Source organism: Lepidochelys kempii, chromosome 17 (genome assembly GCF_965140265.1).
Source record: "Lepidochelys kempii isolate rLepKem1 chromosome 17, rLepKem1.hap2, whole genome shotgun sequence".
In the NCBI taxonomy this organism is placed as follows: Eukaryota; Metazoa; Chordata; order Testudines; family Cheloniidae; genus Lepidochelys; species Lepidochelys kempii.
Window position 1 is genome coordinate 9,519,496 of NC_133272.1, and position 125,663 is coordinate 9,645,158.

General features: G+C 45.9%; 1 protein-coding gene across 2 annotated transcripts; it reads left to right on the forward strand.

Moving 5' to 3' along the window:
- The first annotated feature begins 5,177 nt into the window (after positions 1 to 5,177).
- KSR1 (kinase suppressor of ras 1) lies at positions 5,178 to 118,087 on the forward strand. 2 transcript variants are annotated; one of them, XM_073315658.1, is made up of 20 exons: positions 5,178 to 5,549; positions 63,594 to 63,734; positions 82,006 to 82,153; positions 85,561 to 86,032; positions 88,143 to 88,147; positions 91,842 to 91,902; positions 92,928 to 93,011; positions 93,758 to 93,819; positions 93,914 to 94,020; positions 96,015 to 96,183; positions 98,725 to 98,766; positions 100,737 to 100,791; positions 102,377 to 102,425; positions 103,682 to 104,061; positions 104,980 to 105,076; positions 106,567 to 106,700; positions 107,396 to 107,527; positions 107,916 to 108,051; positions 109,224 to 109,357; positions 116,291 to 118,087. In XM_073315658.1, exons 1-20 carry the CDS (start codon positions 5,346 to 5,348, stop codon positions 116,367 to 116,369), a joined length of 2,691 nt encoding a protein of 896 aa, XP_073171759.1. In that variant the 5' UTR covers positions 5,178 to 5,345; the 3' UTR covers positions 116,370 to 118,087. The 2 variants fall into 2 exon arrangements, with proteins under 2 accessions (XP_073171759.1, XP_073171758.1); XM_073315657.1 differs by lacking the exons at positions 5,178 to 5,549; positions 63,594 to 63,734; positions 82,006 to 82,153; ... (1 more) ...; positions 88,143 to 88,147; positions 98,725 to 98,766.
- Positions 118,088 to 125,663: the final 7,576 nt, after the last annotated feature.

The window sequence follows — 125,663 nt, forward strand, 5'->3', positions numbered from 1 at the left end:
TTCTGGTCTTTTCACTCCTTGTTTGTTGTTGTCTTTCCCCCATCTTTTTGCGCGTGTGCGCATGCGTGCACTATTCATTATGGATTATCTCTCCTTTGTCCTTCTCCCTTTCTGTTTTTCAGAGGTTTTCATTTCTACAGTTGAGCCCTCCCCTAGCATCTCTTTTACGCTAATAGGATATTTTCCCCTCAGCACCTTTGTTCTGCAAATGATGCCAGCTTCGATTGCAAGATTTTTTCCAGCGAGCACCAGTGCATTTTCCCCCCAGATTGCCCCTGACGCAGGGGAGGAGTTCCCTGTAAACATCCTTAAAGCCGCCTCATTGGTCCTCCTTCCAACCCCTTTTAAAAACTCTCCTTTTCTGCGACGCCTACGAAAAACTTGACAGGGGCTAGGCAGCCTGAGTGCTGGGACCACATCTTATCAGGCTGACCAACATCTCATCTTATGATGAGATTACTGGTTCTGTGGATGAAGGGAAAGCAGTGGATGTATTGTTTCTTGACTTTAGCAAAGCTTTTGACACGGTCTCCCACAGTATTCTTGTCAGCAAGTTAAGGAAGTATGGGCTGGATGAATGCACTACAAGGTGGGTAGAAAGCTGGCTAGATTGTTGGGCTCAACGGGTAGTGATCAATGGCTCCATATCTAGTTGGCAGCCGGTATCAAGTGGAGTACCCCAAGGGTCGGTCCTGGGGCCGGTTTTGTTCAATATCTTCATAAATGATCTGGAGGACGGTGTGGATTGCACTCTCAGCAAATTTGCGGATGATACTAAACTGGGAGGAGTGGTAGATACGCTGGAGGGGAGGGATAGGATACAGAAAGACCTAGACAAATTGGAGGATTGGGCCAAAAGAAATCTGATGAGGTTCAATAAGGATAAGTGCAGGGTCCTGCACTTAGGACGGAAGAACCCAATGCACAGCTACAGACTAGGGACCGAATGGCTAGGCAGCAGTTCTGCGGAAAAGGACCTAGGGGTGACAGTGGACGAGAAGCTGGATATGAGTCAGCAGTGTGCCCTTGTTGCCAAGAAGGCCAATGGCATTTTGGGATGTATAAGTAGGGGCATAGCGAGCAGATCGAGGGACGTGATCGTTCCCCTCTATTCGACATTGGTGAGGCCTCATCTGGAGTACTGTGTCCAGTTTTGGGCCCCACACTTCAAGAAGGATGTGGATAAATTGGAGAGAGTCCAGCGAAGGGCAACAAAAATGATTAGGGGACTGGAACACATGAGTTATGAGGAGAGGCTGAGGGAGCTGGGATTGTTTAGCCTGCAGAAGAGAAGAATGAGGGGGGATTTGATAGCTGCTTTCAACTACCTGAAAGGGGGTTCCAAAGAGGATGTATCTAGACTGTTCTCAATGGTAGCAGATGACAGAACGAGGAGTAATGGTCTCAAGTTGCAGTGGGGGAGGTTTAGATTGGATATTAGGAAAAACTTTTTCACTAAGAGGGTGGTGAAACACTGGAATGCGTTACCTAGGGAGGTGGTAGAATCTCCTTCCTTAGAGGTTTTTAAGGTCAGGCTTGACAAAGCCCTGGCTGGGATGATTTAACTGGGAATTGGTCCTGCTTTGAGCAGGGGGTTGGACTAGATGACCTTCTGGGGTCCCTTCCAACCCTGATATTCTATGATTCTATGATTCACAGCCTGGTGCTCCCCTGTCTATCGACCTGTTGCCTGTAGTCTTCCACTGAGATCTCCAGTCTTTTGGAGCAAGGACTGTCTCTTTGTTATGTCTGTACAGTGCCTCGCACAATGGGGCCCTGGCCTCTGGGTGCCACCACACTACAAATTATTAACCACAGAAACCAGAAGGCATAACCAGGACATTGCTAAATGCACCACCCACGGCATGAAAAATATTATTTGCATGAATGGGAATTTGCATGTTTTGGGCAAGATTTACAGCCCGTCATCTATCCATGGCCCCATTTACCATAGTATGTGGGCAACTCAGAGTCTTCAGTGGATTTATCCTCATAGCACCCGTGTGAGGTAGGGTGGTGCTGTTATCCCATTTTACAGATGGCAAACTGAGGAACAGAGAAACTAAGGCTACATCTACTCTTGGAGCGAGGGGTATGGACATATTTGCACAAGCTCTCATTGAGCCGGTGCACTAAAAAGAGTAACTTAGGCACAGTAGCGTGGGCAGCCACACTGGCTAGCCGTCCTGAGTATGTACCCACAGGCGCCAGACAGGTTTGAACTCAGGGCAGCTGGCCTGTGCCGCTGTTTACCATGCTGCCTGGCTGTTCTCCATGCTCCATGGCTACACCACTATGTGTCATGCGCTAGCTCAGGGAGAGCTAGCAGGAGTATGTCTACGTGAGAAGGCAACCGCGCCCCTAGCACCAAATGTAGACATAGCCTAAGTGACTTGTCCAAAGTTAAACAGGAAGTTGGTGGGGAAGCAGGGAACTGACCTAGGGTTTCCCGAGTCCCAGCCTGGCACTGGCCTATATTTCCCTTCACTTGCCTTGCACCTTACGCTGTGATTTTCACCAATGCCAAGCGAGTGCAGAGTGGGTGTAAATTACAACCCAATCAGCATGGTAGCATTTTACACCCACCGTGCATTGGTGTAAATGATGGTACAAGGCATAGGGCAATAGTGAACAGAGCCCAGTGAGAACAAGCAAGTGAAGGTAAGGGGCATTGGGATCAGCTTTCTCTTCAGGCTGAGCTATACTCCCCAGTACACACGCAATGACTGTGGGCCTGATTCAAAACCCATTGAAGTGAATGGACATCAGTGGGCTTTGGATCAGGCCCTAAATGAGTGTTGTAGCTAAACAGAGGTTGCATGTGAGTTTGGAATCCATCCCCCACCCTTGCCTGAGAGCAGGGTGCAGTGCTGTTCCAGTCTGACTGCTCTTGCAGCCCTAGGCTGGAATAGGGGATATACCTCTTAGTTATGACCATAATAACTGTGGAGCCAGAGAGACTATACGTCCCCCGACCACTCCTTCACAGCCATCTCAATACCACGTCTGTTCGGTGCTCACTCCATGACGCAGCCTGAAGCTGTATGGGACACCGAAGGTTGCAGTTCTGGGCTACAGTCTTGGAATGAGACAATGATTTCCCTGTGGTTTGGTGTTTGCGGATCAGTCCCTCTCCTCTCTTCCCAGCGAATGGAGTCAAAACTGCTCTGTCTGGAAAGCACTGGCTCTTTTGTGTAAGCAGCTCCCGTGAAACAACACTCGGAGAGGATTCTCTGTTTCTCCTGCTAATGTTGACAGCAGCTTGAGCATATAAGTGTTCAGAGGAGAACACTGAGGAATGCGGAGGGTAGGGGAGTTAATGCATGTACAGTACAAAACATTTAGTCAGCACATTTTCTCCATTTGGGCCCAGAGGGCAGTCTAGCGCAATGTGGGTCTTGCCTGCTCATGGGAGCCAGTGAATTAGGCAGCCACTCCCATTGGAGTACACAAACATTGCTCAAGGATTAAAAATCTCATGCAATGCAGGACCCCTCTATTTCCGAGGCTTGCTTTCCCATGCAATAAATCTACAGTGTCTTCTGTAGCAATTCCTTTATGTTCCTTGCTGGCTGGTTATGCAATGGACTTTTTAGCAATTGTATCACTGTAATAATATTTCCCAGGTCTATACCAGCCTGCATCCTGGGATCTCAGTGTGTTGCAAACACTTATGAATTAAAATTCCAAACCCTCCTGTGAGGTAAATAAATGTTATCCCCATTAGAAAGATAGGAAGATTAAGGCAATAAAGCAGTTAAATGACTTGCCCAAGGTCAGACAGCAAGTCAGTGGCAAAAGAACATTAGGCTCCAATCCAGCAAAGCAGTTAAATATGTAATTTACAACAGGCCAATAGTGCCATTGGAGTCAATGGAACTACTCAGATTATGTTCACAGGCATACTTAAGACACCTACCTAGAGTTCATTGAAGATAGGAGTCTTTCCATTTACTTCAGTGGATTTGGGATTGGGTACTAAGTGCTTTGCTGGACTGAAGCCTAAATATCCTCCTGTTTCTGTGCTTTCACCACTTGGCTATGCTTCCTCTCCTCTTCCCTTCTCTCCATGTTTTTGTTACTCTCCAATTCTGTGGGCTTTAATTTATTAATGACTCTTTCATACTTGGGTCAGATTCTGCATCTGAGCTGCATTCAAAACCTCCTTGTCTTCTATGTAAGCTCCCTGCAAGATCCACTAAGAAACTGTCCATGACTCTCTACTGATATTTACATTGTTTTCCTAATATTCCTTTATGTTTGGTTAGAGCCTGCTTTTATTTTCTTCTTTGTGCTTATGCTGCGGTATTTGTCTTCTAAAAAAAAAGGTATTCATTTAGTTCTCATTAATAATCTTAATCATCTTCCTCCGTCAGCATGCAGTTACATTCTTTCTGAGCACCCAGCTAAGTATCAACCAAAACTGGTACCATTGTGGAGGAATCTGGTTTCTGTTTTGATATTTCGCATGCACATTAGCTTGTGGTCACTATATCAGATATTCAGGATATGAAATCTGTTTTATTTGTAATTGTTATTTATACGGTAGTTCCGGTTGAAATACCAACTGAGCTGCAAACATAGCGTTCCCACAGACCATACCATAATAAAGCTACTTGTAGAATGCTATTCAGTTAAGATTTGAATGAACCCACATGACGCTTGTACTTAAGTGTTTATATTGGCTAAAAGATGTTTACATTAATGCCCACTTCAAATACTAGGCCTGCTCTTATTCTTTACTAAGTAAACATTTATGTTACATAAAACATGTAACTGATTGATTTATGGAACATTTGGGAAAGATAACAGGGATAGCTCAGTGGTTTGGGCATTGGCCTGCTAAACCCAGGGTTGCGAGTTCAATCCTTGAGGGGGCCATTTAGGGCTTGACCCTGCTTTGAGCAGGGGGTTGGACTTGATGATCTCCTGAGGTCCCTTCCAATCTTGATCTTCGGGGGGGAGGGTAACAGAGTCCACTAGCTCCATCCCTGGGTGTGTGTTTATCCGCTTTCCTTGCCCCCCCCCCGTGTAGGGGGGGGGATTTAAAGTGCAACCCCCCCCCCCGCAGTGTTACCCCTTAGCAGCCAGGGCGGCAGCAGGAAAAACTACAAGTCCCGGCGTCCCCGTCGGCCTGACCCTGGCCCCCAGCGGCTATGAAAAGGCTACGAGCGAGGGGAAGGCGAGCAGGAGCCGGCGAGCTCCCCGTGGCGCCGCCGCCGCCGCCCTTGTCCGGCTCTGCGCGCCCGGTCCTGCGCCGGCGGGGGCGGACCCAGCCCCGGCCGGGAAGCCTCCTCGCCCCGGTCTCCTCCCCGGGCGGCCCGCCCCCCCCCCGATGCCGAGGCATGGCTAGCGCTGCGGCCGGGCCGCGGGCGGCCGGGCGGGCGGGGGCGGGCGCGGCGGGAGCCCCGGCCGGCCCGCGGGCCGCCTTGCAGCAGTGCGGGCAGCTGCAGAGCCTCATCGACATCTCGCTGTCCAGCCTGCGCGGCCTCCGCACCAAGTGCGCCGCCTCCAACGACCTCACCCAGCAGGAGATCCGGACCCTGGAGGTACCGAGCCCGGACCCCCCCCGCCCTCCCGGGCCGCCGCTGCAGGGGACTCGCTCCTCCCCGCCCGCCAGCCCTAGAGCAGCTGGGGGGGGGCCCTGAGGGTCAACCCCTCCTTCCTAGCCCTGCAGCCCCTGATGGGGACTCCCCCTCCCTCCCCCCGACAGCACCTGGGGGGGTCTGGTCCCTTAGAGCAACAGCTGGGGGGGGGCACCTACTAGCCCTGCAGCCCCTGGCAGGGACTCCCCCTAACAGCACATGGGGGCCCTGTCCCTTAGAGCAACAGCTGGGGGGGGCACCTACTAGCCCTGCATCCCTTGACAGGGACTGCCCCTGACAGCACCTGGGGGGTCTGGTCCCTTAGAGCAACAGCTGGGGGGGGGCACCTACTAGCCCTGCAGCCCCTGATGGGGACTCCCCCTCCCCCCCCCCCCGACAGCACCTGGGGGGGTCTGGTCCCTTAGAGCAACAGCTGGGGGGGGGCACCTACTAGCCCTGCAGCCCCTGGCAGGGACTCCCCCTAACAGCACATGGGGGCCCTGTCCCTTAGAGCAACAGCTGGGGGGGGGCACCTACTAGCCCTGCATCCCTTGACAGGGACTGCCCCTGACAGCACCTGGGGGGTCTGGTCCCTTAGAGCAACAGCGGGGGGGGCACCTACTAGCCCTGCAGCCCCTGGCAGGGACTGCCCCAACAACACCTGGGGGTCTTGTCCCTTAGAGCAACAGCTGGGGGGGGGGGGCCCTACTAGCCCTGCAGCCCCTGACAGGGACTCCCCCCCCGACAGCTCCTGAGGGCCCTGTCTCTGAGAGCAACAGCTGGTGGGCCCTTAGGCCAGTCCCTCCCCTCCATCTCCCCCCCCCCCATCCAGTTCACTACCCTGCAAACAGTTGGCGAGGACTTGCCCCAGTCCTGTAACAATAGAGGGCCCCCCCTGACAACAACTGTAAGGCATTTCTCTCCCCCCCCCATTCCACCCCATACTACCCTTGAAACAACTAGAGGGGTTTCCTTTTCCTGCTCTCTTTCCCCCCCCCACCTCCCTGCTTTACCAGCTGCTAGGACCTTGGAAGTACAGAGAGCATGGCTATACATCAGGGCACCCACACAACTGGGGGCTCAGCTAGAGTCACCCCTGCACTGATCCGTTTAGTCCTGCACAATCCATGTGACAATAGAGGGGACTCAGTGTCCTCTCCCAGCACCTATGCATTTCCCCAGTCCTATAACACCTCTGTGTGTGTGTGTGTGTGTGTGAATCTTCCCCTTCCTAGCCATGCAAACTGGGGGGGCTCCTTATGGTGGGTGCAAGGATGCCCTTATCTCTCAACATCCTCTTCTGCACTTCCTTATCTTGTATTATAACAGCTGTGGTCTCCCATCAAAAGGCACTCCCTGGATAACTCAGTCTGTGGTTAAATGAGAGCTGAAGGAAGTCATTGGATGATAAAGTTTAATAATAAACTGGAGAGCTGCATGTGGGAGAAGGACTCCCCTTTGGGAAGGTCTAGTTACTAGGATCCCAGGCTTGCTGCTTTAGTTTGCAGGGTTTGCTTGGAGAGTTTGGGGAAACCTGCCTGTTTTGCTTTGTTTTGTTCTTCTAAAACCACTTTCTGAAGCTGGTGGGTAGTAAACATGGGCTCCGAACATCACTGTGGAAGTAGAAGCTGCTGTGGCCTGGGGATGGAAATGGGAATGATGTGAGCATGATTTAGAAAGTCTGTTGGTGGCTGGGACCTCCCACCAGTCAGTTCTGAGGCTTGGAGATACACAAATCTCCCTCTTGCTATCTTCCCCTGACACTCGCTTTTTGTGACTCTCCATTTCCTGCTCTGCATTTTCAAGCCTATCTTTCTATTACTGGCTCCTTTTCACTGATCCTGCTTATTTCTCTCCTGGATAACTCGCAGATAACACCAACCAGTTTAGAAGATAGTTATGTTGTTTAGACAGGTTGTATTAAATTCTTCTTGCTCCCAAACGTGTGACATATTCCCATAACAGGAACTTAATGCTGGATCTTGCCATAGCTTTCGAATGCTGGTGTTTTTTTTGTCTCTTTTTAATGCTGAAACTGCATTTTTTGCCTTGTTCGATGTTTTGGTGTTCTCATATCCAGGAGAAGCAAAACATACTTTTTTTTTTTTTTCTCCATGTGAACTCAGGCTTTTGTTTGTGCTTAGAATAAAGTATTATATTAATGCACTCCAGTGGGCGCTGCTGCTGATGTGGTAGAAACAAAGGTGTGAGTGCTCCCACACGTCTGGAACCTCTAGGAACATCTGTATGAGGCCAGTTATGTGTTAGACGTGCTTTTAAAAACAAGTATCCATGAAGAAGTGAGGTACTTAATAGAATGAGTAGAACAATAGGGGACCGCTCATTAGGGCAATCTGTCCATTCTCTCTCTTTTGCCTCCCCCCAAACAAGGTCTTCAAAAGAAGAGAAAACCAACACTCCTCCTCATGTATCAGCATTGCCTAGATTTTGGTGGGTGTACTCTTGTGCTCAGAACATGCAAAGATCTGCTAATCAGTGTGCTTTGAAAATGACAGGCACAGTACCAAGAAACAGATAATCTAGGAAGAGTTCTAAAGAAACTTCAGTTTGTAGGGAGATGGTGACTTGGCCTCCTGACCTTGACAGGTGAAAACCACTTTCTGGTCCTAAAAAGTTTTGCTTTTGTTTTCTCTCCCTTTGTGTGTGTGACAACTACCCCATATACATGTCTGAATGTCACTTTAAATATTTTACCCACTAAATAACCAAACAGATGTTTCCAGTAGTCATGTATGATAGTGAAATGTGTACTTTGGTAATAAGGCTGTATTTTCTCATTGCTTGGGGGTGTGAGAAACTGATGTGCTATTCAGTGTAAGCACAGTACCTCTGCAGCGCTCCTAGCCAAAGAGAGACATGAGGACTGATACTCCAGGTTCCTCTGCACTTTGTACAATCATCCACCCCTTCTCCCACCTGCTGACCCAGTGTAAAGGAGGAGCAAAAATACTGCAGTTCTGATCTGGTGGCCTTTCATACCCACTTGGCACTTTGTAAATATGCAGGCAACAGAGAATCAAGCTCTGGGTGTCGGAGGTAGTGGCTTTTTGTTTATTATTTTACTTTCAGAGATAATAAAACCAATCATGTTGTGTGTTGACTAGTAGGTGAAGGGGATTCAGCATACTCCATAAACTTGACTAGAAATCAGGGCCTGGACTCTGGAAAGTTTGGCTTGCTGTACGTGTGGGGTCTTGGGCAAGTCACGTAGTGGTTTTGGAGATGACTGTTATTAATAATTTGAATTTCAGTAGTAGTGCCTAGAGCTGCTTGGAATACATTTGACTTTTTGTCAATAAACTGAGCATTGTTTGGCTGGAAATATGAAGTTTTTGGCTGAAAAGCTATTGATGGAAACTCAGACTTTTCCAGAGAAAGCAGACTTTTTTTCCATTTAAACCCCCCCGCCCCGATCTTCCGTCAAAACAGTTTTGACAGAATTATTTAACTAGCCCTAATGGAGACCCCAACGTACTAGGTGCTGTTCACGTATGTAATGAAAAGACAGCCCTGGCTCCATGGAACTTGTCTACGTGGGGAAAGTTGCCTTGGAAGAAGATTGGGTGTGAATTTAAACGAACATAGCCCTACCAGTGTAAGCTTCCATGTGGTCACTCTTATTCTGGAAGAGTACCCGTGTGGGTAGTCACACTGGGTCTTACTACACCAGTGTCACTGGAAAATTTTCCCCTATAGCCAAGCTCAGAGTATGTGATGGAAACTCAACAGGTGGATACAACAAACGGACTGGGATCGGAGAGGGGTGCCGTGGGGAAGGGAGGACACGATTTTGGTTATAAAATGGTGGCTTTTGCAGAAGAAGGGGCTCACTTTCTGAGACCTAATCACTTGGTTGCACTTGTGTAAGTTGAGGGCAGGATTTGGCCCAGTATATTGAAGGCAAAGCTGTCCCTCTTGGGAGCAAGAGGCAGGGGTCGGAGGTGGGGAATGTGAAGTTTGTTTGCTGCCTTCCTGTGTGTGTGCGTTTCCCAAGTGTCCTGTGTTGGCTATGCCGACACTATGAGCTTACAGCGGCACCGATGCTGCTGGGAGACTGCTCGTGTAGCCGCTCTATGCTGAGGGGAGAGAGAGCTCTTCATCAGCCTAATTAAACCACCTCTAATTAGCGGCGGTAGCTGTGTCTGCAGGAGAGCATCTCACACCGACAGAAGTACCGGTGTGGACAGTGCTATGTTGGTGGAACTTATGTCGTTCAGTGTGTGTGAACAGCGCACCCCTCTGAGCGACATAAGTTATACTGACAAGTGCTAGCTTAGTTTCAGTGTTCTATCTTTGTGATTGTGCTCTGGTCCAACCCCCTTCAGTGTTCACGCCTTATTCTGTCAGAGGTACGTAGTACCGCTTAAACTTTCTCCCAGCTGTCTGTTGGCCATCAGGAGCCCCTCAGGTATGTGCGCTCCCATGCTCCCGGATAGAAAGAAGATCTGGAGCAGCGTTCTGTAAGCATTTTCAGGGTGAACAGTAGCAACCTGGGTGGAAAAAATGTTCTAAAATTTGAGAAAATGTATCTAAATGTTTCCAGTATGTTTTCAGAGCTTGTCGCTGGCTGTGTGGTTACTTTTGGCAACTGCTCTCTTGCTTGCACATATTTCTGTTCTAACTGAACAGCTGAACTATATAATATGTAAAGAGCACAAACCCATGCAGCAAAGCACTGAGGCATGTGCTTAAGTCCTACTGGACAGAGCTTAAGCACACAGCTAAAGTAAAATATACCCTTAAGTGCTTTCCTGAGTAGGAATGGACCACTGAATTAAGGCCTCTGCCTTTAGAGATGAGCACTCTGCTCTGACTACTGCAGCATTTCATGGGTAGCATCGGGCCTGATGGCTATAAAGAACACCCAGATTAGCAATGTTTTTACCATGCTGCTTTTTTTTTTTTATTTCGGGATTTGTCGGGAAGCCAAGAGCACAGAGCAGCTCTTGGAAACAGTGTTTTGTGTAGTGCAGAAGATGAATTTTAGATCCGTGGGAACTGCTTGCAGAGAGCATGTGAGTGCAAACCCTTTAGCAAATGAGCTAGCTGCAAAACTTTCTGCTGACAGTGTGGCAAGGCCCTTTGGATGAAGAGTAAGGGGGTTCCCCATAGCATAGATTATGCACTGTTTAGTTTGCCTGTTAGAGTGGATTGTCTGGTGCCACTGAGCCTTGTGTTTTTATTACTGTACATTGTACCCAAAGAATGCTTGAACGGGCTTTCCTTTAACCTGTGCCCTGGTGCATGCCTCACTCCCATTCCCACCCTGATATGTTTATTTTTGTAGTCTACATGGGAGATAAATTAATAAACTGCCATAGGTTTGGGTTAGAGTATTGTTGTCTCCCAATAAAATGAGAGAGACAAGTTGGGTGACCTAATATCTTTTATTGGATCAATTTCTCTTTCACCAACAGAAGTTGGTCCAGTGAAAGATATTACATCACCCACCTTATGTCTCAAATATCCTGGGACCCACAGGGCTAAAAGTACACTTATACAATCAGATGAAAGCACTGTTCTGTCTCTTTGTGTAGATGGAGCCTGACTTTTGAATGTCCCAGTTGTTAAAGCCTCTTTTGTCTGTCCCCAGCCTAGTCTCCTGCACAATTCTTCTGAAGTTTTGCCGTCTGTGATTACAAATGTGGTAGAAGTCTCTGGTCCCTAGAATACAGAAGGAAGGAAGACTGACCTCTGGACTCCCCAGCCTGTGGTGGGTTCTGATCTTGGTTCTGCCTTAGATTTCCTGCCAATCTGAGGCCAAGTCTCCTTAAACCTCAGGGCTTAAGCCAATATATTAGTGACCTGGTGCTGGTGGCAGATTGTCCTACGTTTGCACACTGGAGTGTTCTTGACCTTACTCTGAAGCCTCTGGTTGTAGCTTTTGGGGGAGACCATGTAGTGGGCTATATGGACTGCAGGTCTGATCCAATGTGGCAATCACTGTCTTCACCTCTCTGCCTAGCTGGTGTAAAGGCGCTTCAGAGAGTGATGAATCGGGCCCCTGGTGTGTAACCCCTCCCACCTCATTCTCAAGTTGAATATATAGGGAAGGCTTCTTCCCCTCACTCAAGGTCACTGTATTGTGCTCTAGGCCCTTGGTTGATTCTCTCCCTCCTCACCCCCCCTCTTGGGGGCATGTTAGGGGTGGAGCTGAGGCAGGAGTGGGGTGGGGCCATGGCCCCATGGTGCATACCACTAGGCCATCCTGGTTTGCTCTGCTTACCATGGGAACAGTGGGGACAGGTTGCTGTAACTTAGAGCAGCTCCCTGGGCTGCCTAAGTTACATTGGGGGCTCTCTTGGTTCCTGGGGCAGCCTGGCATCAAGAGGGCACAGAGGTGGCTTAAAGGCACCTTGCCCAAGTCCTCCCTGGGGCTGTGCCTTCAGCTAAGCACCCAGTGGAGGAGCCACCCAGAACCCAGTGCTGATTTCTGTCTGATCCCTCCAAAGTACCTTTACAGCTGTAAATGATCTGCTCAGAGACTCCGCCATAGTGTCTCATTCAGGCTGGGGGTGAATTTATATTGACACGTTTGACAATTAACCAAAAAAGACTTATCTGTCTGCCATTGGTCTCTAACCAGAAAGGAACGCTCTGAGAGCTAAGCTTTCGGGGCGGGTGGGGCAGGAAGGAATTGTGCTAGGAGTTTGAACTTGCAAACTGGAAGCCAGGCCTTTAGCGTAAATAAACTAAAGGTGAGGCTGTATTGTTTGTAAACCTGAACCAACAGGAGCAGTGAATTTTTCATCCCAAACTGCAGCCATGTGTTAATGATGCCTGCTCACTCAAAGCGACTTCCTTTCACATCAGGCCTTATGTAAGAGGGTCTCTTGCTTCCCTTGCTTCGTTTCCCTTTCGGACACGAGTGCCATACACCTTTGAGCCCAAACGGTACCTTTATTTTTGTAATCCCCTCCTCAGAAATTGGGGGTGCCAGTTTTTGGATTTTTAGTTAGTTTCATATGGTCAAATAGCCATTTAGAACCCCCCAAAAGCCTTTGGAAGAGTGGATCTGTTTAAAGCGTCTGGCTGAGGAAAATTACCTGCGACTATAAATGTATAGGCCTGTTCTTCCTTTGCTTCTATTACAACACATCGGTTCACCTGATCTGAGTGTGTCTGTCTGCCCCACTACATTGCCTTTCTACAGACAGCCTCACATTTACACTTAGACTAATTGTTTGTTGCCATAAACAAATCTTCCTAATGTAACATTGGCTTTACTTAATGTAATCAGTATTTTCATGTACCTGAGTGATCAAAAATTGTGTGAAAATTGGCCAGAAAGAAAGTGTCACTTTTGTAAACCTGGGAAACTTTTTTGTAAAATCCAAAAATGAGGAGCCTTGCAGCTATCCCAGAACAGTTTTACTGAAAGGCTGGGGTCAGGCTCTGGCCAACTGTCAGCACAGGAGAAGGAGTTCTGTACAAATGGTGTGGTGATGGGGTAGGCAAAGTTGGGATTGACACACAGTGCTGAAGAAGGGGGAACATAAGAGCGGCCATGCTGGGTCAAACCAAAGGTCCATCTAGCCCAGTATCCTGTCTTCTGACATTAACGCCTTCTTATTGGCCAGACAAGCAAGAACAGCCCAGATGGAATTGTGGGATCGGATTAACAGCACCCAGGCTTGATTAGCCTTCAGAGTAGGATGGGGGCCAGTTTGGGCTGAAGTGAAATCCAAGTTCAAGCCTACACCCTTTCTCAGCAATGCCTGGGTTTAAACCGCTCTCAAGCCTGGATTAGAGGTTTTTCTGTGTGGATGGGTGGGGAGTTAGGGCCAACATCTGAGCTATATCCTGGGCTGACTCTGTAATGAAGACATACAGAGGCTCCCCAGGGTAACTTATACGGCAATCCATTAGTGGCTGTCTCAGCATAGAATAGCTGGAGCACAAATCATTCCCTCTATCCCAGTAAGTCCCACTGTGGGTGAAGTTAAGCCACCTAGGTGTTGGCTTAGCCTCCCTAAAGGAGCTTCAGCAGAGCCTAAAGTTGAGCCCTTTGTTTGCACATGCATTGTTCTGTAGCCAGCAGAAGCAGCTGTTCTATCTCAGGGCCTTTCCTTCTGCCCCTCCACCCCCACGAACATGATACAGTTCTGTGGTGACCTAGAATCCTATTTTCGACGTCTCCAACTCAAGGAATATTTCCAAAATACCTCTGAACAACATACTAATCCACAGAGACCTCCCTACCAACACTACAGAAAGAGGGATTCTAGGTGGACTCCTCCTGAAGGTCGAAACAGCAGACTGGACTTCTACATAGACTGCTTCCGCCGACGTGCACGGGCTGAAATTGTGGAAAAGCAGCATCACTTGCCCCATAACCTCAGCCATGCAGAACACAATGCCATCCACAGCCTCAAACAACTCTGACATCATAATCAAAAAGGCTGACAAAGGAGGTGCTGTTGTCATCATGAATAGGTCGGAATATGAACAAGAGGCTGCTCGGCAGCTCTCCAACACGAGTTTCTACAAGCCATTACCCTATGATCCCACTGAGAGTTACCAAAAGCAACTACAGCATTTGCTCAAGAAACTTCCTGAAAAAGCACAAGATCAAATCCGCACAGACACACCCCTGGAACCCCGACCTGGGATATTCTATCTGCTACCCAAGATCCATAAACCTGGAAATCCTGGGCGCCCCATCATCTCAGGCATTGGCACCCTGACAGCAGGATTGTCTGGCTATGTAGACTCCCTCCTCAGGCCCTACGCTACCAGCACTCCCAGCTACCTTCGAGACACCACTGACTTCCTAAGGAAACTTCAATCCATCGGTGATCTTCCTGATAACACCATCCTGGCCACTATGGATGTAGAAGCCCTCTACACCAACATTCCACACAAAGATGGACTACAAGCCGTCAGGAACACTATCCCCGATAATGTCACGGCTAACCTGGTGGCTGAACTTTGTGACTTTGTCCTTACCCATAACTATTTCACATTTGGGGACAATGTATACCTTCAGATCAGCGGCACTGCTATGGGTACCCGCATGGCCCCACAGTATGCCAACATTTTTATGGCTGATTTAGAACAACGCTTCCTCAGCTCTCGTCCCCTAAAGCCCCTACTCTACTTGCGCTATATTGATGACATCTTCATCATCTGGACCCATGGAAAAGAAGCCCTTGAGGAATTCCACCATGATTTCAACAATTTCCATCCCACCACCAACCTCAGCCTGGTCCAGTCCACACAAGAGATCCACTTCCTGGACACTACAATGCTAATAAACAATGGTCACATAGACACCACCCTATACCGGAAACCTACTGACCGTTATTCCTACCTGCATGCCTCCAGCTTTCACCCTGACCACACCACACGATCCATCGTCTACAGCCAAGCTCTGCGATACAACCACATTTGCTCCAACCCCTCAGACAGAGACAAACACCTACAAGATCTCTATCAAGCTTTCTTACAACTACAATACCCACCTGCAGAAGTAAAGAAACAGATTGATAGACGCAGAAGAGTTCCCAGAAGTTACCTACTACAGGACAGGCCTAACAAAGAAAATAACAGAACGCCACTAGCCGTCACCTTCAGCCCCCAACTAAAACCCCTCCAACGCATTATTAAGGATCTACAGCCTATCCTAAAGGATGACCCAACACTCTCACAAATCTTGGGAGACAGGCCAGTCCTTGCCTACAGACAGCCCCGCAACCTGAAGCAAATACTCACCAACAATCACATACCACACAACAGAACCACTAACCCAGGAACTTATCCTTGCAACAAAGCCTGTTGCCAATTGTGCCCACATATCTATTCAGGGGACACCATCACAAGGCCTAATAACATCAGCCACACTATCAGAGGCTCGTATACCTGCACATCCACCAATGTGATATATGCCATCATGTGCCAGCAATGCCCCTCTGCCATGTACATTGGTCAAACTGGACAGTCTCTACGTAAAAGAATAAATGGACACAAATCAGATGTCAAGAATTATAACATTCATAAACCAGTCGGAGAACACTTCAATCTCTCTGGTCACGCAATCACAGACATGAAGGTCGCTATCTTAAAACAAAAAACTTCAAATCCAGACTCCAGCGAGAAACTGCTGAATTGGAATTCATTTGCAAATTGGATACTATTAATTTAGGCTTAAATAGAGACTGGGAGTGGCTAAGTAATTATGCAAGGTAGCCTGTTTCCTCTTGTTTTTTCCTACCCCCCCCCCCAGATGTTCTGGTTTAACTTGGATTTAAACTTGGAGAGTGGTCAGTTTGGATGAGCTATTACCAGCAGGAGAGTGAGTTTGTGTGTGTATGGGGGTGAGGGGGATGTGAGAACCTGGATTTGTGCTGGAAATGGCCCACCTTAATTATGCACATTGTAGGGAGAATGGTCACTTTGGATGAGCTATTACCAGCAGGATAGTGAGTTTGTGTGTGTGGTTTTTGGGAGGGGGGTGAGAGAACCTGGATTTGTGCAGGAAATGGCCCAACTTTATTATCATGCACATTGTGTAAAGAGTTGTCACTTTGGATGGGCTATCACCAGCAGGAGAGTGAATTTGTGTGGGGGCGTGGAGGGTGAGAAAACCTGGATTTGTGCTGGAAATGGCCCACCTGATGATCACTTTAGATAAGCTATTACCAGCTGGACAATGGGGTGGGAGGAGGTATTTTTTCATATTCTCTGTGTATATATAAAGTCTGCTGCAGTTTCCACGGCATGCATCTGATGAAGTGAGCTGTAGCTCACGAAAGCTCATGCTCAAATAAATTGGTTAGTCTCTAAGGTGCCACAAGTACTCCTTTTCTTTTTTCCAAATTCTTTAGTGGCTAGTAGTGATTCTGATCAGAGCTTGTTCCAGTCTCTTCCCCCCCCCCCCCCAAACTTCTGATTTACACTAGTGTCCAATTCTGTCCTCTGCTTCATTCCTCCAAACCTATTGCTTTGACAGGTGTAACTGAGCTGGTTTTGGTCTGATAGTCAGTCAAGTTCAAAGGTAGCTTATAAGGGCAATTAAAAAGTTCACACTGCATACTAACAGTATAGATTTACAGATATGAGTCAGCCATGCAAGCATGCAGACTTATCACTTCATTGACTTTTGTTCATAAATAGAACATAAAGTATCTTGTAATAGTGTGATGTTAAGGTTGAAAAGACACTTTCAGCATAAACTGTATATTTTCAGATGATTAACTTCTTAAAATAAACCCCAAGCCCTCCTCTTCAAGTTGAAAAGTTTTGTGCTTATTTAGTCCAAAGAGGGAATTAAAAAAAAATAAAAATAATTAAATTGCATTTGGTCACTTCTTGCCCTTTCCATGGGGCGAAATATGTAAGTGCCGTTCAGCACCGCCCTGGGCAAAGAGTGATTGTACAAGTAGGCTTGGCAGAATTTGATGTTTATTTTTTTGTCATTGCCACAGATAAGAGCCATGTTTATTTTTAAACTTTTTTTTGTTTTTTGTGGTGGTGTTTTGTTTTGTGTCCCCCCCCCCCCCCCAATTTTTGCAGTTGTGGTAAATGCAAATCGTCAACATCACATGTCAAAATATATAAAATAAACACCCTTAACTCAAACTCTAATCATTGCTCAAGCAGCATTTGTCTTACTTTGATTATTAATGATGGAAATACATGGTCTTGTCCCTTTGGGTGTGGGTTGGTGACCTCAACATTTACTGACTTTTACTGATTAAAAAAAAATGAATCCTTCCAAGTCTGTGAATAAGCCATGCCCCCCAGAGGTGGTATGACTCAGACATCCCCTGGGGCACAGTTCCTTCCTGCTTGATTCTCACTGCCAGCGAGTAAAACTGTACTGCTGGCCTGTCCTAACAGCAAATAAAGGAGTCCAGGCTACACCTGTTCCAGGACAGGGGAAGGCAAGCAAGTGGCCCACGTACTTCTGGGCCAGAATACAAGGTCTAGGAAACCTTGCACCCTTGTGTATGCCTCTAGTCCAAAACACAGTCTGGCTCTGAATAGTTAAGAAATTGTTCGGGTGGTGCATGTGTGTTTTGTTTTCTCCCCCTCTGCCCCCCCCTTCTCTTCTCTGGATACAGGATCCCTGGTGCTGATTCTGAGATGTGCTAGAGCTGTTCTTGCCACAGTTTGGGTGGAGGGACTCAAGGGTGGGCAACTGTGGCCATGCTCCACCAATTGTACCCCACTCTCCGGATTCTGGGACTGGCCGTGAACTAATCCAGTTAAGCCACAGGGCTGCTTTAACCTACACCAGCTCTCCGCACCTCCATAAAGCCGTTGTAGGACTCAAGAAAAGCCACAACATATAGGCGCTCCAATCGTTTCCCCTTCAGTCCTCCTTCTAACACCCTGCCTGGGTGAGGGGCTCTGAGAGGGGGCAGCCGAGAGCCTCGTGCTAAATCTAGGGGGGGGAACTGCCAAAGCAGAAGGAACAGGATCAGAAGCTTGGGGGAAGGTTTGAGCTGAATATTGCTGTTAATTTCTAGGTCAGTAAAGCCAAACCCTTGAAAGGGGGTGAGTTTTTGGACTCTGCTCAGGGAGCATGATCCTCCGTTCCCCTGCACCTTTTGTAGTTGTTGGGTCCGCTCTCCAGCGGACGTCCGTTGTCACTGAGGTCAACGGGATTATGTAGGTTTACACCAGCAGAGGATCTGACCCAAAGTGAGTGTTAAAAGATACCTGGTCAGAACGCCCTGCGCTCTGTGTAGCCATTTGCATAGCAATGAAGAATCTGGCCCAGCAAGTGGATTTTGTGTTGGACCACATTGGGAAGGGCACCAGCTCAGGAGCAAGGCTCCGTGTGGTGTGAAAAGGCTCAGCAGAATAAAAAGCACTTGGGGCCAGCTTTGCTTGCCTTCCCTTGACCTCAATGGAGCTGTGCCTGCTAACGATCTGACCCCCGAGTATCCCCTTGATTCACTACAGCTACTTCCAAAGTAAGGTGTTCCTTGAGGGGGAGGAAGAGTGACAGGAACAGGGCCTTTCGGTATGAGATTTGACTTCTTGCTTCAACAGAAACCGGCTTTTCATAAAACCGAACAAGTGAATTTTGTAGCCTGGCTACTCAAGAACCGTGGTTGGCCTGAAAGTGATATTAGAGGAGTAGCAGATGGCGCACACAGCGTATGTGGTTAGGTGGCTGTGGCTCTTAAATACATAGTCCGTGCTTTACTGGAAAAAAAAAACAAAACAGTTTCCTGTTTCTAGCAGCGGTTTCCCTAAAAGAAGAGGGGGGAGAGAGAGAGTTTAGTTTGGCTCGTCTCCCTGGCTGTGCTGTGAGGATACTGGGGGCAGTACACTCTAAGGGTGGGATTATGCTGCTTGCAGATACATGGCCTGCTTTGCACCCGTTGCAAAGCTCTTTCTAAAAATAAACTGCTGGCTCTTCCTTGTTGGCATTTTCACAGTGTGGGAGACGAGCAAATGAGATGGCTTGGCCTAGTGCAAAACGGCAGCCTCTGACCAGGATTTTCCAGCTTTCAGTTTCAGCGACAAGGATCCAAACCTGCCTTTCCCATGTTAAGGGCTGATTTTGACTCTGCAGCGGTGTGAATGAGGTCCATGGTGTTACCCTGGATTTGCACCCAAGTGAATAAGAACAGAATCTGGCCTTGAAATGGGGTGGTGACAATCTCAGAGGGCACGGGGTCAAATACAGAGGTTTTCATAAAACTGGTATAAATCCAGAGTAATTCCAGGGAAGATGACTCTCGGTATACATTGATATAAATAAGAGAACTGAATTACGATGGGCCAGCTTCATACTTACAAATATTCCTTAAATAACTTTCTTCTAGCTGTAAACAGAGTTCTAGTTTAACGCTCTTGAATTACCTATGGTAGCACAGGTGTAACTGAGGGCAGAATTGGACCCAGTGGTGTTTTTTTTTTTTTATAGTGTTGGTCTTAGCTTTTTTCTCTTGGAAAGCCAAATGTAAGAGGACCATATTTTCCCGTGACTTAGGAATCATATTAACAAGTGAAAATAAGGTGATGATAAAATCTCGGGGCCTGATTCTGTTACCCCATCCCTGTGCTTGGGGCAGGATGTGGGCTAAGGTGGCTTTAAGCCTTCTGTATGCTTCTTCGGCTGTTCAGGATCCTGCCTGCCTAAGTTAGAGCATCATCTGGACTGCTCTAATTTGTGCTCCTTTTCCTGTGGTCTCTGGAGAACAAAGACTCCTCCTAATGCAGTCCTGCACCCCATTCCCAAACTTGCTCGGTCCCTGCCCCCAACATGCTTGCTACACTGGGGCCTGGGAGCAGGGCTAGGGTAGCCAGGTGACTGTTTTTTGACCAGAATGCCCTGTCAAAAAGGGACCCTGCTGACTGGGCCATTAAAAGACTGGTTGGCAGTGCAGCAGGGCTAAGGCAGGCTCCCTGTCTGCCCTGGCTCCGCACAGCTCCCGGGAGCGGCCGGCATGTCCCTGAGCCCCCTAGGCAGAGGTGCGGCCAGGAAGGCTCCACCCCCTGCACCAAGCACAGAAAATGAGTGGGTGCGGGAGAGCGAGGGAGGGAGGGATGGAGTGAGCTGGGAGGCAGGGCCTTGGAGAAGGGGTGGGGCCTCAGTATGGGGGTGGGGCAGGGGAAGGGTGTGTTTGGTGTTTTTGTGATCAGAAAGCTGGCAACCCTAAGCAGGGCCAGCACAGAGCTCTTATACCAGCTCTAAGCAGTCTAGGAATGGGTCCAGAGAGCATGAAGAGATCTTAGGCCCTCTCTGTACTGAGGCTATTTATGCTGGTGTAGCTACACCCCTGTGAACCTCTGGTATAGATGCAGCACACCGGCGTATTGCAGAGCTTGCATCAGTGTAGCGGAATTGGTAGAAAACCCCCCATGTAGAGGTAGAGTAGCTTAGTCCTGGTCTACACTTAAAAACGAGAAAAATCTAGCTGTGAAAAATGTTGCACCCTGTGGTCCATACTTAGGTCGACCTATTCCCTGGTGCAGAAGTGGCGAGGTCGATGAAAAAATTCTTCTGTTCATCTAGCTACTGCCTCTCCTGTGCGATGTCCTTTAGTTGGTGCTATACGTCAGTGCCTTAGCTCAGTGGTTCTCAACCTTCTCCAGATGACTGGACCCCTTTCAGGAGTCTGATTCTTGTCTTGCGTTCCCACCCCCAAATTTTACCTCACTTAGAAACTACTTGTTCACAAAATCAGACCAAAAAACGCAAAAGTGCCTGAGCACGTTATTACTGAAAAATGGCGGAGTTTCTCATTTTTACCTTATGATTATAAACTGTATCCATTGGAATAGAAATATTGTACTTACATATTTCAGTGTTTAGTATATAGAGCTGTGTAAACAAGTCATTGCATGAAATTTTAGTTTATCCTGACTTTGCTAGTGCTTTTTATATGTAGCCTGTTGTAAAACTAGGCAATATCTGGATGAGTTGATGTACCCCCTGGAAGACCCCTGTGTACCCGCAGGGGTACTTGTACTGTTGGTTGAGAACCACTGCCGAAGCCATTGCAATTCAGGAACAAATAAGGGAGGGGACTGGCTCAGATATGGAGGGCCAGAGTAAACTGGGCGTGAAGAGACCGGCACCAAAAGAGCAAGCGTAAGGGGCCGTCTCACAAATCTGTGTGCTATAAATAAAGAGGCGCTTTATTTTATTTTTTTCACACCGATCTCTCATCTGATTCAAAGGAAGGGGAATGTTGACATATCAAAAGAACTTTCACTTCTGTTTGAAGCAACCTTAATTTAGAAAGGAAGTTTTTTTTTTTTTTTTTTTTGCGTTTCTCCTTGCTGTTGTGCGTGGGCTTTTATTGAAGTCTGCAGGCTGCAGTGTGCAGGTTTTTTATTTTTTAAAAGATATTAATGATGCTGAAATGCATTAGAAAAGAAGAACCTGACATATTAACTCTCTCTCTTTTTTTGCAGCTCAGTGCCTTTTGGTGGTTGCTTTAGATTGACATTTTCAAAGCGGCTTAGACACATCTATTGTGAAAATTAATGGAAGATCTGTATCAACAGCCCTTAAGGCAGGCTGCAATTGAGGTTTTCCAAGCAGGAGATTTTTAAAAGCATAGGAAACGTTAATGGAAAATTCTTTATTTCAGGGCATGGGGTTTTTTTTTTTTTTTTTTTTTTTTTTTTCTTCTGTGGAGCATTGAGAACCAGATCCTCAGCTGGGGCAAATCACACACTTCCACTGACATTCACAGAAGAAATGGCTTTTAATTTTTTCCCGCATAAAATTCCAACAAAAACATCAGGGTTTTTTTTGTCTGAATTGTCAGTGAAAATCTAATTTTTCAACAGAAATTCAAGAGCTGAAAAACATCAGCCGCAAACTAAAATATCTTGTTTTTTGGGCATGTGGCTTTTTTTGATGGAAAAATCAAAAATTTCCACAGAAAGCAAACAGTACTTGTACAAAATTTCATTTAGCTGAAACTTGAATTTTCTATGGAAAAATAGTTTTGAGGGAAAACTTTGGATCAGCCCTTGTTGACAGCACTGGGTTGATTCGCACTAGCTGAAGCTAGGGCCCTGAGTTCTTTCTGTGTTTTCAGTTGTCACTGTCTACACTATGGAGACTAAACTGATGTAGCTACGCTGATGTAGCCATACCCATCAACCTCATAGTGTAGACGCAGCCAATGCAGACCAAAGGGGTTTTCCTGTATGTAGGAACGCTGCCTCCCCAAGCAACAGTACGTACGTCGACAGAAGTAGTCTTTCATTGACGTAGCCGCATCTACACTGGGTTTTTTTTCTCAGCATAGCATGTTGATCAGAGGTGTGTTTGGTTTCCCCCCAACCCCCCGGACCAACATATGTCAAAACCAGGCCTTAACAATTGCACTTTCAGGGCTTCCTAGGTGTGTTCAAAAAGAGGAAAGCCCCTTTAAATGAGACCCACTTTATTTAACCGTTATTTCTTCTAATCCTGACTGTGTGACTGGTGAAACTCTGAGGAGCCCTGTATGCACTCTCAACTTTCTCAAGGCAAGGGAAGTTAGTGTAGTTTAACCAATGTTTTTAGCCTTTGCTTCCACACTCACCTAATCACAGTATTGCAGCAAGTCAAAGGACTAGTTTACTACAAAATATAGAAACAAGCCAAGATAGTGTGTAATAATAACCCAACTTGATCTAGACCGTGTGGATGAGAGCCATACAGCAGGTAGGTAAAAACTGGGACAATAGGATATTCTGCTAGTGGGGATGCACAGGTAGAAGACACAAATGTGTGCATACAACAGATACAGAAGGGGAGTGGTACAACAGTTTTATTTGGTATGTATGTTGAATGGCTGCATTAGCCCAAGTGAGTTATGTAGGTGACCAGTGCCAATAAAACTCAATACCAGCATTACCAGAACAACTGTTACTGAAGTGGTTTGTTTTTTCCCTCGAGAGTTAACTTTTTTCCCCCCTTTTTAGGACTAGTTTTTATATACCTTCACCTGTAAAAGTAGATGGGTCAGTTGCTACCAGCCCAACTATACACAGTGCATAGGGAGCCATTTAAAACCAAACAAAAAAAAGCCTGCATCTAAAAAAGTTGGGAACTTAAAGTCCAGCTATTTCAGGTCTGTTATCTTGGGCACTTGCATGACTTGAAGAGAGGGCCTGACCTTTTTGAGAAGCTGGGACTTTTCTTTTCTAAGCACCCATTCCTAGCCCTGCAGGGGCCCAAGGTGGATTTCAGAATCCTGACACTTATGAGGCTAGCAAAGCTGCTGTTGGCTCAAGACTGAATGAAGCCCAAGATTGGATGGGAAAGAAATCTTGTGCATGTGGGGAGGGGGATAAATTCTGCATCTGAGGTGTGGGGGGCATGGTTTTAAAGAAGCAGTGATTGTTTGTTTGAAGGGTGTGGAATGTAAAAGTAAGTCCCGGAGAGGAGGATGGAAATTTTTCAGTTGACTTCAGTGGGCATTGGCTCAGGGCCCTTAGTGAGCAGAGGGTGCCGAGAGGTGGTCCAACGTGATAGTGTCACCTTGACACCAGCTCCATGGATATCGTGTGCCTGTGGGCTTTTAGTGCAGTGCACATGGCATCATTTTATTTTTAAATAGCACCTTTCATCTTCCCCGTGCCCCCCAAATTAATCCTCCAGTAGCTGGGAGAACTGCATGAATGCAACTATCCCCATTTCTCACACCTTGAATCTGAGGCCTCAAAATGATTTGCCTGGAAGCCTGAGCAATGGATTAGACCTTGGAATATCTCCATTTCCAGTCCTGTGCCATAATCACAATTCTCTCCTGTTTGAATCAGTATCCCAGCAGGCCAAAAGGGCTGAGGCCCACAGTCCTGAAGACAAGACACTGAGCGACTCTGCTTATGAGAAACTTGTTTGTTTAAATCCAGACATTGTGACCACGTGAGTTTGTGTTGAGGGCCTGTTCATTATAAAAGAAAACAAATATGTCCTTCTTAACAACATTTTTGTCTTTGTTTTTAAATGGTGCTAAATGGCTGGAAAAGTTTCTGCGTTGTTAACTTACTTTCTGTTTGCTTGTAGCTAAAAAACCCAAACCAGCTCATCTGCAGTAATTTGCTGCTAATCTGTAACGAGAGCAATAATGAACGTGTGACTCTCTCATTATTTCTCTGATTCCCATGGATCTTAAATATACAACAACATCCAGCTACCAGGATGTGCTCCAACTCTACTGATCTGTGTTCTGCCCTTAGTAATGTATTTCCACTAAGCTGAAATTCAAACTGCTTCAGCATTATTGCTTCACATTTTCCAAAAGAAACACTAGTTTTTGGCGAGAGGCTTAGGGCCCTGAAATAAATAAGATGACATGTGGTGTAAGAGACTTCTCTGAGTAAGGGTGGCAGAATTTGGCAACTTAACACTTTTTAATAAAGTAAGGGATGGATTCCTTGGCACTCAGCAGCACAGTGATTTATTCATTTTTTTTTAGCAGTTCTCCCTAGAACAGGGAGATCCAACGCTGCTCTTCGCAAAGATGTTACAGAATGTTCCTTACAACTTCCTTTCTGTCCCTTGAGTCAAACTACCGTTGCCATATTTCCTCGCTCAAGGTCAATTCTGTCACCCTTACTCTAGTAAAGAATCCTCATAACACCCCCTGTGCAGTAAGTTCTGGCCCCTGGGGGCGGGGAAGCTGACCTACAGAGAAGCGGGTGCCCTACTGAAGCTGGAAAGCAAAAGTGCAGCGGTGCTTGAAATGGAATCCGGAACATGTGACTCCCAGACCTGTAGTTTAACCACCAGAAGTCTACACTCCTTTTTAAGAGCCGTGTATAGGATTTTCTCTGGCCGTCACTGCATTTCACCACTATCAGCTCTGTGGTGAAATGTGACAATGCTCCACAGCAGTTGAGAGCAGGAAGTGAAGAAGAATAGAGGTAGAATACCATCGGTGCTAAGGGTTCTCTACTGTTGCACGACACACCTATGCAGGAAGGAGTGGGCAGCAAGGACCCCTCTGGTTGCCTGGCCCTTGGAATTTGAATGGGACTGTTCAGGGGTAAAGAGCTACTTGATGTGAATAAGAGTGGCAGAATTCAAGCCATCTGAATGGGAGCTGTGTTTTGTTTAAGGTATTGGGCATGGCTTACACTAGCCAAGGATCAGCCCCCAAATTTCTGTGTTTGTGCCAAATCAGCATTGCTCCATTAGGTTTCAGGAGAGTACCAGGTGTAAACCAGCTGATAAATTGGGAATGCTGTGTGTCCTTTTGCGGAGGCAAACTCTCTCCAGATAGCAGCAGGCAGCAACATGTTCCATGTCTCAGCTGGCTCTTGAGTGATCCTCGCTGCAACGAAGCTTCTGGTCATTGTGAATGCAGAGTATGCATCCGATGAAGTGAGCTGTAGCTCACGAAAGCTTATGCTCAAATAAATTGGTTAGTCTCTAAGGTGCCACAAGTACTCCTTTTCTTTTTAGGTTTCAGAGTAGCAGCCGTGTTAGTCTGTATTTGCAAAAAGTACTTGTGGCACCTTAGAGACTAACCAATTTATTTGAGCATAAGCTTTCGTGAGCTACAGCTCACTTCACCGGATGCATTTTTTTAGTGTGTGTTTTGTAAGTCAATATCAGTCCTGCTGTTCTGGGTCAGGGGAGTTCTGGGTGTGGCTTTGGAGAATGGTGGCAGACTTCACCCCTCTTTGACTGACTGCAGAAATCCCGAGGTTCTTGATCCTTCTCTGGTCAGGCTCCATGGTTCAGCTTTAGCCTAGCAAATTCTGACGGTTTCTCCTTTTATTGTGCCATTTGATTGCAGAGCCTTCCCATCTGCTTGTGGTCTTCTGCTTCATTTAAAGCGCTGGTCTCCGCCTCAAGCAATGCAAACCACCACTGGGCTTCTCTGACTCAGCAGTTTACCGTTTTTGGCTTCATCTTCCCTCTGGCAGTAAAATGAGGGGAAAAACAGAGGAGGAAATACGTGACCAGATAATATCCCCCCCCCCCCCACAGTAGCTTAGGATCCTGTGTCTCAAAAGGCTGACTCAGCTCTTCTGTCTTCCTGTATCCCTGATCAGGGCAGTCATGCAAGAGCCCTCTCTAAACCCAATCTATTGTATTGTAGCCAGTGAAGTCTGTGCATTCCAGTTGTGGCTCAGATACTCCCTGCATCCACATGGGTAGTGAGTACAGTGGTGATGCTGACCAAGCGGCTGCGGGGGGTGGGGGTGGGAACCGTGTCCACAAGGACAGCAGTTCTCCATGCAGCTAGAATTCTTTAGAGCCTGCTTAAATATGGCCTCCAGGTGGTGTAAATCCGTGTAGCGGCAGCTTACACCAAGCTGAGATCTGGCCCTGAAACTCTTTAAGTGGGAGCTGGGGGGAGGGGCACGACAGAACCCAGGAACCACCCTGAGTTAAATAAGGGGAAGATTTTCATAGCTGCCAATGGGAAGTGAATGCCCAATTCCTGTTAGAATCAGGCGGCTTGGACCGTTCCACCCTAAATACCACTGTGGTTGGTTCAGCAGACCCCATCTCCCAGCGTGTGCACGTTAGATTCCAATCGCGATTAAGAGGCTGCAGTAGAGATACCTGTGTAGTTTCATTCCTGCTTTCAGCCTGTGTATTGGCCCTGTGTTGACCTAACATTTGTGAAATGCCTGTGTGTTTTTTGTTAAATGGTATTGTGAGGCTACGATTGTTGTGCAAGGAATCTGGTAACAGTGGAAAATCCCATTTCAATGAAGGCTACTTGCCAGTCATTCTGCATGGAAGTAGGCACAAAGGGTCTGGGTTTTACACTAACTACTTTTAAGAGCAGGCTCGTTAAACACTTATTTTTAAAAACGGAGATTAAAGTTTCTCCTCTTTCTCACCTACTCAAATCCACAGGAACATGGGCTCCGTATGGGGTCAGTGTGGATGATGTATCATGATTTTTGCTTCATGTTCTGTTGCATGATTGCATCAAAACGTGGGGCAGAATCCTGCTTAACTGTCTCCAGATATGGTGTTCGGTAGCACATTTTCTCACTCCTATCCACGTAGATAGGTTCTGTGTGTTGAATCTGAGCTCCCTTCCCCTCAGAAAACTAGACTCTTGTTTGGGGCTGCAGTGAAGTGATGTTCATGTGACCTTAAAGAAACACACTGAGGTTCAATGTTGTATCACACATATGCTGCTTCAGTGTAATTTTAAGGCACTTACCAAAATGCTGGGACAGAAAGGAGGGTTAGGATGTTAGCTTGGCACTTGGGAGAGCCAGGTTCAGTTCCCTGCTCCGCTACAGTCTTCCTGTGTGATCTTGGACAAGTCACTTAACTTCTCTGTGACTCAGTTCCCTGTCTGTGCAATGGGGAGAATAACATTGCTCTACTTCAGAAGGAGGGTTGTGACAATAGAGCCATTAAAGATTACGACAGACCCAGATATTATGGTAATGGGTCTCTACCTTAGGTAGGAAATGGGCATGAAACTTTCACTCGATGGGGGCAGAAAAATACTCTCAATTTTTTTTACAAGAAGGGCCCAATACTCCTGTGGTATACATGGGTGTAACTCTGTTGAAGTCAATGGAGCTGAGCTAAGCTAAGGATCTGGCCCACAGTGTAAAGTGCTTGTGTTTAATTTGTAATACTTGTTTTTTGGTCCCTATGATCTGGGGATCTCCTACAGTTTCATTTGCCTGCCAGGACACGTGCAGTTGCTAATTCTCAAACTGAACAGCTTTAAAAACCTTTCTCTTTCAATGACTGCAGCCCACTTAGAAAGCTGACTGTCTGCCAAATCCATCTGGGGCTGGAGGCCGCCAAACTTCATTTTAATGTCTCCTTTCCATTTTTGCTTTGTTTATGGCTTGGCTGCAGTGGATGCCCAGAAGGCTGTTGAAGGTTGTGTTGGGACTTTATGTAGAAAACTGTTTTCAGGTGTTCATCGGTTGGGCTGTAAAGTTTCATCAGGGCATAAGCTTGGCCTGAAATGTCTCTGCTCAGAAAAGAATGATTTTATTTTACCAAATTAAATGGTGGTGTGGCTTTTGTCTTCTAGTGTGCATTAATATAGGAAAAAGTGCTCTGCCTCTTACTACTTGCATTGCTCAATATATTCAATGTACTATAATATAATCATAGCAGGTGCATTATAGCAGATCTCTTCTCGCACCCCCACTCCCTCCCCCACTTACTTGGTTGGGTAGCTTTGCACTGCTTCACTGATAAAAGCTTCCGTAATGCCAGTGTTTGAGAATTCACACCATGATAGTTTCTCTAAGGCAGGGAAATTACCCTGTCTACCCTTCAAATTGGGGTTTGAACTTAAACAAGGGGCTCTTGAGAGACCCCTCCCACTGAATTCAGTAAGGCAGCTGCCATTAACTTCAAGGAGTGCAGGATACAGCCTAAGTCCACAAATTGTTCCCTGTAGCCTGTTCTTCTGAGTGGCAATCCCACCCTCTATAGAGCTAATTTAACAAAGGTTCTCTGTCTCCCTCATACCAGTGAGCTTTGTGAATCCTTTCACTGCTTTAATGTCTATTCCTTGCTTTAAACTCTTCTCCAATTTCTTTAAAAAATAGTTTCCCTACTGGAATCCTAAGAATAAAGCTGACTGGAGTATACATAATGGACTATATTGTTTGGCTGGGCAGAGCTGAGTGATACAGTAACTACTGACTGCCTGTTGCTAGTGGCCTGAGTTAATAGAGGATCTGTATAATTATCACATCTCAAAGTCTGTCTTAAGCAAGAGTGCAAGCCTTGTCCTTGATTTATGTGCCAGGAGGGTGTCCCAAAGCTGTGATACAGGCTGCGCACTCAGCTAGTGAGTAGCTAGCTTGGAGAAGAAACAATTAGCTGTAAAACAAGCTGGACATGGGATTTTATCTGGTGGTAACTTTCTAACCATGCTAAGCATTTCTTCAACAGAGAGCAGTTTGTCCTCTTGAGCCTCCCCAGTGGAAACAGGAGGAGGAGCTGAGGTTCAGTGGGGTAGTCTGCTTATCTTGGATCTGTCTTGACCTTGTACAAGTGTCTGTATTGTTCTCCAAAGTGATGCTAGGGCTGTTTGCTGTGTGTGTGAGATCCTATTTCAGGGGTTGAGTGGAAGGGTGTGAACTACAGGACAAATACTGTCCGCTTGCTAGTGAAGCCTGGAGGAAGTTGCTACCTTCCTGATGATTAAGGTTTTCGTGGTGCCCTACAAAAAGACTGGGTCAGAGATGACTGTGGTCAGGATTTATGCTCCACTGGGGTAAAGAAGATGCCTACACTTGCTAGATCAATCCCATTGTAGCTTCTTTATTCTACATGGAAGGTAAAACATTTTCTTCCCACCGTGTAGTGTCTGCAGATTTGCCCTACTGGACCCTTGGGATATTGTAGCTTTCCATGGCATCATCCACTTAGAGACCCCTGGGAATTTCTTTGCAGAAGATAATACTGATCCAGTCAGTAAAACGTACTTAATTTCTCCTTATGCCTTAAATCCAACCTCTCCTCTCCCCTACACACATTATGGGACAACCAGTGGCGTGGCGGGGGCAGGGGGCAGAATGGAAGCACTTGGACTCTACACGATTTTGTCTTTGCCTTCTGCTGGTGTTTGAAGATCCATGGAAAACGCCACTCATTTGCAGGTTTGTCAGTTTGTGCCCACGTGTCTTTTGTTTTTTGTAGCCCTCATTAGAGGAAGAGGCTGTCAGTCCTCGTGAGGTCATACAATTTCTTGCAACTCAATCTGGTATTGGGTGCAAGTTGTTAGAAGCTGCAACAAGCCAACATTTTCAAAGTCCAGTGCCTGAAGTTAAATACTTAAATTCACATTAACTTCTGCAGGTGCCTAAATGTGGGTTTAGGTGCCTAACTTCATGCACCCGAGTTTGGGTGAGTGGACTTCTTCAAGCCCTGATTCAAATCAAGATACGTATTTTAAAAAAAATTACTTTTTGGTTCTGTGACTTCACATATTAAGTTCCTGCTTGCCATCTGCCTTGTATGAATTTGTCATATCATGATACTGGTATTTTCAAAGACTAATTTAATTAGTTGTTCTTCTTTCAGTAGGTTTTAATCAAGCGTTATGTGGTTGCTGGTAAATTTATTTACAGCCTTGTCTCCTGATGGAACACCTGGCCCCATAGAGAGCGCTTACAGTGAATTAAATGGTAAATATTTTTTAAACTCAACAACTAATAAAACTGAGCTCCGGTCTCGGCTTGTGTAAATCTGCGTTGCTTGCTTAATGTGAATGGAGGTGCGTCAATTTATACTAGCTGAGGTTATGGCCCAGAGACTCGGATAGTCTTTGGACCTGATTCTACTGTCATTCACACCAGTGTAAATTAGGAGTAATGACACTAATGTCAGTGGAATGATAAGATCATATAAAATTAGGGTACGATATCTTGGGCTTTTTGGGTTGGATTTCCCTACTGCCTTTCAACTTGCGTAGCCACTTAGGGCCTGAGTCAGAGGTGCTGAGCACCCACAGATGTCATTGAAGTCAGTGGGCCAGATCCCCAACTAGTGTAAATCATCATAGCTTGTTAACTTCAGTGGAGGTAAGTGATTTACACCACCTGGGTATCTGGCGGGACAAAAGTTTGGCCCTTACTGCCTAGGAGAGGTGGGAGGAAGAATCCTTGTCTTTGCTAGATACTGGAGACAGAGTTCAGTTTTTCTTTTCATGTCTGACAGTGATTTTTTGTATGGATCCTTAAAGTTTAGGACTAGAAGGCCAATCTGTCCTTTTTTGGAGGGATTTCTGAATCCAACCCTTGTGTAATGTAGTGTGGTTGGGAAGGGGCTCCATAAACAAACCGTTGTCTGCTCAGTCATGTGGATTTACTCATGCAGAATTGGCAGAGATCAAAATTGGCCGTTTCTCTTTGTCAGCGGTGTGAGGAGTCCTAGCATGTGTGGCTCAGTGTACCTGGCTCACAGCCCATCAAGTCTCTGATTATTTTGAACGATCTCTGGATAGCCCAGAACATGAGCAGACCAACTGTACTAGCTTGAGCCTGTTGGAGCTTGGACACAGGCTCCAACGTCTAACGTGTAATTTCACTTTTTCTGCTCTAGTGATCAAAGAGCCTGATCCAAAGCCAAATTGAAGTAAAAGGAAAGACTCCCTTTGACTTCTATGGCCTTTCGATTAGGTCCCAATTGAGTAGGTGCATACTAATAATTCCAAACCCTAAAATTATGCATAGGGACATACAATGTATATTAACCATCCCCCCCCCCGAAGTGAAATAACTACTTTTGGGCTTTCTGTTGTAGCTAAAAATTATTTCATTTGCCAAGAAAACACACAAGTTTCTAATACAGAAATTAGCCTTTTATCCCTCAGTTGGGAAAAGAGTTCCTACCTTGTGGCTTTCATATAAAGGTGAATTTTGTTTTTTTTTTGTCAAGAGGGTTTCCTTCTGGCTGTAGGCCTGATTCTGTGCAGCCAGAATGACTGGTTCAATTGACTGCAACAGATGTTTGGCTATTCACTTTGCTTGAATGCAGCGGGAGTTTTTTGGGTGTGTGAAGGATAGTGTCTTCGGGCTAGTTAGTTAGAACAAACCAGCATCCCACACCCAGCAACAACCTTAGAACACGGTGAATGGCAGGACTCTGTAATGCATTTGTTTAGGCTCCAACAGATGCTTTCAGTGTTCTGCGGCTTTGATGTGTTTAGGCCCACCCATTGCCAGGAAAATCCATGTGATTAGTGCAGTGAGTTGAAAACCACAATGTTCATCTGCCCAATAGTAGCTTCCCAGCCTAAATGTGTGTTTCATTTTATTTATTGAAAGAAATTATTACACTGAGTGACACATGCCTGCAAACCAACATCTGAGGGCATTGGACAGTCACGCGCCTCATTTAGCCAACTATTTCTGCATTCAAGGTTTTTGTTTGTTGTGGATTGTCTTTTGCATGTAGCAGAATCCTTCCTCTTTATTTCACAAAAGGTTTTCTTAGTGCAGTTCAGACACTTTTTTTTTTTTTTGATTCCTGCCCCTGCCCTGGATGTCATGTGAATCAACATCCAGGTCTCAATGTGCTAGGCTCTGTACATACATTTAGTTAGACTGTGAGCTCTTTGGGGTAAGTTCTCTTCTCCTCCCCCCCCCCCCAAGGTACATATAGCATCTAGCGTGTACACACACGCGCAACAGATTTCAAGAGCTCCCTCCCACCCCAATCCACTCCTCTCAAGATGCCCATAACTACAAGCAATTTGCATATATTGATTTTTAAGGATCTTGGGACCTGGATAATTACCTGAAACAGGTGCAGCAGAAGGAGGAAGCTCAGTGTTTGTCCTTGAACACTGTTTCATCCTTCATAGCATTTGCTTTCTGTCGGGAAAGCAGCCCTGCTCCTCGACTGGTGTCACTCAGTAGCTGTCTTATCAGTGCTTGAACCTGCTGGTAACTAATAGTAGTTTGATCATTAATTCGACTTCCTGATAATACAATAGGGCTATTTCACCCCTGAGTTGCTCTGGGAAGCTACAGTCTAGCAAGTTGGGCTGCTCAGGCTTCCATTGAGGTCAACAGAGTTGCACCAACTTAGGGCCAAACCTTGCCCTGCTGTAAGTGTTCAGTTGTTTTGTGATGTCACATGGCTGGGTGAGGCTGAAGGGGGAAGTGGGCTGGCAGTCTAGACACTGCAATGCTGAATGCCCTAGCAGAAGCGAGTAATCAACTAGCTGCTTGTGTTTGTTGGTAGGAGGCTGTTGGCTTAGTTACCGAAATGCAGTGTGGGGAGACAGGGAGATGGTGTGGCTGGTGAAAACTGAAAGGAAAGCACGTCTTGGAATTCACCGCCACAGTGGGGATTAGCAGCCGATCTTCTAATAGCATCTTCTAATAGGATCTCACAGTGCTTTTATAAACACTAATTACATTAGCCTCCACGCAGCACCCCCGTGATGTGGTGAAGTCTCATTCCCATCTTCCAGCAGAGGCCCTGCAGTTAGGTGAGTTAACCAACGTCATGCAGGAAATTGGTGGTAGAGGAATAAGAGCCCGCACGGGTGTTCTACCAGCATAAGTGTATTCTGTTTAAATTGACGCTTTAGCTTTTACCAGTATGTTTCCCAGATGGACAAGCCCGTTGTTCCTCAGCTGGGGTAAAGCAATGTTCCAGGGGAGTTATGCCAATATACACCAGATGAGGTTGTGGGGGTGGGGGAGGGAATTTGGTTTGCTCAGCCTAATTATCCAGGCCCCAAGATCCTTTAAAAAATCAATTTATGCAAATTGCTTGTAGTTATGGGCATCTTGGGAGGAGTGGATTGGGGTGGGAGGGAGCTCTTTTGAAATCTGTCGTGTGTGTTTGTCTGTCTTTCCCTGAGTGGTTTAACCTAGCAGTAAAAGACTAGTTACATGTGTTCTAGTCTTTTAGGGCACAACCTCCTTTAATTCCCATGGGCCACTTCTCTCCTCTAAGCCCACTGTGCATAAACATGAAGGGTGGCTTTTCTCACAGAAGTGCACAGTTGAGTGATCTCCTAAAATGGGCAAATCAAATGCCCCAAGCAATACTTTAAATACTCTCTGACGCTGAATGAAAATGTCACATCCCTGGTTGATGTATCCTCTGACAGAGAGTGCTGTTTGATACAAGCTGCTCTGCTAAAATAACTGTTTTGAGCACCCACCCTCCCCCTTGTGTTTGCTGTATTTCAATTAAGTGACTTGGTACATTCAGTAGGTAGAATGTGACTGCTATGAAGACAGACTGGGGTGGGTCTTCTTTTTCTGGTGCTGGACAAACCTGCAGGATGTGGAACTTTGAACTGTATCCATTGCTGTTCCCGTTACATTACTGGAAAGTGACTAAGTACTCTTGAAGATGGATTTGGCTTTCCTGTTTCTGTCACATTCCTTTTGCAGCTTAGGAATTACAGGAATGGCTCTGTCTATTGTTTTGTGGTGCCTTGCTTTAATAGTGGATGGTTAGTGCTGAGGTGGAGGGCATGCAGCTGAGTTTATCTTGGGTTGAATCCCAAAGTGGTTAGAACAGGGACTTTCCTTCAGCAGCCTGAAGTGTGAAGAAGCTCAATTGTAGGTTTTGTGAGGGTGGAAATAATTGTGTGTGAGATGTGCAGTGGAAGGTTACTTCTCTGATGTCAGGCCAGTATTTTACTAAGAAATCACTTCCCCTAAAACCAAGTTAGAGGAACGTATCTAACGTTGGTTTGCACCTTGTGCACTTGCTCTGTGAAAGTTGAGGCAGAACTTGGTCTAGACTCTAGAAGTTGCACAATTAAATGTATATTATCTTAGTTATTGCACCCAAAGTTATGTGCAACAAACAAATGCAAAACAACCCCCGCCCCCCCCAAAAAAAAACCTATTAGTGGAGTGTTATTAATCAGTATTTTTCCTCTTAAGTACTCTGTTTGATCTACAGATATTCTTCTTCTGCAGAATCTGATCTCTGTTGATCTTGAAAAGTCTTTCTGTACTTAGATGGGATAAGCTTCCCCCCCTACTAATAGCACTGCTTTTCACCCATTAATCTCAGTGCTTTTTATGCAGGCGGGTCAGTATTATACCCATTTTATAGATGGGCAGAGTGGAGGGGCATGGAGACACAGGGAGGGAAAGTGTCATGTTCAAAGTTTCACAGTGATGGAACTAGGAACAGAACCCCCATCTCCCTGACACTTTGAAGGGCTTTAATTTTCCCTTTCCGGTAGGGTACATCGGTGGCCAACTTCATCCTAGCCTGATGTAATGCCTTGATTACAGTGTAGTTGCATCAGAGATTAATTTCTTCCCTGACCTCCAAAAACTTAATTGCCTTGGCTCTTGGCCTGCTCTATTACTTCCTTGTTTGTTCCTCTTTGTGTGTGTCTGCTTTTCTATTCTAGGCACTCAGCCCTGCTGTAAACTTGAGAACTTTTGACTCTTCCTGGTTTTTCTTTTTAGAGGTTACCTGTTTAGGTGGCAAGAGATTCCTTACCTGATGCTGTCACCTGTGCTACTGGAATGCTTAAACATTGCAATTAATGATTTGAAAATTGCATTCACTATGTTTGTTTGAGGCCTTGTTCTTTTCACTCAATGTTTTTTTTTTTTTTAAAGTTTAAAAATGTTGACAAACTTTTGACTGTCAAATTATGTTTTCAGTAGAGTCCCTTTAAAACTTGCTACAGAAAATTCTAGACTAATTTTAGTAATTAGTAATTTAGAATTTAGTAATTCATGACTACTGAAATGTATCCTTCCATTTTTTTAAAATCCAATAATTATGCATTTTATATTGGGTGTCAGTGTACAGGATTTTTTTTAATTGCTTGTGTTAGCAACAAACTGGAACATTTGCAAGCCCATATGTTTTATGTAAAAGTGTCTCTTAGCATTTTCATCACAGGCTTGAGTCATTTAATGCCTGGAAGGTTTATGTGATGAATTTGGAGATGCTCTGTAATAATAATAAAACCTAGTTCTTACATAGTATCTTTCATCAGTAGATCTAACAGTGCATTATAGCCATTTTACAGAAGGCGGGGGACTGAGGGAGGTTAAGTGACTTGCCAAGGGTCACCCAGCAGGTCAGTGGCAGAGCTGGGAATAAAATCCAGGTCTCCTGAGTTCCAGTCCAGTGCTCTGTACCCTAGGCCATGCTGCCTCCCATGACTTTTTTTTTTTTTTTTTTTCTGGTTATTGCGGGTGTTTATGACCAGAACTTTCATACAGTAAACTCTATGAATATATTGGTTTTATTTAATAGGAGACTATCTAGAAAAACAAGCATGGAAGGAAAGAATAGCTCAAGCTAAGCCACTTCTCAGCAAACACCCGAGTGCTGTTAAGGGACAATGTGTGTTGGAGAAGAAGGATTCTAAATACTTTGTTCCTACTGCAAAATAAACCGTGCTTTGGTTTAAGAAGGCTGTCTGATTACTGTGTACCACTGCTCAGACTCCCAAAGGGAAGAATCGCAGGTCCCGCTGGGGAAAGCACAGTGGTTACACAGGGTGCTGTAGCCCAGGGCTTGCTCTAAGAGGAGGAGAATCCTGCGATTCCACCCCAGGAGGGCTCAAGGCCTGACACTTGAGGGTATGCACTCAGAGACAAGACAGGGGACAGGTGCAGCTATGAGGCAGTCACACTGACATGGTTAAGTGACCTGTCAGGAAGTTAGTCTGGTTTCAGTCTCAAGCCACTGCTCTAGTTGGTGCTATTTAACCACCTTGTTGGCAGCCTTAGAAAAGGTGCCAAGGATTAAGGGCTTGATCCAAAGCCTCTTGAAGTCAATTGAAAGACTCCCAGGTCTATAAAATCATGACTGGTGTGGAGAAAGTAAATAAGGAAGTGTTATTTACTTGTTCTCATAACACAAGAACTAGGGGCTACCAAATGAAATTAATAGGCAACAGGTTTAAAACAAACAAAAGGAAGTATTTTTTTCCACACAACGCACAGTCAACATGTGGAGCTCCTTGTCAGAGGATGTTGTGAAGGCCAAGACTATAACAGGGTTCAAAGAAGAACTAGAAAAGTTCATGGAGGATAGGTCCATCAATGGCTATTAGCCAGGATGGGCACGGATGGTGTCCTTAACCTCTGTTTTCCAGAAGCTGGGAATGGGCAACATGGGATGGATCACTTGATGATTACCTGTTCTGATCATTCCCTCTGGGGCACCTGGCATTGGCCACTGTCGGAAAACCGGATACTGGGCTAGATGGACCTTTGGTCTGACCCAGTGTGGCCGTTCTTGCGTAGTTAGCTCAGTGGGCTTTGGAGCAGGTGCTAAAAGTGCCATGGAGATGGATTCTCACCCTGTAGGTCAGGGCGAGGCAGCATACAGGCATGTTGCACTGCAGCTGATCATGCTCTGCCAGTTCTGTGGCTAGATGTAGCACTTTGGTTTCCAGGGCTGTGGAAAGCTACGTAGACTTTAATGGGGAGGGGGATGGAAGAGGGAGAATCCCCCAGAAGATGAACGCAAAACCACAGAGAAGGTCATTAAATCCACATGAGAGATGGCTCTATTTAACATGCCCCTTCTGTAAAGGAAGGGGCTAACTTTTTTTTTTTTTCTTTTTTATAACCTTACCGTGTGCACATGCTTGGTGGCGTCAGCACTTTCTGTGAGCAACCTAAGGCTGAATAATCCAGGGTGAAGCATTGTATATTCACACAGTTAGTTATTACTCAGCTGCAGGTGGGCGGGGGGGATGGAGAGCCACCTTCATTGGTTCAGTGCCCCCTCCACCCTGTGCCACCCACAAGAAGGGCTGTGGTAGGCCCGGGGGAGTGATCTCAGTAAGCATGATGCAGGTTAAGGCAGTTAATGGATTGACTGCAGTCTTCCCTGTGCTTAGAAGGCAAGGTAAGTAGAGAGCTGAAGGTTCCAAATTCTAGGTTAATAGCAGGGGCTGTGGTTTGCTATCGTTCCCTTTAGAGGAGAGGGTTCCTGCCACCAGCCAGGTGAATGTCTGTCTGATGTATGTCTAACGGAGATTTAAGGCGCTTCTGGAGCGGATTAGAATCGAAACAGATTTTCGGGCAATTGTTACATGGCTTGATATGAACTTTTTTTGGAGGCAGGGGACAGAGGGTGGAAGTTGGGATGTAGTATGGAGGCGTTAGGACCAAGCCATATGAAAGATTTCCTTTGTGATGTGTACATATACTCTCCACATCACTTGTGGTGGCTGTTCTGGCGGATGGGGGGTGGGGACAGGGCGGGACACCTATGCCAGTAAAAAGACTGTCTCCAACACAATGAAATGACAGCAGTCTGTAATGGGAAGAAGCTAGTGGGTTTTGCTCAGTCAGGTGATTGGCTTGCAGAGCAAATGCCTGGTGATTATGTAGCCACCAATAGCTTCCAACTTGCAGAAAGAGTGGTCATAGACCTTAAGGTCAGAAGGGACCATCACAATCATCTAGTCTGTCCTGCTCCATGCAGGCCACAGAACCTCACCCACCCACTCCTGTAATAGAGCCCTAACCTCTGGCTGAGTTAATGAAGTCCTCAAATCATGATTTAAGGACTTCAAGTTACCATATGTTCAATTCCCTAGCTCAGTTCCATACAGAAGATTCTGGGTCTTGGAGATGCTGCTTGTCTTGCGCTGTGTGTGTGTGGCTTTGTTACTTTCACTCCATGAGGCCCCTCTTGTGTGAATTTGTAATCTTCCCCAGGGTAGGCCCTTCCCCTGAAGGTGTTAACATCCCTCTCTGCCCCGTACTTACAAGCTTGCTGCTGTCACTGCCTCAGAACTTGTTTTTGCTCCAGCTGGAAGCATCTTAGCGGAAGGGCAGGTGAGCAGAGTCCAGTGTTGATCCATGGGTCACTCACCGAGGAGTGCTGGCTGCAATGTGGTTAATTCACCTCTTTCCTGCCCAGAGACTTGGCTGCATCCTTTATGTAGCCCACAGTGGCTTGGAGCCGATTGCCCCAAGTTCATTTCCAGATGTGATTGCAGGGCAGTGTCGGGGAGGGTAAAGCTACCCAGAGAGCATACTGCATTTGAAGGCATTATTTAAAAAAAACAAAACAAAACAAAAAACTTAGAATCCATTTTAATGTGAGAAAGTGTTCCCTACTATAGACTGGGAAAGTAATCTAAATTTGATCCACTGCATGGGCCTGAATCAGTGCTCACCTTTTTCCATTGACTTAAACAGAGTAGTTCCCATATACTGCTGCAAGTGAGATGTCTCTCAAAGTCTGCATTCTTTTTATGGGTGTGCAGAATCTAGCGCTCTTTCTGTTCTTCAAACCACACAGCAAGTGGCAATGAGGTAACTGCTCAGCACGGTGCATAAATTACCTCCTCTGGCTGAAGTTTCTCACCCTGATTTTAGCAAGGTACTTGCGCTTAGAGTCAGGCATTATGCCCATGATTCAATGAGACTACTCACCTGCTCAGAGTTAGGCATGTTCTTAAGTATCTTGCTGAACTGGTCAGACGCCAGCATCTCTTAGCCTAGGTCTGGCTATTCTCAGGTTTTTAATAGGCCTGAGCACCTCACGTCTGCTGCTGTGCACAAGTCAGCTGGTTTTCTGATTGGGGTACATAACCTGCAAAGGAATGCGATAAAGATGAAAAAAATCAGATTCTGATGGCATAAATGTGTAGCTCAGTTGAGGTCCGTGTAACCAGCTGGTATAAACCAGATTAAAGGTCTGAATGCAGGTGTTTGGTTTTTTTATTATTATTAGTTTGATTGCAGTTAAGGGGAAAAAAATCCCTTTTTAATAGCAAAGATCAAGTCAAGATCTAGAATTTTTAAGCAAGTCAAGTGATGAGTTCCTAGAAGACTTGTTGGATATTGGAATTTTCAAAAGGAGGCTGGATGGTTTAGACACAGCAAATCCTGCATTTTGGCAGGGGGTTAGACTACACCCTTGTGGTCCCTTCTAACCCTATTGCTCTATGATTCTAAGAGGCCTGGTTAGGTAGTTTGTTCCCCATATCATTTGGATTGTAAGTTCTTTGGAGCAGGGCCAATCTTGTTCTATGTTTGTCCTGTGCTCAGCACAGTGGGGTCCCAGTTACTGACTGGAGCTCCTCGATGCAACTGCAGTATAAATACATAATAGGGCAATGTTCTCAAACATTAGCAACCTGAGGACCCGTATTTTGATTGAAAAAAATTTTCAGACCCCCAAGCTGGCAAATTTTCCCCAGGGGGCTGCTCAGCTCCAGACACTGTCTCTACTTCACCCCTGCACCTCCTCTTCTCTGCCTCTCCACCCCCACCCCTGAGCTTGCCCCATCCCCACTTCTCCCCCTCCCTCCTGCATGCTGCTAAACAGCTGTTCCATGGCGTGGCATCCAGGAGGCACTGGGAGGGAGGGGAAGAGTTGATCAGCGGGGCTGGCAGCCCAGGACATGACTCGCAGACCCCCTGGAATACTCTTGCAGACCCCAGTTTGAGAACTGCTGTAATAGGGATTTCCAGATGCCACGATGAGGAGCACCTTGTGATTCAATACTGATTGGAATAACATCCCCCATGTTTGGATCTGTGGCCATGTTTCTGTAGTGGGTTTTGAGGTGCAGCGTGCATATTGTACACCGTTCTGATTTTGCCATTCAATACTGCCTGGAGATGCCCTGGCAACTGCCCTGACCTATTTCCATTGCCTCATTCAGGATGGTACCTGCCCGTGGCTCTGGAAAACAAAGGCTCAGGAGCCGTGTGGAAATCAGTGTCCTATGAGGCCGTTGAATGCAAAGGTAGAGTTCATTGAGGCAATGTGGCACATGATCAAAGAGTATAATGAGGAAGGGCTGCCTTGCAGCTGGACAGACAGGTCCCTGGAGTTTCCAAGTTCCTCATCCAATGCAAACAGAGGCTATTCATGAACTGGTTAGGGTTGGATCTTGCAAGGGATAAGGGCTTCCCACGTGATCAACAGCTCTGACCCCAACATAGAGGTCAGTGGGAGTTTCAGGGTTTGGGCCCTTTTGTTAAGGGGAGATGACACGAAAGAGGATATTCCCTCTAAATCAGCGGGGCCACTTGTGTGGTAGGGCAGTACTCACTAGTCTGAGACAAAAGGGTGTTGGAATCGGGCCGCTGTTCAGCATGGCACATAGATGCAGTAAGTGTTACTTGAGCTCTAGTCCTACACCGAGAACTATCTGGCAGAGCCCCACTGACTTCATTTGGCCCATATGGTTCCCCATGCAGGGGTAGGGGCCTTAGATTGCAAACTCTGTGTGGCAGGGGACTGTCCTTTGCTCTGTGGCTGTACGGTGCCTGGCACAAAGGAGTTCCCTGAGCCGGGACTGGGCCTCCGAGGAGCAGAAATACTGTTTTATTATTTCTTGTGACTTCTGCACTAATAAGTGGGGAACAGAATCCCCATGTCCTACCCCTCCCGCTCCATAGCGTGTGTGGGGTGGGGGGGGAGGAGGTGCATGGAAGGAGCCATCCAGAACGCTTGGCACTCTGGATGCAAATTTCAAAACACAAAATGGAATCCAGCTTCAACCCCATCCGCTGACAGGCAGCAGAACGTGCAGATGTAACCCACTCTCTGCGGCAGCCCGCACAGACAGGTCAGGGTTTCTTTTGAGTTATAGGAGGGGAGCTGTTCCTGAGCTGAAGACCATTTCTGGATCATAGTCTATTGCCACCCCCTTGTCTGTCAAATCCAGGGGGATCCAACCTGAGCACCTTTGCTGAACACAGCGCTGAATAAACCAGATGAGCTGTGACACTCTGCTCGCCGAAATATACCCCCCCCCCCACGCCTCTTCACTAAAGCATGTGGGGTTTGTGATCCAGAGTTTCGGTTGAAAGCCTGTTTCTAGACATGGTGGTCTTGGTGCCTGTCTGTCCCTTGGGCTGTGCTGTAAGTCTACTGCACGCTCCCTGGCAGCTTGGCTGCTGCTGGATGGCTGGGGGTGGTTTTGAAGTACGGTAGGAAAAATGAACTTCAGAGGGGAGGGGAAAGGCCAATGGGTGTCCAATCTGGGTTTGGTGTTCCTGGGAAGGGAAGGCAGCTGGGATGAGCAGGAAGCACAATATTGTTCCCATTTGTAAACCCACTTATTAATTATTTACCAGGGTCCTATTGGAAGGGAGAATAAGGTTTAATGATCCATGGAGTTCATCTTCCTGTACAGGCTGCTAATTATTTTGGAAGTGTCCTTCTCTGCAAAAGCTCTGCTGACCACCACCTCTTGAACTAGCAGTCGCATCTCTCGTGTGCTGCTTTGGCTTCACTTCAGGACATTGTGCGGAGAAGGAGCTCAGGAAACTTACTCTAAAGCCAACTAGCTGGCTCCAAATCTCTTATCCTCGCAGCCTGGTATGGCACTTAATGTGTTTAGGGGTTTTGTTGTTGGTTTTTTTTTTTTTTTTATATAATCAAAATGAAGCAATTGCAGTGTAGCTCAAAAGCATTTTGTAGAGAAGTTTTTAATTCCTCCCCCCCGCCCCCGAATCCCAAACTGCAGTTTGGGATACTGACTTTTTATAAAACAAAGCTGTTCTGCTCTCTGAGGAGATGCTTGTGAAAATGTGGCAGGTTGCCACATTCTGGTTGAGCAATTTCCTATGGGGGACAGTATTTTTAAAAACATGCTTCCCTCAGCCATCTTCCCTCCCCTTTCACCATTACAGTAACCCTCTTCCCCCCCTCCCCTCACCCCCCAGCTCTTAGCCCAGAATATTTCTTCTTTTAGGATGACTGTTTGGATCTTTTCGGAAAAACCCTGAAGGCCAGATCCTCAGTGGGTGTCCCTCTGCACCGTTCCATTGAAGTTTTAACCTTTCTTGATGGGAGTGGAGGAAGGTGCAGTCTTCAGTCAAGAACACGATTGAAAAGCCCTCTGAATGCTCATTTAGTAAAATGTCAAAAATATCTAAGGCCTGTTGTAGTAAGAACCAGCCCAGAATGCTGTTCCCTAGCACACAGACTACTTGGCAGCCTTTCTGCACCAGTGTCTCTCCCTGTGCAGTCTCTCCATGCTGGTTCAGTTGCTTTTGAGCCTTCTATGTCTGTGCAAAGGGGATAGGGACAGACAGACACGCAAAGGATTTGCCCTTATTGTGTGACGGCTGCCTTCCTGGCCAGCGTGTTGGGTCTGGCTGAGCTGTTACAGCTCGAGCTCTGTACCTGGTCATTGTAACAATTCCTATCCTCAGTGGATTGGCATAGAGAGGGAGTTGGAACACAATCACCAGTGGGTTACTTGAGCAACATGGATCTCATAAGTGATCCATAAGACGTTCTTGGCAACCACCCAATGACCTCTTTCTGCCCCAAATGGCAAAACTCCTCTTTTTTTTTTTTTCCTCATGTCTTTTATAGATCAAAAAGACCAAGTTGGAATTTTCCAGTGAACCTAGGGGAGTTAGGCACCCAAGCATGATGACTTTCAATAGGATGTTGGTGCTTACCTGCCTCTGGCTCACTTTTGAAAAGTCAAGCCTAAATATTTTAAACAGATGAATCCCCAAAACTGCCCAGTAAATGTGGAATGTTGGTTGGCTAGAGCTAAAATCTGAAAGCTTAAGAAATGAATTTATACCAGACATTCAGAACCATCAGCTCACTGGCAGAGAAACACAAGATAGAAGCCCTTTGTTTTTGTCTACTGCCATATCCATTACAAAATGATATGCACAGTGGTTACAATGGCCTTTTTATTTTTCCCCCTAAGGTTTGTTTGTTTGTTTTGTTTTTTGTTTCGGTAGCTGTGTCTGAGCAGCGCACTAGGAAGTCATCTGAGAAAGAGCTGCTGCAGAAATCCTGAACCCCAGGGACTGCCAAATTGATTCTCCCGTTGATAATCATAGGGGTTATTTTTAGCAGAAAGTGATAATTAGCCGTATGTGTTGCAGAAGAGGGGACAAAGGAGATGAGATGGATGCTGGGAAGGATGTTTCCAAAGGAGAGCATGGGGTGTCGGGAGTGAAAGACAAGATCTTTGAAAGCTTTTAACAGAAAACACTGAGGGCTTGATTCTCATTAACACAAAGGCGCCTTTGCACCCACTTTAAGGCCTTTTAAACAACACTCTGACAGCATAAAGGGGCTATAAAGACTGGCTTTCTCAGTCTAACTACTGGTGTAAATGAGAAGGTTTTATACCAGTATCATTATGTTGGTTAGGGATGTGATGGCTGTATTTTTTAATCTCTTTATGTTACTGTGTGACAGAGTTCCTCCTCTACCTTGGTGGGTCTTGCACTTATTGGCGGATTTGCTCGCCTTGGAGCTTCACGGCAGCCCTCAGCGTGGCCATTTTTCTGAACCCACAGTCCAGTTCAACTCCTCCTGTGTCTGACCAGGAGTTGAGAGGGAACCCGGGCCTGCCCTCTACTCCGGGTTCCAGCCCAGGGCCCTGTGGAATGCAGCTGTCTAGAGTGCCTCCTGGAACAGCTGTGTGACAGCTACAACTCCCTGGGCTACTTCCCCATGGTCTCCTCCCAACACCTTCTTTATCCTCACCATAGGACCTTCCTCCTGGTGTCTGATAATGCTTGTACACCCCAGTCCGCGTTCTTGCTCCCAGCTCCGCCCGCACGCACCACAAACTGCAGTGAGCTCCTTTTTAAACCCAGGTGCCCTGATTAGCCTGCCTTAATTGATTCTAGCAGCCTCTTGATTGGCTGCAGGTGTTCTAATCAGCCTGTCTTAATTGTCTCCAGAAGGTTCCTGACTGTTCTGGAACCTTCCCTGTTACCTTACCCAGGGAAAAGGGACCTACTTAACCTGGGGCTAATATATCTGCCTTCTGTTACTCTCCTATAGCCATCTGGCCCGACCCTGTCACAACTGCTATAGCTTATTTTGCTTCCTGAACTGGGATAAGCATATCTGGATAAGTGCTTTTGTACCACTAGAAATGAGCTAGCACTAGGGTTGGCCAGAAATCAAGAATTGAGTTTTCCACATGGGAATAAAAATGGGATCTTTTCGGGGGGGGCGGAGGAATAGTTTTCTTGACCATCTCACCCTAGAATAGCCAGTCCCTCAGTGGTAAGGGGACTCGTATGGGAGACCTGAGTTTGTCCCTGTCAGGAGCAGCGGACGTGCTCTGAAAGTGGTGCTGGGGCGGGGGGGGCCCTACAGGTGCCTGAACCATGGCCCTGCCTCTTCCCCTCAAGACCCACCCCCATTCACTCCTCTCTGTCACTCCTGTCACTCACCGTTATGGCCGGTAAAAAGTGGGAGGGCCATGGCCCTGTTCTGGTGCCCCTGGTCCCTGTTCTTCCTGATTTTGAAGCAGGGACTCGAACCTGCATCCTTCATATTCTAGCCAAGTTTCCAACCCCCCACCAGGCTACTGGCCATGGCGGGATTGTTTTCTCTGGTTTGGATGAAAATTCCATCCTGGACTTGAAGCCTTTTCAACCAATAGTCTACAGCAGCAAATTCTTCTTATGTAGCCAGAGCCTAACTCTGCTCTCACTTACACTAGGAAAAAACCTAGTGTAACTCCACCGAATTCAGGGTTGAGCGAGGGCTGGTCTTCACACTGCTTTGGTAATGATTGAACTCAATTTGTGGAAATACATTATACCATTATACACACCTTTTATACTGGTATAACTACATCCATGCTGGGAGGAGGTTGAGAGAGGGGGTGTTGAACTGATTGAACTGTATAGTTCAAGTGATACCAAACAGCTGTGTAGACAAGCCCTGTGTGAGAGCAGAATGAGCTCCCTAATGAACCAGTATTTCCTGGCTGAGCATCTGTGTGCAGAAACGAAGCTGCTTAGAATGGTCCCAGAAAGCAAGAGGCAGAAGCAGGCCGCGTGACCACGCATCTATCATCCCGTGCTTCACCAGCCCTAAACTAGGATGCAAAGTGACTGGGAATGTGCTTGGTGGAGTGAACTCCCAAGATGCCTCTCCGAGCCGTGCTGATTACTGGGGCAAGATGATGGCAAGGCACGCTCTGCAGTAGAGTGCAGTAAGCAGAGCTGGAGAAATATTACAACCGGCTAACTAGAGTGGGCAGGATTCGCCAAAGCCTCTTGGCGGGGCACAAAGACAATCCAGTTCAGAGGGCCAGACTCAGATTTTGATTATGCTGTGTTTTATACCACTGTAATCTCACTGGTTGCTGTGGATTTTCACAGGGCTAACTGATATCTGGCCTAGTAAGTCTAAAATTTGGAAATCCCAGAGCTTGTGTTTTTTGGTGTTTTTTTTTGTATGCGATACATACAGACACATTAAGAAAAGGAGTACTAGTAGCATCATAGAGACTAACCAGTTTATTTGAGCATGAGCTTTCACCCAAACCACACCCCACGATCCATCGTCTACAGCCAAGCTCTGCGATACAACCGCATTTGCTCCAACCCCTCAGACAGAGACAAACACCGACAAGATCTCTATCGAGCATTCTTACAACTACAGTACCCACCTGCTGAAGTGAAGAAACAAATTGACAGAGCCAGAAGAGTTCCCAGAAGTCACCTACTACAGGACAGGCCCAACAAAGATAATAACAGAACGCCACTAGCCGTCACCTTCAGCCCCCAATTAAAACCTCTCCAACGCATCATCAAAGATCTACAACCTATCCTGAAGGACGACCCATTACTCTCTCAAATCTTGGGAGACAGGCCAGCCCTTGCCTACAGACAGCCCCCCCAACCTGAAGCAAATACTTACCAGCAACCACACACCACACAACAGAACCACTAACCCAGGAACCTATCCTGGCAACGAAGCCCGTTGCCAACTGTGCCCACATATCTATTCAGGGGACACCATCACAGGGCCTAATCATATCAGCCACACTATCAGAGGCTCGTTCACCTGCACATCTACCAATGTGATATGTGCCAGCAATGCCCCTCTGCCATGTACATTGGCCAAACCGGACAGTCTCTACATAAAAGAATAAATGGACACAAATCAGATGTCAAGAATTATAACATTCATAAACCAGTTTGAAAACACTTCAATCTTTCTGGTCACTCGATTTCAGACCTAAAGGTCACAATATTACAACAAAAAGACTTCAAAAACAGACTCCAACAAGAGACTGCTGAATTGGAATTAATTTGCAAACTGGATACAATTAACTTTAGGCTTGAATAGAGACTGGGAGTGGATGTCTCATTACACAAAGTAAAACTATTCCTCTCCCCCCACCCCCCGCTCTCCTGCTGGTAATAGCTCATCTTAAGTGATCACTCTCTCCTTAGAGTCTGTATGATAACACCCATTTTTCATGTTCTGTGTGTATATAAATCTCCTCACTGTATCTTCCACTGAATGCATCTGATGAAGTGAGCTGTAGCTCACAAAAGCTTATGCTCAGATAAATTGGTTAGTCTCTAAGGTGCCACTAGTCCTCCTTTTCTTTTTGCGAATACAGACTAACATGGTTGCTACTCTGATATAGACACATTGCGTGTTGCTCAAACCCTCGCGGGGTCGAAGAGCTCAGGGCTCCAGCCCGAGCCTCAATATCTGCAATGATTTTTATAGCCCCATGAGCTCGAGTCAGCTGACACAGGCCAGCCCCGGGTGTTTTATTGCAGTGTAAATATACCCTATATTACAACAGGTGGACAAAACACACAGCAAGGGGAAAGAGGCATGCTAGGTGGTTTAGAGGCATTTGGCCATGAACCTACCTGCTTATGATCTCTAGGTGAAAGTGTTGCCTGTATTGGAAGAGGGCAAGATTTGCTAAACGATCTCTTTGGGGATGGGGGGGAACAGACCGTGAGAGCAGCTTTTTCATGTAGCGTCTGTTGGTGGAGAAATGTGGCCCTACCACCTTGCCAAAACCACTCCATTCTTTGTAGAGAGCAGAGTAATTTGGAGAGTGTTTTATGGACTGAGGCTTCACGGATTTCCCGTGACAGCAGGGGGTGTATGTCTGGAGGGATCTCTTGAGTGTGGGATCTGGAGTCGGCCTGTGTTTCCGTTCCTGTGGAGGAAACCTTACTTTTTCCATGTAAACCCTTTTTTTTTTTTCCCTTGAAGCCTGCTTCATTCGTAGCTGGGGAGCGGAGACCTTCTTCAAATGCCCCAGGCATTGAGGCAACTGAGCACAGATTTTTGTTCCCTTCTGTTTGAAGCTCTGGCAGTAAGGCCCACTGCTTTGGAGAACTGGCTGCTAATCAGCCTCATTCCACAGCCAGGGCCTGGGGGAAGGCAAGGGACTGTAGTAACATAAGGGCAAAAAGACAGCTGAATGCCACAGTGACGAAGGCTGCAGGATAAAAGAGAGCAAAGAAAAAGAAATAAAATGAATTCAGAATTAAAAAAAAATTGGTGGGACTCGGGGCACCTTGAGAGTGCTAAGCACCCTTAAGTCCCACTAAAGACGGGGGCCCAGATCCTGTAAGGTATTTAAGTATCTAACTCCCAGGGGGGTGAGGTGCTTAAATACTTCAGAAGATCTGGGCTGGGTTGCTCAACACCTTTCAGGATCAGCCCCATAGCACCTATGAAAATGCAGGCCCTGAGTCCCTGCAGCTTCCATGTACTACGATCAGAGCTGTGGGTGCTCAGCGCCTTGCAGGATGAGGTTTGAACTAGGGAGGAGCAAGAAAGTGGTGAGAGCCTAGAATTATTCATTCCCTTCCTGACCTTGCTGGAGGAAATGTCAAGCTTTGTTAGCTGTAAATTCCGGTCCTTTATTTGCACTGGAAGTTGAAGCTTGCACAGAATTTTTTTCTTTAATTTCCCCTACTGTGCAATCCATGTCCACCTGTGAGTTTATATTTTGTGTGTGTGTGTGCCATCATAGACGTGATAAAATGTCTTCGAAGATAACCCTCTCAAGGTCTGGAATTTAAAAAGGGAGGCTGGGAGAGAGGTGTTTCTTGGGCATTTCCTCTCCAAATTATGAACCATTTATGATCCTCATCCCCATCGCTCCATTGCTTTCTGGCTGCAGTGATTGTAATGCTGAGGGCTTTTTGTTTTCTTTCTGGGAGGAAAGAGGCAATTGAACAGTGAAGGGAATGAAATTACAGTCCTACAGAGGCATGCGATTAACATGATCTCTGGGCCACATTCACCCCCTGGTGTGACTCCATGGGCTTGTGCCAAGGAGTTACTCTGATGATGATCTATTTTAAATTGCTCTAGCCTTTGAGTACCTTACAGTCTTAGGGCTTATCTATACAAACAGTTCACGGCAAGCTGGGGCGTAAATCTGTCACGCTCACATGCCGCTCGCTAATGGCCTGCATGGCAGCAGGGTCTGCACGCTAAAAGCTCCCTAGTGCGCACTGACTGACTCCCATTTCAAAGCGGGGTAGATCCGCGCGCACTGCGGCGCTTGCAGTGTGTGGCAGCAGCAGGGTCCACACAGACAGAGTGTGGTGGGCCGAGGCAAGGTAGACTTACACCCCAGCTTACCACGGTCAGTGTTGGGCTAGACAAGCCCATTTGACAGATGGGGAACTAAGGCACAGAGGGTATCTCTACACTCAAGTTCCCTCTAAGCTGCATGGTGGGGAGAGAGGCAATGCTCTCCCCCGGAGCACAGAGGGCTAGGGGGAGTGTGTGTGTTTGTTTTGTTTTCACCCTGAGACCCCTCCCTCATCCCAGGCCTGCGTCCCAGTCCAGAGCCCACAACCCCAGCCCTGAGCCCCCCTCCTGCACCCCAAACCACTCAGCCCCAGCCCCACCACATAACAAAAAATTCATTCCACACGTGGATGGGACCTTGCTCTACACAGCTTGAGGTGGTAAGCCTCCCGGCCTGGGTTGACCGCTCAGGTTGTAATAGCTGCGCAGGGCCCAAGCTCCAGCCTCTGCCACGGCGTCCGAGCACCATCGGCAGAGCGACTGGAGCTCTAGCATGAGTCCGGCTAGCCCAAGCCTGTCGACCCGGCTGGGGGACTCGCTGCCCAGGGCAGCATAGATGTACCCAAGGCCCAGATCCTCCAGGGCATTTGGGTACCTAATTCCCATTGAGTTAGGTGCCTAAATACCTCAGGGTGTAAGTGGCTTGCCCTAGGTCATGCAGGAAATCTGTGGCAGAGCAGGGTTTCCCAAGCCTGAGACTAGCGACCTAGTCGCTGAACTGCCCTTCTTCTCTAAATGATTACATGGTGGTAGCTCTGAAAGTCTCCAGTCAGGGATCAGAGCCCTGTGTACTAGGCACTGTAAGTGCATAGGGACCATTGATGTAAGGCAAAGTTCACCTCTGTTCAGGAGGGTCTCCACCATGCTTTCTACCCCTCGCTACAAAGCAGTTCCTGCCCCTGCCCCTTTTCCATGGGCCAGGAGGTCCCCAGAGTTAGTGGAACTGATGCAATTCAGCTGCATGTGGGTCTGGGCAGGATTTGAAACGGGCCGGGGTGTGTGTGTGAGAGAGAGAGAAAATTCATGGACTTGGTGCTCAGCTGCTGGTTGGTGGCATCCGGCAGGACGGGGCCCTACACGTAATAAATCCTGAAATGGAGACGTGGCATGTGCATTGGTTGCAGGGTGGATAAGAGAGAGAGGAATAAGTTGTAAGGCTAGGTGGGTCCTTTATGATGAAGCTGCAGCCCAGGCTTCCCCGTGATCCAGGCAGCAGGGGACGTATTCCCCACTGTTTCATATGGGAAACCCTACTGAGGTGAGCTAGAGAAAGGAGATGGGACACTTGGAGGAAAGTCTGAGAGTGAGCTGAAGATTGGATGCAGCAGTGGCAGAAATGTGCCCGAGAAACGTGAGGTGCTGCAAGTTCAGCCTCTACCCTCGTGGGGCTCTCCGAGCAGTTCTCCCGTGGCTGCGTGTCCCTCAGGTGACGAGGGAAGAGGGGGAGAGTTTCATTTTTTGCTGTGTGCCCAGGCAGAAGCCTTGGCTATTTAAGGCGAGGACACCGCCTGCTGCTGGGAGCATAGACGCCGGTGTTTCCATATGCTGAGAGACGGGTGAAGAGCATAGTGTTTTCCATTCGAGAAAGCGGCTTGATTTTTCCCCCTCACCTAGCTGGGCAGAACTCTGTGTAGCAATTTGCAGCTCTGAGTCTCCGAGGCTGGGAGCTTGAAAGGGGTAGGGAGGAACAGCGGATGGCCTCCAAGTGACCCAGAAATGACGCTATATGAATCATGTGACAGGGCAGAAATAACCGGCCACAGTAAGGCTTGGGTGACGGTTCTTGTTCGGGTGTCAGCTGGCGGCATGACTGAAGTTTCAAAGGAAAACCCAACTGTCTGCCCCTCTTCTTGTAACTAGCTGCAGTGTGAATTAGCTAAAGCAGCTGTGTGAATTTATTTTTTTCTCCAGAGGGGCTTCCCCCACCCACGTGCATTACAGGGCACTACTGGGCACTTGCTCTGGTGTGTTCTCACAGTTCTCTTAGCAACGCATTGAGAAACTGTTTCCTCTTTCATGAGCAAAACTGAAAGTCCCTCAGGCGCCTGTTGGATTTCTTTGTGCCGTTGCTGTGTACAAGGTTGGGATTAGAAAACCCCCAGGCCAGATTCTCAGCTGGTGTAAACTGATTGATTTAGTTCTGTGGCGCTAACACCAGTTCATACCAGCTGAGAATCCAGCCTTGCCTCCAGGTTCACAGAGTTAATATCGGTGGAGATGATGGGGCTCCATGAAAGAAACATAAATAATTTTGGAGGAGCTGGGCTTCTGAGCACCAATGTGAAATCCTTGTCCTACCGATGTTAACGGGAGCTTTTTCCATTCACTTCAGTGGAGCCGGGATTTCTCCTGCCACTAGCAGCAACAAGACCTACAACCAAACATGACGTGCCTGCTGTTAGCAACTGGCTTTAGAGCCGCATAACTAAAAGGCTGCTTTCAGTTCAGCTTTTCAGTCAGGTCTCTCATTCCCAGGTCCATGATGCAGTAGAGGCCTGAGTGCCTTGGCTTGTTAGGGTTTGTCTACACTGCCATCCCAGAGTGTGAGTACAGCTTCTGTAGACTTACCCAAGCTAGCTAGCTTAAAGCTAGTTCATGTACCGGAGCAGTGAAGCCAGGCAACGTACGCGTCCGTGCGTGTTGTACATGTCCACCTGGAACCCTGGGTAATTACTCATGTTGCTAGCCCATGCTGCTGTGGCATCATTGCATTAGTACTAAAACTAGCTAGGGTATGTCTACACAGCCTGCAGTCACACCCCATGATTGCAGTGTAGACATACCCTTAGAAGCATTGTAGTGTAGTTACTGGTAGCAGTGACTTCTATCTAGTGATTAGAGTGGGGGACTGGAAGTCCGGACTCACCTGTCCCATTACTAATATTACTATTGGACTATGCAATCTTTGGCAAGTCACTTAACCTCTCTTCATCTCAGTATCCTCCTCTATAGAACAAGTATAATAATCTCTGCCCCACAGGGATCTTACGGGGTTTATTACTTAATCTTTATAAGATGCTTCGCAGTTCTCTGTTGCAAGATACATGCTACAGTGACGAGATTCTCCAGGCCAAGCATTTTCCAGGGGTTTATGGCTGGGGTTTTGCATAGCTTGAAGTCACTTGGCCTTCATCCTGGTGCCCTTGACAGCACTTGAGACAAGCACAGAAATGTTTTTTCCTATTGCTTACACAGCGTATACAGCAAGGGCTTGATTCTGAGGTGCACCGAGCACTTACAACTGCAGCTGAAGCCGATGGGAAAGGCAGGTGCTCAGAACCAGACTCTGAAGGCAGCCTTGTGCCCAGGTGATTGAGACTCATTCCAAGGAATAAACTTGTCAGGAATGAATGGGAGCACGGTAGCCTTGTCATTCTGACAAGGGCTCGTGTGTAGATTCATTTTTTTTTTTTTGTATTGCAGTTGCACTGTAAGGTCCCAAGATCAGGGCCTCATTGAGCTAAGCACTCCACAGGCGGTTCTTGTCCTTAAGATCAATCCAAACAAAAAGGCACAAAGAGGGGAAGTGACTTGTCCAACTTCAGTAGGAGAGTCAGGACAAGAACCCAGGTCTTATGGGTCCCAGTCTGGAGCCCTGTCCATTGGACCCCAAGCTGTCCCTCATCAGGGTTCGTTTGTGTGTGACTGTATTCCACAGGATACGCACGCACACACACAGCAGTTTCTCAGCCCTTGATAAACCAATCAATCCACTGCCAGCCCATTTTTATGATTAATCTTTTGATTTTATCCTTGCTCCTGTGTCTCTGAGGAAGGCAGAAGCTGAAATACCATCCTATAGTGGATTCAGTTCTGAAGGCAAAAGAAAACCATATGTGTTCGAGAGTCCAAAACCAACCACATCATGTGGGATTCAGATCATTTCTTGAAACATGCCTGCCTGTTTTACGTCTCCTCTTCTTTTTCTTCTTTCTTTTCCCCTTTATGTTTGGTAAGTCTCTCTGCCCACATGTGGCCACCGCACTAGACTCGTGCCATGCCTTTTGAACTTCAGGTTAGTTTTGTTGTTTCTTAAATGTTAAAATAATCAAGTAGAAAGAGCTCCTGTAGGTGCAGTATTTACTGAGACAGCTGAAAGCTTTCGGTAGAGGTGTCGACGGGAGCTGGGGGGTAACAAGTGGAGCTCTGTGCCAAGGGAGAATGTCAGCCAGTGAGTGAGTTTTGAACAATTCTCACAGGCAAATGAGAATATACCTAACTCAAAATGGTACAATTTCCTTCCCTCCCCCACAGTGTGGACTCAATCATACCAATATGAAGGGGCTTATACTGGTTTAGCTAGTCCTGTAATAGGAAATAAGCAATTTTTCCTGTAGGGAAGGGGAATAACCTATGCTGGTAGGGCTTGTACCAGTATCGCTGGATCAGTAAAGATCACACTCCTACCCAAGGTGGTTCTCCATGCAAAACCTATGTTGACCACACCTTGGAGTACCTGAGAATTCAGGTCTCAGTAACACTCAGACAAATGACTTCAGGTTCCTTAGGTTTGTGATTGCTGCATACATATTCTGGGTTCCAGGGCCGGGTTCTGCCCTGAGTCACACCTGAGCAGCCTGCCTGGCTTTGCAGGGGCAGCCCATCCTTGGTCCCTAGTAACTTTTTTGTGTTTTGAATACAGGGGGGAAATTGTAAAGGGTGGCTCTTCTCCCTCTTCCCTTGCACTGTGACCCCCTTTTTGACAGCAAAAGTTACTACGCGACCCCAGGCAGGGAGGCCAAAGCCCGAGCCCCTCTGCCCTTTGTGTGTGTGCGCGCAGGGGGTGGGGGCAAAGCCCTAGCCCCATTGCACCAGGTTTCAGCCCCAACGGGGGGTCTGTAACCTGAGCCCTGAAGCCCTCTGGTTTTGGTCCCAGGTAGTGGGGCTCAGGCTTCAGCCCTGGGCCCCAGCAAGTGTAAGCCAGCCCTGGTGACCTCATTAAAATGGGGTCACAACCCACTTTGGGTTCCCAGTCTGAGAACTGCTGCGTCAGTCACTTCAAGTAAGTGACACTGAAAGAGCTGCTGAAAGCTGGGGAGAACAGAGTTCAAGAGCTGCTGATCTGTGGGTGAGCGTGTGGAAGGTGCTACAAAGTTGAGACACACATTTTAGCTACCCTGACAAACAAGGGGAGGGCTTGGGATTATTCATCGATTTTTAGAAGATAAATCGACTCGCCCAGTGTCTCACAGTGGGTTGTTGTCATGGGTTTGATTCTCAGTTCTGCCTTTTGACTCCCGGCCCCTTGGCTCCAACCTCTAGAGACACAATCTCTAGGATAGGCTAGATGGACCATTGACCTCATCACATGGGATTCAGATCATTCCTTGAAACATGGCCTGCCTATTGGATGTCTTGACCATGCTCTTCATTCTGAAAGCCGCCTCCATCCAGGCCTTATGTGGGCTGCTTCTTTACTCTCTTTTGCGTGAATGGGATTGAAACCCAACAACACACTGACTGTAAAGGGATCCTGGCCTTCCTTAGTTGTGGCATTGGCTGGAAGACTTTGTTTGAGGAACCCCTGAAGTATGTATTTCATTCCCACCTCATTCAGCAGAGTCACTCTGAATATTCATTGCTGTAATTGGAGGCCAGGTTCTCCTCTCTGGTTTAGAAGGTAGGAATATAGAACTTGCCATACTGGCTCATACCATTGGTTCAGCAAGTCTGGTATCCTGCTTCCAAGAGTGCCTATTATCTCTTGCTCCAGAAGACTCAACCTTCAGGAGTTCTGTACCTTGCCTTTTGTACTCTGTACCTGGTGGGAGGTGCATCATGGAATTTCTTCCCGGTCAGCTTCTGCTTGAAGCAAGCTATGTGACTGCCCTTATCTAAGCCATGCATAACTGTGAATATATTGGGTCGTAAAATAATTCAGTCTTTTAAAACCTCTAGCTAAGATACTTGACTTGATGACCGGCTGGCTCATTGAATTGCACGGACAGGCAAAGACTGCAGGCTGCACGAAGAAGTATTTGCACACGCCCATATTTATTTTTATCCCAAGTGAAGTCTTTTATGGAATTTAGCAGCATCTTCTAGGGAAGGGAAACTTTGTTTTAAGCATTTGTTTGACTACTTGGCTGAGTGAAATGAGGCCCTCCACTGAACTTGATGACATTTCTTTGACTGGCTTTGAACACCCCATCAATCAATTCCAAAATTTTGGGGAATGTTCTAGGCATCAATAGCCCCCCCCCCCAAAAAAAAAAAAGAAAAAAAAAAAAGAAAAAAAAAGATTTTGGTGAAAACTAGGAGGAGGAAAAGGGGAAGGGGCAGGGGGCAAACCCATCAACTTCAACAAGGTCTATAATTATCTATAGATCACAGAACTGTCTAGAACAGATTCTGCATCCGATGAAGTGAGCTGTAGCTCACGAAAGCTTATGCTCAAATAAATTGGCTAGTCTCTAAGGTGCCAGAAGTCCTCCTGTTCTTTTTGCAGATACAGACTAACACAGCTGCTACTCTGAAACCTGCTAGCATAGAGAGGGTAAACTTTTATAAGCCATGACTTTCCCCTGCTTGAAACCAGGATAAAGCCACTGGTGCAAATAGGGGTTTACTCTTGTTGGTATCCAGGGTTTCAACCCATGCAGCAATCAAGGGAGGCCCAGACCGATCGTGAGTGTGGCCTACTAAATAGGACACTGGACTCTAGACCAGGAGAGCTGGATTCTATTCCCAGTTCTGCCACGGAAATGCTGGGTGATCCTGCAGGTCATTGGCTTCCGGTTTCCCCATCTGTAAATTGGTAAGAATACTTCTCCTCTTAGCTGGCACTTTGAGATATATGGAGGAAAAGCACTATATGAGAGAAAGCTAGGGGCAGGTAACTATGGATTGATTGTACTCAATTTGGGTTGGTATCAAAAGAACAACAAAGGCTCAATAACTTGCCAGAGTTAGAGACTGACTTAATATTGTTTGTCTTTAAAAACTTTTGGAATAAGATGTCATGGTCCGAATATGAATAAAGCATATTTGAGTCAAACTCTGTGGAAGAGACACTTGGTCTCATATGTCTGAGATTCTTTGGTTAGGGGGCATAACGCTGTGATTCTTTTGTTACATTCTGTTTTAATTTCTCAGAGAATGAAGCTTCTGATCAGTCATAGCCCCGTGGTTTGAAGAATTCAGTGCCACAATTTGAAGACTGAATTCTTCCAAGCAGTATTTGCAAGCTCCAGGTTTGAAAGGCTCTTTTGAATATTGCACTGTGGTGTCAGTACATTAATTTCACGGATGCGGTCTTTGTGAGTCCGATGTGAGAGCTCGTATGTTTTTGGTTTGTGTGTGTGTGTTGAAGCTCCCAATTGTTTTGATGTCGTTAGAGGCAAGCTTGTGTCTCTAGAGGTTGAACTAGTTTATTTTGTGTATATATAAATTCAAGCCTGGCAATTTTCCCCTAAACACACCAGGCCCAATTTTCCTTTATGCTAAGGCCTCTTTAAAACTCCTTTATACAGTAAAGGGGATGTCACTTATGTTTGCACATGCTCTTAGGTCCCTGTACACTGCCATAGCAGTACAAAACAGTGCCTTTTATTTTCCCTTTAAATGAGAATCTGGCACAATGGGGTCAAGCAAACAGAATGGAGGACAAGAGAGATGGAGTCTGAGGGCTTGTCTACACTGGCACTTTACGGTGTTCCAACTTTCTCGCTCAGGGGTGTGAAAAAACACCACTGAGTGCAGCAAGTTTCAGCGCTGTAAAGTGCCCATATAGACAGTGCACCAGCGCTGGGAGCTATGCTCCTGGTGCAGGTGAGGTTTTTTTTTTGTTTTTTTTGTAAGAACGCTGGGAGAGCTCTCTGCTGTGACGATACAAGCCACGGCAGCGCTTTAACATTGCCAGTATAGACCAGCCCTAAGTGGAGCAGTCATTCTATGCTGCAGGTTATTCCTCGTCCCCACACACACCTTCCTCACCCCCTTCCCCCATTTTGTTTCTTTCCCACCCCCGTTTGGTTGTTGCAGTCTACATGTTACCAGTTAGTAGGTTTTGCTGTTATGTTGTAAAGGATTAATTCGTTGGCACACAGGCAGTGAAAAGGTTACTACTGGTTTTATTTCTAATTTTGTGGTTGGAGACCGGCACTGTATTTGTGGATTTTTATTTGCGTCACTGAACCCAAAAGTTTTTATGTTCTCAGAAATTGATTTTGTAACTGCTCAGCCATGAAAGCCAAACCATGCAGTTTAATGAGAACTGAGTGGGGAAATAACAAAATGAGATTCATTGTGAGGGGGGGAAAATGCGGGAAGCAGACATCTGCATAATATTTATGGGAGGGAAAAACTATCTCAGATGCAAAGGAGATGTTCCAGGCAAACGATGCTCAGTGATCGATCGAAGGCCCCCATCCCCATAATGTTAGAGTGCGTCTCAATCTGAAATGTAATTCTCCTCACAGTACCATGGTTTAGGTTGGTGATTTTGCTCGTAGCTTGCCCTAACCATCTCACGGAACATTCCTGCAGTGAAATGCACTAGTACCAGGTGGGACCTTGTGCTGTGGGAACTAGTATAGGTATCAAATATTTCTATCTCCTCAGAGATGAGAGCCCTATCGGGTGGGGCACTGTCACAGATGCGGTCAGAGACTAAATGGACAAGCCAGACAAAGGATAGGGAAAACAGATGATGTAACTTGCCCAGAGTAGAATCCAGGTCTCTTGATTCCCAGTCCAGTACCCTATCTCCTAGACCATGCCGTGCTCACAAAAGGTACCCCAGTTACATTGATATTGAAGAGGAGGGTTTTTAAAATTTACAACCTGAGTTTTGGAGAGGCTGAGTCCCATTGACTTCAGTAGGAATTGTGAGTGCCCTAAAACCCAAAGCTGTGCTCCCATTGATGTCTGTGGGAATTCTTTTGTACACTTCGATAGGAGCAGACTTGCGCCCTAAACTTGTATGGATGGGTTTTCATAAAAGGAAGCATGAAATGTGCCCAGAGCAGAATGAATGTGACATCCCAAGATCACCTGATGAAATCTACACACTAGCAAGAATAAGAACAAGGCTACATATTTTCACAATTTTATGGGAAAATACATCAGGCATGCTTAATTGGTTATTTGGCATGTGTCCTGCTATCTGTCTGAGGAGCTGGACTGCTGATTCTGCTCTCAGCTCTCACTAGCCAGGCCAGTTTCAAACCTACTGTGCAAACAGAATTTCTTCCCTCTGCAGGTGCTCCGCTACCTGGAGGTATGCCAAAGAATGGGGAGGAGATGAGCTGACCTGGGGGGAAAGGACAAGATGAAACCCCCCCCCCCTGCTGTCTTGCTGTGAATTTACCCTGCAGCGCTTTTCAGAAATGCAGTTGTCTGGCTTTGGATGATACTAGTTGATGAAACCTGTATATCCATAGCAAGCACCCACAGCCAGTGTTTGTTAATTAGGAGTGGCCCATGTGGAAGTATGGCTTGTATTATTGTAGCTGTTTTCCTGTGCCGTCTGTTGAGATGCATCTTGCAATAAGGCCATTTCCTTGAATCTGACTGGACTGTTGTGTGATCTAGTAGTAGAAATGGGAGCTCTATTGTGGGCTCTGCCTCAGCCAGAGACCTATCTGATGCAATGGTTAAAAATCGATTTTAAGGGTTAAAACTCCACTTGGGAGTGGAAACTCCACTGCAATCTAAATTCTGGAGGGATTGCTTTCAGTCCAGAATATGATATCCCAGCTACTCCATGTAATAACATACAAAAATGTGATGCTCAGGTCTGGTCTCTCCCATGTGTGTGCCCTTTATAAATCTTCAAAAGTACTTTTTAAAGATTTATAAAGCAGAAGAAATACAATCCAGTGAAGAGACAGTCAGACAAACTGCAGCATATCATGATGGCATAAGGGAAAAAATATTCCAACAAGTAACCGATTAAGAATTGAAACTGAGAATCAAATATTTGTAAAATGAGCTTTCTACAGCTCATTTCTGTCCTCTCTGACTGTGACTCAGGAATAAATAGGAGAGCTCGCTTTCTATAGAATCTCTTGGTCTGAGGGGTGTGTGGGAGAGTGCCTACAGTCATCCCTTAAATTAGTCAGCCTGTTGCACTGGGTCACCGCTTCATGACGGTCTCTTCACTGCATTGAGCCAAGGCTGAAGTAAGGAACAGAGCCATGTGCATGAGTGTCCTGGAGAACTTTCCGTTTAGTCCTGTATGTGGTGACTGACTTGGCTCCTTGCCCTTGACTCAGCATGGCCATTCTTTGGTATTAATTTTCTAATTTCTAACTTCTAATTTTCTAAGTCTTTGGACTTCAGAAGTCTCCTGTGGTTTGACAAACTGCTGGCTCTCTCTGACAGCTGCATGTGGGCAGCTTGTGGCTGGAAGACTGACCGGTAAGGCAGGGCTTTCAAGGTCCAGTGGAACAGCATTCATGAATCCTGTATTGCTTTGGTGTATTGCAGTTCCAGGGATTGTCACTCTTCGCATGAAAAGCAATCACTTTAAGACAGAATGATCTGGCTTTCTGGGTGGGGGTGGGTGTTCAAGGGGCAAGGACTAAGAGGAAAAATGCCCAATACTGAAGAAGGGTCCAAACCACAGGGCTACAACAGATCTCCTCTGCTGTCACCATGCTGGCCTATGGGCTGGAATGTCTAATGTTGCTTCTGTGCACACCTGAATAGGGAGCTGGCATCAGTGGATCTGTGCAGTCATGGATCCTGTAACCTGCCCTTTCACCCTGTGTGCCGTCCTGGCTCACCTTAGCTCCGACACGTTCTGCAAAGCACTCTGAATACAGAGGTCTGCCCCACCCTATAAGACCAGTTTACCCGTGGCACTTCTGTAAAAGGTGCAGAGGACCGGCTGTTGTGGGAAGGGAATGCACCAACGTGCTGCCCACCCACCCCAAACAAACCTTTGTAGGCCTGACTATTGGAACATTACACTGGATATTTGAAGTGTTCAGATGTTTCTGCAAAGATCTAGAAACTGTAATAACCTTTAATAAAGCCACCACCCCAACACCTTTTAGCTGAGTCCTGTTTCTCTGTTTCAGTCTAAAGCTCTGAAAAACGACCATGCCTGAACTAAACAGAATTCATCTCCCTTTTAAAAACCAGGGGCAGGGGAATTCTGGCTTTACTGATGTGAATGGTAAAACGGCCAGTGACTTCAGTACGGCCAAGGTTTCGTCCCATAACGGGATTAGTTGATGCTTGGTCACGTCTGGCTTGCGCTTCTTGCCCATTTAAACATTTTGCCAGTGCTTTCCTTGCTAAGTAGTGGGTGTCTCTGTCCCAGAAATACATAACTGCTGGGTCATTTGTATCAGGATCATTGTTGTTTAGATGTGTTAGGGTAGAGAGTACAAGTCGGGGGCTCCATTGTGCAGCCACTGTACAAACGCACAGTAAGACAGGCCTTTGCCAACACGAAGCTTAGAATCAAATGACCTGATCCTGGAAAGAGACCTATGCAAGCAGACCCCTATGTCCACATGGCGCCCCACTGACTTACACACAGCATCATGTGAACACGGGTCCACTCCATGTTCTTTTTGTAGGATCAGGGCAAGACCGGAATTATCATCCCAGTCTTACAGAATGGGGGTTGAGGCAGAGAGCAGGATTTCAAAAGCCACTTTCAGTGGGTCTAGTGTTCCAAAGTTACATTCAGAGGTCACAACCTTCCTTGCAAAGGTTCTGAGTACTCCGTTTGCTCCAGTGGGAGTTCTGGGTCCTCGTCGGCCCTTCTGAAAATCAGGCCCCGTGTGCTGGACGTCATCTTGCAAAATTGTGGTTGCATTTGGTTTTATTTTTTAGGATACTGCAGCTCCCATCTGCACAACATGCTATCCGGGGAGTAACGTATCTGAGACTGCTATCTCTGGGGTCACCGCGTGCAGTATCACTCTCAGTTGCATGAAACTGCAACCAGAAATTTAAAAAACAAACCAAAAAAACCCTTAAATTTCACAAGGCTGCTACTTTCTGACTTGAAGTAGGGGTGTGTGTGTGTGGGCAGTGAAACCCCGCATTTACACCAGATAACTGTGCGTAGTCAGATTACTGGTAAAATAAACCAGCAGCTAGTTTACGGGAAAGCATAATCCAGGAATGCAGGTCTGCTGTGCATTCCCAGTGGCTGCTTGCTATTTTAAGACTGCTTTATTCTTTAGATGGCTCTGTTGCCAGAATGCTGCCAGCTTAGATGAAACCTATCCTGTATTGTTTCAGATGATGCTTGTGCTAGGAGCGGTACACATACAATTAAAAAAAAAATTAAAATAAAAAGCCCCTTGTCCTAAAGAGTTTATAGTCTAAATAGACGAGACAAGCCCAAACTGGTGGTTGGGAGCAAAGCAACTTGCATAAAGTCACTCAGAAGCTGACCTGGGATTAGAACCCTAACCTCTTCTCAATTTTAGTGCAGCATTCTACCCACTGGACTGTGCTATCTCTGTCCAATCTAACGATTGCAGCCCAAGATATTGTTCTGCCTGCTAATGATTCTCCTATCTCCTGATACTTGTCTCACATTGACTCAAGTGCGCCCACCTTCTAGTGACCCACTCCACGGTTATTCACTCGTATGATGAACGGTTCAGTTTGGAAGCTACAGCCATGCACGTCTGGATAAAGATCCCAGTACTGCGTGACTGCCACCTTTGCTTTGCCATTGCAACTGTTGCTGAACTATCAAGCAGAGTTGTTTATGGCCAGGGATTGCAGCCCCATCCTGAGCATGGCTTACCGGGCTCTTCCTAGCCCGGTGTCGCATGCTTTGGCCATGTACATATGCAGAAATCCACAGTTGTCTTTCAGAGAACTGGTCCTAAAACACATGCTTTCCAGCCACCTACCGAAGAGGCAGTAATGGGCAATATAGTCGTAAATGCACTACAAGCAAGTCACATTCAAGTAGTGAGGGGTTTTTCTAGTGTGTTGCCACCCAGTGTGTGCACAGTAATCGCACATTGTGTGTTCTACTAAACCAATCCAGGGCTTTGAGCCCAGAGACCTTGTGGATCAAGCCCCCTCTATTTTATCACCTATTGATGTTTCATTTCCCCTATTCCTCTGAGAGGCAGTGTTGCCTAGTGGATAGCACACTAGCCAGGAGACCTGGGTTCTATTCCCAGCTCTGCCACCGGCCTGTGGGGTGACATGGGGTAAGTCACTGTACTTCACTGTGCCTCAGTTTTACCATCTGGAAAATGGGAATAATGATACTGAACTCCTTTGTAAAACACTTTTTGAGTTTGGTTGATGAAAAGTGCTGTATAAGAGCTAGGTATTATTGCTTACTCACCTGTCTTTAGATCATGAGCGCCTCAGACCGCCTTCTTGAATGTGTGGAAAGTTCCTCACATAACAGGCGCTACTGTAAATGCTAGTAACTCCATCATTTGTGTCACCAAAGAGACCCCAAAATAGCATTAGGACGTCCATGTCTGCTTCAGGACAGTCAGTAGGAGGCAATATCCTTCCAAACCAGTGGACAGGTCAGAAATAATCTGCTCTGTAGAGGGCAGCAGTGTACACCAGCCTTTCAGTGAAGATCAAGCATAGTGTCTGTTTGCCATTTAGTATTTGATACCCCCTCTCTCTGGGGATGGATTAGATCAGTGGTTTTCAACCTTCTCATTTGCGGACCCCTACAAAATTTCAAATGGCAGTGCAGACTCCTTTGGAAATCCTAAACCTAGGCCACCAGGGTGGGGTCTGTGAGACCACAGGTTGAAAACCACTGGATTAGATAGATCTAATAAATCTTTCCCATTTGTAACTTCTCTGATTTTTATGTATGCAAGTCACTGCATTACATCATGCAGACATGTAGACAGAAAATATTTCCAGTGGAAACTTGAGAAGAGACATTAAAGAGGACAAGAAATGCATGTTTGTTTTTCCTTTTAATTATAAATCTGATCTTCCCTCAAATGCTAAAATTCTTGTGTTTTACTGTAGACATGTTTTGGTTAATAAAATTCAGATAGACTAAATTGCTTTGAGGTGTGTTTGTTTAGAAGTCTTTGAAGCTTATGTCTGCCCTCTGGGGATGTGTGACATAGAAACAATGAGAAATCTCTTTTGAGGTTTATTTTATGTTAGGAAATACATAAGGCACAAATACTAATATTCCTTTTGTGTTCTTTCAACTCTTGTAGCAAAATTGAGATTGTCAGGCACTGGAAGCGTTTGGTGTTTTGAGTCCAACATAATTTTTATTCTTTAAGTAATTGTTTGTCTTGAAGTCGAGGCCAGAGATCCCAACCAGAGCATGTCCCCATTATTCTGGGTGCTGTACAGAGTTCTAGGAAGACGCTAGGAAGTCTAAATGTGGACCACATGCTGTAAGTGGGTGTAACCACCACATGGAAAGAATGAATGAGGTAACCTCAACAGGAACACCCAGTCCTCGGGAAGTGTAGACCAGCTGTGTGCACAGTTTTCAGACAGAAGGCAACGGATCACTCCTCATTATGTATGTGGTATATTTTGGGTGAAGTTAACCGCTGTCGGCAACTGTCTTTTCGTGATGGTTTAAAGAAGGGTCATGCAGGAATGGAAATCTCCTGCCCCACTCCTGTCTAGTGAAACCACAGGGGGAATCAAGTTGTCGCTGTGCTGTTCAGCGTAAAGGAATAGCGCTATTGACTCCCAGAAGTGCCTGGTTAGTCGTTGTTGGTGGCTTATTTATTTGCAATCCAGTAACACCTACGAGCCCCTGTCGGACCGGGACCTATTGTGCTAGAACAAAAAAATGAGTCCCTGCCTCAAAGAGCTTTCAACTGTAACCATTTTTGCTTTCTGGATCCCAACAGGTGAAACTGGTCCGGTACATCAACAGACAGCGGCAGTGTAAGCTGAGCGTCTCCCTGAATGACCGGACAGTGGAGCTCAACAGCTACCCAAGATTCAATGACTGGTTAGACCTCGTCAATGTAAAGAAAGAAGTTGTACAGGTAAGGGACAAATCCACCAGTACAGAGCATGCCTGCCTCTTCAGTACTGGATTTCCTGACTGCCTGCTGGTCTAATTCAGACTCCTGACGTTATTTTAAAGCAAGGGGCTTTTTGCAAATGTTGATTTGCATGCACCTTTGTAAAATTATTCGTCTCAGACAACAATACTACGTTGTCTGGGTTGGAGCTGCAGAACGCGGCTTTGACGTGTGCTTGATCTGGAAAAACTATATATACGCTAGTCCAGATTATAACTGTCTCTTTAAGAAGCACGGGAACTTCTGTATCACATGTTGGCAAGCGTACCTGGTCTCTTCCTGCTTCAGATCTGAATGAGAGGAGATCAAACAGGTTTTGCAACATGTTTTGTTTCCAGCTCCGTGGGCGGCAGCAGCAGCTCCGGTAAAAGGCCTGGTGGGTCTGCGCTTCCTAAGTCCTCTCTCCCTCAACTGCTAATGGGAAGAGAAGATTCTTCTCTCCTGCCTAAAGTCCCTCTTTCCCCATCATCCCTATCCAGAGGAGCAGGGAAAATCTGCCCCCCAGCTACAAGATGGAGGTGCTTACTATGGATTGGGTACCTTAATATCTTGCTACGTTTATGGACCAGACACACCCTTCTTCCACCTACTACTCTTCTGGACCAGGGACTGCCCTTAACCTATTCACCTGGTATAGTTCAGAAACACCACCCTCCAAACAAGCCAGATGTCCACCTACACCTCACACTGCTGGCTGCAGTGGGCTGGAAACCCCTCTGTACCTGATACAGGCTGGGAAGGTGACTTCAGGTTATAATCTTGTATACTGAAAGATCATAATGTTGCAATTAATATACCCGCCAGGGCAGACTTGGGCTTGTGGGGGTCTCTCCTGTAAATGCAGAGAAGAACGGGATTCAACGGTGGAGTTTGGTTTCAGAGAAGTAGCCGTGTTAGTCTGTATCAGCAAAAAGAACGAGGAGTACTTGTGGCACCTTAGAGACTAACAAAGTTAGTTGAGCATAAGCATTTGTGGGTGGAGCTGTTTGCAGTTGGATCCTAGAACTTCCTCACTTTTGTCTGGTTGATATTTAACTGCGCTATTTCCCCTTGTTTTTGTACGGAATCTGCTCTCGGCAACGCTGCTGTACATTGGGAACTGCTTTACTGAGCTCCATGGGTTAAATACTCTGTAAATTTTGCCTTCCTTTGGAGCTGTGCCATGGGGCTACGCCAATTTATACCAGCAGAGAATTTGACCCAGTGGATCTAGAGCTCTACTGATGTAAGAGAGCAGAGACTGTCCCACTCATCTAGCCTTGATTGGGACATACCAGAAGGATTCCTGTCTTAGTGGGTAAAGTCTCTGGGTCAAACTGAAAGTGTGAGGCCTTGCACCTGCATGGCAGAGGAGAGCCAGACTCCCTGGGTCTGACTTTCAGAGGTGCTGAGCACCCACAGCTGTAGTTGAAGTCAGTAGGCGCTACAGGTGCTCAGCACATGAAAACCATGCCTGAGGTGTGTGACCCCAGAAGAGCGTGTGGATCCTTTATAATTTAATTCTCCACACTTCAGAAACCCATGGCAGCTAAAAATCGACAGCCTCCCCCCCCCCCCCCCGCCCCAAAAAAAAAAAAAAAAAGCTGGCAGCGAGCCAGTTATGACCGTGAGCCTCCCATCCTAGTGCTGGCTCTATCTGTTAATGGCAAGAACGTACCTGCTTATTTGTATCCACTGGATTATGGGGAAATTTATGACTGCAGGAAACTGACATCAGGTTCGTCACTTGAGGCTGGACTCTGCAAATCTTACACAGGTCAGTGAGCACTTGCTCACAGGAGTAAGTGCCATTGGCTTCATGGGGTCCGTTCCTGGGAGCGCTCAGCAACATACACACCGCCCAGCACCCAGTGAACAGCCTGATGTTGATTCCCAGTGATTGCAAATCTCATAATAATCCAATGCATATGAATAAGCAGTGAACTCTCTTCCTGGTTTTGGCAGCCCCGGGCAAATCCCGAGGTCCTAGTTCAGCTTTCACGTAATCCTTTCTCTAGCAAAAGATTTCCTTGACTCCAACAGGAATAAAGATTGAGTGAAAACGGGGGGGTTTGTTGAGCTGGTGTTTGTGGAGTTCCTCCAGATTCACATTGCTATTAAAAGTGCAGAACCTGGCCCAGTAGTACGACTTCAGGACTGGGCCTTGCTGTTTTTATGTAGAACGTAGGTGGGTCATAGATAGCTCATAGATTTTTTTTTTTTTTTTGTGGGGGAGGGGATTACTGCCCTAGATGCAGCAGTGCAGTCTGTTCCTGGGACTGAACTGCCAGGTTGTTCCTTGGTTTCTGCAGTAACTGCAACTTACACAGAAATTCTTTTTGCCTAAGGAACTCACTGAAAACCTCTTTACAGTGCCTGTAGAAAGGAGTGGGGAAGTACCTTCTGCACCCCATCCTGGGCATTTCAAGTCATCTGCGTGGTTGCTAGAATGGTGAGCAAAGATGTGTCTGCTCCACGCCCAGAAGAGCAAACTTTCTCACTGCTTAATGCTGTTCTTCACAGCCCCCTTGCTGTCTCCAATCCTCTTAGAAATAGACAAACCAGGTGGCTCTTGCTCCCACCATCAGAAATACCGGTGCCTTGTGCAGCATTTATTTAAATTGCTTTTTGATCCCAATTCTCCTTTTCCTCAGTTCTGATCCCGTTTCATTGCCGAGGGTTATTTGTTTTCTCATGCAGCGGCAGTCGGTTTGGGTAACATTGAGATGCGTTGCGCAGGAAATACTGGACAGACTTTGCTGTGTTTTGACTTTTGTGTGGGCTCATGGGAACGAATTGGGAGCTGCAGGTTGCGGGGGGCGGGGGAAGGAAAGACACTCTCTTAAACCAAAGACAGGATTGTACAAATCCTAGTTGGCTTTTCGCCGTTGGTGGTGGTGGTTTTTCATCCTCCTTTTCTCTCTGCTTGGACAATAGCAGTTAATGAAATCTGTTTTAGCTTTAGTTGATAGGCTGGTGGGGCTTTAATGCCTGGGATGTAAACTGTGCAGCGGGTTGTTTGTCTGTTTTGTGATGAGTTGGCTACTAGAAATTGTACACAAATCGTGGGACCATTTCTGTTGGGCTCTGGTTTCATAAGAACTTGTTTTTATAGAACCTGAAATGTATCCACATTGGAGCAGAGTGCTTTGAAAACAGTCAGAAGAAGGGTGCTATGCAGGGCTCAGTGTTCTTGTTTATGTAACATCTTTAGGGATGTTTTCCTGTAGTGTTCTAAAGAACACCATGCCTGTGAGTTGCTGGGGAAGAGTAGCTGAGGGAGTCCTCAGGCAGCATGGCCTAATGGATAGGGAGTCAGGAGATATGGATTCTGTGACCTTGGGTGAATCGCTTCCCTTTTCTGTGCCTCCATTTCCTCTTCAGTAAAATGGGGATAATGAGACTAGATTTCCTTTTCTGTGCCTCAGTTTCCCCTTCTGTACAATTGGAGACTGGATTTCCTTTTTGTAACACGCTTTGGGAATCATTGATGAAAAGTACCTAGGTAAAACTTTCAAAAGTGCTTACATAACTTTGGCTACAAAGTGCCTAAATCTCCCTTTCTAAAGGGATTTAGGCATTCAGGTCAATTAAATGCTTTAACACTTTTTACCCGGAATCCCACTGATGCTTTTGAGAAATGTACCCTCCGTGCCATAGCTTAGTGACTCGAACAGAGATTGGGACCCCATTGCATCAGGCACTGTGTAAGCACATGGCGAGAGAGTGTGTCTGCCCTGAAGAGCGTCTAAACTAAATAGAGAAGACCCAAAGTGTGGGAAGGAAAACAGATGCCCAGAGAGGTGAAGTAACTTGCTCCAGGGCACCCAGTAGATTGGCAGAGTGACAGAACCCAGGGCTTTCTGGCTGCCAGCCTGGTGCTGTACCCATTGTACCATACTGTCTCTCCCAAGCAACTAAAGGGCTTGTGCTCCTGTTACATTATGTGAATGCTCAGATGCTCTTGTCAGTTCTAATGCTGCCGGAGCATCCTGGTGACTGTGCTAATCTGTGATGTAGCACTTGGAAAACCAGCCTTCTTTGAAGGCATTTTCAGCTAGTCCACCCCCCACCCCCAAACTCTGATCGGCCTTCTCCAAAAATAAAGCTGCCGTGCAGTGAAGCACAAAAACTCCCGGGCTCTCCTGTCAGAAATAGAGCCCCGGTTCTAATTTTAAAATATTTGCTGACTCCTCCAGTCCAGCGCAAACCCTATTTTTTGCTCACTGACACAGCTCCAGCCATCGAGAGCTTTCAAGCGGCACAGTGTTAGAATTGCTGTCCGTCCCCCCCTCACCCCCGCCGGTGAACGCCTGTATTTAAAACCAGAATAATGTCCGCCTGTCAGATCCTTTAGCTCTGGAAGAGATTACAGTAATAACAATGCACTGTTTATGGCGTTGGGCAACAGCTAAAACTCCTGTGAACATGGATAACAGTGAGCCAGTAATGCTGCGGAGCGTGAGAGGGCTGTTTGGTGCCGGGCTAGCAGACGCTGAGGTAGGTGGAGAATAGAAGCCTCCAATTTTCGCTCTACAATGCACATTTTTGTGAGGGGTAAGTCAGCAAATTTGTAGAAGCCAGTTGCTGTGATTTCTCTTTCTTCCCCTTCCTCCTCCTCCCCCCCCCCCATGGGGTAAGTTGGCTAGTTTGAGGCAGCTCTGCTTTGGGATGGGGCTATTCTGTCTTGGATAATTTTGTGGCAAAAGGCTGAGGAGATATCTGATGGCTAAGTGCTCCGGGGAGGGGCTAGCTTTAGCCAAGCCCATGTGTGGGGAGAGCCGTGTTCTCCAAAGGGTGGAAGATACATACTTCGACAATGAGACTGGACAAAGTGCTAGGAAAACACAGGGGATAATCCTGTCTGGACTGGAAGTTGGTATGGATGGTCCAATGCAGGAGTTCTCAGCTGGGAGTCGTGAACCCCAGGAGGGTGGATCAGGTGTCGGGAGGGGTGTGTGATTGCCCCGCCTTTTGCCTAGCATTAAATGAGGGGTAAATCTCTGCAAAAAAAGGGAGAGGGTCCTGGGGTAGACAGGCTGAGAATCACTGATCTAATAGGTCTTTTCCAGCTTGAACTTCCATGGTTTGGTGGTGGGCTTTTTTTTTAATTTAATTTAATTTTTTTTTAAAAATTTTTTTGTTTTGTTTTTTTCATTTAAAAGAAAATGAGTTGTTGTTTGTTTTTTTTTCTAAAATGGACCCTACCGTTGGCTTGTTTTCTTTGATGTAAGAAAAATCCTGCAGGATGCTATTTGGTTCACTCCCTGCAATGTTTGTCTCAGACTTAAAGGTAATTGAAGAAGATGGCTGCCTCATTATCTTGTGAGACATGTCTGAACTGGCCCTGCTCTGCCCTAGCAGGGGTTCTAGTCAATCAAGCCTGGAAGTCTGTTTTTAGTGTTGATAACTGGCAGCCTATTGTAGACAGGGGGTGGTGAGCCTGGCTCTAGAGATCGCATTAAAGCAGCAGTCCCCAAACTTTACAGAGTCATGTTCCCCCTTGTCCCTGTCTGCCCTCCCAGCTGGGGCCAGGAGCAGGGCTGCAGCTCGGGGGAGGGAGGAAAGGGGGAGAGAAACACAGACTGAACGTTCCTCCGTGCCCCACAGTTTGGGGACCTCTGCATTAAACCAACACGTCTCCCACCGCAGGGCTTCCAGGAGGATCAATGGTATGAAGGGCAGTTCTGCTGGCAGGTCTGATTTGTAACGATTCTGCTTTGGGAATGTCTAGCAATACCATGGTTCTTTTCAATCAGTGTTGGGTTTGCTTGTGAAACATTTAGTTTGTTGCCCATTAAATCTTTATGATCAAGGTAGAGGGCATGGAATTTGACGGGAGCTGTGTTTCGTTTTTAAACCCTCAAGAGGGATTGTACCCGAAGGGATCAGAGCAAGTAGGCTGGCAGGGAAAGAGCCTCGCTCCATCGGTTCATGGTTGTACTAATCCGTGCATGTGTCAGGTTCTTCTGGTTTCTTGCAGCTTCTGTGTGACACCCCCCCCCCCCCCGGCCTGAGGGACATTTTTGGTATCTGAACAGGCTGAGCTGTTAATTTTATCGTATGGTGGATGGCTACACATCGCACTCAGCGGGAAGAACAAGTGCACTGAGCAAAGAGTTTGCCTCCATCTCTCTCTGCAGCATTCCTTTCCCTGGAGTGTAGGTCAGGCTGCAGGGAGTGGAGTGGTTCAGACCGATTGTGACCAGTTTGTAACTGACTGTCCTGCCCAGCTGTCTGGGGGTACTGTAGTTTTTTGTGCAGTGTATTTTTAGCTTGGGAGTGGAAAAGCAGCACCGGGAGCTCTCAGTCTCCCCATAAAGACCTTTCATTTGAATGGTGTATTCCTGTTCGGTCTCCAACTTCAAGACCATATTACAGTTGCCATCCTACCCATCATGGAGAACTGGATGGGACTCCCTTGAGAGCCACCAGCTCTGTAGCCTCAGGGGATTGCTGTGAGGAACATGGGGGAACTACTGCCCTCTCTCCAGGACTCCGTAGCACATGGTTTCCCCACAGGTCAGGACAACTGTGCCATTTGGCGGGAGCTTCCCCACAAGGTCACCACACAGTCCTTGGAAGAACAGACCCTAGCAGCGTGGACTTCTCCACTCGGCTCCCTTCATTCAGCATTAGCTTTGCAGTGGGGAAGATGAAGCAGCTCCTCTATTTACAGCACAGAAAGGTTGCAGTAGGGGTTAAATTCAGTCCAGCACCAAGCACTGGCACATGGCCCAAGTGCCACTTACGGCATCAAGGCACTGGGCAAATTTTAATCCTAAACGAGGCTCCTTCATAAGCAATGTACCTGGCTGATGTTCTCAAGAGGCTGTAGTCAGCCAGCAGATGAGACCTCCCTTGGCACATCGCTAGCTCTCTTCTCCAAAAGGTTGTGAATAGTGGTATGAGACCGTCTCTCCACTCAGTAATCCCCTGCTTTTCCAAACAGAGGGCTGCTGATTGATCCCATCTGCAGCCTGTGGGACGGCAGGGCATCACCATGATCAAAGAGAGTCTGGCCCAATCTTGACTGTGACAGCACAAGGAATCTGGAGATTTCTTAGCAGGATGCCATATACATATAATGTGGTAACAGCAAGCTTCCCACAGGTTCCTTGTCTGTGACTCCTCCCATGTACAACAGGAGGCCATGTCCACTCCCTCCCCATCATTCCTCACCCTACTGCAATGCTACTTAATCTGAGAACCACAACTGTGCAGTGCTGCAGGCATCCCAAATCCTAAAGTCCATAGGGCTATTATCTACAGGGTCATCTCTTCTACTAGTTCAGTTTGCAATTTGGGCAAGGGCTTTCCACCTCTGTGCACCAAAATGTCTGTCTGTATAAAAGATTTAGTAGCTGGAGGGGAGTTTGCACTAGACCAAAACCTGGGCAGATCCAGTTTATAGAGTGATCTATGAAACATCGCTTGAGAGGCTTCTAAAATGACTATTAGAATATTGTTTGTTTATTATGTGAACTGACCAGAGAGCTAATACTCTAAGGTCCCTCTATTGCCTTTCTCTTTGGGCACTGGAGCAGCCAAGGCAGAATAAAAGCTAATTTCACTGAGACAATCTTCAAAGCACCCTCGCTCACATGCTTTTACTTAGTCACCAGCAGGACTTTAAGCACCTTATGTAATGGGCTTTCTCCTATCGAGCATCTGCTTCTTCACCTAGCCAGCTATCTTCCAGGAATGTATTGATTAAGATGGGGCATTTGGGGCCTTGACAGATGTCCAGCTTTGTAAAGACTGCGCCCATATGGGGGTGAGGAACAGGTCAGGTCACTTTTGCAGAGCTGGTAGAAGAAACTGTTCTCAGGTTGGGGTTGGAGACACGTTGCATGTGTACATAGAAAGGTGTGTGTGTGTGAGACACATTAATATATTTACTATAGGTTTATCTGCATTAGGGAATTTTTGCAAAAACTATCCCAACATTGCTAACATTTGTATGGATCCATGACATTTTTTCCAACATGTCGGTGGGCCCTGGTCCTGACAGCCAGTGTCCCTGCCAAACAGAGGGGATAGCTTGCTGTGAAACAGTCACACAATAAGACAGAGCTGCCTTTTCTAAACCTTTCTTTCATTAGTGCTCATTTTCAAGCATGTACACGGTAGAGTTCACACTCTGTATGTCTGGAATGAAGGTGGGCTTTGTAGAAAAGCCCTTCTCATGGTTCTAAGAAGGGTTTGTTTCCTGGTTTGGGTTTTTTTGTTTTTTAGATCTCTTCTGCCGAATCAAGAACGATGAGTAAGCCTTCACGGTTGCCAGCAGCCTATCTTGCATAGACCTTAATTACCGTAGTATCTGTGCACCCTACAACCATAAATTTATTTATCCTCCTAATACCTTGGTGAGGTAGAGCCGCGCTATTGTCCCTATTGTACAGATCGGGAGGAGGCACAGAGAAACTAAGGCTGCTCAAGGTCACACGGGAAGTGTGACGATACAAAATTATTCAAGATAATTAACTCCAAAGGGATCTCACTAAATTGGGTGACAAAATGACAGATGAAATTCAATGTTGATGATAAATGCAAAGTAAAGCACATTTATATACAAAATAACGGGGTCTAAATTAACTGTTGCCCCTCAAGAAAGACAACTTGAAGGCATCGTGGCTAGTGCTCTGAAAACATCTGCTCAATGTGCAGTGGCAGTCCAAAGAAGGAAACTAGGTTAGGAACCATTAGGAAAAGGATAGATAATGGAACAGAAAGTATCATAATGCCACTATTTAAATCTGTGGTATGCCCACCTCTTGAATACTGCGTGCAATTCTGGTCTCCCCCACCTCAAAAAAGATACATGAGAAATGGAAAAGGTACACAGAAGGGCAATGAAAATGATTAGGGGTATGGAACAGCTTCCATTTGAGGGGAGATTAAAAAGGCCAGGACTGTTCAGTTCAGACAGGCTCACAGAGGATAGGTTCATCAATGGCTATAAGCAAAGATGGTCAAGGATGCAACCCCACACTTTGCGTGTCCCTAAACCTTCAACTACCAGAAACTGGGACTGGACAACGGGGGATGGATCACTTGATAACTCCCCTGTTCTGTTCATTCCCTCTGAACCATCTGGCACTGGCCACTACTGGAAGACAGAATCCTGGGCCAGATGGACCATTGGTCTTACCCAGTGTGGCCGTTCTCACAGCCTTAAGTCTGTGGTAAAGCAGGGCATTGAATTTGGCTCTTCCAAGTCATAGGCTAGCACACTCTCCCTCCTCTCTAAGGTATGGGAGCGCTCATGCTTTGATTTGAAACAGAACTACACTCTTGGGTTTATAGCATGTCATGTTGTTGTGGTCCCATATGCCAGCCAGCACATTGCCTGCTGCACGGCAGTGTTTGGGGGGGGGGGGGTACATGAGATTTTGGCCAAGTCCTCTGTGGAAAATTTTCCTTTATCCACACAGAGTATTTGGGGTTGTTTGCTCTGAATCCTATGGGAGTTTTTCCCAGTGGGGGCAGGGTCTGTCTAGGTTCCTATGCTGCACCCATTGAGGCACTATCAGAACCCAGGTTCTCCTCAGAAAGAGCCATGTGCAGTAGGCTGCATGCAAGAAGGGATTGTGTAAACACTGCTTGGGTTTGAACCTGTGTCTCCAGGGGACCTAGCTACTTCAGAACAGCGGTTTCAGTCGTGTCTCCCCCTTCGCTAGTTAGCATTTCCCATCTATCATTCACCCATTCGTCCATCCATACCCCACTCTTCCTATATAAATACCAAGCCCGTGCCACTTGTGCCAACCCTTTTCAACAGAAATGAGAAGAAAGCCATTTGAACTCTATTGAAGTAGAGAGCAGAAAATTAGCACGTCCGTGCAATTGGTGTGGGGCCTTCTTTAAGGCTCTCCTATCCTGACAGAGAGACAATCTACGGTATACTCATTCTTTCGCAACAGCCAGAGGGCTGGGTGAGTGGCTCTATCAAGGGCTTGCCTGTCTTAAGGTGACGGAAAAGCAAATGTGTCTGGCAGCTGCTGCTTTCCTTAAACCAGTCACCCAGAGCCTGCTCCTAGATTTGAAGGTCTCTGCTGAGTCTGTAGCTGTGCCTCCAAGGCAGATGGGTGAATTTCAAAGAAATGCCTTGCCTGGTGGGGCTCTACGCTCAGTCCAGTGAACACCCTCTGAGTTGAAAGAGCCCAGCTCCTCTCAGGATTGGACTGTGATGTCTGTGTTTGTTTGAGCTGGGTTTCTTTTCATTTTTAAAGTGGCACCGTCCAAAAACGCACCGAAACAAGGCAGGCAGAGCAATCCATTGCTGTTTTACCTCCCCCTTAATTGCTATGAATCGGGAATAACTCCATTGCTGTTCCATCAGGGTTAGCAAGATCGGGATCGGAACCGTGGCAGTCCCGGTGTTTGTGTACTCGTGAGCCAGATGTCGGGTTGCAAAGCGTGTCGTGCAGAATCTGCTCTACTAGACTCAACAGCTGAGCGGGAGTGGCCGCAACAACAACTGAGCCTGTTTTTAAAGTGCCAACTTGAACTAGTGACCGGCATGATTATCGCATTGGCCAGGGGGCCAACGGAGAGAAATCGCATCAGGCCAATCTTGCAGGGATCAGGTTGACCAGTTTTATATTAAGCCACCACATATGTGCAGCACATGAGTGGCTGTTTAAAGAAAGCCTCTTATTTTATTTTATTTTTTTCCCCCTTCTGAGGCTTAGTTTCTTTTGTCGCGTGTCCTGGGGACTGGCAGCAGGTTCTGGAAGCCTGTCTGAGCTTTCCCTACTCAAGGTCATTGGGATTGTTTAAATATAATCTCCTTTTCTGGGCTTATACTTCCCTACAACTTGCCATTCTATCCCTCTCTAAAATTAAACTCCTTGGGGCAGGAGAAGGGCGATATCGGACGTCACTTATGGGTTTGGCAAGGCAGCTGCTTTGGGTCCCAGGTCCATGGTGTCACAGCACACATCTGCAGGTAGAAGCCCAGCCTGCTGTGCCAGCTGCCGAATGCACCCTGAAGGCAGCGTCCGCCCTGAAGACTTTCTCGCTATTTGCTCCTAGCTCCATAGCGTCATGGCGGAAGAGGAGGCTTTTAAAGTCTTCAGGACCTTGCCATCTGCTGGACAAAACACGGGGCTGATGACTGCGCCAGCTGCTGCTGCAGCCAGTGAGACTCTTAGTACAGCCCGCCCCAAGATCGTGAGATTTGCTTGACACTCTCACGATTTTTAAAATCAATAACATTTGGAGGTTTTATTACCAGCCTTTCAGTTTCTGGACCTTTAGGGGTGCACCGCGGTCACGTTTTTAGGCTTTATCTCTGCAGTCACGAGGGCCAGAAAGGGAAGCGCATTGCGCTGGGAACTGGGGCTCGAAGAACCACAGCAGATCTCACGAGACTTGAGATGAAATTCCACCCTGGCATTTGGCCAGCATTTTCAAGGGGAGCAAGCTCAGCACCTGAATCTACAGGCGTTCCCAGTTCTCCGTGCAGATGAAACGGGATTTGGGTGCAGTCGCCACTGGGAATGAGCTACGGGCATTGTGGGGCGACAGATGCTGCTACACAGTACCATACCCACTCATCAAACGTTGGCAAGTGCCAGCCTTCCTCAGATGCAGTATTAGGAGCTCATGCTGGCTATCCTGTGGAGATGAGCTGTCCCCGCTCTGACTCTCTCTCTGCTCTGTTTGTAGTCTGTCGGGAACCCAGTCAGGATGCCATTCCAGATACCTGCTCATAGTAGGGTTTGCGGCTTAGCCCTTGTCTCTGATAGAAAGTTGTACTGCTTTTACTGGGTTGATACAGTTGAAGCCACGCAATCCCCTAGTGTGAATGCAGTTATGTCGGTATGAAAGTCCTTTAGACTGGTATAGTTTATCGGGTATGAGAAGGGGAAATGTGATACTCGTACAGGGTGCCTTTATGTGGGTATGACTGCATCCAAGGTAGGGCTTGGCCTACTCAGTGGAGCACAAGACAGGGACTCAGCAGATCTGGCTCTGCCACTGGCCTGCTGGGTGACCTGAGGCAAGTCATCTCTTCCCCGCCCTGGCTCTGTGCCTCAGTTTCCCTATATATAAAAGGGGACTTCTTTGTAAAGTGCTTTGAGATCTGCTGAAGAAAAGCACTAGATAAGAGGTAAGTATTAATTTAGTTACCAGTTTAACTAGGTTTGTTTGTGGATTGAGGGTGTTGATGCCATTTTAATGGTTTTATTTTTATTTCTGCCTTTATACCAGTACAAAACCTGTGTTGACGAGGCCTATCTTTGCTAAGCAGTATGCACATCCCCACCCCCAGCAGGGACAGGCATTAATAAATACCCCAGTACCATTTCAGCCTGCTCCTGTGGGGTGCGGATAGAGGGTTGGTAGTGTTGTCTGACCCAGCCGTGATCCTGCTCAAAAGAGGGAGAAGAGCAAGCACCAAGTTATGGGGTCTGCTCATTTCTGAGAGCAAGAGCCGCACATGAGTGTCCTGTGAGCTAGCGAAGAAGTGGATAGCGTTTGTACCTTCTCCTCAAATCCTTGCCAACCTCCCTTAAAAGTTTGCCAACTCTGAGGAACCTTTGCTGAGAGCATGTTGTCATTTGGTGGTGATTGGCAGCGCTCCGACTGCATCAGGAGCTAGCCTGGACTGGCAGGGTCTAGCTGACTAAACAGGTGTCTCCCACGTCTGACATCTGTGATTATAATTTTTTTTAGTTAATTTTGCTGCCTCTTAACTCGCCAGCTGAAGCGTAGGAAATAAACTCCCCATATCTGGCCTCTCTGGCAGCTCCCAAACAACACACTCTCAAGTGGCTCCTGGTGCTGTAGCAGACTCAAACCAGTGCAAAGTACTGGTGTTTTCACAACAGAGATTTAAAAATCAGCAGCCATGTAGTCTGGACACTGAATTCTCTGCTGAACCTTCAAAGCCTCCTCCCACAGGAGGAGGAAAACTTCTTTGGATGCCACTCAAACCCAAAGCGGGGGAAACTGAGGGATTGTGGAAAGGCAGCATGTGTAAACATCTGAGAGTAGCTGAGGTTTGTTTATGAAACAGGGATTCATCAGAAAGGCTGCAGCAAATCCGACTGTTGGCTCAACAAGTGCCCAGCTTCCTGCGGTGATTTGTCTGGTGCCTCCTCGGAGACCAGCATAATGCCGCTCCCTGCCCAGTAACTTACTTGCCCAATTGTGCTTCAGAGCTGTGCGTGGGGCGAGGTGTTCCGAGTGGTTTGTGCCGTCTTGCTGCAATCCCAACGTCGTGTATATTCACAGGGCCAGGTTGTCAAAAGCACTTAGCTCCAAGCAGCTCCCCTCTGGCGTGGATGGCCAGATCTTCAGACGAGCTCGGCACCCAGTCTGCTGCTTGCTTCTGATCCTCTGGTCCTTATTTAGTAAGTGGTAGCCAAGCTGTCTTGCAAACTCAGCCTCAACTGTGGGTCCTGAGCTCTTCTGGAGACCCTGGCTTTAGAGCTTATAAGGCCCAGCCCCACAAGCCTGGAATGGGAGTTGAGGGTGCTCAGCACCTCGGGCAGCATACTGCACCTTGCAGGATCAGGGTCCCAATTGCTTTAGTTACTAACCCTTCACTAAAAGACGTCTGCTCTTGGCTAAGGCTGTGAGCCAGACACCGAGCAAGAGTGTACTGGACTTCTGGTCCACCACCAGGCAATGTGGCAAGAGCAAAAATGTGCATGGGGGTGTGTGTACAGCTTTTCAATGCAACACATAACAGATGGGTGAACCTGTGTAATCTGCTGTGCCAGCTTTAACAGCCCTTACCGGAGTGCTGGTGGCTGGAGGCACAGTTCTCACAGGCAAGGATGTGTGAGCGTCTGGTGCCGAACAGAATTCCAGAACGCGCTGTGACTCTTCCCTCTTGCAGCCTGAGGTAGTATTCAGCATTTGTTTATGCCAGCGCGCCTCTTCCTATCTTCTGCTCCTATTTGTGCAGCCGTATGTTCCATCATTAAACCAAACTCCCGGTGTACCTGTCTCTGTGACAGAGACTTCACTTCCTCATTGTCCTGGAGTAGAGCCTACCTTTCTTGCCACTGCACTCTCATCCAGGGATAATAGTGTAAAATCTACCATCCGTCGCCTAGAAAAGAAGGCATACCCACATCCCTTCTCCTGTCCCACTTCTCTGTATGCACACAGGGCCAGACTCTGCTCTCATTTAGCACTGGTGCAAATACAGAATCGCTTCAGTAGAGTTGTTCCTCCTTTATACAGGTGTAACTGAGAACCATATTCAGTCCACGGACCTGATCATGAAGTATCCCTGCTCTTTTTATCTGTTCATTCCAGAGTGTGCGATAAAGATCGGAAGTCCCTTCTTATTGTTGCTTGACAGATGGGTTAACTAAGGCACTTGTCCAAAGGCACACACTCTATGGCCGAGTCCTGGATGAGAAACCAGGGCCCCTGACTCCCAGCCCAGTGCTCCAACCATCACACCACAGCACACCTCCATTTGTAGTTGCAATTTTAAACCCGAGGTTAATGGAGTCAGCGGAGACTGAGATGCTTTGCTTTCTCAGGGCAAATGTAATCTGTTACATATTTCAGCTATTAGAAATTAAAATCCGTAATAGATTACTGATTACCTTTGCATCATGCTTGGAACAGCACGGGGCAGTGTGCGCACAATGACTTTGGCTTACATCCTGATCTGGAATGACAGGATTGCCAAGAGGAGTAGCTAAGTAATTTAGGTTGCTTTCCTGCCTGAAAAGTAATTGATTGTCTCCATCTTTTCTTCTTTTTTTAGTGACGTGAATGCAGTCTCTATCGCTTTAATTACACACATAATGAGAATATCTAAACTTGCATTAGAAGCGATAGAAAATTATAAGGGACATAAGCCCTCGTGTTTCAGGGCAAAATAAAATAAAAAAAATAGGCTAGACAAATTCAGACTGGAAATAAGGTGTACATTTTTAACAGTGAGAGTAATTAACCATTGGAACAATTTACCAAAGATTGTGGTGGATTCTCCATCACTGGCCATTTTGAAATCAAGATGGGATAGTTTTTTTCCAAAAGATCTGCTCTAGGAATTTTTTGGGGGGAAGTTCTGTGGCCTGTGCTATATAGGAGGTGAGAGCAGATAATCATAATGGTCCTTTCTGGCCTTGGACTCTATAGAAAGTCAACCACTAACTGGTAAGGGTTAGGAGGAAACTTTCCCCAAGTGTCAGATTATGGCATGATTGCCCATTACAGGGTTTCTTTCATCTTCTGAAGATAACTACCTATATTGTAGAGCTGACCCTTGTACACATTCTGGGCAGAGATGCATCTCTGAACATCTAGGGGGGTGTATTGGACTGGGAGTTTGGATGTGGCCAGGGAAGTAATGAATCTACTATGGTAGGTGTGGGCTTAGATTCTGCCGGCCAATTCTACTGGCCGTATGCCTGCAGAACGCCGTAGGCTTCCATGGGAATTGTGCCAAAGACAAGCAGACTTTGGCCCCATGTTGTTCCTGTTTTCAGATGATCTGTTGGTGTGTGATCTTTCCTAAAAAGCAGCAGATCTGTATATTGTAACACTTGTGACATACGAGTTCCTGAGAATAAAATATTAGCAAAGCCGATGTGTTTGCATTTCCTTTGAAATTTTGACATCTTGGAATTCTCCGCCACGTTTTCCTCTCCTCTTCTTCTCTTCTCCCGCAGTTCTTGTGATTCCCTAAGCTTTGAACCCATTGTCGGACGGAAGACTGCCCCACGGCATGTCATGGTTTCATTTAGATGAAAAATCCACATCCCGGGGAGAGTTAGCTATGCTCACCTAAGTCCCAGTGTAGAGCGTGCTAGGTCGATGGAAGAATGCCTCTCAGAGAGGTGAGTTACCTATGCCAATGGGAGAACCCCTCTTCTCAGCGTAGGAACTGTCTACACTGAAGTGGTGCAGCTTGTGGCATTTTTAAGGGTAGATAATAATAATTTTACGATATATTTGTGTGCACTGGTGGCATCTGTAGTGTCTGGCTACAAATCCCCCAAGCGCATACATTCTCATTGTTTGTTTTTTTGCTTACGGTCTTGGTGCCTCCTACTTTCCATCTGACCAAAAATCATTCGAGAAAACCAGCTCTTTTTATTCTGTACTGTGCCTTTAAATTGCCAGACATTGGCTTGAGGCAGCTGCAGTTTTGCATTCTGCTCAGACCCAGCATGTTACAGAAGAATGTCACTGTGTTTTTCTTAGAGACCTTACTTTTGTCCTTTCTTGATTCATTAGTTTCCCTTTAATCTAATGTAAATATGATTTTAAACTGGAAGTACAGAATGGCTCTGTGTCTTGGGGGTAGGGCGCGAAGAGAATTTAACACAAACCTTGGATGTTTGGGTCTCAGTTTGCAGTCCTGCCAACCCCAGGCATTGAGAAATCATCCATCAGGCATATGATGAGACTGCATTTAAAAAAAATAATCTTTAAAAAACTTTATACATTTCTGGTTCTTACACCGTTTTTGGCTTAGTTTTTGAGCCTTTAGGACTCATGTTTTCAAGCTATTTTCCTCACAAATGAGGGTGTGAAACTTTTTTTTTCTTTTCTTTTTTCTTTAAATCAAAGTTGTAATTGTCCTGTAATCCTGTGGCTCCAGGAACTGCGAGGCCTTTAAGAAAAAGAACGACATGTCGCAAGACTTGTGGTAAAATCATGAGGGTTGGTAACCGTGATTGTTGTGAGCAAAAGTTTCAGGGGAATTCTTGTATATCTCAGCCCGTTATCCCATAACCTGTACTCCTTATTATCCTTCTATTGTTTGTAAGCAGGGCCGTCCGTAGGATTTATGGGACCCTACGCGGTATTATTAAACTGGCGCCCCTATGCTCGATGGTAGTGCGGGCTCGTAGCTTGTAGTTTGGTTCTCCACTTGTAAGGTAACTCCCTTCTCTTCACGTGTCAGTATATCTGTGCCTGTGTCTGTAATTTTCACTCCATGCATCTGAAGAAGTGGGGGCTTTTAAATCTTAAAAATCTATGCAAGGATTTTTTTAGAGATGTGACTTTATCATCTTCAGCAGCACACTAATGAAATATTTTTAAAGCAAATTTTAAAGTAAGGTCCTGTTGTAGATTAACATGTTCTGAGTAAATATTACAGTAATGCACAACTGTTTTTGTCAGTGAATTCAGAAACTGACAGTATATATCTGGGGTTGGCAAATGCCCATTAAATGGCTTCTTTACCACTTGAATGGCTCTTTAACAGCTTCAGTGTTGTGCTAATAGGTCTGGCAGGCTGGAAGGCTTTTTCACTTTTAAGTTACTAGATCCCCTCTGGAGGAAGACTCACCAGGCTGCAGCAGCTAGCTGCGGAAGCCTGCAGGAAGGGTTAGAACAGGGATCCGAAGAGGCAGGAGGGTGGACACTAAGACTCAGGAGTGCCCCAAATTTTAGGGTGCCCTACACGGCCGAGTATGCTGCATATGTCCAAGGACGGCCCTGTTTGTAAGTCCTGTGCTGGAAACCGAGGGGTGTTGTAAAAACAGAACTTGACTTATGTTCAGGAAATACCAAATCACTTCAAGCTTCCTAGCGTGCTATATCTTTTGTGTCTACCTCTTTTGAGCCTTTTCCCATATTTTTTTGGCTTCAGTGGGTTGTTCTGTGTGTAAAGTGCGGCACAAATATGTTCCTTGGAAAGATTGTGGCTAGGGCTAGTTGAAAATTATCCACTGGAGCTTATTTTGAAAAGGAAAAACTGGAGTTTTGTCGTGTGTGTGTGTGTGTGTGTGTGTGTGTGTGATGTTTGCTTTCCTCTATTTTTTGCCGATTTTTTTTCATCAGAAAACTTCCAGCTGCAAACTTTTTTCCCCCTCCTTTTTCACTTTCCACGCTTTTGGGTTTTTTTTGACTGAAAAATGAAACTTCCTCTGAAAATTTTTGACAATGATTTGTTTGTTCGTTAAATTTTTCCACAGCGGGGGAAACCTGCTTTCCGAATAGCTCTAATTCTGGCACAACAAGCCTTCGTTACTAACGGGAGAGTGAGTGTAACAGGCTGATGATGCACCATACATCTGCCTACTCACAGCTTAGCGAGAGAGGCTTTCAGACAAGCTTGGGGGAGCAGCTGTTAGGCATGGTTGACTGAAGTATGCTGTGCAGTCATGACTGACCCAGGGATCCTTGAGAGAGAGTCACAGCTGAAATGAGTGAATCATGAGTCAGATCCTAGACAACAAGGTGGCAGCTCTACCGGAAATGCTCCGAAACAAATAAAGAATGGTCATTTTTTCTCTTCCTCTTTTCTCTGCAGAGAATCCCAGAGGAGCTAACCCTAGATGTCTTACTGGATATGAATGAGTCCAAGGTGAAAGAAACCATGAAGAAATGTGGGGCCAGTGATGAGGAGTGTTCCAGACTCAATGGGGCTCTCACCTGCTTAAGGAAGGTGACTGAATCAGGTATCGTTTTCCTTGCTGTTTGATGGGATTAGTGGCTAATTAGACAGTCATCCCCCCCAACTCCATCTTGCTTCACTTTTGCTTAGTCTAAAAATCTTCTGGCAGAATAAGCCCAAGAGATTCTCCAGCAACATTTAAGGGCCAAGTTTGCCCTTGGATGCACATGGGGTTCATGTGATTGAAATTATCAAGAGCTGCGTACCCATCGGAGGACAGGAAATGGCTCTCGAAGTGCATTCGGTTCTGGAAAGGACTCTATAAATGGCCCCTTCTAACTCAGTAGACCTACTCAGAGTCCAGTTTGCTGACTGTGCTAAAAAATTGACTGACTTCTGTTTAAAACTGTAGTGACAACGCACTGCTTTGGCATTTGGAGCTGGAGTAGGGTGATCAGATGTCCTGATATTATGGGCTTTGCTTATAGATATGGCCCTACCAAATTCACAGTTCCTTGTTGGTCACTTTCCCGGTCATAGGATTTAAAAAATCATAAATGTCATGATTTCAGCTATTTGAATCTGAAATTTCACAGTGTTGTAATTGTAGGGTCCTGACCCAACGGGAGGTGTGTGTGGGGGGGGTGTGTGTGTGCAAGGTTATTGTAGGGGAGGGTTGCGATACTGCTACCCTTACTTCTGTGCTGCTGCTGGCGGGCTGGGTGCCCAGTCAACAGCCGCTGCTCTCTGGCTGCCCAGCTCTGAAGTCAGTGCAGAAGTAAGGGTGGCTATACCATGACCCCTCCCCTCCCAATAACCTTGTGACCCCCTGCAGCTCTGTTTTGGGTCAGAACCCCCAATCTGAGAAACACTGGTCTCCCCGGTGAAATCTGTCTAGTACAGGGGTAAAAGCACACAAAAGTCCAGATTTCACGGTGGGAGACCAGATGTCATGGTCCATGATGCGTTTTTCATGGACGTGAATTTGGTAGGGCCCTACTTATATATGCAACTATAGCCCCCCACACCCCCCCAAAAAAAAGTATCCCGATTTTTCATACTTGCTGTCTCGTCACCCTAAGCTATCTCACTCATTAACAACAGAATCATTAGCAGAGTTGCAATTACAGATCTGTATTGCTGATGGTGCAATAGCCAGAAAAAAACCTAACATGTCTTTTAGATTGTAAGAGGGGTGGAGGGGGGAATGTGAAATAAGCATCTTTCCGCAAACTGATTGGATCTGGTTTCAAGTCACTCAGAGCTAGTGAAAAGAACAGGAGGACTTGTGGCACCTTAGAGACTAACCAATTTATTTGAGCATAAGCTTTTGTGAGCTACAGCTGGTGAACTCTTTTTTTTTTTTTTTTTTTTTTTTTTTCAAAGCCCCTTCCTAGAAAAGTGCTGCTCTTAAAGGCACAGGATGCCGTAGGTTTATGGAAACCTGGGAGTGTTACTTGCAGCAAACCATCCTTATCTGCGTCAGATCTTTCTTTGTAGCAGTTACTGCTCTGTCATTGGAAGGTGTCATTTCCTGTTGGTAATCTGACAGTTCGTACCTCCTGGCAAACCTAAGGACCTGCAAACTGAAAAGTTAGCAAAGAACTTGACTTCGTTTCGTTTTCTTTTCTTTTTTTTTCCCTCCTTCTAATCTTTCCATCTTTAGTTGTCAAGTATTTTCCATCCATACAGTGGCAAACCAGCCATCGCCTCTAGCTCAGGACACGTGTTGCTATTTCCTGTAAGCAATGGCATCTGACCCAAAGTTCTAATTATTATGTTACCATTTGGTATGAGATGTAGCTGTTAAAGCAGAAGACAAAGAGCCGGGACTCTTCATTTCTGTTCCCAGTTCTTCCACTGACTGGCTAGTGTTACTTAAGCCAAGATGCATAATGTCTTTGGCCCCGATCCATCCATCATTAACGGGGGAGGGATAGCTCAGTGGTTTGAGCATTGGCCTGCTAAACCCAGGGTTGCGAGTTCAATCCTTCAGGGGGCCATTTAGGGATCTGGGGGAAAAATTGGGAATTGGCCTGTTGGACTAGATGATCTCCTGAGGTCCCTTCCAACCTGATATTCTATGATTCTAAGTCATTAAAGTTCAGCACATGCTTAAGGTGTGTGAGTTGTTGTCCCGTTGACTTCAGTGGGATGTCTCACGTGCGTAAAGTTAAGCCTGTGCGTAAGTGTTTAGATGGATGCAGGTCTTATCCAATGTTCCTTCTAATTTTTGACAGGCCGTGTGCACAAAAAATTTCTTTGGTGCAAACGATTGTGCTTCTGTACAAATTTTTGTGTGCGTGGTGTTCCACCGTGTGTGCGAGGTTTAGGATCTGTGTGTGTGCGCACACAGCTTAGAGGGAACATGGTCTTATCCATCAAATGAGGCTGTGAGTGGTGAATGCTTGCCTGCCTCATAAGGGTGTGCTTGAATTTAATGGAGGTCTTTGGATGTGAGGCATTAGGGAAGGGAGCGCTACTCCTTCCAGGATCATACTGCAGGGGAAGCTGGACCGGTTCACTTCCCCCACCCAGCATAAGCCAGCAGGTTATGTAACACTGATGAAATGAAAGTACTAGATTGTGTCTAAATGCTGGAATTTGAGGATGAGTGCTACCTCTGTGACAGAGGCAGCTGTGTCTTGATACTCCAGGGTGTCTGGTGTGGGGTAAGCTATAGGCAGTGGCTAAGCGCTGGTGATGTATGGGGACAAGTGAGAGGCGGAGAAGTTTTGAATACAATTTTTGTGGTTTGCAACTTTTTTTTTTTCCAGCCATAGATGGGGGTGGGAAGTTGTATTCTTGATGGACTCACCCTATTAATACACATTTCTGTCTCTCTCTTGTCATAAGGCCAGCTTTATCAAGGCATGTAAAGATGCAGATAGGTGCCTAGTGAATGTTACAGAAGTTGCCTAAGTGAATTAATCTTTCCATGTTTAGGTTGTCAAGTATTTTCCGATGAAGTGAGCTGTAGTTCACGAAAGCTTATGCTCAAATAGATTTGTTAGTCTCTAAGGTGTCACAAGTCCTCCTTTTCTTTTTAAGTGAATTAGGTGTCTAATCGCCATAGACTTTCAATGCGAGTTGGACACCTAACTGACTTACCTCCCACGAACAGTCTCTGGCAGTTAGGAACCTAAGGCAGGTAAGCACTTCTTTAAATCCCACCAGGCACCTCTCTGCATCTCGGGTTCCTAAATACCTTTATACATCTAGCCCCAAGCCAGTCATGCACCCTATCGGAGGAAGGAGGTTTATTTCGGTTTTGAAGCTCATGGCTACAATTGGGAAAAGGGAACGGTTTCTGTTGCAGTCATTTGAAGGAAATTTTAGCTGGTGGTTTAAGACTCTGAGGAGTTGAAACAATGGCCTGGCCAGATGCCAAGGGAAAAACCTCCTGTTGTCCTTAAGCCGCACTGTGCTGGTTTTCTGTCCATTGCTAACACTGATATTGTCGGTGAACAGGTGGGGAGTTAAAAGAAGATCTGTTGTGGAATCCTTCTGATGCGCGCCAAGAGAGCAGCTCTGCACCCCCTGCAGAACCCTCCTGTCTGCCAGGACCCACGTGGACTCATGGCATACTGCATCTTTCAAAGGGCAACAGCCAGCAGGTGCGCTCTGTTTCCGTGTCTGCTCTACCTTCTTCCGATTCTCTTGCCTCGAGCCAAGGACCATCTAGCTATTCAGACCACTTCCTGGAACCGTTAGCCTTCCCCACCCACAGTGGTCGAGTAGTATTTAGGACTCCTCACACCATCACCATCACACCGCCGACGACACCTCAGTTAAAGAGGCGGCACAAATTGAAACCTCCACGGACTCCGCCTCCGCCTTGCCGGAAGGTCTTTCAGCTGCTACCAAACTTTCCAACGCTCACAAGAAGCAAGTCCCATGAATCACAGCTGGGCAACAGGATAGATGAAGTTCCTCCTCTAAAGTAAGCACTGGAGTTTCCATCCTCCTTCTTCTGGGGGGGAGGGGTGGAAGGGTGGGGGCTGTGTTTTACACATGGGGCTCTTCCTTTCTTTCTTTGGCTGCATGTATCATTCCAATTCCCATATCTCCGATCCCAGTGTAACCAGGAAGTCTTGTCTTGGAGGTTACCCAGACCTGTTATAAAGTGAAAAAGATCATATGTTCTAAAGAAGTCTCGCTGATGAAATTGACATATGCTTGATACAAACGCTGTGCAACTCTTACACTAGTAAGAAAAGGAGTACGAGCGGCACCTTCGAGACTAACCAATTTATTTGAGCATAAGCTTTCGTGAGCTACAGCTCACTTCATCGGATGCTCACGAAAGCTTATGCTCAAATAAATTAGTTAGTCTCGAAGGTGCCACGAGTACTCCTTTTCTTTTTGCGAATACAGACTAACACGGCTGCTACTCTGAAACCCGTCTTACACTAATGCTCTCCATCCTGTGCACGAGGTTAACAGTACAGTAGGCCCAACCCACAACACCGTGTACTGCTGTCTCATCCGCTCTCAAACTAAGCTGGGTTGGATCAACATCAGTTCTGGTGTGGATCCAGATTTTGCATAAGGTGATGTTTGGTTGTGGTGCAGAATCCATATTGATGGATGCCTTAGTACAACGTTAATTGGCTTTTGTAGCTATAATGTCTTTCAGATCACACGTGATATAGGGGTTTGGATTACTTGCTGTTACTGAGGATATCAACACTTTTTTTTTTTTTTTTTTTTTTTTTTAATGCAAGAACATTTCTGCCAAATTCCATATACAGCAACTATGTACACAGTTTAGCTGGCTATTGTGTCTTCCACTCCTTGTCCGAAATTGTGTTTTAAGTGTTGCTGTGGCTTTTAAACAGCTGCATCTCAGTGATACACAAAACTATATACAGATCTTCTTCTTTTTTTTTTTAAATCCGTTTAGGACTTTTGATATGCTTTGTAGATATTTTGGGATGAAAGGTGTTCTGTTAATGCAGCATTTGCTTATTTATGCAAATGAGCATGAAACAACCGTCCCACAAAGTCTGAACGCCCCCCTGAGTTTTGGGGACGCTTGGATCAGGAACCAAACTTTGCAGCTGGCACCAAACCAGTACCACTTAGCTAAACCCTCCATCCCTTTGAAGGAGTTCAGAGCTGAGACCTATTGTCCAGCTGGGACCTGGCTTTACTGAAGGCTTTTACGAAGGAGTTGGCTATGAGCTGCTATAGAGGTCAGTAAGGAAGTTGCATCCTCTTATATAAAGGGAGGGAAGGAAAGTTAGCTTTGTTAGTTATGGTTACTGGTGCATATGAAAGAGTTCAGTACAAAACCATGTGTGACCATGTGATAAACTCTGCGTAGCTTTTATATGCAAGTGCAAATGAAGTGTGTATTGACCCCCACACACTGTTGGGGCCTCTAACGACAACAAGTATGCAGGTTGATTTTTGTTTGTTTAGCAATGGGTGAGAGGTATTTCCTTGAATTGAAAAGATCTGTAGCCAGCTACAGCTTTGCTTTAAATCTAGCCGTGAAATCCTGGTCTCATTGAAGTAAATGATAAAACTATTGACTTCAGGGGAGCCCAAAGTCTGTTTGGAGGCCAACGTAGCACTTCATTGTTGCGGAGACTGTAATGGACCAAAAAGGCCGCCTTCATCCTCCATATGCCTTTGTACAGCTCCGTGCACTCTGGTTTTGGCATGGAATGCATAAATGATAGAATTTACAGCTGGGATTTTCAACAGAGCCTCAGGGATTTAGGCATCAAAATCATATAGGTGCCTAGCTCCATTAAGCTCCTTTGACAATCCCCGTCTATGACTAACATCCACGTATGCATAGTATGTATGTGTAAGGGGATCTTGCACTCTGTCCAGTGAATTTTATCATTCACGCGCAAAGAGAATGTGCAAAATATTGTGTACGCCGGTGCAAAGATGCCTGTGCCAAAAACAGAGGCCATGTTTTGAAAATAGAGTCTTAAAGGTTGTAATAAAGACCTTTGCATTTAAGGGAGGAGTTTAGATCGTCTGTCACGTGATTACTTGTGTTGAAAATGGTTTTCTTTCTTTTTGTCTTCCAGGTTTGGTAAGAAGCAGATTTTGGGGGGGCAGTCTTCACATCCTTGCCTGTGGGGGAAAGAACGTCTTGTCTTTGTGTCTCCAGTATGGTCCTCTTTTTATGCTACCTTTTTGGAAGGCCTCGGTGTAGAGCGGTTAACATCAGCAGGCGTTTTGCTTGCATGAGAGCTGCAGGCGCAGTCCTTATTCGTTAACATGAGCTCTTCAGATGACTAGAGCAACAGAAAGAAATGCTGATACTGTAGGGTTTGGACCAGCGTTGAAGGTGTTCTGTTTTTAAATTTCCCCTGTCGTTCCAGACTCCTGGTGTCAACGTCTGTTGGTATTTAAAAGCTCTAATTTCATAATTGTCTATTCAGCATCCGCACGTACCCTTGCCAGATCCTTCTACTTAGTGTAATATTTCTTAAATTTCATGTAGCCTTGGCTTGAGGGATCATGCAATGCCTGTATTTGCAACATGGGGCTTTCTGAGTAAGTAGCCAATTTAATCCTCACTTAAGGCTCAGCTGTGCAAAGTGCAGAGCACTCTGGCTCGGAACCAGCAAAGCACTTGGGCCTATGCTTAGCTTTAAGCATACGAATAGTCCCATTGGAGTCCATAGCTTAAAATTGAGCATGTGGTGAGGTGCTTTTCGGCATCAGGACGAGCGCTCGGCAGCTTGCAGGATCAAGCTGCAGGCCTTTATCAGGGTACTTACTGTCCCAACCCGCTGTTCAGTTCAGCGACATGCTGTGGCATGACAGCAGTGGTCGGACCATACAGGTCTGTTTCATGAACCACTACCTTCGTCATGAAGCTAACCTAGAAAACCACTTGTCCTTTAAAACTCTTTAGTCTTCCTGTAAAAAATAAAATAAAACTAAGGAGATTTTCATGTGCAGTATATGGCCTGGTAAGCATTTAAAAAGCATGGCTGGTTTAAAACACAGTCCTAGCAGTCACTTTCCCAAAAAGAAATGAACCTGAAATGATTGGAAATGTAAACATCCCCCTCGTGGAGAACTCCTATAGAAACCAGTAGAGTTCTGTAGCTATTTTGATAGGATTGTGTAGAGATTACTTTACTTTAGAACCTATTGAATGGAACAGAAAATGAGTTGTTGGTTTTTTGTTTTGTTTTTTTAGGTCTTTTTAGCTATTCTGTTTAAAGGTCCTCACTCTCTATTAACTTGTGTAGGATTAAAAAAAAAAAAACCCATAGAAAGATCACTTTCTCTTACATTCAGTAAGAATTTTCTTTGAGTTTATATGTCCTAACCAAAGTTCCGAGCCTTTAGTTCAAAAACACTAGGCTTTGGTTGACCATCTCATTACGTCTGTTGTATGCAAGCTGTCATTTGTCCACCAGGGGCACCCGCTTGTAGGCTCCCAGCCATCACCTCTCTTGGACGGAGACCCTCCTCTTTCCCTCCTGACTGGGTTGTTTTCCATGCTGCCCAATTCCCTGCCTATGCTGTGTTATTCCCAGCAAGCCAGACTGCCTAAACAGGCCAGCATCTGCATTTTGCTCTCTCTCCAGAGACTATAAACAGCGTAATTGCCCCCAGTTGCAAGCTACCACACAGCTCTCTAAACAAGAACCTTTATTCTTAAGGTGAAAGCATTACAGAGAACACGAAAACCAATACAAGAACCACCTCACATGCTAATGAGTTTACCAGAAATCATCCCGAACTCCAGCTAGGGCTCTGGTAGAAATCAGTGCTTCAGTCCCCACCAAGGGGTTTTCTGTGGTTACAAGTTCATACCAGCTTTAGCTCAGAACAGGCATCCCCATGCACAGGTCACTTTCCTTTGTGCAGCCTGGCTCTTTGGTCTACAGATTCCAGGGATAGGTAATCAGTAGACAGTGGTCCCTTCCTCAGGGCATAGCTTCAAAAGACTGGGTTTTTGCAGAACCTGGAGAGTGGGGGGAGGAATTTGCATTCACCTCCCCGTAGCTGTTTCCCAGGAAATCCACTTCACATGTATTGTCCCAAACGACCATTCTTATCTGCTACTTTGTTCAGTGCAGTCCTTTGATCAACCAGGCCCACAATTATTTAATACAGTGGACTCCAAAGATACTTGCACTTAATTCAGTGTGGGTTTTCAAGGCTATCGCAGGAAATAATTGCCATATCAGTCACGCAAGCTGCTGCTGCTTTTTATAAAATTGTTGACATCAGTCAAGCATTGTCTGTGATGTTGGAGAATGTAGGTGCCTTGGACTGTCGACACAGCCCGCAGCAAGCCTCCCAGCCTGGAACAATAGACGTGGGCTAGTACTCTTAACGACAGTTGTGGCTGGAGCTTGGGCTGTATATTTTTAGAACGCTAGCACTAGTGTGAGCCCTGCAACCCAAATCTCTGGACCCAGGCTTATGGCTGCCAGCTGTGTTAGACGTACAGTGGAACATTTCAGTGAGGCCTTAATTAAAAAAAGGATCTGGTGCCACCTAGGGACCACATGAGAAACTGATGCTAGTGGGAACTGTGCTCACAGACCTGGGCCTGTCCGTGTTGTATGACTATATAGTGTCGGGTTTTCCAGTATGTTAATATTTAACATATAGCCTTATTTGGAGGCAGCATTGCCTACTAGATAGAGTGCTGGACTGGGACTTCGGGAGACCTGGCGGCTTTTCCCAGCTCTGCCACTGGCCAACTGAGTGACCTTGGGCAAGGCACTTCACCTCTGTGCCTCAGTGTCCCGAACTGCAGAATGGGGATAATGATTCCAACCTCCTCTGTAAAGTTCTTAGTGATCTATTGATGAAAAGCCTATATAAGAGCTCGGTATTAGTCTTAGTTAAACCATTATTTGGTGGTCCCCTTCCAGATCAAAGCTGTCCTCCTAAGCAGGCATTTGAAGTTAATTGAAAATTGAGAACCTGCAGGGTTTTTTTTCCCCCTTCAAAATCTGTTTTAAAGTAACATTTTCTTGATAATATGGGGCTAGAATTGTGTAAGCTTTACTGCTGTTGGAGTCTCAGTAAGGCTGCTCATGTGAGTAAGTGCTCCTCAGCATGAGTAAGCATTGCCCAAAATCTAGCAATTAGTATTGAAAGGGACAGGAAGTCCTTTCAGCCTCATGTCTGACTTGCCTTAACATTTCCCACCAGCCTGTTGCTTAAACAGTCTGCCACTGATCCAAATGTTTGTTAGCAGTGTCTGATGTGGCCTCCTTTAGGGGATGCTGCATTTGCAGGCTGGGTGGACTTTTCCCATCTCTAACCATGATCCTGAAATAATAGTTAATAAATGAATAGGGAAAAACAAATCTATAAATCCACATGCCCTTATTAAATGGAGAGCGAGGAACCAGCCACAGCTTATGCTGGGTCCATACCATGAAGAGAGCAACTCCTGTGGCTCTGTAGCAACCAGTGAACTATTCCCATGTGTGCTACCATAATGAGTGACCCTGGGGCGTAAGGCCAAGGGCATTAGGTTCTCGACTCCAGTTAAATTTCAGTGGGTGTTGGGTGCCTGACCCAGGTGCAGGGGAAGGAGCGCTAGAGGCATGTTACCGATCTCTTTTGGAAACACACGTGTATTTGGGCTCCCTTGGTGCGATTTGCTGGCTGTTGTTCCCTTAGAAATGAGATTTTCATGTGCAAATTTCACTTCAGATTTCTAAAATGGTCACAAACTGTGGGCATTAACTTTTTATTTATTTATTTATTTATTTTAAATCTAATTTGTTCCCCATCAGATTTCCCCCAGGGATCCCCTCAGATGGTACGAAGAGACATTGGCATATCCGTAACACACAGGTAAACACCAACACAAAATACAGCAGGAGCCGCAAAGGAAATGAAATGGATGTTGCTGTAATCAGAATCATCACATTTTAGTGCAGTGTATAGCTGACTGCTCTGAGACAGAATTTTAAGGTGCCTTGGGTGCCTCCTTTGGGAAGTTTAGCCTTGACTTTGCATTTCCTGGATTGCTATTTGCTCTAACTCTAATGTCCTTAAAAGGCATTACACATTAGAACTATTGATGGGTCTCTGCAACCTTCCCTTCCCTCTTACAAAGTTGTTCATTTGGGATCCTGCTAATGTCTTGCTTATTTCTATTGCCGTGGTGCTGGAGAGCCCCTGCCATGAACCATGACCCAGTTGTGCACGGGGCTGCACAAACAGAACAAAGATAGTTCCTGTCCCAGAGAGCTTGCAGACCAAAAGGAAGGTCTTGGTCTTAAAATGGGAGGAGCACATTAGCCCCTCCCCTACTTTCCTCCTCCCCTGCCGTGCTCCCTCCAAAAAAACCCCAACAACTAACCAAGAGGGAGTATGTTTAGCAGTAACTATTGTCCCAAACAGTAATACAGGTTTTATGTATGTTTGCTCTGCTGTCCTGCTAGAAAGGAAAAAAAGTTAATCATAACTTAGGCTACAATTCCAGTTTGCAAAACTGCACTGAAAAATGGTAAAAATCTCCTTCTGGGAATTGAACACCAGCGTGTGTGTGTGTGCATACTGGTTCTTCCTGACAAACAAGCCCTGTACGCTCACCTGTGAGTTGCTGTAGGCTGAAATTGACCCCAGTATAGATGGCCAGCACAAAACCTATGGTTGTCCTCTGCACAAAGGTCACTTTCATTCCTTGAGCAGGTGCTGGCTTCCTTAAATACCTTTTTATTAAAAAAATAAAATAGCCACTTCCATCAGTGTGTTTTCCCTTTTATAAGAGGCCACACTGTAAACTGGCTGTAGTTAAACAGTGGTGTTTCAGGTAATGTTTGGTTTTCTGTTTAACTGGCCCCAATATAATCACTTTTCCCCCTTCTGCTCAGATTCTCTACAAAATCTTGGTTATCTCAGATGTGCCACGTGTGTCAGAAAAGCATGATGTTTGGTGTGAAGTGTAAGCACTGCAGGTGAGCACCGAATCCTGGTCCCTTACTGAAGAATGTTTTGTGTCATTCGATTTATTATTGATCTCTGAGACGTATTTGTTTTGCTTCTTAGTTTAAGTTACAACTTCAGGCCCTGCATTGGGGTCCATCAACATAGAGTGGTGGAGGGAGAGGAAACATGACACACTGACTAGAGAGGTGACTTGGGAGACCCAGGCACCACTCCATGCTCTGCCACAGGCTTCCTGTGTGACCTTGGTCAAGTCACTTAATCTCTCCCTGCCTCAGTTCCCCATCTGTAAAGTGAGGCTAATAGCACTGTCCTACCTCACACGGGTTTTGTAGGATAAGTGCATTTAAAAAATGTCATGTGTTCAGATCCTACAGCAATGGGGCCATATAAATACCTCATATAGCTAGGCTACATCTGGGTGCAGACCCTGGCACACAATCAGACCACAGGGAAGCACTGAGGCCCTGCTAGTTTGCAGAACTTCCTTTGAAATCCGCATGCAATGTGCCAGGGGAGGCCTGGACTGGATCGTCTGTAACGAATTAAGAAAAGGAGTACTTGTGGCACCTTAGAGACTAACCAATTTATTAGAGCATAAGCTTTCGTGAGCTACAGCTCACTTCCTCAGATGCATATCGTGGAAACTGCAGCAGGCTTTATATATACTTATATATATATATATATATATATATAATTATATATACTATATAATTAGTTGCTATCTAACGAGTGTGTGTGTGTCTCTCTCTCACAGATTAAAGTGTCATAACAAATGTACTAAAGAGGCCCCTGCTTGCAGAATATCTTTCCTTCCCAGTAAGTTTGCTGTGAGTTTCAGCATTTTATCTTTCATCACTGATGTGATCGCAATGAGAATCAGTCTGAATAAACTTTCTCCCTCCCCTTTCAGTAGCAAAAATAAGAAGGACGGAGTCTGTCCCTTCTGATATTAATAACCCTGTGGACAGACCTGCAGAGCCGCAGTTTGGAACCCTTCCAAAAGCACTAACGAAAAAGGTACTTGGTGAAACAAAGCTTATGATGTGTCTCCGCAATTGAACTGTGAGCCCGTCTGGGGAAGATGCAGCACCATCATTTAGCGCAGTGACAGCTGCATAATTTTTTCGCACGTTTTGTTTCTGCCTCTCTGTGCAGAGAGTCTTGGTTTCAACGTGTGACATGTTCCACTTGTGAAATGTGGCTTCTGAGCCGCTCCAGCCCTCTGCTGCAGGGGGGGGTTGAAATCTAGAACCAAAGCAATCGAGTGGAAAAGAGCACGGGTCACACATTTTCAGTCACAGTGGTGGTTTGATGGGAAACTGGGTTTTGATCAAGAAAAATGGTTGTGAAAAAAGGCTGTTTCCTGCAGAAAATTGATATTTTTGTTGAAACGGTGAATGCTCAGAAACCAAGAAGTTCCCAATTTTCAACCAAAACCTGAAATATTTTGGTTCCAAATAGCATCTCCCGTGAATTGTCATTTGAATGTCTTATGCTTCTCCTTTCATCCATGGGCCGGGCTGTCTGGCCAGACTGCCTCTCCTTTGACGGGCCGTGGCCAGGGGCTCCTATGACTCACCACTGCCCCTAACCAAGAGGGGTAAAAAGTGACCCATTCTGGGAGTTGTAGTCTGGCCAGAGAGCCCAGCCCATAGAAGAGAATGGGAACCTCAAATACCCGGATTATAACTCCGATGAGGCACTGAGATGCCATTTTGTATTCAAATATTTAAGTTGTTGTTTTTCTGAAAAGTCAATTTTCCAAGGAATAAAAACCTTTTCCCACCCCCACCCCCCCAATCCAGTTCTAAGGGAAAACCTGTATTAGCCCAGGCTGTCTGTCTCCCTCCCAGTGCAGGGTTGTTTCCTACAGTGGATTTCAGAGGGTTCCCAGTTTGTGGGTTGTGACCCGTGGAGGATTGGGAGTAGGTGCCAGAGTCTTGACAACCCTGCCCTTTCCATGGTGCTAAATGGGGGCAGGGTCCCAGCAAGACCCCCATGAAATGGGAGGGAGGGGGTAGTGTGGAAATTGAGAACTACTGGTTTGAAGGCTCAAGCGATGAGTGTTTCCACCTCTGGGCAGGGAAATGACAAATGAGCTGGTGAACGTTACCTTGCCGTTTGCCCAATGCCTTAGTGTGACTGCTGCATTTGTCATTCACAGTTGAAACCGAGAGGGAGGCAACCTACAAACAAAACTGCACAGCACGGTTGAGAAACTGACTTAGCAAATGTGCGAACAATGGAAATGTGTGAAGAGGGTAGAGGATGTTTTGAAGTGGGATGGGTTGCATGGCATAAAAGAACAGTGGTTCCATGGGGGAAGGGGGTGACTTGTATGTAGATGTATTTATTGCTTTGTTTTGTCCCCCAACCAGAAGCAAAACAAAGATGCTCCAAAAATCCCGAGGCCCTAACTTTCAGTAGTGTTGAGCATCCACAGACTCCAATGGGATGTGCAGGTGCTCAGTAGCTGTTAAGAATCCATCCCCCACAAACTTCCCTGTCCGTTACCTAATAACAGGGTCTTGCTGTGTCTAGGTGATAGTTTTCAACTAGATTAGACTGCAAGTAACAAGTTCCTCCCGTTCACCTGAAGAGTTTGGTGGCCCTGCTCCCCTTTTTTCTTTTTCACTCTCTGTATAAAGAACCCCACACTCTTAATTTTGTCTGTGATTCCCCAGAACACCATTGAGTGTCCGATCCTGCTTCGACTGAAGTCATTGGGAGTTCTTCCGCTGACTTGAGTGGGAGCAGCACTAAGGTCTTACGCTGAGATTTCAAAGCTGCTTAGGGGCTTTGGGTGCCACATTCCCATTCATGCTGAGACCATCTGCTGGCCTTTTCCAGCCTCCTGCCCGTAAGGATCTCATGGGAAGAGCCTACTTCCTTGCTGTTTGCACACAGCAACAGTGATTGGCTGATCTGCTTTGGGGGGAGTTGGTGACCCATCAATAAGCGTCGCCCTTTCCTCAGCAAAAATCACTCAGTGGCTTTTGTTGCTTTTGCAGGATCACCCACCAGCAATAAACCATCTAGACTCCAGCAGTAACCCATCTTCTACAACCTCTTCCACGCCATCTTCTCCAGCACCTTTCCAATCTTCCAATCCTCCCAGCGCAACGCCTCCCCCAAATCCCTCCCCCATGGGCCAGCGGGACTGTCGGTTTCACTTTCCAGGTAACTGATTTGTTTCAGGAGAACTGTGGATGGTCAGACTTCCCAACTTCCTGGGCAATGCTCTGGAGGCCAAGGGCATGGCCTAGGTAATATCATAACCCAGCAAGGACATGTGTGCACAGCCCTGCCTGTGCAGAATAGCACCACTTCTACTGCCTGGGGCGATCTTGGCTAGGATACAGGCCTGTGTCAAGCCGGCTTTTGCAGTGTGCTTGTTCCCATTTTGGAGTCCCTAACTCATGCTCCTAGGTATCAACCAGAACCTGGCCTGTTTTACAAAGTGCTTCCAGGTCCTGCAGGGGCTCTGTAAATGGAGGGGGATTTCTGTCATTGTTGGTCTTTGCATTGGGATGGAGGGTGGGCACTCATCAGCTAATTGCGACCAGGCAGAGAACCAACTGCAGAGTAAAATAGCTTTTGGCTCAGTGATTTAGGGGGAAGACGGGAAATAGACTGCCATGCGGAAGACCCTCAGTACTTTGCATTCTTGACTTATGCGTTTAGTTTCTAGATGATATAAGATACGGGCAACACTTCCCATGATGATCTGCAGCCATTTGATCCAGAGTAAGGGTCCTACTCCCCCATAAGCAGGCTGTTTCCCTACCTAGCAGGCATGCATGTTCGATGCCGAGTTCCACTGGGGGAGCAGGATCTACTCCCCTCTCCTCCCTCGCACAGGAGGTTCAGGCCCCACAGCCTGGCATAACTTCTAAGGTCGGTGAAGACCCTGGGCCTTCGCATGGCCATTCTGCTGTACCTCAGGAGCTGTGCTGCCATTGGCCGACTCCCCCTCACATCTGTTCAGCAGCAGCTGCACAGGACAGTCAGTGGAAATGCTGCCTCCAGCAGTGTTCACACCTGATCTGGTTTCTAATCAGAAGCATGCTTTGCTTCCATGGACTTCTAAGAGCAGTTGCTCCCCAGGTGTCCTCCCTTCTCCCCAAGAACTCACGTAAAGAAACTCCCCTATGGCCTGCTGGTGGGAGAGGGCTCCATGGGTTCCTGGGGGACTGACATATGTGCAAAGGTGTCACTCCCTCCACAATGCCCATCTATAACCAGACAGTCTGGTGTCCCCTCCACTGATGTGAAACAGAGGGAAAGAATTGGTATCTGCACTTGAGCTCCATTTGTCCTGCTGCAACCAGGAGGCAGGTAAAATCTCTAGGCAGCTTTGGGGAGGGGGCAGAAAGCTTTGACTGTGAGATCAAAGAAGGGGAAAAGCTACCCTGACTTACACATCTTGTGCCTCTCTGCCTTGTTTCATGCTGTCTGAAATGTGTATGGTTTTAAAAGTTGTTGAAAGTAAAAACTACCTACTCTGGAACAAAGTTCACTGAGAGAAGTTTACATGTCTTCAGTGGTCTTATCTTTCCAAATTCCCCTCTTTTGAAAGAGCATATGAAAATTCAGTTACTTTCTCCTCGGTTTGTTTATTCTTTGCACATTGGGGGGTGTGTGTGTGTGTATGTGAATGACCTGAAATCATGAGCAACTTGATTAATGTAGTGAAGAGTGGAAATGAAAACCAGGAAAAAATTGTGCTTTGTATAAACACTGTTGGTCATCCATGTTGTTCATTATGAGTGCCCGCCTGTGAGGATTTTTGAAATGGCCGAGTCAGACATCTGTGGTGGGAAGTGTTCGCACTATGAGTGCGTTACAAAACACACTCTGCAATGAGTAGCATGAGGTCAGGGGGACTTCTTGCCTGACTAAGTAATACAGACAAGAGCCAGGGTTGCATAGTCAGCACATTTCTTTGCTGGGGTCAAATTTCATTCCTTTGGCCTGGAAATCTTACTTGGTGCTATTTAAAATAGCCGTGTTGTTTTTACCCTAGAGATAGCTGCATTTTTCTGTCAAGTCTTTGATCCATCACTGGAAGTTGCTGTTTTTAAATGCAAAATCTGTTGTGATAGCCAAGACATCAAATGGAGAAGAAGCAGGATTTGATTACACAAAACAGAAACCTACCTGCTAATTCATTAGAATAAAATTAGCAAAAAGAAATGTGAATGGGCCAGATCCTCAGCTGGTGTAAGTTGGCAGAGCTCCACTGAAAACAAGGGAAGGGCAATAGCAGACAGCCATAAGAACACAAGTCACTTCATCTCGGTTTCCCCATCTGTAAAATGGGGATAATGACACATCCTCCTTCTGTAAAGTGCTTTGAGGCGTACTGATGACAAGCGCTATAGAAGGTTTAGTATTCTCATTCGTGTGCCAATATACACCACCTGAGGGCCTAACCATTGTTCTTAGTCTCCCCATCTGGCCACATTCACTATCCGTAACTCCGCTTTCACCTGATTTGATTTAATCTGTCATCCTGTTCAGTCTTTCAAACATGCATGTGCTGAAATCCATCCACTGATCTGGCTGGTAATTAATCTACTAATCTGTTGCTCAAACAATGAGTTGGGACTAATTCACTGAATGCGTATGGGGCATTTGCTGATGCTATCTCTTGACACACTTAACTTGTTTTTTTATTATTTCCTGCTGATTTTTGCTGTCCTTTTTTTATATATAAAGCTGCCTACTACATTCAGCATAGACAACAGTTTATCTTCCCAGGTGAGTTCATTGCTTTAAATCTGCTAACCAGCTTGTGCCATTTCTGTCCAAATTAAACTATTTTTAAATCTTCTGCTTTTTTTGAATGCTCCTGCTTTTCCAAAAAAAAGCTTTCTCGTGTCAACATAAACAATAACACTAAGCCATTCTTTCCTAATGTGTGTGTTTCTTCTTTACATTTTAACGTGACATGGATGACTTGTTTAGCTGTAACAGAGGAGAGTCCCATCGCAAAAGTCTATGTACCACATTGATGTTCCTTTGAAAAATCTTATCCCTATTTTCCGAGGGCCACATCCTCAGCTGGTGTAAACGGATGCATCTGAGGATCTGGACCACAGGGATTTAAGAAAGATTTAGTTGGTTCAGGTCAGACACTTTCATAGCTATTGGTGTGGAGCTGATTTTAAGGTTTGTTCATCTAGAAGATGCAATAGTTGTTCTACTGCTACCATCAATAGAACCCATTTAAAAATTCACCCTGTTCCTTTCGGAGTCTTGTTTGGATTTTTGTTTTTCAAAATAGGACCTTCGTTAGGGGATGTATTTTTGCAGGGTCTGCCCGTGCGTGCAGTAGGTTAGGTGTGGGGTGTGTGGGTGTAGTAGACTGAAGGAGGAAGTGCAGCAGTGACTGTGAGTGAAAGTTCCCAAACCCCCAGTTCCCAACCTGTTGGGCACTAGAGTGGGCCCTTCCCTGAAGTTCATAGAATCCTAGAACTAGAGGGTTAGAAGGGACCATCTAATCTAACCCCCTACCAAGGTGCAAGATTTTAGACATAACAGGTCTTGTTCCTTAGCGTGTGTCTGTCACACCCTGTGATTGCAGCTTGTGTAGACATACCTGAACTCGCTTTAATTAGCTAGCTTGGGTGATGGAGCAGTGATGGAGCATACTTTAGTGTGGGTTAGCTGCCAGAGTGATTATGCAGGGTTCTTAGAATCATAGAATATCAGGGTTGGAAGGGACCTCAGGAGGTCATCTAGTCCAACCCCCTGCTCAAAGCAGGACCAATCCCAATTTTTGCCCCGATCCATAAATGGCCCCCTCAAGGATTGAACTCTCAACCCTGGGTTCAGCAGGCCAATGCTCAAACCACTGTTCTGAGTTGGCCTGTACTACCCGCACGCCCACAGCTTCGCTGCTCCATTACCTGAGCTGGCTAGATAAAAGGTAGCCTTGGATCTGTCCATACGAGCTGCACTCACACCCAGTGATGGCAGTGTAGCCGCACTCTGGAGTCCACCTCTGTGAAGTGGCTAATAACGATGGTACCTGCCTGTCTCGCAGAGGTGTCTGTAAACCACTTAGAAGGCCTTGAATGAAAGGCAAAATATTTTTGACTGAAGAATAAGATACTAATCTAATCAATAGTTACAGCCTCCTGTTTCTACAACTGGTGCTCTTCACAGGAGTTCTTTTGAAATCCAGTTTAAATTCAGATTATCGGTGAGAGGCAGGCTTCCTGAAAGAGACAGGCTTGGGTAACAGCTTGTGGGGTTGCTATAGAAAATGGGTGACCTAAGCCAAGCGGACACTGGGTGGTGCTGACGAGCCATATGGGTAAAGCAGTCAATTGTATATTTCATCATGAGCATCATTAGAAACCCTATGCAATTGGGTCCCTGAAGCTGGCTCCAATTCTGCAAGCAGATGCACAAGTGCTCAACTTTAAGCCCATGACTAGTATTATTGACTGCTTAAAGCAAAGCACATCCAGGTAAATTTTTTTTTCAGGATTAAGTTAGCAGATGAGTTGAATACTTCACAAAATGTTGTTATAGGTGGTAATTGAACAAGTAAATCAGATTCAGTCAACGTGAATGTCCATAATTTAGCACTATGCTGGTTGTTCATTGTTTACTTAATATACCTGCCTGTGTATTTCCTGTATGAGAAATAAATCCACAGTAGTATATGGTAGGGATTAAGCATGAAATACGTGTATTACATTTTATTTTATTTTTTTTAGAAATTCCCAGCCCCCCACAAGTAATACAGCCACCTGAAACAGCTGAAGACACTAAGTAAGCATTATGTTTCTTTATCCTTTTTGTTCATTTCATAGCTAACTGAAAAGGTAACACTTTTGTTGAATGGTTAGAGAAGAGGGGCTAGTAGGCAGGACTTCTGGGTTTCATTCTGAATTCTGCAATGGATTCATTGTGCAACTTTGGGGAAAGCACTGATCCATTTTATAAACTTGGTAAAGAGAGGTTATGATGCTTACTCCATCACTCCATGGATGAAAGGCTCCCTGAATGTGCAAAGTTCTTTGTTTTTAATCATTCGAAATGGTCAGAAAATGTGAGGAGAGGTTGCCCACAGAAAACTTTTTTAAAAAATCAGTTTTTCATCAAAATTTTCCACAGAAAATTTACGGTTTACTGAAAAATGTTGGCCAAAATCTAAACTATTTGTGGCTGAAATATTTCTTTACAGGCATTTGGGGTTTTTTGTTTTGTTTTTTTGTTGACTGCAACAAAAAAATGGTTAATTGAAAAAACAACTTTCTATCAAACAGTTTCAACATATCTTTGGCCAGTCTTGCCTTATCTTACCTTAAGGCTGTCTCCCTGGGCCACTTCCTCCCACCCATGCTCTCGCCAAAGTCTTACAGTTTTTTGCCTCACAAAAGATGATGATTGAACCATCAGCTCAGGTTTTTGTCCCTCCAGTAGAAGGTTTCTGCAGCGCCCTTCTCCAGGGGCTCTCAGGGTAGATCTCTCTCTCCCTCCCTGCCCTCTCAGGTGCCTTCTGAGATGCCTGGGGTCAACCTCTAGCTGAAACACGCTCTGCAGGTGTGGCTGGGTGGGGGTCTCCTCCTGAGCTCAGAGTTGCTCCTTCCCCTTCCGTTCCAGTGTGGGTTTTATATACCCCATCCCAGCTAATTAAATTGAAAGGTTAACAAACTGGTGACTCCTGGGAAGTGGGGTGAGCTGGTTGTGGTGACTGCTGCTGGCTTCAGTGTACCTTTTTGGGTGCCCCAGGGGAGATCAGATAAGTCCAGTCAAACGGACGTTGCAGGGTTTTAGGATTTACAGAGCATGGTACGTCCGGCTCTAAGCATGCTTTGGGATCTGGATTGTAGAGATCACAGCCTTTGGGCGGATCACTGTTCATCGTCTTTGGGAGTTAATAACACGATAGCCAATACTCCATATTGCTCTGTCATCGTAGGTGCATCTGCACTAAGAACTTTAGGTTGCCTGGTATAGCAATAGCCAGTAATGGTGCCACTGTATTGCTGCTAAACTGTTGACCATGTCATGAAAACCTATTCAAACCCTACCTGCCCTCAGTTATCACTGCAGCTACTACTTGTCCAGATGTTCCCTTGCTGGCTGTTGCTGTAGCAACAGGCCCTTCTCCTTCTAGTATAGACAAGGTCTTAGTGGTGGTTCAGTTGCACGTCGGAAGTAGTCTTCTGAAGTTCCCTGCCTGCTAACTGGAGAATAGAGCGCCCTCCTCTGATGTGGTATGTTAGGAGATACGCTTTGGTTCTCTTCTCAATTCTGTTGGTGGCGCTGAAAATCTAAGCAGCAGCCCAGCTTCCTAGCCTGAGTCCATATGCCATCATATTTTCATTGTAAACCCATTTTCTCTTGATAGTGCTGATGAACAGCTGGACACAGAGGGGGTTGAAGAGCCTGATGCAGAGGTATGCTTGTGAGTGAAATGGACCACCTCTCTCTTTGTCCACTCTCCTACGCCGTCACAAAGGCTGTATTACAAGCTAAATAGCAGGGCAGTGGTCTTCAGGAGATGACTGCTGAAATCAGCATGGCTTTCCTGTGTAATGAAATAGAGGTCCGTGCTACAAAATATCTCCTTTAATAACCCACTGTTCATGCTACAACTGGGTTAGGATGCAAACACGTTGGTATTTTTATTTGGCTACATCTAACTTGCCTGCCTGTTAACTATTCCCTTTCCAATTGTACTAAGGAGCTCTTTTGTTGTTCGCTCACTTCTCAATAAATTGGCAGGACTATTTGGTGCCAGTACCAGGGTTGTAGTGTTCATCTACAAAAAGCCTTTGATTGCAATGATCGTTGGAGGTGCATTTGGAGTTGTTGTGTTCTTTTGTTGTTTAATTTTTTAAAAACATTTTTATAAAACAACTCTTTTAAATCTGCATGTCATATCTATGCAGTTAAAATCTGAGACTTCCAATAAACAGTCCGATTAGCTCATGGCTCCAATCCAGCAAAGCACATGCTTAACTTTTAAGCAAGTGAGTAGTCCCATAGACTTCACTGGGATGGCTGCTCTACTTAAACACGTGCTTAAGTGCTTTGCTGGATCAGGAAGTAAAAGTGGATTGCTGTAGGGCTGGGCGAACCAGTTTTGTTACAGGCTTTAATCCAGTGACCATTGTCTTGAATGAGAGTCCTGCAATTGGGCTTTAGATCTGGCCCAAAATGAGAATCTCGCTTCCAACTCAAATGGAACATGGTCTTGAAGTTTGAAGAAGCTTTTGGTTCCCCTTTTTGAAAATCAACTTTACATTTTCATTTGCGGAATTTGGGTCAAATCCTGAAAAGTGCTGAGCACCTACAAGTCCTGCAAAAGTCCATGTCTAGTTTCAAGTGCTCAGCACCACATGGGATCGAGCCCTCTAGCTCCAGCCAGAAGTGCTGAGATACCATGAGAGAGGTTCTTCTTGCAGCCTTCCCAGCTGCACTTTACAGCCTTGGGAGGTTAAGATCAGCTTCTAGATTTCTGGGTACTTAGCCAGATCAAACCCACAAGATGAACCCTTTGAGGTTATCCCATCATTAATTATCTTTGGAGTTTGTTGGCTGGAGGAATACAAATATAGAGTGTGCTACGAGGTCAGTTACCAACTACCAGGTGGGACTCCAGTGTAACTGTTGTTCTCCCCACCCACCCCGTTTTCTGATTTGCAAACAGGTCGAAGAGCAAGAAACAAATAAATCGGAACCGGAGGATGATGAGGACGAGTTAGATGACTTGCCCAGCAAGCGGCCACACTGGAAAGGGGTGATCTCTCGCAAGGCCAGCCAGACCAGCGTTTACCTGCAGGAGTGGGATATTCCCTTTGAACAGATTGAGCTGGGGGAACCCATTGGCCAAGGGCGATGGGGGAAGGTTTACAGGGGGAAATGGCACGGAGAGGTGGCAATCAGGCTGTTGGAGATCGATGGGAACAATCAGGACCATCTCAAGCTCTTTAAGAAGGAGGTGATGAATTACAGGCAGACCCGACATGAGAACGTGGTGCTCTTCATGGGGGCGTGCATGCACCCCCCTCATTTAGCCATTATTACCAGGTGAGGACATAGAATTTCACCACAGCACTGCTATGATTTTCACAGGGCTCTTATTGCGAATCAGAAAGCAGATGTAATGTGTAAGGCTCTGGGTTGGGAGCAATGGAGACAAATGTCACCTCTCCACAGGCAGGTAAAGCAAGAGCAGTAGTAGCATATGGTTCCAGCACCCTGCCCTGCCAAAGCGACTCCTCCCATGTGTGGGAAGGACTGGCGGTTGTCCAAGCTTGATGCTTAGTCACTCTTTGACGTCTCTGCTGACCGAAAGGTCTAGAGTGCAAAGTACTATTTAAAGCAGGTCAGGCTACCACAGTCTGGCCTCTTGTGTTTGGAAAAAAAGCGTGTAATTTATTTTTTCTCCCATCTAGGGAGCACATTCTTGAAAGCAGAAGTGTTCTAAGAGTCAGTGCGTGGACCTGATCTGTTTACAAAATGCTATCATATGAGCTGTCCTTTTCGTTCCGCTTCTAACCAAACTTAAGAAAGACTCTTGGCAAAGCAAGAAACAGAAAAAAGTAGTAGTTACCTTTCTCTTCCTCTCATAGTTTTTAGCAATTTGTGTATAGTACATGCTTAGTTTATGCCTGGTTTTCATTTACACTGCTCCAGAAGTTGCAAAGAGGCCTGAAAGTGGCAGTGCCTTGAAGTGGGCATTTACACTCAAAATAGTGTAAAGGGGCCTATTGTAAATGAGAATCAGGCCCATTTACATTTCTTAGACACTCTCTTTTGTGGGGGAGGGTCCTGTGTTATAAAACCCTGCCATCAACATCCTATGAAACTGACAGATCGAGCACTTTCAAGTCTAGATATGTATTTTTCCCCAAGGGAAAGAAGTGTGAATGTTTAGGAACTTGCATTTTTCACCACATTGTCTCTTCTTTTTTCCCCCCCGTCCTCCTCCCCTTTTCTTTGTAGCTTTTGCAAAGGAAGGACGCTTCACTCATTTGTAAGGGATCCCAAGGTATCTTTGGATATTAACAAAACCAGGCAGATAGCTCAAGAAATCCTTAAGGTAAGAGAACACTAGGTGAATGGAAGAGGTTGTTGGTTTCAGAATTAAAACTTTCTGGTGGCTTTTGAGCTGGGCATCATATTTGCAGTGACATTCCAAATCCTGTAGAAGTCAGGAAGCTAAAACCCTGGATCAGGTTTGTCCAGAACTTCACTGGTGCCTGCAAATCATTTGAGTAAAGCTTGTGGCTGATTGCTCTGCCTTAGGCCTTGTCTACATTTAGAGTTTGCCTTGATTTCAGCCACCAGCATAGCTTCATCAATGCAAGCTGCTATTTGACAATGGGGGCAGATACTCAGCTAATGTAAATGGTCATAGCTCCATTGAAGCTCATGGCCATCAATGAAGCTATGTCAGTTTACCCTAAATGAGGGTCTGCCCCCTGGGGCTTATCCCACTTTTGAAATCAGGGCAAGTAGCACCAGCGCAAATTGTAGCCAATTGCACCCTACCCTGACTACAGTACGTGCTTGCAGAAGGTAGCTACACCGGTGGCTGTAACGAGTGAATCGCCAGTGTGGATGAAGTCTGTGATAAGAATTCTGCTATAATACGAGGAAGAAACTCTCTTTGAATGTCCAGGCGCTGCCTCATTAAGTCATGCAAGATACATCACCATTATCCTAATATATAAGAAGTGATCGTAACCCTGCTCTGGTATTCCTTTAAGTACAGTGCTGTGTTGAAGTTTTTGCTACAGACCTCTCCTCTACTGTTTGGAATGCAGATCATCAAAGCCAGTGTTATGTTTCTTGGCTTATCTGGGCTTTTCCATGCTGACTAATCTCACATTCTGCTTCTCATGAGTTAATAATTACAAGGCATGCCAAATGCAAGGCTCTCTTTTGGTTTTCTTGGTCATCTAGTCTGTTCCTTGGGGCTGCTCGAGTTTACTGGCTGTTTTACTAGAAATGCAGAGTGGTCCTTCTAGCATAAGAATGACTTTTTCCTCTTGGGCAGACAACTCTTCCAGTTGACCAGGAAACTCCCAGTGTTTATGGATTCTGTGAGATGTTTTTATAGGACAATGCATGGGGCTGTGACTCAGGCAGCCTGCTTTCTGTTCCAGACTCTGCCCCCAGGTTGCTGTGTGACCTCCGGCAAGTTACTCATTTAACTTCCTCAATGTGGCTCTGATGAAAGCTTCTGAAATGCAGCCAGATATGCCAAATGCAGCCAGATATGTCAAAGTGCAGAACCAGAAGCCCTAGGGGGCTGAGTTGTGAAGGGGAAGGGGGTCTGGGAGCTGGGTAGCACATTAGCCTGAAACTCAGAAGACAGTTTCAATTCCCTGCTCTCCCACAGACTTCCTGTAAGTCACCCAGGCTCCCTGAGCTTCCCCTCTGGAAATAGGTGATAATAGATCTGCCCTACCTCACAGAGGTGGCGTGAGGATAAATCTGTTAAAAGAATGTCACATACAACCAGGTCATATGGAAATGGGGGTTGTGTAAGGTAGGGTTACAGCCAAGTGTGTCAATCTTTTCCAGGGCATGGGGTATCTTCATGCAAAGGGGATTGTGCATAAAGATTTGAAGTCCAAGAATGTCTTCTATGACAATGGCAAAGTGGTGATCACAGACTTTGGACTATTCGGTATTTCGGGTGTGGTTCAGGAGGGAAGGTAAGTTAAGGGTTAACGTCTCTAGTCCATTTCTGAAACAAGAAATGGTGACCAAGTAGACAAGGGGCCAGATTCTGATCTTCATTACACTGGTGTAAATCAGGAGAAATGATTTGCTTTAACAGATATAGACACCTAACTTTAGACACCCAGGTTTGAAAAGTGGGGGGGTGTGTGTGTGTGTGTGTCTGTCATGCTAAGGCACTCTGGCAAAATAAAGGGGTCTTAAAGCAGGAGAAAGGGGCCCCCCGGAAATACCCCTTCACAGACGCCCTTCCAGCATGTATAGAGATGACATAAGGGCTCTGTACCAGCTATGCCCCCTAGCCCTTAGTGTTTGAGGCAAAAGAGGGGGTGTGTGGTCAGAATTCATTACACTACAGCCCTCCCCTGCTTCCCAAGGTCTGTGGGGGACCATGGGAATTAGTATAAGATAGAGCAGCTTCCAGGTTGCCCTAAATTACATCAAGGGCTGAGCAGGCCCCTGCACAGCCTCTGAACATAAGGAGCAACTGCAGGAATGGAGCCACCGAGAATTAGGCCCAGTATATTTCTATGGTAAAAAAATAAAACTTGGAGAAGAAATTTTCAGAGTAAAAGACTTCCCATCAAGAGTTCCTGCAGCTAGCTCTGTGCTGTGGCCAATTATAACATGCAAAAGGGGTTAGCTAATCTCACTTCCTCCTTGAACTAAGGCGTGAAAATGAACTGAAGCTGCCCCATGACTGGCTGTGCTATCTGGCCCCTGAAATCGTTCGTGAGATGTCTCCTGGGAAAGACGAAGACAAGCTGCCCTTCTCTAAAGCTGCAGACGTCTATGCTTTCGGGTAAGAATATGAATCACTGGTAGATTGTAGGGATGCGTGAACCCGCTAAATTATGGCCTGATCCAAAGCAAAGGGAAAGAACCACATTGGAATGGGCTTTGGATCAGGCCTCAAGTACAGAGAGCTGAATAATGGTGCGTTTTTCTTCTGCGCTGTTCAGTCCCCTGCTATAAAAGATGTAAGCCAGCAGACGTTTTATCAGAGAGGAAGAATTACATTGTGGTTAAGGCACAGGATGGGGAGGCAGGAGTTATGTGTGTTATTCCTATATGATATTGGTCCTGTTCCATAAGTGATCGGTGCCTTAGTGTCCCTATCTGTAAAACAGGGATGTCAGTACTCCTTCACAGGGATGTTGTGAGGCTTAATTTATTTACTGGTGTTTCAGGACTGTTTGGTATGAGCTCCAAGCAAGAGAATGGCCTTTCAAGAGCCAGCCAGCTGAAGCACTCATCTGGCAGATCGGAAGCGGAGAAGGAGTGAAGCATGTCCTTGCTACAGTTAGTGTAGGGAAAGAAGTCAGTGTAAGTGGAAATCCTTCCAAAGAACCATTGATCAGAGATTCTGTAACGGGTCTGGAGAGGAGGGGGAAGCTTACTTGAAGCGTCAATCAAAATTATGAAGGAAAAGGGAAAAACACACCCTAAAAATCAATAGTACCTTACCAGCTATTTTGCCCCAATTCAGATATGTACACACTCAGGTACCACATGGCGTTCTGGCCCAGTCATGGACCAGAGCTTCACTGCGCTAGGCACTGTACAAACACGGAACAAAAGGTTGGTGCCTGCCTCAAAGAGCTTTACGATCTAGCTGCCGTTCTCACGGCAAAATGCATTCCCTTGCCCCAACAGAGCAAGGACAGAGAAGGAACTGGGTGCTTAGCTCATCGGGTGACAACCTGGCCTCAGTAAAGTCAATGGCAAAACTCCCCTTTATTTTGGTGGGGTCAGGATTTTACCCCATAGTTTTCCTAAGCATTTTCTGCAGATTTATACTCAACAGACTTATCCCCAGACCGTTCCACTTGGAGGAGGATCGTATCAGATAGCACAGCTTTTGTATCGAGGTACATTTACCTCTCGCAGTAAGAGCCCTGGCTGTCCCCCTGGAATCTCTGTAGTTTGCTACAGAGGAGAGAAGTGGCTGCATGGGTGTCAAGCTCTCCACACACTGGATCAGAACCCTGTACCAGCTCCTCCTAGGACAGTGCAGCTGGGATTTCAAGAGGAGCCAGGGGAGAAGGGACATCACGGTCACCGGGTTGGGATTTCTTTGATCCTGTGGCCGCAGTCCTTGTTCAAGTCCAAGGGCTGGAGTTCTTTTTGTGGAGAACCTGCAGGGTTGCTCTGTATGCTGCCCACATGCTGGAGTAGGATTCAGCCTCCAGGTAGTTTCTCTCACACCGCTCATTCGTGCAGGTGCTGGACACGTATGTATTCAGGAGGTGGGGTAGATGAATTTCACTCGAATAAAGAGCAAAGTCAAGATTTTCAAGTGACTGGTGGCTGTGGGCACTCAACTTGAGAGACTCCAATTTTCAGAAGCCACTGAGCACCTGCTGTCTGAAAATCAGGCCCCTTCAGGTGTCATAAGTTGGGTGCCCAAAAACAGAAGCCCTAGTCATTTGACCCTTGTCACTGACCTCATGAACTAAACAGGATGATAAATAACCCCCCAAAAATGTCGTCCTCAGGAAATCCTCTCAGCATGTTGGTCTTTCGACCTCAGTGAGAGACCCAGCTTTACTCTTCTCGTGGATATGCTTGAAAAACTGCCAAAACTGAACCGACGGCTGTCGCATCCCGGACACTTCTGGAAATCTGCAGAGTGAGTATCTCCTACTTTCATGGGAGTGGGGTTGGACCTATAGAATGTATTATTTTTTTCTCTTCTGTATAATGCTGTAATAATGGAGTTATATTTATTTGATATTCACTAACTTAAAGAACACTTAACTCCTTCCCCAGCATAAAATGATTCATTCTATTTTTTAAAATGTCTTTTTTGAGTCTCTCTTCTCCTCCCCCAGCTCCCGCCCCCTGAAAATGCAAACTTATGCATTATTCCTGCTTTAAAAGGAAGAGTAAATCCATTGTCAGTTATTCACCCTTGGTTTTAAATCCTCTTCTGAGGCAGAAAGTCCACCAGTTTTGGTGGAAAGTGGCAAACAACCTTGTAATGTTTGTGGGAGGGGCCATCTTGGCCTCAAAAGTGGGTGGTAGTGGCTGGAAAGGGGGCATGGCAAAGGGATGTGCTGGAATATATTCTGAGGATTGACCTATGGGATTATAGCTGTAACCTAAATGGTGATCCAGTTATGGGTCTCTGAAGTAAATGATAGGGATAAACCAAAATCTGATGTGAAATTCACCTTAGTGTAGAAGAATAGTATAATTGTACCACAGGGCCTGAACATTTTAACCTCAGTCTCTCGGAATAGCCACTAACTCAGGGGGACATAGCTTCTGATTCTGCGTGCATTGAAACCAGTGGGAGTTTTTTCCCTCGACATCAGTGGGAGCAGAACTGAGTCAACATGGTAGCCAGTTGGCCTGATTTCATCTCATACCAGTTTAATGTCAGTGTAACTCCATCAGCATTAATTACATGACTAATGTGAGGAAGGGCTACTCAAAAGAATAAGGATTTGCAGAATTGGGCCTTTATGCAAGAAAGTATCCTGATCTCAGGAAAGTGCTTTATTTCCATTGAAGTCAATGGGATTTAGACACATGCTTGCATGCTTTCCAGAACCAGTTCCCCAAAGCAGGGTTTATGTGAGGTACTAAGGCCCAGTGTACTGGGGAGAATTCCACATTTAGGGAATATTTTGCTCATTGCTATATTTTCATGAACAGAACTTCTAATATTTATTTTTTCTCTCTCTCCTTTTTTTCCAATGGTTTGATCATCCTCTTTCCCATCTCTTAACCCTTCGTGATCCTCCTGCGGTATCTTATCATAACTCCTCAAATGCTTCACCTTTTCTGTATTGCAATTACCACTGCATTTCCTGATTTTTTTACTTCTTTTTGAACACTTCACCAATTTCCCTGTGCAAAATCTTCCTGTCTAACATGACATGGAATTCTAAATACTTTGAATTCCTTCTGAAACGTGACGGTTTCCTCCAAGACCCTGGCATCATTACTACACAAAAGGACACTACTCTCAGCAAAGAATGAACATTTACTGTCCAGTCATTGATAAATAGAGCTTTCTGATATTTTTCCTCTCTGCATCAATCTCTGCTTTAAGCATAAAGCACCGTGAATCCTTTACACTTGTTCCATTATAGTAATTTTTCTAAAGCTATAGCACAAATGTTCTTAAAAAGAACACATGTCAAATATATCGCCAGTTATACAGATACTATGCAATGGTGTGCTCCTGGGAAAGCCAAGTATCTTCTTTGCACCCTGAATGCAATAGCAGCTAGAATGGGGCAATGTAACGATTAATTATAAAATGATATACAATTTTCAGGGTTGGGTTTTGTTTTTTAAACATATTTGAAAATGATGTTGAAACTTACGCTAAAATATATAAGCCTATGTATGGCCTATAGTTATGGTGCTTTTCCTACCTGTGCTTCTATAATCAGAGAAATAGCATGTTCTTTTTGCTCCCCTCTGGTCTAATGAGGTTTTATCTTAGAAATCCCTCTTTCATTGAGTTAGCAGAGTTAGATAGTAAAAGTTGGGCTGGATCCTGTTTTGTGCATAGAACTAGTGAATTCAGTGGCAATTCCACACCCGGAGCAGTTACAGGATGAGGTCAGTCACTGATGGAGTTACAGTGGTGATGAATCTATCTCTGTGTGTCTAATCTCCTGAGATATAATTAACCGACACATAGAATGTGACTTGTACACTGTCTACTGTCTGAAAATCCCCACTTACCTTATAAAGCACATCTAAATATGGATGGTTCTGTTTCATAGCTGAAAGATGCTAAGATCATATCATCAACAGCTTTTTTGCACATAGGGATTTGGGGTCAGGTTTTTAAAGGTGTTTAGGTGCATAAAGATGTGGATACCTAATGGGGCTTTCAAAAGCACCCACATGTCTGCTCCCATCAGATCCTTTATCTGAATAGCTTTCCTCTACACATTTTGAGGTATTTTTTTTAATCCTTTTGAAAGGTGATGGACTGACAGCCTTGGAGAGGGAAGCCCTCTGTTTAGCCCCAGCTACCAGCAGCAGGAGTGTTCCTCAGTGTGCCTCAGCCCTGTTTGGTAGGGTGGCTCAATCTCCAGCCCCATTTTGACTGGCCAGGAAGGACCTCACTGAATTCCAAATGTGACTGGGCACTTGCCACTAGGGATGGGATTGGGATCGCCCATTAAGTCAAAGTTCAGCCACAACCAACCTTGGCTCACTTCTAACCTGCTATGTAGAGGTGAAGGGCTCCCTAACCCATTACCAAGTTCCTGCTGAGCCATCCAGTCTCCATTGTGACATTTCCCCTCCCTTTGTATTCACTTACACTGAACCTTCTTTCTGTGAATCTAAATCATTTACCCATTTGGGTGACATGACTGCACATTGGCTATGAGGTTTGTCTAGCAAATTTGACACAGCGGCGTGTCCAAAAGGAGTCTGCTTTCCTTGCTGTAGATAACTACAGTACAGAAGAGCACAGTATTGTACGAAATGTGCAGAGGATATCTTAAAATGTCCAATGTTTCTGTTCAGTGACTGTCTGGTTTCTCTGCACAATAAAGGACACTTCTGCTAGATAAGTGGCCACTCTGAATTTTTATGAATGGTCTGGCACCTTTTCGCGAACTCAGCATTTCCCAAAACTTTGGAAGGTCAGCTTCCCATCAAGAAGATGAATCCAATAGTGACCCCCTGTAGGCTCCATCCCATGTGTTCTCAAAGGCATCCCCAAAAGAAGCTGTCACTGAGGACTTGTCTACATGAGGAGATTGACTGGAACAACTATGTGGAGCAAGCTATTCTGCAGTGGCTATTTTGGAATAGGTCCCCATATGGGCACGCTTCTGGAATAAGTCACTTTATCTGGAATGATTAGTGCACTTTCAAAGCGGAGTAATAAATCTGGAATAAAATCACTTTTATTCTGGAATAGTGTGTGGAATAGCATATTCTGCAGTAGCTAGTATGGCCAATTTCCCTGTGTAGACAGGCTCTCAGAGTAGTTTGTGTAGATCTTCATAAATTGATACTTCCTCTCCTTTTTTGCATGCTTTTAACAGTGAAATATTGTAAATGTCAACCGTGTTAATTATCAACATTGGGATTTGAGTTAGTGCCCGCCAAATGAACGGGGCAGTTCACAACTCAGAGCTATTGTTTCAGGCTCTCTGCAAATTCAGGCAGACATTACTGGATTGGTTACATTCAGGTCATGTTTTGAAGATTTTTTTCATAACGGTAACAGCTAGAGACTGACTTTTCTCATTTTTAAATGCAAGCTGTGTGATTCTGAGGCACAATGGAGAAACAGAGGTTCACACCCTCTCTGGAAAATCATTTGGGATCACCATGCACTTTGAGAATCACTCCACTAACCCCTTGATTTGTTTTAGGATAAGCCTTATAATGTATAATTCTCTAAAGCTTGCTTCCAGTGACTGCAGACTAACTCTTATTGTTTTTTTTTCTTCCTATCTTTTATAGGTTGTAGCTACTGGTGCAATAACTGGGTCTGCCTTGCATGCTTCCATGTGTTGTATCCTAATTGGCAACTTGGACAATCATCTCTCACTTAAATACAAAACTACCAATTTTTTTAACCTTTGGACATAACCAACACTTTACGAATTCCTCTCTCCTGTCTTTTCTCTTGGTGTGGGCTGTTAGCTTGAATAACAACGCTTCTCTTCAAGAAAAAATTGCTGTCAACTAACAACATGGCCATTTGTGTTCACTTCTGAATCATTTCAACAGGGCAGGCTGTAACTTCGTCCTTGAAATGGTCTTGTCGTCACTGTCTAACTTCTACTACTAGCAAGGCATAAGCAACAGAAATGGCACTCTGTGCTTGGATTCTATAGCTGCGGGTTGTTTTGTAGTTGCTAAATGTTGTTTTTGGTTGTGTGCATTCTGCAAGTCTCATCCAACAAAGAGTGGCACGGGACTCAAGCAGTTGTGAGTCCTTAGGGTACACCTCAAATCGTTATTGCTGTGGTGTGTAGCTCCTGAATGTTATGGTTTCACAGGCACAAATTACCATTAGGAAGTAATGCTGAATGGGGTGACAGGTTTGTGTAATTTTTGGTGGTGCCCAGAACGGGTCCAAGTCCTGCCCCCTTTCCCCTCACACCTGCCTTGTAATCTGGTTTACATTATTTAAAAAAATGTGTTTAACAGTTTCCTTATATTGCACAATGTGGGGTGGGAGGATGAGGGCTCTGGCTGGGGGTAAGGGGGCTGGGGATGAGGGGTTCACACTGCAGGAGGGGGCTTGGGGCTGGGGCAGAGGGTTGGGGTGCAGGGGGTTGAGGGCTCTGGCTGGGGGTGCAGGCTCTGGGGTGGGGCAGGACTGGGGATGAGGCATTTGGGGTGCAGGCGGGGCTGGGACCAGAGAGGAGGACTCCACAGTCCCCCTCTCACCTGCCGCCCTTCCTCCCCCCCCCCCGGCAGCACACTCACCTGGCACGGGCACTGCATGTGCTCCGAAGGGCCGGGCCCCTCTCAGGTCCAGGAAGTCCTGGTTGAGGAGTTTAGTGACTGAGGCGTAGGTCCTCAAAGGGTATTTAGGTTCCTCACTTCCACTGAAATCAGTCAGTGAACACCTCGCTCTCCAGAGGAGAGAACTGGGAGGAGGTAGGTTTCCTTTCTCAAGGTGCATCTACGCTAGAAATGCTTCTGCAGTACCACTGCAGCTTCGATGCTGTAGTGTAGACGCTACGGTGATGGAAGGGGTTCTTCCATCACTGTAGGAAAGCCACCTTCTCTGAGAGGCAGGATCTACGTCGATGGAAGAATTCTGTTGTTTCACAGCCTTGAGCGATAGAGTGAAGCCGACCTAACTTTGTAGTATAGAACAGCCCTCGGTTTTGGGACCAGTTGTAACTTCTTAAAATTACTTGTGGCTTCTCCCTCCCCTTTTACGCACCCACACAGGCCCAGGGACAATCCAGCCATTTGAGTTCTATCAGGTTTCAGAGTAGCAGCCGTGTTAGTCTGTATTCGCAAAAAGAAAAGGAGTACTTGTGGCAGCTTAGCGACTAACAAATTTATTTGAGCATAAGCTTACGTGAGCTACAGCTCACTTCATTGGATGCAGTGAGCTGTAGCTTGAGTAAGCTTATGCTCAAATAAATTTGTTAGTCTCTAAGGTGCCACAAGTACTCCTTGAATTCTGTCAGTCACTTGGGCTTTGCTAATTAGGGCGCCTATTCAGCAAAGGGCTTTGCTTTAAGTTCCACTACTTCAATTTAAGCAGGTGTTTAAGAGCTTTGCTGAATCAGGCTTGAGCTCAGCATATTTTAAATTTTTTTTTAAAATTTTAGGGCGTTGTCTACATGGGGACACTCAGGATAAATTTGTCAGTTAACTTTTCCATTGGAAAGAGGAATTCAGTGACTGACTGATTTCAGTGAAAATGATTAAAGTGCATTAAACTCCTGTGTAGACACTCTCTCTCATTCAAGGTTAAACTAAATTAAAGCTACTTTAATTTTGAATGAGTGTCCACACGGGGGTTTAAGCAGTTTAACAAATCCACTTTAAATTCACACCTCTAGTTAATTCAGATAAACTTTCCTGGGCGGCCACGTGTAGACAAGCCCTTACAGATCCTGAGTTCTAACAAACGTTTTAGTTTGGCAGGCTATGAAGCAAGAGCCACTATCAGTTTGCACTAATTTAAGTGAAGACAAATTATCTCCAATGAGTGTGTTTTCCGGAGATGAATGTCTCTGTACATACATGGTATTACATTTCCAGATAGCCAGGTGCTTGTGTACAATATTGTACAGTAAAAGAAAGTACCCTTCAATAGTTAACTCCTTTGTGGCACCTGCCTTTAAGTCATCTGAGGAGAATTTTTTGTATATTGAATCTTTGAAGATAGTGCTAACGGACCTTTAGTAAATGTAGGAAGGTCTCTTTCCACTAACCCATATTACAGTCTGGAGAGAGAGAAAAGGATGACCATGTCAGATTGATCCTTTTCCTTGATAGAAATTGACCTTTCAATAGTAGTTTTCCTCCTCCCACCTTAACAGTGGTTTCCCAGACTTTTTTATTTCTTTTCTCCCTACCCCAGTTAAGAATGAATCTAGTTTTTTTACCTTTGATCCAAAATGAATCTCTCCCCTGCCCAGATTGGAGAGGGAGATTTTCAAAAGCACAAAGGACAGCTGGGTTCCAACACCCATTTAAAGTCAGTGGGTGTCGGGCTTCCAGCACACATTTTGGGCATTTGAAAATTCCCCACCTTGTGTGTGTGTTTTTTTTTTTTTTTCCCCTTCTGAAATTTACTTCTCTTTGAAGCAGAAAAGATTTGTGCTTGGGGCAACCTATCCTGAAAAGCATTGGGAGTAAGGACTTCAGCATCAAGCCCTGTTAACAAAGTTAATTTTATTTGCCGATCACTTTACTTAAATTTCTTTGTTGGATGACCTTGCATTGTGCTGTACTGCAGAGCCTAACACACTTTATTTCCTTTATAGGACTGTTTATAAGGGCTGTTTATAGGGCTTTTTGTACAATGAATCAACAACAAAAAGGAAAAGAAAATGCATAACTTTTTTTCCCCTCCCTTCCCCACTCTTTTCAGCATTAACAGTAGCAAAGTTGTCCTCCGTTTTGAAAGATTTGGCTTGGGAATCCTGGAATCAAGTAATCAAAAGATATAGCATGGTGTGTAATTATCTTGTTGATATTGTTGTCTACCTGCTTACACAAAACATCAGAAACCTTCACGGGATCTTCCGAACTATGAAACTGGTGCAGCCCTACCTGAAAGCCACATGACCCCTCCGTTCAAACTGTCGTATGTTGTCTGAGTTCTGCCTAAACACCAGCAATTATTTAAAAAAATGTTTACGTCATATGTTTCTCTATGTGAACTATATTTTTTTAACTGATGATGATAATAATAATAAAGGTGATTTAAGATTTTTTTTTCTTTAAGTGCAAGCATTCAAATGGCACTGAAAAGAACTGCTCCCCCAGTTCTTTGTTGTATCTGTGGAGTAACTAAGGGCTAATTTCTGCACTGCAAATCATGCACAGTTTCCACTGAAGCTAATAGAGGTTGCACATGTGTCCGAGAACCGCTAGATTTAAATCACTAATGCAGCCAGTTCAAGTGAGAAGGAATGGAGTTATGGCCCCATTGTGTCTCCATAAGGAAACTCCTAAAAGAACTTTAGATTTTTATTATGTTGAAAGGAAATGCATGTATTGTGTCATGGTTTGGGCAAACTAATAAACTCTTGATTACTGATCTTCTCTGGAAACTTTGTCCAAGCTTGGGCTGGTTCTGATCTCAGTTACACTGGTGCAAATCTGGAATACCTCCACAGTGATGTTAACTCAGAGTCCAGATTTACACTGAGATCAGAATCCTGGCCTTTTGTCTTGACTATTGATTAGAGTGGAACCCTTTTCTAGCATGGTTCATTTATTCATAGAATAGCAGAGGGTGGGATTTAAAACAAACAAACAAAAAGAAAACCCTGAGGGGAGTGGGAGCATCATAATCTCATTGGCTTTCAGTGAGAACTGGGCACCTTAATCCTTTTAAGGGTTTGTTTAATCTCATCTTTAACTTTTACAGATTCATGGTAATCAGACTTGCCACCTGCATATTGCAGCACTACTTATTTGGGACTTAAATTCTTCTCCATTGTAAATGGAGTTTCACTGTAAGCAGGTTCCACAATAATTGAATAATGGGGGCTAGGATCCTGTCCATGCCAGCTGCATTTGAGACCATATAGTCCACATTCAGGACCAGCTTCTGCTCTCGCTTACAGTGGTGTCCGTGGAGTTACACAGCTGTAAAATGAGTGTAAAGGAAATGAGAGCTGGATTTGTACTATTTACTAAAACTGTGCTGGTGGTGGGAATACACATGGCTATATATATATATCTCATTGGAGTGGATTCAGTTAAAAAAAATTACCTACTTCCTACAGTGAGATCCCAAAAAGATCAAATAATGATTCCCCCTAACTCCCCGCCCAGACTTCAGTGTTTCTCCAGTACAGAAACTGGGTTATGGTTTTAATTGGCTTTGGCCCTTTATTGGCACCACTGACGTTTTAACAATGCAAAACAACATGGCTTTTAGTGGAAAAGAGAAACTGTCTTCAAAGGACCCTCCTAGGTTAGGCAAATAAGCAGTAACCGTAGATGGCCTGATTTTCAAAGTGGCTGAGCCCCTGCGGAGCCTGTTGACTTCCCTGGGAGCTACCTCTGAAAATCAGGCCCAGGATGCCTCGTGTCTCAGGGTGAACAGACCGCTTCGTTTCCTGGTGTGCTCTTCCTGCAGAGTTCAGTTATGCTGCTTTGCCCAAGTGAGACTTCTGAACAGCCTGTTTAGTTCATCCTCCTTACTAAATCCTCCGCATAAGAACGAAAGAGAGTGACATGCACACAAACAGGAGAGATTATTTTAGATGTGTCTTTGTACTACTCTCTAGATCAAACCAGAACTTGAGGTCGTCCCCCCCACCAATACAGTAGACAGGTATATATATTACAGCCCATGAAAAGATGGGAGTTGCCTTACCAAGTGCGAGGACAGTGCTAACGAGGCCAATTCAATCAAGGTAGAAGTGGCCTATTCCCAAAAGTTGACAAGAAGGGGTGAATAGATATACCTGCCTCCTGTATTTTTCACTCCATGCATCTGATGAAGTGGGTTTTAGCCCACAAAAGCTTATGCCCAATAAATGTGTTAGTCTCCAAGGTGCCACAAGGATTCCTCGTCGTTTTTGCTTGATACAAATTTACACAGCTACCCCTCTGAAACCTGTCCCCAAACTAGAACGATTTCTGCAGACACAGCGCTGAGTTCTGGAAACGCCTCCCCCCATCGCTCTTTCCAGCCGCTAACCACATGGTATCACTTTTTAGCATGAAACTTCTTTCCAGTGGAGGTGGCAAAAGAACTCTTTAAAAGCTTCAATTCACTTTTGAAACTGTAAGCTTATTGTGCAAAAGTTGCAAGGAAAATTTTAGCTGCCTTGCCTTATTCATCACCAGTGACTATGCTGGGATGCAGGACTTGATTGTCATGCTTTTATTCCGAAAAGAAATCAGGCCTGAAGCATTTATGTTTGATGTAAAAACTAAGGCTGACAGGGATCTTACAGTGAGGAAGGAAGTCCCATCTTGGGCCATCTGACTTGAGCCATGTCTCATGTTTTGTCTTGTGTGTTAAAGGTTGATTTTTGAGGTAAAAACTCGGCACTTTTTGCATAGAAACAAAGGGGCCACGTTCTGGTTAGTGCAAGTGACTAGTGGAATCATCCCACCCAAATGCACAGGCAAATGAGCTACAAAAGCCAGGTTAATGTGCAGCTGTGTGCTGGCTTTAGGCAGCCTTGCATGTACAATACTCTGGGCTGCCCCCCTGTTCAAGGGGCTGTGCGCAGGTGCCATTGCCAAATTGGGAGTCACGTGCATAGAAACATTGTAAGCCAGGCCCCCTGGACTGCCTCTCCATGCCTCCTAATAAGACTGTGTTTTTACGGAGTGCAGATCTCAAAGCACAAAGATGAGTAAGATCTGTTCTCATTTTATAGGTGGGGAAACAGAGGGCTTGTAGAGCAGCCACTCTGGGGCTGCATCCGAACTAGGAGGAAAGGTATGTTCTGATCCTGAGGTAAAATCCTAGTGAATAGCAGGCAGTTAGTTGTTCTTTTTCCACAAGCTATCAGGTCAAGTTAGACTGTTTTTTAACTCCACCCGCTAAAAACTGCAAATTGTGTTGTCTTCTCTAGGTTTTTACCTCTAGATAAGTAATGCACATCTACTACCTCGCTTTGTGAAGACCAGGCCCATGCATCTTCCAGCCTCCCAGAATGGGAACTATGGCCAAGATCCTCCCAGGTATTTAGGTGCCTAATTCCTATTGGCTTCAATGGGTGATAAGTGCTGAAATACCTGACACAATCTGGACCTATGATCCCATTTCTGGCTGAAGGTTTTCCAGGAGGCTTCTCTGTGCTGTCTCTGCCAGAATTAAATCTTCAGGCCAGATCCTGCAAACAGATGTTAGTTTGGACCCTTCAGGCTGTGGGGAGCCCCCCTGAAGCCATGAGTGGAGTGCAAGGGTCTGCAAACAGTACATCAGTTTGAAGGCTCTGGACCTTAATTTTTAATATCAGTAATTCCCTTTTCTATTGTACTCTTGCCTTTTAAAATTTCTGTCTAACGTTATTACAGCAGACCGCTTTTCTGAGTTAATATGGTAAGATGCTTCATCATTTGCCTTGGGCATCAGATTTAGATTTAAATATTTTGTTGCTAAAAATAATGAGAAGGTGCCCAGCCTTTCAGAAAGGGGCAGTGGAAGCAGAGGAACTCTAGGGGTAGAGATGCACTGGGTGGAAAGAATGCCAAGTGTAGGAAAAGAGACTGGCACTGTGCGTTTTAGGTGTATACATAAAATACCTGTGCTCCCAGGTAACACTAAGCAAGTGGGCAAATGCTTTAGCTAAAAAAAAGGTCTTGTTTTGCTGGATGGTGTAGCAGATAGATGCAGATACAATGGTTTTGTCCAATCAGGCGCTCCCCTCCATCCCATTTTATATATATATAGCAGGTGTGATATCACATGCACATTCCAGGCGCAGCAAACTGGGAGAGAGCTGCTGGTACTGGTCCATGACTTCTGCTATAAAACTGTCTGGTGTTTGGCACTTAAGGGAAATACAATCCCTTGGGGAAAAATCCTAGTCCCACTGAAGTACAGGTGGTTTGCTAGTGACTTCAGTGGGGCTAGGATTAGACACTTAAATTAAAACAAATACTTGTGGTAGTTCTATTTCAGACATTTCCCCCATCCCCATGCACATTACGGCATGCAGACAAAATGGGGCCGGGGAAGTGCTTTGAAATTTTAGTTCATGTTTTCAAATTCAGGGGTGGGGGTCACAGCTGATTTCTTTAGGACATGCAAAAACACAGCCATGCTTCTAGAGGCCACTTATGAAAATCTGGCCCCCAATTTTTTCACAGAGCGAACAAGATGGAAGAAAGGATTCCTAACTTCCATGTTCCAGACAATGTCATAACAAGTAGATGCTAAGTCAACACATGCTCAGTCTCTAACAAATACTGTGTTCAAATGTTTATAATGTGTGTGTCGAATGTAAAGCTGGTTTGTGTGGTAGTTACTGATCCCACCGTAGCTTTATTTAATTAAATGAATAAAACCCCTTGAGTGTAACTGTATTTGTAGCAAGCTATATACACCATATGGTTTTGCTAATGAAAAAAATACTAATATTTGCTCGTCTCTCCAAAGCTGAAGACTGAATTGTGCCATCAGTAATAAGCAGAATTCAGTTTCATTAGAAGATTTTGCTTAAATATTGATGGCACAATATGTGCCTAAATGAAGGGGGAAATTAGTCTTCAGCGTGTCTCTAAAAACAGATGTTAAGACTTATTAGACAAAACCTCCATTAGCTTCAGGAAGTGTTTTTTGGCTAAGTAAAGATTTTGTGATTCAAAATTGTTCCATTGTATACTTTTAGTCCTTGAGTTCTGAATTATTAGTCCTTCATGTAACTGAAGAACTTGACTCTGGTTTGAATATGTGGCACTGGAAACAGCCTTGATGTACTCATAGCAATTAGTTTCTGCAAGTTGTGTGGGTAAAACAGGACCCTACAGCTGGCGGTCCCAAACCTTTGGTGAGGCACATCTTGGTAAGGTGATGGTCTCCAATGCTCATCCCCTCCTATTTCCCATATCATAGACCACTGACTTCTTATAGTTGTGTTAACCATTCTCCCTCCCATTCATTAGCAGCTAGCCTTCCTGTGGCAACATGCAAAAGTAATGGGAAAGTGATGCATTCTTAACTGTCCTTTAATAAAATTGTCAGCTAGGAGAGCCAGCACCATCTGACTAGCCAGTTCTCTGTCTAGTACAGTTTGAGATCCACTACCCAAAAGTTATTTGCACATTTTAGAAATATTATTCACAGAAACACAGGGCTATGTTGCCCATCCCTTTTTACGTAGAACTCCCAGACACATTTCAATGGGAATGGCACAATAGTCCCAATATATAGGGCTCTTTATATCCCAACACAGGTTAGGGACAGATTCTGATACCCTTACCCACATCGAGTGGCACTTTACTGTGCCTATGCTATGTTGAGAACTGCTCGGTGGTCCTGATCTTCAGCAGGCCTGTGTGACGCTGATTTACGCTAGTTGAAGACCTAGTCTGATGTGAGTTAAGGTATTAGAATCCTGCACTTGTTCTCTTAACGGTCTAATATCTTGGATCTAACATTGTTCTTTTATTTTAAAGAAGAGCTTACAAGAGCCTGGGCTGTGAATGGTGTCTTTGGGTCTGATTGCTGGTGAAAATGGGAAGTAACTCAACTGATGTGAAATGGTGTGAAAAGCACCAGGCCCATTTATTCCTTAACACGTGTTGCTAACTGAACTGGGTCTTTATGCTGCATTGTTTTATGATCGTTTGTACTATTTCTTCTTGTGGTGATGTTACGTAAGGGAATGACCAGCACTGTAAGCCTGTATCGTTTTAGCCTTGTAAATGTGAAGCTTGCTGTACAAGACTGCTACAATAGCCACGACTTTCGTAGTGTATGTAAATGGAGTCTGTAATACGGTGAAAATTGACATTTTCTTTTCAAATGTGATGTAAACTTTGTACAGTAAATTTTTTTTATATTTTCTATCAACTGAGTTTGTCTTCCAGAATTGTTATTAATTTAATTAAAATTGTTAGTATTAACAAAGGGTTAGTTTATGCAACTGGCAAAAAAAAAAAAATTGCACTCTACGCTAATGAAATTCTGGATATTTAGGATTCTTTTCTGTGAATAAATCTCTGCTCTGGATAAAACAAAAGTCATGGAATTGTGGGGTGTTTTTGTTAGACTTATGGTTGATTTACGATATAAACAGATTTCCAAACTGACTGAATATTTTACACTTCATATAGCACCTTTGGTGCTGAAAGATCTGAGTATTTTACAAATACATTATTTTAGTACAGGAGTGCCTAGAGAACCCAGGAATTCCTTATGCCAGATGCTGTACACACCCATAGTAAAAGCCAGTTCTCCTCCTAGAAGGCTCAGACTCTAAATAGACACAACAGAGAAGAGAAACAATGGGGTGAAGTGACATGCCCAGTGTCACACACCAAGTCCGTGGTCATTAGAAATAAAACCCAGCCTGTCTCCCCTACATTATAGTATACATACTAACCTTTAAATGCAGCACTTCTGGCATTGTAAACATAAAAAGAATTACACGAAGGGTGGCTGGCAGAAAAGAGAAAGCACAAGGGTGACAGTAATTTCACATGGCTGCTCAGCAGTTACATACCAGCTTGACAGGTTTCAGAGTAACAGCCGTGTTAGTCTGTATTCGCAAAAAGAAAAGGAGTACGGTTTATTCACTTTCTTTTATGTCATATCCTCTCCCCAGAATCTCACTTTTCATGAATCAGAAAGCAAAGTGTTGTTAAAAAAAAAAATAGGGATTTGAATGTGACAAGGGGGTAGCCTGGAAGACAGGTTTGCGGAGGAGTAATGACTTGGAGGCCAAATCTGCAGTGAGGATGTCTGAGTAGCTCTACTGAGTCCCTGGAGCTATGCCAAGCCTCTAACCCTGAAGAGTTAAGTGATGCCCTCAGGAGTGGGCCTCTTCATTGGCAATTGAAGGCATATGGTCAAACTCTTTTGTACGCTGGTGTTCCTGATCATCTATCCTCCAGGAAAAATGGCCTGTGGTCTGGGATACTCCAGTCTTGAAAAGAGGGAGGCGAATAACTAACTTTGAAGTGGAAAAGGGTGAGGCTAAAAAATCAGGAATTGGAAATTGTGGTCTCCATACCATGGGCTAGGGGGCCAGTGCAGCTGCTTCGCAATCAGTGCCCCCCATGCCGATTCTCAGCTGATCGCCTCACCCAGTGATCTCCTCTATTCCAGCAGAAGAGGGATGTGCTAAAACTGCCTGAGGTTATGTTCAGCCACAGGTTTCTCAGCCTCGCTACTGTACCAAACAGGCTGTATCGGAACAATGATATGTTCGAGATCCAAATCTAGCTCTAAACTCTGCAGCTTGAGCCCACTTCTTATTCAAGTTCTCTGTTGGTGACATTAGTTACACAACCATGCAAACACAGAATGCCTCCCAAATACTCAAGGCTAACCTCTGTCTCTTCAACTGCACTGGTGTAAATCCACTGAAATAGATTTAACACCACATTTTACACAAGTGTAACTATAAGCTTGACCCCCAAGTTACCGAGCTGTTAAAAATGGAATGTTTTTCAGTACTCGGTAAACACTATATCCCATACAGGCCAAACCTCTGTGTGTATGTCTGCACTGCATAGTAAACCTTGGCTGAGACTCAGCCCAAACTTACCTACTGTACACACACAGTGTCTTCTGACTTGCACCAGAAACCTCTCAGGCCTGCAGACTTGTCCAGGGATACAGGTCTGAGTCCGAGGCCCACTGTGGCATGGGTCCGTGGCCACTCATTTTGCAATGTGGGCTCAGCTGAAGCTCAGGTCGCCAGGCTTATGTTTGGAGAGTCCACCAACCCTATCGCACAATCCTCTAGTCTGGTGCATCCCAGTCTTTCCTTCCCCAATCTTCTTACTCAATTCCCAGAACAGAAGCAACCTCTGGATTCAAATAGAGCTGCTGGACATTTAACCCTTCGTGTCCATGTGGACAGCTCAACTGGCAACACCGTTCACCCTATGGTGCGTTAGCAATGGCCAGCACGGACACGGAGTCCTCCATCCAGTGTGCTGTGTTTTGGAGGGCAATTCTCCCTCCTCGTGCCCTTTGTAAAGCAAGCGGTTTGCCATTGTTTCTCTCCGCTCTTCCGACAGGGCCCAAGATTGTGAATGTGGGTCCCATCTTGTGCCCCAGTTTCCTGTGCTGGTTCTACTTATGGTACGTGTCCTAATTGCAGCCACCCCAGTCTCACAGCCTGCCCCACACCTCCTTGTCAGCAACTGCTTCCTCCCACTTCTCCATCCCTGTGCCCCTTGTCCCCTGCCTGCGATCACCCACCTGCATGTGCTCCCTCCAGAGCCTGTACAACTCCCTTCCCCTGCCCGCTCCCCTCTCCCCACAACCTGCACAACACGCCTCCCTGCCTGTGCCCCCCTGCCTGCCCCCCTCTCCCCCAGCCTGCGCCCCCAGCTCCTGCCTGCTCCCCTCCCCCCTCAGACTGCGCTCCCCTCTTCCCCAGCCTGTACAACTCCCTTCCCCTGCCCGCTCCCTCTCCCCACAGCCTGCACAACACGCCTCCCTGCCTGCGCCCCCCACCTGTGCCCCCCCAGCCTGCCCCCTCTTCCCCCAGCTCCTGCCTGCACCCCTCCCCCCTCAGCCTGCGCCCCCCCTCTTCCTCCAGCCTGTACAACCCCATCCCCTGCCTGCTCCCCTCTCCCCACAGCCTGCACAACACGCCTCCCTGCCTGTGCCCCCCAGCCTGCCCCCCTCTCCCGCAGCCTGCGCCCCCAGCTCCTGCCTGCACCCCTCCCCCCTCAGACTGCGCTCCCCTCTTCCCCAGCCTGTACAACTCCCTTCCCCTGCCCGCTCCCTCTCCCCACAACCTGTGCCCCCTTCTCCCCCAGCCTGCGCCCCCAGGTCCTGCCCGCACCCTTCCCCCCTCAGCCTGCATCCCCTCTTCCCCCAGCCTGTACAACCCCATCCCCTGCCTGCTCCCCTCTCCCCACAGCCTGCACAACACGCCTCCCTGCCTGTGCCCCCGCCTGTGCCCCCCCAGCCCGCCCCCTCTTCCCCCATCCCCTGCCTGCTCCCCTCTCCCCACAGCCTGCACAACACGCCTCCCTGCCTGCGCCCCCCACCTGTGCCCCCCCAGCCTGCCCCCTCTTCCCCCAGCTCCTGCCTGCACCCCTCTCCCCACAGCCTGCACAACACGCCTCCCTGCCTGTGC

Excerpts from the sequence above, each read along its gene's own strand:
- KSR1 (XM_073315658.1), top strand. The coding sequence starts at position 5,346 with ATGGCTAGCGCTGCGGCCGGGCCGCGGGCGGCCGGGCGGGCGGGGGCG. Across the intron at positions 5,550-63,593 it reads AGGAGATCCGGACCCTGGAG|GTGAAACTGGTCCGGTACAT; the intron begins GTACCGAGCCCG and ends GGATCCCAACAG. Across the intron at positions 98,767-100,736 it reads ACAACAGTTTATCTTCCCAG|AAATTCCCAGCCCCCCACAA; the intron begins GTGAGTTCATTG and ends TATTTTTTTTAG.